Source organism: Mugil cephalus, chromosome 9, assembly GCF_022458985.1.
Source record: "Mugil cephalus isolate CIBA_MC_2020 chromosome 9, CIBA_Mcephalus_1.1, whole genome shotgun sequence".
Taxonomy (NCBI): Eukaryota; Metazoa; Chordata; class Actinopteri; order Mugiliformes; family Mugilidae; genus Mugil; species Mugil cephalus.
Genome location: NC_061778.1, coordinates 25,930,882 through 26,075,060, shown reverse-complemented (window position 1 = coordinate 26,075,060; position 144,179 = coordinate 25,930,882). Strand labels below are relative to the sequence as shown.

The 144,179-nt window shown below is 41.1% G+C and overlaps 6 protein-coding genes and 1 long non-coding RNA gene across 14 annotated transcripts in view; 4 read left to right on the top strand and 3 right to left on the bottom strand.

Annotated features, from left to right (window-relative positions):
* Nucleotides 1-12,696, bottom strand: part of rasa2 (RAS p21 protein activator 2) — a 29,023-nt gene extending 16,327 nt beyond the window's left edge. Inside the window, exons 1-6 of the mRNA XM_047594218.1 lie at nt 12,432-12,696; nt 9,488-9,611; nt 5,161-5,264; nt 4,960-5,054; nt 2,778-2,851; nt 266-349 (exon numbers count right to left, since the gene is read on the bottom strand). Coding sequence (XP_047450174.1) covers nt 266-349; nt 2,778-2,851; nt 4,960-5,054; nt 5,161-5,264; nt 9,488-9,611; nt 12,432-12,489 — 539 coding nt within the window. The 5' untranslated portion in view covers nt 12,490-12,696. The remainder of the gene's footprint in view (nt 1-265; nt 350-2,777; nt 2,852-4,959; nt 5,055-5,160; nt 5,265-9,487; nt 9,612-12,431) is intronic.
* Nucleotides 12,697-15,359: 2,663 nt separating this feature from the next.
* Nucleotides 15,360-25,733, bottom strand: zbtb38 (zinc finger and BTB domain containing 38). Of its 2 annotated transcripts, none has more exons than XM_047595045.1 (2): nt 25,329-25,733; nt 15,360-19,742 (listed from the first exon to the last, which is right to left on the bottom strand). In XM_047595045.1, the coding sequence occupies exon 2, from the start codon at nt 19,740-19,742 to the stop codon at nt 16,068-16,070; it is 3,675 nt and encodes a 1,224-aa protein (XP_047451001.1). In that variant the 5' UTR covers nt 25,329-25,733; the 3' UTR covers nt 15,360-16,067. The 2 variants fall into 2 exon arrangements, with proteins under 2 accessions (XP_047451001.1, XP_047451000.1); XM_047595044.1 differs by lacking the exon at nt 25,329-25,733 and adding an exon at nt 22,231-22,449.
* LOC125014035 lies at nt 19,801-23,749 on the top strand. Its single transcript, XR_007113427.1, has 2 exons — nt 19,801-21,702; nt 22,446-23,749. It is a non-coding gene; the product is annotated as an uncharacterized LOC125014035 (long non-coding RNA).
* A 1,192-nt stretch (nt 25,734-26,925) lies between the features above and the next one.
* Nucleotides 26,926-27,973, bottom strand: fbxo36a (F-box protein 36a). The gene is made up of 4 exons (XM_047593604.1): nt 27,864-27,973; nt 27,535-27,643; nt 27,195-27,367; nt 26,926-27,083 (listed from the first exon to the last, which is right to left on the bottom strand). The coding sequence occupies exons 1-4, from the start codon at nt 27,957-27,959 to the stop codon at nt 26,934-26,936; spliced, it is 528 nt and encodes a 175-aa protein (XP_047449560.1). The 5' UTR covers nt 27,960-27,973; the 3' UTR covers nt 26,926-26,933.
* Nucleotides 27,974-28,327: 354 nt separating this feature from the next.
* On the top strand, nt 28,328-55,609 carry trip12 (thyroid hormone receptor interactor 12). Of its 7 annotated transcripts, none has more exons than XM_047593597.1 (42): nt 28,328-28,464; nt 31,555-31,701; nt 32,133-32,258; nt 32,425-33,212; nt 36,491-36,596; nt 38,065-38,201; nt 38,635-38,718; nt 38,830-38,925; nt 40,740-40,891; nt 41,155-41,190; nt 41,287-41,382; nt 41,864-41,956; nt 42,053-42,214; nt 42,891-42,959; nt 43,096-43,261; nt 43,563-43,680; nt 44,101-44,257; nt 44,523-44,676; nt 44,913-45,141; nt 45,309-45,427; nt 45,950-46,157; nt 46,401-46,501; nt 46,811-46,985; nt 48,642-48,783; nt 49,017-49,208; nt 49,373-49,524; nt 49,617-49,774; nt 49,984-50,057; nt 50,199-50,398; nt 50,789-50,916; nt 51,180-51,331; nt 51,527-51,669; nt 51,835-51,991; nt 52,133-52,231; nt 52,318-52,432; nt 52,690-52,844; nt 53,003-53,167; nt 53,271-53,435; nt 53,520-53,633; nt 53,719-53,813; nt 53,957-54,060; nt 54,154-55,609. In XM_047593597.1, the coding sequence occupies exons 2-42, from the start codon at nt 31,604-31,606 to the stop codon at nt 54,348-54,350; spliced, it is 6,177 nt and encodes a 2,058-aa protein (XP_047449553.1). In that variant the 5' UTR covers nt 28,328-28,464; nt 31,555-31,603; the 3' UTR covers nt 54,351-55,609. The 7 variants fall into 7 exon arrangements, with proteins under 7 accessions (XP_047449553.1, XP_047449557.1, XP_047449556.1 ...); XM_047593601.1 differs by lacking the exon at nt 28,328-28,464 and adding an exon at nt 28,483-28,630 and having other exon boundaries at nt 44,607-44,676; XM_047593600.1 differs by lacking the exon at nt 28,328-28,464 and adding an exon at nt 28,483-28,630 and having other exon boundaries at nt 44,604-44,676.
* Nucleotides 55,610-57,278: 1,669 nt separating this feature from the next.
* Nucleotides 57,279-108,034, top strand: dner (delta/notch-like EGF repeat containing). Its single transcript, XM_047595000.1, has 13 exons — nt 57,279-57,861; nt 84,763-85,107; nt 85,197-85,294; nt 89,015-89,178; nt 91,200-91,348; nt 92,243-92,396; nt 93,012-93,125; nt 100,436-100,669; nt 104,713-104,835; nt 104,930-105,043; nt 105,210-105,341; nt 105,449-105,695; nt 106,662-108,034. Exons 1-13 carry the CDS (start codon nt 57,508-57,510, stop codon nt 106,771-106,773), a joined length of 2,340 nt encoding a protein of 779 aa, XP_047450956.1. The 5' UTR covers nt 57,279-57,507; the 3' UTR covers nt 106,774-108,034.
* A 2,506-nt stretch (nt 108,035-110,540) lies between these two features.
* Nucleotides 110,541-143,959, top strand: pid1 (phosphotyrosine interaction domain containing 1). Its single transcript, XM_047594223.1, has 3 exons — nt 110,541-110,712; nt 123,865-124,011; nt 141,366-143,959. Exons 1-3 carry the CDS (start codon nt 110,683-110,685, stop codon nt 141,864-141,866), a joined length of 678 nt encoding a protein of 225 aa, XP_047450179.1. The 5' UTR covers nt 110,541-110,682; the 3' UTR covers nt 141,867-143,959.
* The last annotated feature ends 220 nt before the right edge of the window (nt 143,960-144,179 follow it).

Below are 144,179 nucleotides of genomic sequence, written 5' to 3'. Positions count from 1 at the left end.
TTATGACTTTGGGTTTGGATCAATTCTTTCACTTTCACACTGTCAGGATGTGACTCAGATAGAACAAAATACTTTTTAAACGACGGTAGTCTCTCTCTTCTTCACTTTAATTCCTACATATATTTCCAACTACAGTACGTTGCGTGTTATGAACATCAAGTAACAAGGGAACAAACAAGACACTGCTATAGTAAAAGAATGCAAAGATAATCCCAATATTGATTGTGCATGTTAAGACAGCATGGCTCTCTTTAGTGTATGTCACCTGGCAGGTCCGATGAGTGACACCGTGGCGTAGGGGTCACAGTTCTGTCCACTGATCAAAGGTAGTTCCTTGCACTCTATTATTCTAAAGGAGTTCACAAAGAAATACATAAGGATATTATTAATAAAATTACTGTGCAGGGTCAACAACATAAACAAGATCTTAATTGTGCTGAAGTATTTTTATTAGTTAAATAACTCATCTAAAACATTTCATTCAACCTTTCTAAATTCTGCTTTGGAGTTCAACATGATTTCTGTAAGAAATGATCCTTTGATGGGCCCAGACCCAGAGATTAACTTTCAACGCTTGAGAGCATAAATTGGTAAATAATTTCTTGTTGGTTGAACGGATGCCTCTGCAGAAATGCTGCTGCTACTATATAAAGACTTTTTTCACACACACAAAAACACCCAGAACCTAATTTGCTGACAGAAATTATTTCCAAACACCGACCTAATAGACATCTATGACTTTCACAGCAGACATATAAGAGCAAACTAAAGTTAATGTGGCGAATGTGGTTATTTGAACTTCAAGGTTAAAAATAATTAAACTAAATCTAACCACAGGGTGTCCTCACAATTATCTTTTCCCCCTTACATATGTGTTGCATGTGACTTATTAGGTCAGATATAAAGATACATACTGTACTGTACTAAATACTTTTTATCCAAATGCAAATCAGATTTAACTCGGGCAAATGATACAAAACAACATCTGAATGGCCACCGATGCTGTACCTTCTCTACGCAGCTAGTATGAAGCTGTTTGGAGGTTCCATGTCATTTCTCATTACTGGGTCCCCTCGTGATAAAGCATTGAGTCCTGTATTATAGCTAATGTGATCACGATGCCTCAAAGCAGCACAGGACACAGACAGCTTACTTGCTGCTTATGTAGTAGATTCAAAGTCAAAAGGATGTTCTTGATTTATCTTGCTTCATTTTCCAAGAGAACCTTTAAAAAATTGCGTCCTGAATTCTCATGTAGGCGCTGAACACCTGTGAAGCACTGGACTGTTACAGACTTTGTTCAGAAGTAGCGCTCTGACCTAGTGTTAGGCTTGTGTCACACAGGGACCACAGATTTTTTCACCGGTGTTGCAGGTGACAACAAACAGACACTGTAGGCACCTTAAACAGGATGTGGCTGCTAAGCAGGAGCCACCAGAGAATGAGAATGAATTCAGCCCATCACTAACTGAGGCCTGAGGGAGAAGTCAAATGCCTGAATGTCAGGATGTTTGTTTAAGTCATCTTCCAGGGTGTCATGGTAATATTCCCTAAAGTCTTCTTTGTATCTGTCTTAACGCAACGTAGCACTGCTACGGCCATCTCTGGTGACTAATCAAACAGGATGACTAGCGGTGTGCAAATGATAAACTCAGTGCCTTTGATTTTAACTTTGCTACCTTGTCTGATCTAGCTGATGAAGAAACAGCATGCGGTGTTTTTCATCTACGCACAGAGAGTTAAGATCCGACAGTGTGCAAGTCAACAGTTTAAGCAAACAATCTGAGTGACACGGTGAATGACAGCAGCAGAAAACCACAGCGGTTGCAGTGTGAGAAGCGCAGGCTTCCTGCTCAGATGCCATCACTTCCTCCTCATGACCCTGCTCTCCAAGTATGAATGAGGGGGGTGCAGAACAACATACGCAAACAGCTACAGGTCTGACATGCATGCACGTATGTAAGTGGCATGTGCAATTTTACAAACTCAACCTCCTCCCTCAATGAGCGGTTTCTTCTGACCGTCCGCCCACGTCACTATCCAGCAAACTGTTTCTGCTTGCGACAATTTTTTTTTTTTTTTTTGAAAGTGAAATGTGCATCTCGGAAGTAAAGGTGAAAGATAAAGTAATATTGTGACACACAAAACCTAAGATTGGCAAATAAGATACTTTTATCATGGATGACTCTCATTTGATTACACATTCCTCTCTGGTTTCTTTCTCATAAACCTGCTTCTGAACTGATAAACATGAGCTTTCAATAGGTCCTTGATATAAATTTGGACATAACGATTCCCTGTAATCACTGATAAAATACACAAGACTGAAAATAATGTGATTGTAGTGAGGTAAAACTGTCATTGTCTGTGAAATAAAAACCCATTAAATATTGTGTATATTGGAGGTAGTGGGGAATAAATCTCTTTTAATCTGTTCAAAACAGTGATGCAGTTTGTTTCCCTATCGAATGTGGCCAAGTCTGAGAAACTTCAGCTTTTTTCAACACTTTGTACCTCCCCTTCTTTTTATTATGATATTTCAGGCTCTAGTTCTCTAGTTAACGGATACACGGTTGAGCCTTTGCTTGCCGTATATGCTTGTGTAAGACGTGTAAAAATGACACTATTGCATAAAGAACTTTGGCACTCTGCTTTCAGGCTTTGAGCTTCAGCTAGTGGAAACATTCAGTTTGCTTAATTCTCAAGTTAATTGTGATTTCAAAACTCTGAAAGTTTAGACCAGGCTTGTCTGGCAACAAGGGAATCTGTGAACTCACCGGACTTGTAATTGTTGACCTGAGTCGTTCTGCGTGATCACTTCATTAAGTCGCATCTCCAGGTGAACCTTACCCTGCAAACCGTGAAGATTGGAGACTGAGTTTTGAGAAGTTACAAATTACTCAAGTCATGAGTGTTCAGTCTTACATCAGGGCAAAAGTCAAAAGTTTCAGGTTAAACCGTGAGTGGACATGCAGGGCTTAAAACTAAATAAACATGTCGGTTGTACAACAACAGATATGTGAAAATACATTCTTCATTCATTTAGAAGTAGCACAGTTTTTCTTAATTTTTCTAAAGTAGTTTCTTTTCATTCTCTTGCATTAAAGACCTCGACGTGTGATCCCGCTCATGTTTTATGTTAATGGAGGTACCATGTGTGACAAGAGCCACAACAGCTGTGAATATTGTCATCACTCAAAAAGATCTTTACGGGTCGGATGTGGTTAAGGCTGCCGGTCTCGGCTTCGGAAGTGTCAGAGAGAGAGAGAGAGAGAGAGAGAGAGGGAGGGAGGGGGGGAGGGAGGGAGGGGGGGAGAGGGAGACGTGCAGAGTGAGAGAGTGAGCAACAGAAAGAGGGAAACAAAACACCCCCACACTTGCACTCCATCTCTGCATTTCAGCAAGTAGTTCTTTCTGATACAAGATAGGCATTTAAGCTGATATAACACTAGATGTGTTAGCAAGGGTTCAAATGAGCCAAGCTATAGCAAATTAACACTTAACACTAATCATAGCCATTAAAGTATTTAATCAATATGCATAAAAGAATCATATTGTTTGCCCCATCATTGTAGTTTCTTCTGTTAATTGAACATGCTGACTAGAATATGAGTTAATTGCTCACAAACAGATGTACAGCTCCTGCTTGGCCGGAAACCAAGCCGGAGGAGCATTGCAATAACACCTCCATCACTCACTGATGTAACTTTGCAGTTGAAAGTGTCTACTTGTGAGTGAATCAGTGTAGCAGCACATGCCCAGAATAGTCTGGCGTGGGCTAATGGCAGCTAGAGTCAACATGTTAGCTACAGCAGCACAAAAGTGGTAGTGTGCTGCAAGTTCATCCAACACCACCAGAAAACAGACCACAAAGAGTATCTGATCAAAAAAATAAATAATGTACAGCTGAAATGAAACAACCCACGTACATGCTCTAAATGTGGAACTGCACCCCTGAAAAAAGGCTCCATAAAATGGTAAATGATACGAACGAGAGAAAACGAAGCGTTTCAACACTTAAAGCAGAGCAAAAACACCTGAATAGCAAGACTATACATGCAGCTGGCAAGCTAAGTACTTTAGCCAGCTGCAGCCTATTCTACAAAAAAGTCATTGTCTCTTTTTAACAGCAAAACAGAAAGCTCTGTGGCATTCGTTGTTAACATTGTGCAGGTTGACATACTGATAAAAACACCTCAATTTAGGCAAATTCTAAGTAACCGTCTGACTGTATATGCAGTCACCTGTTACATTTGCATCATTAAGAAAAAGGCAGGAGTGAATGAGTCGGTAGCAAATGCTTAACAAACTTTATCTAGACTTCTGAAAAACATAAGCTTTACATTCATTGTTTTGGCAACGAAAATGACAAAACTATGCTCAAATATTTTCAGAGGTGCCATTTTTTCCTAAAGCTGTGTGCTCAAAAGCCACAGGCTGTCACGATCACAGTATTTTTGCAATATACACTCAAGTGTTTATGTATAAACTGTTTACTGCAGTCCTTCATGTCATAACATTAAGGTCCAGCTAATAAACTCAGCACAGTGCATTTCATTTTCCTGCTGCCAAAATACGACAGTATGCTGCTGAAAAGAAGTGTCTTATTTCAAACTGTAAAAACGTGACAGCTTGGACAGAGGTCATTAAAACATATTTTGAAGGGGAAGGAAATTATCTTATCTGTATGCAAATTTTAGATGACATGCAATTGGATATCCGGCTTGTTATGATGCAGGTGCTCCAAGGCCTGAGCACAGGTATGTAAATCATACTTAGGCTTCAGGACATGGATTCCCTGAGCACGAGATGAATGGCGCGATCTCATTATCTACAACTTTAGTCACAACTGCCAAGCACCTGGAATTCAAAGTGTCTGGCGAAAGGTTTTAAACCCTAATCAGGATACCACAAATGAAGTGCCAACTTTGAAGTGACATTTTCTTTCCTCAATATTACCTGGACTTCTGAGTTTGGATCTACTGGCTGAAGGCCAAACCAGTGCTCCTTTGAATTGTATGTACGTAGGTCATCCTTGCGAATTGACACTTTGCCTGAAACAACAAATAAACACGTATACACACTGAGCTACAACACATCCATTAAGATGAGGAACTATAGTAAACTTGTGTGCTAAGTGCCTTTCTGAATGTGACTTACCAACAGGTAGGTCCCTTTGGAAAACGCTCTTGGCATAAACATAGAAGGATAAACACTGAAATGGGCGTGGGATCTCAAAATAGAAATCCTCTCCGTAGAAAGGGCTGTAAATAAAGGAAAAGGAGAAAATTAGAAAACAAAGTTGCATCTTTTAGGGGAAAGCAGCATAGGTACTTTCTGGTAAAATAACTGCAGCAAGTATATGATTTTCAACAAACATGGACTTTTCTGAATATGAATCAATATTTCTTCATATTCTTTGCATTTCAGTCTTTTGCATCATGTTTACAGCACATGTTCATATTACAGAGATTAAAATATAATTTAAATGTCAGCAATAGCGGCTAAAGGCCTGTGAATGCTTTCATACAGATAGGTAGAAAAATGTAATATAAATACAAAACCATAAAGCTGAAAAATGCCTCTTATATTGTATTACCGATTCTGAAAAGCTGTTGTTGAGTTGTCAATACATTACAGAGTAAAAATACATTAAAAACAGCACGATCCATTATACAAGTTCATCCACTGTATAATACTGAATGTGTCTCTCTATTACTCTCTTTGTTGTTTCTTTCTCTGCCTGTTTCTTTAATTCTCTCCCTCACACTTTTCTTTCTTCCTTTTTCACTGATCATTTCTTTCAGTCTTCTTTGTCTCCCGTTTTCTCACTTCTTTCTATCTTTAAATGAAATAAACTTAAACTTTCTCTCTTTTCTCTCAGTCTTCCTGTGCATCTTTCTTTCTCTCTGTCCCTCTCTTTTCATTTTTTTTCTCCCTCCCTCTGCTTCTCTTTGTCACTCCCCTCTCTCTTTCTTTCTGTTTTTCTCTGCTTCTTTCTCCCTCTTCCTCTTTACCTTCTCTTTCTTTCTACCCTGCCCCACCCTTTCTTCCCTCTCCCCCTCTGTGACAAAGCCGTAGCTGGTGTGATACATGCTGCTCATCCGTCCTAATTCTATACTTTGAAATCAAGAGATCACTAAATCAAATTCTCCCCGTAATATACTTTTTATAACAATGGGAAGGTTACTGTGATACAGGGCACTGTCTCTAGATTATAAACAAAAAATAATAATTACTGAATAAACACGATGCTATGTTCCAATTTAAATGAAATAATATCACATTACTGTCATAAACAGAGGAATTAGTGGGAAATGAACTATCTGAGCAGAAGGTGGACAACACAGGGTGCCCTATGACTCACCAGAGATGTGAGGGGAACATTCAGAATACGTTGCAGGCTCAGATCTGCCCCTATTGCCATCTATTCTCCTGTTTTTATTATGATATAGTCCAATAGTGTGCAAACCCTGTGACAATTGTTTTTTTTATATTCTATTTCTATATCCTCACTAAATTTTAATGGACAAAAATGAAAAACTGCATCAAACACAAACTTTCAATGCAATGTTTCTGGATGATATGTCAAACAATAATCTCATTTTGCAAGTGACTGTAGAAGGATGGTTTTCAAAGAAATATGTTGCATGACTGATCACATTTGAAAATGAGATTTTAAACGTGAGGATATCGTCCGATATTGTCTTAGTGTAGCATTGAATTAAACATCAATTCACACGTTGCATGTATTTATAAAAATCAGAGAAATACTCGCATTTACTTGGCTCGTTATAAGAGTCCAGCTACACCCTGACAGCTTGCTAATGCACGGATAACACAAAGAAATGTGGGCATATTTTTCTAAACCTGCCTGTTTTAGACTGTAAGAGGAAGCCTGAACACCTGGAAAAAAATTAACCAGCCATAACGGGAACATGCAAACTGAAATCATTAAACAGCATGTGTAACAAATACTGCAGTAGAGTGGTAAGATCTCGTTTGGTCAGCACAGGATTCACAGGAGCTGGCAAGAACGCAGGAGGCTCAAGCAGTGCCACTCAGTCCTGCCAACACACAACTACCTCACGACCAGGACTGTGAGCCAGACAGCTTGATCTGACATAGCCGATTGTAGGTTAAGCACTACCTCGATCTACGTGCTTGTCTGCAGATGCACCACCTGTCCCAAACATACTTAACTGCAGTTAGACAAACTGTTGCGTTCGAATAAAAACTGCAGCCCGTCTTTTAAATGTAGATCTGTTAAGCATACAAAGTTTAGAGGTTGGTTTTCTTCTCTCTCCCTCCCTCTCTGAGAAAAATGTATAAATAAAAACATCACATTAAAGTAACAGATAGCTGGCTTATAAACAAGTAGGTAGATCATATGTGTCATGTATATGTGTGGGCTAGTTCTAAAATAAAACACTCCGCAGTGCTAGACATGTCTGGTGTTTACTGGTCCTGCGGTTTAATGGATTTAAATGATAGAAACATTTCCTCCATTTTGTTAGCAATGTAATCAGGAAACTAGCCTGGTCAACATACATATCTGTCTTCATATCCAGTAGTGGTACAGAGTGAACCTGGACATTGATGCTACCCTCCACAATTTTTGCATCTTGGATGGTGAAATATCTTGCCTGACACTTCCACAATGGGCTTAGCCAACACACTCAGCATACACCCACACATCCTCCTCAGTATTACATGCAACTATGCACTCGTAACCCCCCTCCGTTCTGCACACACTCACACATACACCCACAACAAAACCTTTCCCTCTGTTGTCATCCTGGTTTCCAAATAATGCGAGAATGCTAGGTAGAGCCACTTGACCACAGCTGTTTGAACATGCCTACTTTATCCTGGGGATTAGCTGTAATTAGAGCTTCCATGCATCCTTTAAACAATTAGAGACAGGAGAGCATACATCAGGCATGAGTCAAGCACCATCAAATAAACAGTGGGCCAAATTCGAGTGCTTATTAAGACGTGCTAAACAGCGGCTAAGGAAGTTGAGGGTGACACAGAGAAAAAGACAGGAGAGCGTGGGAGGACACACTTCCTCAGAGACTATAAAATCCTTTTGAACGGTACCGAAATCAGGAGTGTTAAAAAAAAAAAAACAACTGTCGTAAAATACCTAGAGAAGGCAGGCCTGTGTTTATCCTGAGATGTGCAATGATGCAGATGGAAACGCAAAAAGGTTTCCTGATCTCCTACACCATTCTCTGAACTGCTTGTCAACATGTAGCTATTGGCAAAATAGTTGATTTCAGTCAGAATCGCTCAGCGTTTTCCAGCAGAAGGGATACCCCACACACGTTTACGGCTCCAAGCCACGTATCACGTATTCTAAGATGAAATCAAACGGCCGCTCTTCAATTCTTGCACGACAGGCTCACAACAAATACAAACGGTACGGACATTAGCATAACTATTTCCGCATGAGAGATTCTATCAACAGGATATTTCTATTTTTTACCTTTGTCTCAACTTCTATTCTTAAAGCAAACTCAAGATTTGCCTGCAAATGTAATGTTCCAAAACACTCTTGTCCATTGATCTCTACATTTAGTTTGAGTAAGCAGTGTCCTGTGAGGAGAAGAATAGCTCAAATCAAAACTCACTTAATGCTTAATGAATGTACACTCTACGTAAATAGGCTTTCACTAATAATCATTATGAACGGTCTCAATTCCTATTTTCTAACTTAATCAACATTGTTCCTGAAACTTCATTTTGCATATTATTTGTATTTTCATTTCACTAACCCGGTCAGTGACAGGTGATGTTTACAGGAAAAAGTCTGTGTTACTTTCTTATTTTTCTGGCACAAAAACACAAGTTAATATCGCTACATTAATATAATTGGGGTTAGAGATATATGCCACTCAAAAATGCTTATAGTTAAGTGTGTACATATATAAAATGCTATGAGCAAATCCTCCAATTTATAAAGTGCTGTCGATGTACATTTTACACTTTGTTACTACTGGTAATGACACACTAAATACATTTCTACTATTTTAAACTACTGAGATGTTTCCATATTATTTTTACTATTCATTTGTGGCAGAATGAAAAAATATAATTGATAAATGTATTCCTTATTTTAAATGTAAAAAAATTGTATATCTAATCTGAATGCTCAAAATGGTACATGATCAATAAAAACAAAGAAGTCATTTTCTTGAGATTGTCTCTTCAGTAATAATATCTAGACATCAACCTCGTAGAAAAGGGACTCCACATGCCTTAACTAATGTATGGATGTGTAACTAATGTTAAAGAAAGTAATGTGCAATGTTTTAAATATGACAACTTATGTAAAGAAATTCAAAATATTCTTTACTGCACTGGTAAATTATGTCAAGTGCAAGCCTAACCGAGACAACGAGATGATGCGATGTTGCTGTGTGTGGCCGTTATCAACATAAAAAAATGAAATCAAAGCGTGTTAATGAGTTGTCGTGCTTACCTGACGCTTTTATCAAACACCCTGGTGCGGAAAACCTCCTCCTGATCCAGACTTATGGTGCAAAAGGTACAAAGATCCCTTTGTCGATTTGGGCCCGAGACTGGACCCAGGTTCTTAGCTTCACCTGCAGCACCAAAGGGAGAACAGCACCATCATCTTGCTGCCATCAAAATAACTTTTCCATCAGTGAATTCAAAAAACACACTGGCATTTTTTTAATATTCGCAACCTAACCTCAACGTGCCCTACCCTCTAGGTAGACACAATAGACACCTATTCTATATTAAACGACAATAAAAGAGAAGTTAACTAGATTACATTTCAACTGATGTACAGTGTCATTTCAATTGCTTCTGAGAACAAGTCAAAAACTAAAACTAAAACAAATTCATTTGGATAAGTCATCAGTGCCACTGCTATAGACTGACAACTGTGAAAAGCTAAAAGATTTTGTTGAATAAATTCCTGCTTTTATTAAAAAAAATAACTAGTACCTGAATGAGAGTGATGGTTTATTTTAAATAATCTGACTCGGAATAGCCAATTCTTAATTAATAAAAAAGAAACACGTATCACTGCAGTTGTATGCTGTTAAGATGTGCTTTGATGTTTGGCATCCTCGTGTTCATTTGGTGACAAGGGCTCCTGCCAGTTGTCAGGGCCAACTGCAGAGCGGATGTAGCTGAAGTAGACTTGAGGCTCATATGTGGTTAAAAACATGAAACATTGACTTCCTCAGCATAACCAGTGGCGACAGTACAGCGCTGATTCACAAATGACAAACACCTTTGTAGCACACACCACTTCCATTGCTCTGCAGGCGGATTACATGGACTGGGGTTTGGTGCAAAACATATACAAACAAATACACCATCAGTACCAGAGAAGTTAAACCTGAGGATCCAACAGTCACTCAAGAGCAACACTATTAGTAAATTTACCCCATGTGGGATTTAGATTAGTGGATTAGAGGGGCAATGACATGTCTAAATGAGATCTCTAGCTCTGCACTGGTACTCTAAGCCCAGGTAGGGACATAACTAAGAAAAGCCATCAGTAAGAACAGCTTTCTAAATGGCTATAAATAATAGTGAATGGATAATCTTAGGACACGGCAGCTATGACGGACAAGTTGTCACTAAGCTCGGACCGAGTTGACTTGGTGGAAGTGGAGCACAGCAGCATTACAGCGTTTACAACAAACCCTCCTGCTAGGTCTTATTTTCCATAACATTTCCGCTAAAACGGAAGTATGTAGCCCTGTGAAAACCTGGCCCAAAGGTCAGGCAGTAAGCCCAACCAACACCAACCTAGACAGGTTACTGTCATTTAATGAAGTTGCCTTTTGGTGACAAACTAAGCCAACAAAAAAAGCACACAGGTCATCTGCTAACTGCTATAATACGTCTTCACAGAAAGGCATCTCCAGTGATGTAGGCTAAAGGAAAAAGGACAAAGTGTGAACGAGGAAGAATGGAGTTTCGTAAGACTGCTAAGTGAGTTACATGCCATAACAGTTCCTCAATTTTGTTCTGCTTACCATTTTCTCATTAATTCATAGTAGCGAAACTGACATTTGTCCTCCCATTGTGCGCCTATGCATGCGAGTCTTACGTACCAGTGAGCCTATATTCACCTTACAATAAACTCACACAGTTACGCCACAGAGAACAACTCATGGCAACGTCAGCCCCTACTCTGGAAATGTAAAGGACACTCCAAAGCGCATGTTAATGACAATGTCGTCAACACGTTTAAAATAACAACAATGTTATATATTTAGTTTTAAAAAATGTTTTGTCCTTGTTTATTTTAAACTAATTTCTCCGGATTACATTCGCGTTGATCTTTAGCGGAATGAAGCAATGCCACTGGGACAAATTTAATTCAAAGTATTATCAATTACTTCAAAACACAGAGGGGACAGGGCAGCAGTGGGTGAGGGCTAATGGTGTTAAGTCAACACATCGCTATCTACTATGCTGCTGAGAAGTTTTATTTTAAGGCTGATGTTTCACATTTAGACTACAAAGAATGATAACTTTGAAATTTCTGTGTCATTTTTCTTGTACTAATTTGATGCTGCAGGTATAACAGGTAACCCTTTCCCTATATCTTTCTTTCATCATTCACGCAGAGCAGTTGCCTAGATTTTTAATATGTAACAGAAATGCTGCTTGATTCATGCCTCCACATTCAGGTCAGAGAAACAAAAAGCGAGTTTTGTAGAGTGACTTAAACATCAGCCAACATAAGCTACAACATGCAATACTTAGCAATAATAAAGTAATCATAATTAAGTGCTGGGTGGATAAATAACTCCAGTAGCTAACGTTTAAGGCTCGACATTTACATTATATTTCTACTTTTTTTCTCTCGACATTTTGACTTTTTTCTCAAAGTGCATGATGGGAAAAAATTACCTCCTCTCATTATTCTTCTCATGGGTGGCTCTAATACTCTTTTGTAGAAATAAATGTCAATTTATTTGTTAAACAACTTGGCTGTCAGATGCCTGCAGTGAGTAACGTGATAGCTGAATGGGTTGGCTTACAGAAGTGGCTGGTCTTAGCCTAGCCCACTTGGTTACCAACGTCAACTTGAAGAGGAGCTCCACTAAAACCTAACACTTAAATGGCCATAAAAACGTACGGTGTTCTCTGAGAGCTTTATTTGAGGGCGGCGAAGCGCTGCTCGATGAATGAAATCACTCACAACAGACTCGTAGGCTATGCTAGCATGCTAGGCTAACTAAGGCACCAGGCAGCAGTAGATGAACTGCCTCCCTGCCTGCCTCTCTCTCTCTCTCTCTCTGTCGGCTCTTGATAGCACGCCGCGCCCCTCCGGGTTCCCGTCTCGCCGCTCACCCGTTCTACCGACCTCTCTCCCACCCCTCTGTCTCTCGTGAGACATGGGAAAACGTCGGCTTTCCGGTCGAACTTACATATTTTACCCCGCAGGCTCTTTAAAACCCGAATCCTTGCGTCGTCCTCTTCCGCCATGGTAAGGGCTGACTGTCGTCGCGGCTCCGGTGCATTCAGCGCTGGTTTATCATATCCGTTTATGAATGCTGCCGGAGTGGAGAGAGCCAGCCCTCACTACCGCGTCACGTCGGGTCCCGCACACACTTGCGCTGGCTGAAAAAAACGTTGGGAGAAATACCAGCTTCCTCAAATTCGAAGCGCTCGCTTTGACTAGCGCAGCAGTGTGGAGGCGGTAGGAGTTTTAAAGAGGATTTAAGGCAGGGATGTCAACATACGGCCCGCGGGCCACAAACAGCTCGTGAGCGCGTCTTTTCTGGCCCACGGGGTGAATTTGCAATGGTGAAAAATAAAATTAAGCTTAAGAGCAATTTTTCAATAAAATTGGCACCAATTTGAAAATTTTCCACTCGGGGTCGTACCGATCTACTCACAGTCGCAGACAACACTGAGACCTAAATTGCACTTATTTTTCTTAAGAAACTTCAGGTTATTGATGGACGCTAAAAGGACATTAAATTCATTAAATGTAAACATTTACTTTTCACAATGTACTTCTCTGACCTAAAACAAAGCAAACAAACGGTGGTGTTATTATTTATAGTTATTATGCTATGAAGTTACTGGTCTGGCTTGCTTGAGATCAAATTGGGCTGTATGTGGCCTCTGAACTAAAATGAGTTTGACACCCATGATGTAAGGTCTCTGGTGTGCTGTTGTTTATTATGCAACAATAGCACACACTTCTAATATCTTATGGAACTAGCTTAGCCTGCTAACTATGCTTCTTTGAAGCGTGTCACCCAGTGTAAATAACAGTGGTGTCTTTGCAATAGGGATCAGTGAGGCACGGCCCCACCAGAGGGCGCTGCTGTGCAGGGCAGAATTATAAGCCTTTTCTGTATCAAAAATGTTGTTGCACATAAGTTAATATATAATAAATGTTGTCCCAAATGAAAGGTCCACAGTTTTCATTTGATGATCACAATTCCTTTGTAGACACATTTTGTATTGTAGTTGTGTGTGAATAGTTCATTGTGCATGATGCTGTGTCTCTGTTTTGTGTCGGTGGGGCACAGCTGAGATGGCCCTGGCCTGCAGTGTTAAGGACTGGTGAACTGCTGCGTGTGTACAGTGCATACTTCCGTTTGGGCAGCGGGGCCTGAAGTTCAGGGCCTCAGAGAGCTTTGCATTAGCTGACTTGAAGCAAGGTCTTGCTAGCTCAGCTAATGTACGTTTCATTCATTCATTGCATAATGAATCGAGTTCGCTACCTAGCTAGTTTGAGATTCAGGACTTTACCACTCAAGCAGAAGTTGAAGATAAAGGTTTGGGACTACATCGACCAGAGGATTTAATAATTTCTCAAGAGGGAAAAGACAAAACTAGGTCATTCAACCAGCAGTAGTTTAAGGAGAAAACTTGGTTAATGTAGAGCTCTAAAAAGGCACTTGGTGAGTTTTAATTTACTTTTAATCTAAATGCAATTGTTAATGTAGTTTACATATTGTTTGTATTATAATGGAATCTGTGTAATGCGTAACTGGCGACATGTATGGTGGGGACACAACCTGATGGAGCTGTATACCTGTCTGTGGAGCTGAAATGGCTGTTTGACTCTGGTATAATGTGTGTGGTGACTTTGTATGTTGATTGCTGTGTACGTGTGTATGTATGTGTGTGTGTCCTTCACGCCATGAGTTCTGCATTGTATTTTTTTATTGTTGTCACATTAAACTTTCGATCCTGAGTATCTGATATGTTGGTTAGCACCGATGCCTCCCAGCTTGAAGATTTGGGTTTGAGTCTGACTCTGGTCTTTCTGGAGTTTGCGTGTTGCATGGGTTTTCTCCAGCTTCTCTGTTTTTTTTTTTGTCATCAGAGTACTGACTATGGTATTTCTGAATTGCATTATAAGATTTTCCTGCATGGCACCACCAGAATCTTCAAACCAAAATCTCCACTGGTAAAGACGATGATTCCTGACAGCTCTAAAAACGTATACTTCTAGAATATTCACAAAACAATATATTAAACAAACTTTTAATTGAAGTTACATAACAGAAAAAACAATAAGTAGAGAAAGAAATATTTTTATTCAAAACATTTGTGTTTTTATTATTGGCACACATTCATTTAGTATTTGTGCAGGAGTAAGACTTTAATTCAGCAGTCGGCGAACCAGTTTTGTGTGGATTATAAGGAGTGCTTTGGACTCCCGCCAGTAGTTTCATTCTCTTGCTATATGAGGCCAGGAATATGTTTGTGAAAATATGTCGACCTATATACACTCTATATATACGATAATATGAGGATTTGATTTGACGTTCATTGCCATTGCTTTTATTTTTACAGATTGTAAATAAAAATGAAAATGCTTCTGTTTGAGCTCCAACAGCATTATGTGTCTTCTGTCTATCAGTATTTATAGTAGATACTTATTTCTTTCTCAAGTGAAAAATGACCATTTTATAGAAGAAATGTTGCGTCCATGGCATTGTTGGCGAGCTGAGCAGTACCTTTCACCTAAAATGTATGACCCATATGTTACAAATGCTACCGGTCTTAGAAAAAATTTAGAAACATCTGGAGATTGTGTCTTGAGGCCCAACACTAAATACAGATGCAGCTTGTGTGGAAATATGAGTTGATGAAGTTTTCAGATGTACCTGCAGTTCCCTGGAGGACCAGTAGGAGCAGATAGGTGCCATGTGGCTTTCTACTGAGGAAACAGTTTTCTGTGGAGCAGGTTTTGTACCAATGTGACTGGTTAGATCTTTTAAAATATTCTACTTAAAAACATTCTCTACACTCCGACTTGATGTTTCTTTGTCATTGCCTTACAATTAGTATCAGTGTGGCGTGTCAGTGAAATGACAGTCGACCATTTATTGTGTTTCATCATTTTAGAATATCAACAATGTTTATTTAAATAGTTTTACATGTTTTATACATATTAAACACAGAAAAGTTGTACATATAATCTCAATGGTGACGTGTGTTAATCAGAAATAAGAATTATATCAGGGGTGCGTAAAATTGAAATTTAATTATCAAAATATTAAAATAACAAATTAGCATAGTCTATCTATAAAGTGCAACTCAATGTGCCCAGTTAACTGAACAAGATAGTCAAAAATGTGACTGTCATACAATTCATATTGTTTATCTAAAACTGTTTTAAAAAGAAAAGTGAAGTTTAAGGAGCTTTTCAGCTGTCCAGCACACTCCAAATGCTGCTCTGATATTGCACACCTTTTGAAACATTACCAAGAATAATGTCTTTTCTTGAGGTTATGTTCACGTCACCAGGGATGCCGCACATGCATAGACAATGGACAAAGTACAGTCTGTGTCAGGGGGTCCTATAATGTGCAAAAATTATCATCTACAAAGGTGAAAAAAATCGCTGAGTTATTGGTTTTAGGAGGGAAGAAATTACACCTAACACTGTTATTAGATCCCCACATTTAGTGCCATCCTCTCAAAACACTTTATTGCACTTACTTGCAGCTGAAATCTCACAAAGTATATCCTAACCAAAGCAGAAAATTGTATGCAAATGTAATTCACTTTCTGTTTTTCCTGCAGTTGCACTCTTAAAAAAATGGCTCCTCCTTACACACCCATCTCTCTGACTTGTGTAAAGAATTGTGGGTAACTTTAGATTCAGAATCATTTCTTCTAAATAGTTTGCTGGACTTGTCACGATCACTGTGACTGTTTGTTCTTGGTCCCATCAAAATGTCCATGTTACTATCTTCTCGGTCACAGACCTGCTTTTTTGAAATGAGATGCATAGAATGGTGTGCATTGAGTCTTTTCTTTCCTATCTTATGTTTCACCTTTGAAGTTGTCATGGGAAACAGTGGGTCAATTGAGGGCGACAATGGACCTTTAATGCTAGAATATGACAGATCTTGGTATGTAGTCAAAGGCATAAAGTCAGCTGTGTCCTCAGTCTTTGTCTTATCTGTGGAAAAACGTTCTCCTTCCAACCTCTCATGCTTTATGTCAGTGTGCCTTTGATTGCCACTGTCTTCTGTTTTGATAGTGGCCTGTTTATTGTCCTCACCAGGGTGCGTTGAATATTTAGAACATGCTGTGAAGCTGTCAGAATTATATCCGTCCTCATTTGTCTCCCGGTGTTTTTTCTCATGGCTTCTCTTGGTGGCAAGGTAGAGAAAACGCTGGGGACAGAAGGCGCAGCGGTACTTCTTCTCTGGGTTGGGGCTCCGGGGGGTATTATCAAAGCAGGAGCCATTTTCCATACAACTGTTGCAGATGTAATCCCCACCGGCAGGAACCTCACCAGGGGGACCTTGTTTGCCACAAGTCCGGCAGAAACATGGGTGGGAACCAATAACATGAGCTCTCAGTCCTGTCTCTGTGATGAAAGAGCTGTCACAGATGTCACAGTTATAGGTAGCTCTAGGGCTACAGTTCCTGCTAAGGCTATGTTTCACCCCTGTACTACCACTTGAGATACTCTCTTCTGTCAGCCAACTGCTTCTGTCAAGGTGGACTTCACCGGCAGCAGTTCTGTCTAATGACGTTTCAGGAGAATGGTGAAACATAGCTTTTCTTTGCTTGTATCTGAGTTTCTTTCTTTTCTTTTTAGCTTTGTAGGAATAGTAGGGACGCCAAAGTTTATCAGCTGTGTCACCGTCATTGGTATCATCATATGGCTCTGGCTCTGTGGCTACAGCAGCTTCGGCTCTGATGCGGAACCGGGGACTCTCTGCGTTTTCCCTTGTTGGAGGGCACTGACTTGGGCTCTGCTCCTCACTCAGTTCTCTGATTCTCCTTTTCTTTCTGCGAAAGAGTTTAGATCCCTTGATTTGTCGTCGAATGATTGCCTCATTGCCAATTTTCACTGTTATCTGACAGAGTGGCATGGCATCACTATCAACAGATGGACCTGGGCATGCTGGTTTGGCAATATATGTTTCAGTTTTTGCCCCCACTGTGTTGTCACGTGCCAGATTCACTGCAGTTGACTGAAGTATCTCCTTGGTCATGTCCTCAACCCTTTTTGCAGAAGCTGATAGCTCACCTAACTTTTTAACTGTGTTCAGGGAGTTTAAGAATGGCATATTGTGGCTGATGTGCTCTGGGTTAATTTTCTCTGACAAATCATCTTTGTAACCTGCACGAGATTCTGTGCTGGATTGCACAGAGCGGGTACTGTCATGGTCACGAAAGCCTGGACCCATGTGCTCCACATCTTTTCTTGTGCTTCCGTGAATTTCTAATTGGCTACTCACGTTCTGGTCAATGTCTTGGTCACATGGCTTGTCAAAGCAGATGCGAGGCATTACAGGTGAGACCATTTTTGTTGTTGCCATGAATGTCAGCGGTAATGAAGTGGTGTCAAGGTGACTGATCAGACCATTATCATCAAATGGAGGGATAAGAGGGCCGCTGTCAAGTAACAACTGATCACCTCTTTCAACACTCTCGGAATATGTCTGACTGTACGTCTTGTATTGTCTCTTTCTAAACTTCATGGGCAGGAGCCTGTAGAGCTTGATTGGGTAAACGCTGGCTTTTAGCCCACCATTTGCAGATTTTTTCTTAACAGCTACATTTGGATCAATGCCATGAAAAGACTTTTGATGGTTTTTCAAGATATAGTATGTCATGAATGTTTCAAGGCAGAAAATGCACTGATAGCGGCGTTCACCTGTGTGCCAGATTTCATGCTTAGTTCGGTATTCTGCCAGGGCAAACACTTTATTACAATAATGACAGGGATAGGCTCTCTGCCAGGAATGTACATTCTCATGCCGCTTCAAACTAGATAGGGTGACATAGACCCGTCTACACACACTGCAGTTGTATCTCCTCTGACTACCACCCGGCTTCACAGCCTTCTCATCCTGAGGAGGTTCTGACTGGTCCACTTGAAGGGGCTCTGTGTAAAGGCTGGACGGTTCAGCAGAAGGAAGCTGGGCCATGTTGATCTCTGTGTTCATATTGTTGTCTGAGAGGTGGTCCGCCTCTTTGTCTGAGACATCCCTGGTGTCTATTTTAGGTGGGCCTCTCCCAGCCTTAGGACAGACCTGCTCATGGTTGCGGAGTCGTTTGAGGTGTATAAACTTTCTGTGGCAGAACTTGCAAAACAAATGGCTAACAAACCGCTTTTTGTGTACCTCAGAGTGAATGGTGAGAAGAGCTTGATTTGTGAATATCTCTGGACAGTGCTCACAGCTGTAGATTTGAATGCTGTCCTCTGTGTGAGGCGAAAGGGTCGGTGGGCCTAACTCCATCTGAGCATTGTCACTGACCATAGGTAGCCCTTCGTCTACACTTTTGTGTGGTTCTGCCTCGGCAAAAAGTGGAGGTGGTGTCATGACTGCAACAGGTGCTGGAGTAACCCCATCAGTTACCGTGGGGGTTATTGTATTTGGCGTATCATTTTGGGGTTCAGCTGGTGTTGGAAGTATACTTCTACCCAAAATGCCTCTCAGCCTGTGGCGCTTTTTAAGCGGGCCTGCATTTCTATAAATGAGTTGCTTCGGCTGTAATACTGCTGGCTTGCTGACTTTCTTGTTGTCCCACTGACTGCTATCGTTGCCCTCAGTGGATTTGCTTACTGCATATGAGTGTTCTGAGAGGGCATGGGTCGTCTCATTGTTCCCATTAGGGCACGACGTTGTAGGACAGCTGGATGAGATCTGTCCCACGTCTGGCGACTGCCGCTCCACATTTGTTTGAGCTTCAGGAGTGAAAGGATTACTCCCAGGACACACTTCATTGATAGAGAAGGCATTGGTGATGCGTGGTCCTCTGGCACTGTCTGTCTCCTCAAGCCTGGGAGTTTCCTTTTTTGTGTGTTTAGACACTGGCACTGTGCAGCAGTCTGTGGCTTTGACACATTCATCCTGCTTCTCTTGTTCTGCAAGCTTTTCTAAAAAAGGAATTCCTAGTCTTTTTCCAGCTGCTACCAGCCCACCTGTGTCCTCTGCACCAGGTGAAGCCACCTTTGAGCAGTATATAAAGTTGAGGATACTGGCAAACACCTCGGACTTCAGGTCCATCAGCTCCAGCACTTGGCTAGAGCTCCATGTCTCAGAAGTTGTCAGGGCATTCCTGAAGTACCCGCTGCAGGCTGCCAGGATGTTCCTGTGGGCCCGAAACTTTACATCCTCCACCACAATGGTAACATCACAGAAGAGGCCTTGTGAGCGCTGCTCATTGAGCTTGCTAAGCACAGTGTGAGGATGAGCATTATCCATCAGGTTCTGAGTGCATGGAGAAACCACAGTCATCTAAAAAAAGAAGAAACAATTAAAACAAATTACTACAAAACAGAGAACCTGTTTTTTGAAGACACAAATCCACATTTTATGTTGTTTTAGCTATTCATGCGTTCCAACACTAGATGGCAGCAATGACCTGATAGATAGGCATAGTGTCAACAGACACAGTCAACACTTCTGATGCAAGAATCATTGAATAGTTTTCATTTTATTGAATAAAAAGTCCCCTTGTAAACCATAAAGAATGAAGAATGGAATCCCATCTATCCTCATCTGCTGATTTTTTTATTTATTTATTTATTTTTTTTTACTGAACTGACTCTTTATCTTGTTTCGCTTGTATAGAATCATTATTAAATCTCATCTGTGCTACAGTGAGGGTGTATTATTACTGCGAGCAATAGACCTGTGTGTGAGAGATCGGTAAATATGTGGGAAAGTACGTCCAAAGTACTGTCCACATGCTTCCAGCCTGATATTGAACTCCCAAATACTGGTGGCACTGAAAAGTACTCTTTAGCTTCATTGTAAATGTGACTTAATTTAAATTTGATTTGGACAGATTAACTTATATGGTGTTGGTTCTGATAAAATAAAGTTTTGAATATTGTTAACTTCTACCGGATTGACTTTGTTTTTCTTACACGGAAACAGTGGATTACGTATTAATCCCAGAACCGATTAGATAGATTTTTGTTTTTACTATGTCAAATGAAAATTCAATATAGTGGTAATATATCCGGTGTGCTTCCATAGCTGTGCGCTAGGACTGGTTGTCATGACAAGCCTGTTCTTCGCAATACCCAAGTTGTGATGAACATGACATTCAGACAGTTATATGCTGATGAGTCATGTGCTCCTTTCTTCAGTTGGCAGTTGGCAGTTGACAGCATCATTTCACTTGTATCATAGAAAGTTGCTGTTATAAAGATCCACTGATTTAATGTCATATAGCGCATAATCAATGCTATGAAAAGCCAAACAGTCTAATGTCCTCTGTTAACTTCCTAACAATATTGCTATTAATCTCCAATGCATTGGATCGTATTACATTCCTTGCAATGCAGGAGACACGTTCCTAGCACACGTTTTTCGATTTACATGCGTTTTGTATATTGACGAACCCGAATTAGTGGATTAGTTTGATCTGCAATCTTGGGGATAGTTAAAGTTCATACATTTTGACTTTTAAAGAGAATGTCTCACCCAGCATGACGCTCTAACTGTGGCCTACTCATACCAGAATTAGTGTTGTCTGAGTCATTTATCAGGTCTTACGTAGCATGCTCATTGTATTTGCTAAGACACTTGTAAGTGATGAATTGTCAATGTCCAACTCAAATTCAAAAGTAACTGCCTCATTGAATGTACAATTTGTAAGGAGACTATTAATTCTTTCCCTAAGACGTTTTGGCCGACTGTAACTCTATATTGCTGTATTTAGTGTAAAATCAAGAGAAAATTAGAATGAAATGGGAGAAGAGCTTCATTTGCCTTGATACAGGTTTTAATATGAGTTACGTTACATTAACAGGAAGTTGAGTTTCTAATTTTGTTGTATGTTTCAATTTTTTTTTTTTTTTTTGTCTCGCACGACATACAGATGTGTTGTTGTCAATTAATGTACATTTTGTTTACTCCAGGTAGCTTGAGGTAATCTACTACTGATGCCAGTCAATGTTTATTTTTTTCATTTGTTTCCAATTTTGCATTCGTGCAACAAATACAATATGGCCGCCGTTTTTTAAAGCCTCTCAGACTGATGAAAACACAACCACCCTCCTGCCTTCTTTCTCAGACGGGCCTCCGTTGTCATGGCAACATGCTATGGCGCAGCACTTATTGGGATTCAGCTGGATGGCAATTGACTGTATTAGCTGTCCGGGTTTACCGTCCCCTCTCTCTTCCTCGCAAACATCCTGCCTTCTCTGAGAACCTGCAACACGCAGCAATCTGCTCTGCCATTGAGGTTTGCCTTTGCCTCCGCTTTTAATATCCTGGTGTATATATATATTGGACTGTGTGTCTTTGTCTGCAGCACGATATGGACTTTGCCATGCATCACATCACCACAAGTGCAAGTGATGTGCCTCACATTTACAAATGTCACTGTCTGTGCCGTATGTAGAACCATTTCATCCTTTCCTATGTGATGCTATTTTACTTCATCACATTCATTTTTCATAATTTGTACCGTCCGTTGTGGTGTATTGCCACCACACGCTGAGCGGAAATTTAGAATTTGCCATCAATGCTTCTTAATTTGCCACACCCAGCCTAAGTTTACCTTCAAAGACAATATATTTTTTTAATCTTGTTTCTGTAAAGTAAAAATCCCCACATACAAAACCACATAACAAGAAATGACTGCATCAGGAGCAGTATTGTCATACACAGAGCGAAATGTCAAAGCAAAAGCCACTTCACGCACCTCTGCAAACGTACTTCCGCAGTTGAAAGAAAGGTTAGAAATTTAGGGAAACCATGCAAAACATACCTTAGTAAATCAGAGAAAGTGATGCAGGGCGAACAGGAAACAATGTCATGCAGTATTCCTTTTCTACAGCCCTGTATACACCCAACTATACATGAAAAACTGTTTTGCGGGAGCAAGGTGAAAGTAGTTTTTTTTCTGTGATGGTCGCAGTGGTGTTGTCAGAAGCAGAGCTTTTTCTGACGTCTTTCTTCCTCTCCCTCCCTCTCTGTGTGCAGATGACTCCAGCGCCAACGTCCTTCGACTCTATCCATGCAGCCCTGGTCCTGGGCTAGATCTGCCCTGCCCTCATCTGCATGTCCCTCTTCCGTCCTACTACAGCTATAGGAATAACTCAGCCTTTATACAGTATGTGGCTAAATCCGAATATAGGTTTGCCTTTGTGCTAGCTGGGCGGCTGAGGCTTTCGTTCTGGTGCCACCGAGCAGGAAACAGCAACTTTTATTAAGCATGGCAGAGGGCTGTAGGGAGAACGGAGAAATGCAGGGTGCTACATCACACATCAGCTCTGTACTCGCTTCAACAGCCAGATAAAACGCTCAGCTGCATTGCTATAGCAGCATAGAGCGAGGGGCTCTCTGCTGTACAACAAATGCCGTATTAAACCTCTCCGATGCTGCACCAAATACATCCTGATGCAGCTCAATTGTGAGCAAAAAGGAAGATGCCTTTTGCGTGAAAGGAAATTATCTCTAGAAATAACGTGTACCTTGAATGCATAACGCTACACCATCTGTTTGAAGCTGGTGCACGCAGTCCCTGCCTGTGCAGCAGTACATTACAGCAAAGCCCTCGTCCGTGCTTACGCATTCACTGTGGTTAGGTAATGCAGAACGCAAGGGAAGATGGCACTGACTGGTGCGCCGTTGTGCAGCCCAGCACAGATGTTCATCAGTGCTTTTTGTCACAGCTGCAGTGAGCATGCAAACTGAATGCAGGGCTGAGACACAGACACGTCTGCTATTAGCGGGAACTCAGGGTATACCTATATAGAGGCTGCTGATTGATGCAAAAGCAGCAGATGCGTCAGCACTGCAGACGAGGGGGAGGGGAGCAAGCTAAACAACATGACTGAGAGCGTCTCACCAGCCTCTGAGAACGGAAGCCACTGTTTTATTTACACTGAGCGTAGAGTCATATGACCATGAAGATCTTCTCATTCTGACTATGACCTCCGTTTTATTTCTTTGCACGGCTGGCTTCAAAAAATAGCAGGTGCTATATCAGTATGCCTGCTGTTCATTGCACTTAAAGAAGGAAGTGCACTCGTTATGATCTGTTTGTGATCCTTTCTAAAAATATGCACAATGATCACTGTAACCTCCAAAATCTTAGCTGCTGTATTGTCTTGTTTCCATTTCTGCAATCAGCACATGAGATAAAAATATGAGATCAGCATAAAGTAAAGATTTCTGGTCTTGGACAAAGCCTCTGAATTGTATGACATACAGCCACTATGAGATTCTTTTAATAGGACTGTTAATGCCTTAAAATGATTTATTAAATAAACGTGACTGTGTCAGAAAACATTAACCTGGATTTCATTTGTCTTATATTAGTCCCTTTATTAATCAGTCTGAGATTAATATCTGCTTCAAATAATTAGTTTTGACTTTTGGTAGATCTGCCACCATATTGTTTACCTTTGGAGCATGATATGATCCTTTGCGTTTCTATAACGTCACACTAAATGTTTCTGCACGATGCCGTCATGTGTTTACTATTAACTCCACTTCATTCAATACACGTTGAAGGTAAAACATTTATGCATTAAAATAGTGAAAAAAAAATTGTAATATCTGTGTAACCAACCAAAAACTGGAGAAAGACAAGGATGCTCATGGCAAATGTCTTCAATTTGGCTAGCAATGTTATTACACATACTTTTTAAGGAGGATAATAGATTACGAACCCTTTTATTTTATTTGCTTCCTTCAGCTGCGTTGAGCCTTCATGGGGATCCAGGTTTATAACTGTACCTAAGTAATGCATTAAGAAGGAGTAGTAGCATCCACAAGAAGCATTCTATCTGTCTAGCACAATGATTTTAACACAACATTGGCAATATGATAATAGATTATATGAAAGACAAGGTATATATTCTCCATATTGAGAGTGAGAAATACATTCTTTGTAATATTTGTTACAATCTACGTCTGTCCACAGACAGCAAGTATGTAACAATGCTACTTATGGATCTCCATGTCAACATTTCTGTATCTACAGACTGTCAGACCTTTAACATACAAGATATTAACTTTCTTCCTGGTATCACTGGTCTGTCCATTCATAGCAGCCACCTGTTGTTTTAGTGTATTTGTGAGTGAGAGCCCCATGGGGATAATAGAACAAGTTTGTGTGCGTGTTTGGTTCCATGTGGGTGAGTGACTTTTAAGAAGAATTTATCCTTTTTATTTTTTGAGCTGCTTCTAGTTTGGATCTCGTTTCACCCTGGATTTTGATTATGGGCAAACTTCTGCGTGTTTTTCTGATTGAATAATTAGGTAATATAATCAGTAATTTAGATCCAACTTACGAACTGCATATATGATAAATACAGGCAGGCTGTGTTAAGCCAGTAAAATAAATAAAAAGTAAATTTTAACACTTAGCACGCTACTGTACCGTAGTGGAAATTTTATAGCAGCCAAGGCCCTCCCTAATATATTTATAATTCGGCATGCTTGGCTTGTAGTTTTAAAGGTTAGGAATCATTATTTATGTTAGATAAACATGTAAGTAATGTGTTTCTTATCTAAATTCACAGCCGAGCTCAACTGGAAAAGTTGCAGTTGGAAAAAAAAACGCCTTGCCCCTAATTAAAGCGCTTAGCTATTGCTCCGTATTGTGGCTCATATTTTGGAAGTAGCAGCTCTAGAGCAACAGGATAACATACGCAGGCCTCTGTGCCTTTGATGCTCTGCGAGCTCAGCTGCGGCCTGTAGGGACACTCATCAGCAGGGAGGCTGATGACTGCAGTACAAGGCTGAGTAGGCCTCATCCTCATTTTCAAAGCATTCACTCTTAGCATACTAAGACACTCGTCCCTGGAAGCTCTTATGTTTCTTCCATAACAAGCACTCACACTTGGAGTTGCCTACCAAAAAGGTTTCTTTGCAGAAGGTCGTGCCGGCCCAGTCTCTGCCGCTGTGGAAGTTTCTCTGGTGTTTGTTTAGGAGGAGCAAAGGAAAGCGACTACCCGGCTCCCATTCTTCCTTTGGCCTAGATTAGGCCTTTACCATCTTCTCTCGTCACTGCTGTCTGTGGACTACAATTCTGGCAGAGGTTCCCTGTTTCCTGCTGTGTATAGTTGCTTTCTGGAGGCTGTTGCCACTGCTGCGTCACTCCCGCTGCATCACTGACCCACAAAAAAGGAGCTGAGAAGGAGGGGTGGTGTGGTGAATGTGTTGAGCAAAAGGGATAAGCAGAAAACATGTAGCACGGATCCAACAAACAAATGGAAGCTTCCACTCTGCCTCAGTATGAGGCCTTGTTGCTGCTGTGGTATTCAGGAAGTTAGCCTGGGAGACAGATCCTTTATTGTTACGTAATGAATATTTTTCTTCCTAGACCAGACTCAGCTGAGAAGGCGGTATCAGAGGCTAATAATAGGCCGCGGTACCTACCAGTCAGAGCTGTGTGCGGTCATGTCATTCTGACTCCCAGCTATCGTTTATATTCAACAGGGGAGACTAGCTATTTACTAAACTACCTGCATATTAAAATATGCTGTTTTTATTATCACAACATGTTTTTTTTTTCTTATTCATTATTATGAGAATCCAGATAATACTTTGTGAATACGTTTATCACTGCTTTGTTAGCCTTTATTATACCATATGTTGTCACTGATCCACTAAGGCACAGAAAACAGAAAAAGAAAACAATGCATACCGTTGTCTTACAGTACTGTAGCTTGCTTATACAGGTTTCGGGTGAGGTATTAGCAGTGTGACAGATGCCCTTCCCTTCCACACATATGTGTACAAGGTTTCAGTCCAAAATAGGTGTGTTGTAGTCTTTAGGCCTGAATATGGTATCCAGAACTACAGAACTTGTTTTGCACACGTTACCCAAGGGCTTATTTGCCTGATCTCCTCCCATCCTCTGGTTCTAGTTTTCATTGCAGTGTTGCACCCTCTGCTGACTGTTTAACAGAACACAGCACAAACCCATTGGCCACATCAGCTTTAAGCAAAGGTGCTGGGGGCCTTCAGCAGAGGGCGCAACTACAGTTCACAGCAAATGGAAAATGTAAACAGGAAGTATATGTTAAAATTTACCATCGACCTGCTATGATGCCATTACAGCGTTTTTTTGTGTGTGTTTTTTGTTGTTTTTGGTTATACACCATTTTCAATTGTGTTTTACCAGTGTATAATTCAGGAGACATAATCAGGCCTAAATTCCATATTATAAAATACATGCATTATATTTACCTGTAATGTCACACATTGCACACTGTTTCAGACACACCTAACTTGCAAGTGACAGTGGCTCCACTGAATAGCTATAAATCTTCTCATCCAGACTGTGACAACAACATAACAACACATTTTTAAAAATTGGCACAATTTTTTTAGATCAAAAATTCACTCACTAAATCTGGTTGAAAAACACTCCTCAATTTTCACAAAGTGAATATTAGTTGTCATCCACTGTGATGAGCACTTGTATTACAATGGTTTAGAACAATAATTAAACTTTTACTGCTGGTCTTTATTGTTACTCTTGTGGAAGAAGGTGAAAAAGGTCCTCCTCCAACCCATGGCAGTGGCTATGCCCTCCATGTTACTAGTAAACTCAGCACAGCGATTCCTCACAGTTTGCTCCCAAAACTTCTCAGAGTTGCAGAACTGATAGAATCCAAACAGAGCACATGAAAAGAGAACCCAATGCGGATGAGAAAAACTGCATTATGTACAGTAAAATACTGCCGTGAACTTGTCATTTTAGTAGACTCTCACCTTACTAAATCTTTGTGAAACCTGTGCCAGCACTGTGGTGTCTTTCAGCTGTAGATAGGACACGATTCTGAGTAATAAATCATCAGGTAGGCGCTCCAGATAATCAAACCTTCCTTCACAAAGTGATTTTGTGTATTCAAGGATCCTCTGGCCAAAAACAGTGGTCACTTCATCTACAGATGACAAATGCCAAGGCACAGAATAAGACTGACAAAAACTTGCATAAGCATTCTCTGTCAAATCATTTTCATTGAACCAAAAAAGTTCAAAGATGTCTCTGGTGCCACAAGACAAATCTAAGATTTTTTGGGAAGTGATTAATCTGAAGAAGAAACCTTACGTAGTAACATTTTATCATGGAGGAAATTGTGATGAGTTGACTTTAGCTGCCTGGGTGCAATGCCTCTACTTCCAGGTCGCAAAGAAATCTTCCACGATGTCCATATTATCTACAGTTGCAAAAAAAGAATAACATTTTAATGCATTCAGGCTAGAGTAACATATTTCCCTTATTTTAAATGTCCATTCTTTTAACAAATAGGTTATATTGCTGTGTCTTTTTAGAATCAATTCGCTCTATTTCCTCAGCTAACAATGTAAACAGTTTTACAGAACCAGCAACAACTGCATAGAAACAATTCTATATATAAACATATACTAATACTCCACCTCATTTTTGGTAATCACAAGTTGGAAAAAGTCTTTTGAAGGTGGTGGACCCTGACCACTAATTTGAAATAGTTGCTCTCCAAGCAAGGATGCCATTTTGAACGCAGGAATGTAACCATGACAACTGAAAAGCCACTAAAACTGTCTTTACTCAACGGTAGAGGGAACTGTATTGTGGACGGTATGTTGTATTGATAGCACCACTGATAAAAATGTAATTAAGGGCATCAAATTAATTTATATAGACAACCCTTTATCTGTTTGGGGGGGGTCACGACCCAGCGGATTGATACTCATTAGTGACAAGCTAATGTTGCCAAGCTAATGTTGCAGTGATTGCGTCTGCATGCCGCCATAGTTCCGTATGAAAATAGGTCTCTGTATATTCACTACGCAGTACACCCACTGCTCGCGGCAGCTTTGTCGACTTTGAACAAGCAAATTGCGAAAATCAGAAGTAAGTAGTCCCCTAGCGGATGAATCACGCGGATGTATATTGCAGTTGTCGGCCCCCCTCAGCTGATGTGAAACTAGCAGAGGTAGAGAGAGAAAAGAGGAGCTGGTGCACTGTCTGTTACAACTACAACACTGGAACAAATAGGTAACAACATTACACCAAAGGTAGACATTTTCAGTGACATCGCAGCCAACAGCATTTTGGACGTCCGAGGTCATTCAGTATCGAAATACATCGGAGGAATTATGATTCAGTGTTGCGAAAATATCTCGAATCCCGTTCCTGCTTTCCTGTTTTTTTGTGTCTAAAGGTATCAGAGGCCATTTCTTTTCGCTAGCTAGCGTTAACATGCTAGCTGCTAGCTAGTAGACAACTTGTTAATGTTAATCACATTTGACAAAGTTGCACCAAAAACACCGGGGCGTGAGTTGTAGTGAAGCTGCTATTTGTAAAGAAAATCCCATTTCTGTCCAGTCGAGCTGGCACGGAGTTATACAGCCGACAACACACGGCTTGGTCGTATTAATTAGCTTGCATGCCAAGGTTAGCTGAAAATAGCTGTAACGGTTTTGTTTGATTTAACGTCGCTAAACGTCAACTAGGCGACTGTCCACCAGTAAATAATAGGGTATGGATAAGGTCGATGATTTGTCAGTCGGACTACTGCCTTTATAACAACAGTAAGGGCAGCCTGAATAGCTAACGGCCGAGTGTTTATTTTTGCCAGCTTACTGTTTGCGAGCGAACCCTCATTGAAGCATCCGCTGGTTTAGTGAGCTAAGCTAGCACGAGCTTGCTAATAATTACCTCGAAACATTTCATTTTGGCCCATGTAATCAACGTGTACTGGACAAGACGCTTGGCGATATTTGCAAACCCTTAATCCAACTCCAAAGAAGAGTCGCGTGCTTTGTTGACTCGTTGTTTGTTAGTAGTCAACTTCTACCCTGGTTATCATTAGCTACAACGTTAGCTAGCGTTGTACTGAGAGCCAGGCATTGGCCTCAAGTCAGCTTAGAAAACACTGGCGATTACCATAGCTTGCTACGGATAGTTAGCTGTACTTTTGTCCACAACATTTGCGTTGACAGTTGCTATGAGAGTGGGTGAATTTTCTACGTCGTTACCTGTCGACTTGACAGTTGAGTATTCTGGATTTTACCACTACATCACACAACATAGAAGGTGATCAGATTTGCATGCGAAGCATATATATATATATATATATGCGCGTACTTTTTAACATAATCGCGAGCCAGACACATCCAAGTGTGTCATGGCAGTCAAGATACCCAGTTAGCTTACGTTGCTTTACCAGCAGCCTGCTAGCTTTATTTCATTAAACCGCTTTGGAAAGACGGTCTCAGCCGATACTGCCATTTTCGACGTGTACCTTATCTAAAGTGAACGCAATTATTATTTGCCACTAAGCGGGGCGTCTTTGTCGTTTATTGCGAATTTTGTCGCTTCACGTCACGAACTAGATAGCTGTCCGAGTTTGGCCGTTGGTCTAGTCGGGAGCTAGCTACATAGGTTGACACACCGGTACGCCAACTACGCATTTCCATGTAACCAATGCTACGTTAGCCAGCGGAACGGTAATCAGTCTCGATTACTTGCATATTAATGCTTTTCTCAATATAGTGACTTCACGGGTTGAGATATGGTACTTTTTGTATAGATAAAGATGCGACTGAGCTACTGTCAAAATGTATGGGACAGACTATCGATATGAGTGGCTAAACATGCTAACGATAGTCGGTGGTGGAAGACAACTACGTCAGAAATACAGGCCTCTGTAGATCATGGGTATAAAAAATGGTCACTGTCGTTCTTTAGTGGCGTTGTAGAAGAAACTCCGTAGGGCTAGTGTTTCAAGCTGTCGACCATTTAATTTCCTCAACTAATTACATTATCCGCGAGTGTGGTAGACCAGTTGTCAGAATGGACGAATAACAAAGACTAGGATGTACTGTCAGTGCAGGCCTAACGTGGCCCTGTAAGCTTGGCTAGTGTGGCGTATTTTTATGATCATTATCCACGGTATCATGGTTTAAACCAAAGCTTGGTTAACTGATTATGTCCAGTTTGTGGTCAACATGAATACTTAGGTTGGGATTTAGTAGTCTTTGTCTGTCAGATGACAAAAACATCCAACATCAGTTATCCTCAAGGCCTGTCATATACCATTGAATGATAAGCTGGTGCAAGTCACACGTATTAATATGTAAAAATAAAAAATTAACAACTAACTCTACTTTGTCCCTTACAAGCTCCTGGCCAAGTATATATGTATTATGGAATGTTATGGCCATTTTAAAGAATACCAACTTCTGATGATTTTAGTTCAAAACATATTAAAGGATAATTCAGTTTGTTTGACTTAAAGTCTGCTTTATGGTAGGTCTCTTTTGGTTTGGCTATGGCCTTGTTCATTAATACTCAAGGAAATCTTGGGCTGTTTTCTTTTTATCGTAAAGTGATACTCTGCTGATGCGTATTATAACTTGTTATTGTATGCCAGTGGTATTTATTGTCAAGGGGTAAAAAAATGACATGTTACAACAACAACAAAAACGCATTATCATTATTATTAGTTTAATTGGGAATTGTTGTTGTAGCTATGCAGCAAAGGATGATCTGTAGTCAAGGAACAAATTTATTGAACTTACCTATTAAATGATCTCTGGAAGGTATTATGATACTATTGTTATCAAGACAGTAAGACTTCATGTTTAATGGTGATTTTGTAGTTAACTAAGTTGTTAACATAAGTATACCTTCTGTTGTGACTATTATTGGGAGACTGTTTACAGACCAGGCAAGTATGGGGGTGCTGGGAACATAAACCAAGCTTTGACGATCTTTCCATATATCTGTAGAAGATGTTGAGTTGATTTTGTAAACTTGTGATCCGTGGAAGCTAATGTACGTGATGTGTATATATAATTGTTTTTAGTTATAGTTTGAGTTTTAAGGTTATTTACATGTGGTCTTCATGGCACCCAATACACACATTGTTTTGTGAGTGATAGGATTGGTTAATTGTTCTCTCTATCTTTAGGGCCAATCTTAGGAAAATTGATCAAACACTTATGCCCTTGATTATCTCAAATGTGCTTGATGATACTGAATGAGCCCTAACCTACAGCACCACAATCCAGTGGATAGATAGAAGGCTAACCATTGGTTTTGTTCTATATTCATATGTAGTTTCTTTCTCTTTGATTACAGTGAATGGTAGTGTCTAGAAAGGGTATGTCCCTTCAGGAGAGAGGTGCCAATGTCCAACCGGCCTAATTCCAATCCAGGGGGGTCACTGCGCCGTTCACAGAGGAACACTGCTGCGGCCCAGCCACAAGACCATACAGTCACGGGAAGGTGAGTCTACCTCCACATTTACTGTTCAGTTTAAGTTAAAAAAAAAAAAAAAAAAAAAAAAAAACATTTTTATGGGCACCATTGGTTGGGGATTATTTGATTGGAAAAGCGGATGAGTTGTTTAGTAAAACAGAATTTGTATTTGAGTAGTGTTGGTGCAGTTGTATTTAGTTGGTGTGTTACTTTAATGTTAAATGGTTATTTATAGCCTCCATAACTAAAACGGACATAAATCTTGCTTTTTTTCATCATACTCAAAATTTGACCAACTCTGTTGTAGCTACTTTTCATGCTACCTGAGCGGTGTTGATGATCACACGCTATGCAGACCCAGCTAGGCTAAATTATTTGAGGATTGATCAAGTCTCTTTCATGTGGCTTAATTACAGAAACCCACACTGTTCCTTGCTCTTTAATTTCCAACCTTACAGGTTGCAGTCAGAGCAGGTAAAACATAAAGCAAATTCCCCACCTGAAAGTAGAAGACCTAATTCTAAGGCTCCCAAAGCCACAGCCAGCTCAGCCACTGGCCAGTCCAGAGGGCACAGCTCAAGAAGGTACCTCTATTTTCTACTTGGTGCTTAGTATGTGTGTGTATGTACGGTTTTAGCATTTTGTCTACTTTTTGACTCTATTCTACATCTCATAAGTTCAGTGAAAAATGTTTCTTGTTTTCAAAAATTTCTAAGATGGAATTTTGTTGTTCCTTCTGCTCCCTAACAGAAGCGGTCTTACACTGTCCGTGGCTTCATTTGTGTTGCAAGACGAATCAGAGGCTGCAGGAACATCTGAACAAGAGAGATCAGGCCACCAGTCTAAGAGCGAAGGCACCCGAGGCTTGAAGCGAAGTGAAGCTCCTGACCAAATTAGTACCTTTGGACCGACCCCTGCCAAGAAGCCCAAGTCGCTCCCACCACCCAGAGAGAATACCTCAGAGACCAAGAAAAGCCCAGCTAAGTCCAAGAAAAGATCAATTGCTTCAGAACCTTCCGCATCATCAGGTCGAGGTCAAGGCAAGAAGAGTGTGGGCGCTGGGGCCCCACCAATACAGAAACGGAAGAAAGCGGAGAATCTCCCCGGTCTAAGTAGCACCGCTGGGTCCCTCCCTAATCGTACAGAGGGTAGAACTGCAAAACCCTCCAAGCTGGCGTCTAAATCGGCCGCCTCAGCCAAAGCTGGGTGTAGCAACGTGACAGACTCCTCCTCCTCCGCCTCCACTTCTTCCTCTTCCTCCGCCACAGGCACCAACAGCGCCACCACGCAGGGCGCCAGAGTCAAACAGGGAAAAGATCAGACCAAGGCACGCCGCTCTCGCTCCGCATCCAGCCCTTCCCCACGTCGTAGTACACGTGACAAGGAGCAGGCCAAAACTGCCAGCTCTTCAAAATTTGAGTGGGCAGCACGCTTTAACCCCAAAGTCAACCTGCCAAAACCTAAACTGTCCTTGCCCGGATCATCCAAAACTGAGACCTCCAAACCTGGTCCTTCAGGATTACAGGCTAAACTAGCAAGTGAGTGACAGTACCTGTATGGATAATCGTCTTTATGTTATGTACTATTTACTTATTCTTCAGAAATATTTAAGTCCATGTATTACCTTTTGGTGTCAAAACTTAAGTATAATGCATGCAAGTTTAGGGGTGTGTACTTGTAAAATTGTATTGAAAGATAGGGAGGGAGTTTAAACATTGGTTATTGTCTAGTAGTGTGTCATCACATTCTTATGTGCTTAGACAGAGGTTACATATATAGGATTAAATCTTATAGGACCTGTGATCCAAGCAGTGTCACAGCATCTGTTACAAAACCCCAATCTAAACTGATGGGAGCACATGAATGTGGTGGTGTATTTGGTGCTGCTCAACTGGGCAGCAGTTATAGTACATACATGTAAACCATATAGATAAATGCGTAACCTCAGATAAACTCTTAATTGTCTAATTAACATGCAGCGCTAGGATATCTTCATTCAGAGCTTAACCCAGCTTGTAACGTCTAGGTTTAATTTGTAAATACAGTTGGTGAAGCTGTAATGCACTACATAAAACAAAGCATGCATGTCTCTCTGCTACCATATCTATTTCACGTGTGGTGAGTGTGGGCTTCACTGGGCTGCTGAACTGGCTCAGATTTCAGAGTTAAAGGTGGAGTAAGCCATTCCTGAGAAAGACTGTTGATATTTGAACTCACAGCCAAACAAACACCCCTTTTTTAAGAGCTCCTTCAAGAGCTTGGACCCCCAAATTTATGCTAAACAGCTCTTCCGGTAATACAGCTGAGCTAACATCGCAACAATGTCATATCTTCGTTCTTTGATCGTGATGCAAAGGTGGTGTTAACCAATCATTAAGCCAGTACAGTGTATTCTCCACATCAGTATAATGACACACAGAGAAATATGTAAAGTTCATATGGTTTTGGTATATTTAACAGTGAATTGGTTGTTCTTTTAAAATTTTGAAGTGTATCACTATGACACATTTCACAGTCTACAGAGGTATTTTAAGAACTTTGTTGTGGGAAAACTGGAATCAGACATAGAATTCATTCTCACCAAAGTCCCACTGCTGCTCGAGGAGTCACTTGACATTTGGAGAGAGTGTCAAGTGACTTGTCGCTTTTTCACTTTTCCTCATAGTTAAGAAGATGTTTTTATTTTAGACTATGGAAAAAAAATGCTTCCATTCAACCTCTTGTAACCATTGTTGTCTTAATAATTTACACATTATTGTTCTGTGTTAGTTTGACTTTTTTAACTTGTGTCCCACAATTTCAGTGATGTCTTTGTTTCTAAACAAAGCCACATGGGCTCTGAGGCTTTTCAGAGGACTAGGCACAATTTAAAGCATTGCTGTCTCACTAATGTAGTTATATCACCGCTACCTAGATTTGTGAGATCAGAATCTGTACTAGAGGGAAAATTCTTCTGTGTGTACTTTCTATACTGTTTACACGGTCAACTCATATGGATTAGGATGACTTAGTCAGCCTGTCTGAAACTTAACAATTGCTAAATGCAGAAATATAAAAACGTAGATACTGCTGGTCAGTCAGCACCTTGTTGCAAATTTCTGAGGCCTTTTTATAGTTGTATGACTTGATCATTATTCTGTTTTCACAAATACTCTAAATGTACAACTCTTGAGTGACAGTATAATTGTAGTGCAGTTTATTTCTATTGACATTGGCTTGGCATGTTAAGTGGCTTATTGATCACATCAAGATGTGTTCTTGTATTTTGTAAATGAGCAAGTAGCTAGGTTATCAGGTTAGCGTTGCATTTCTCTGTTCTATAGTGGTGGACGAAGCACGTAACAGCCACGGTGTTGCTGAAAGCCAATATATTGGTCATAAGCTGAAACTGGACAGAAATAGTATGAACAGGCTATGGTAACTGACTGTTCATTGGTTGTAACCTGTTGTACCATAGGGTACAAGGGTATATATATATATATATATATATATATATATATATATATATATAAGGGTATATAGGGTATATTACAAGGCTAGTAATATATAGGTCCACTGGTTGTATACCCTGTGTAGCCCAAATTTCGAATGTAATCAAATTTAAAGCAAATACGAATTGTTTACAAAGTACAGCACCCAATCACTTCTACATTAATTTAAATAAGGTAGCATTTGGACAAAGAAAATAACTTTTGCTTCATGATAGTTTACTATTTGCAAAGCTTTAGCCACCATTTTATGAGTCCTTACTAAATAGAGCAACTTGTGTGTGAGGTGAAGTGAGTGTAAGCTACCCAGGTCAGTGTGGGGTCAGGCTGTTCTAGATGAGTGAAAGGATAGTAACCGAAATGGTTTCTGTGCCATGTGTCCTGGCCCAAATGGAGAGACCCCTCCTAAGCTGGCTTTGACGTGTTGGCACATCAGCTGACCAGAGGTACGTTATGTTTGAGGGCAGGGAAGGACTCGTATGCCGAGTCTATATTCATCTGACAGCCTCTACCTTCTAACATGCATAGCTTCTGTTACTTTCAGCTGTAATGGTAAGCATGTACTGTGTTGTTATGTGTGTGCTTCACTAGTTCTGTATGACTTTTCATTGCAAAATGTCATCTTGATCATGTTAAGTTGGTGTTACTTTAGCTTATCCTGTAGGAAACGATTCGTGATTGCGCAGAGTTACTTTTTTATCTTTGGGAAACTTATACTGAAATCTAGTGAAGAATTGCTTTTTGACCAGGTATCATTCAAAAGCAAGTGGGACACAAAAACGGATCAAATGAAATCCAAACTATAGTCAAATCTATTCAATTAATTCGGTCTTAGGCTTTTTATGTTTTATATTTATACTCCTGTATCATGAGTCAGGGATCTAGCATGAAGGTTGTCCTGTCATAGGGCCATGGTTGCGTTACTATTAATAACCATCTGGTTGGTGGTTCAGGTCTATAAACACCACACAGCCTATTACTATATTGAAAAGTTATACTAAGCAATGCTCAGCATCAATTCTTGCTCAAACACATATATTAAGATTTGCAGCTTCAGCTAAAATGTAATATAGAGCAGTGTTTTCTATTGTGCCTCCACAGCCAAAAGCCTTTGTTTAAGTTAATTGTTTAATTTAAATTAATTAGAAATATTCAGCAACTCTTGTTGTGGGCATCTACAATATTTGTCCACCATCCGGACATCGAAAGAGCTACACAAATGTCTTGCTGATTTCTGTTGACATCATGTTGGGGATATTTTCCATTTACAGTTATTTTATACTAGTGTTATCCCATATGTGAAGTTACATGTGACTTTTTCCCTCTAGGTTTGAGAAAATCCACTAAGAAGCGTAGCGAGTCTCCTCCAGCAGAGCTCCCCAGCTTTCGGAGGAGCACACGCCAAAAGACCACGGGCTCCTGTGCCAGCACCAGGTACAAACTATAAACCATTTGTTTACATGCACGCTAATGCTCCAATATTATTCATTATTCCGCATGTGACAGTATTCTGAATTTCATATGGGTCATGTAGACAGTACAGTCTATTTGGATATTCCATATCTGACCTTTATTTTCCAAATGTAACATTCATTTAGACCAGGCAAGTGACTTATATTAGTTGAACTTAAACGGCATTCTTTGAACATTTGTATTTTACAGTCAGTATTTTCTTCCAGTTTTTTGCAGCATGGATGGAATGTTTTTCCATGTATACAGTGATGCCTTGTAGATTATTCATGCCTAAAACTACAAAAAGAAACTACATAGTCACTCTTGTCTTTCCCCACGTATTGGGTCTCTACAGCAAGCAATTGAAACACAACCATCAGATTATAACTGGGTTTCATGGTAATGTGCAATTTATAGCACTGCAACACTTGGACGCTGTAGTTGCTGCGGTGCTCTAGACCTTACGTCGACACTTGACATGCACCTCCTCAGAAATGTGGTGACAAGGGCCACAAAGGCTGTGATTGGTCCAAAATGCATTTACTTGTTCACGTGACTCAGCGGTCTGACAAGCACAGTTCTCCTTTGTCCAGGCTCATACACACCATCTACTCAGACTCAGAGTAACTGGTAGGAAAACTTGGAGCAAATATACCAGTACGTACCAGTATGAAACAAAGGGAATTGGAAATAAGGGCCTCCCTCTAATAAAAGCCTGCCTCCAATAATGGCCGGGTATTCTGAGCGGCTGAGTAAATAAAGGCCCCAGCCACTATTAGAGGAAATACAGTAAATGCTTTAGACAGCATAACATCCCAACGCGCTCAACATGACGTGTTGAACATGACTTTAAATTAAGCTGAAGATGGGATGAAAATGGAGGGACAGTATTGTTTTGGTTAATGAAGGAAAACAACATGGCACAAAACAAAATTACTGCAGTGTGTTTTTTAGACCATCACTCACATTCACTTCCAGTGTCATACCAACCATTAAATATCTTGGGGAAAGACCACGCTAGACTCCCGTGTCGGGATCATTGTCTGTAACCTAGAACATCAGCTGTAGCTTCAGACGCTAGCCTCTACTAAAATATAAGGAAATGCATGACTACAAATTGGCTTTTGTGTGGTATGCATCTGAAAAGGAATAGACTTGGATGTTTTTATTGTTTACTCACCACACCTACTCCTCTAAAACTTACTTACTACTGTCAGAGTTAAACATGTTAAACATTCCTACTATAAGAATGTGTGAAAGTGCGTTAGTCATGATCGTCATGCTTTTATATGACCAGATTTGTAATACCATAATAATTATTCAGCTTGAAAAAATATTCAGGGTAACTACAGCTGTGTATTTATTTTACTTACAGTGATAACGGAATGTGCTGAACTGTGTGGGTATTCTACTGTCGCTTATATTGGTAATCTCTTTCCTCACATCACAGTCGGCGGGGCTCAGGCCTGGGCAAGCGCGGGGCAGCCGACGCTCGCCGCCAGGAGAAAATGGCCGACTCCGACAACAACCAAGATGGGGCCAACTCATCAGCTGCTCGCACTGATGAGGCATCACAAGGAGCTTCAGGTACCTTGAACCCCACCTCTTACTGTCAGATTTCAATTGAAATGTGCTTGGATAAGGAGTGTGAATTCAGGTGGAAGTGGGCATAAAGGCAAAAACTAAAAAGAAACAAAAAGGAGTATCAGTTGTGTAATAGAAATGCAAGAGTTTTCACAACCCCAGTGAACACGAGCCCCAAGTGCTCCGGGTTAAACCAGCCACTGTAGTTTGGCTTATTAGGCATTTTAAAGACGATGTTGGTGAATACGTACCCACGTGTACACATACACGCACAGAGACACAGACGGGCTGGGTTGGGAAGTTGAACGTTTAGATGCAATAAAAGCGCATTTATTTACATTGGAATTTAATGTCTACCTGAGTTTTGTTTCTCGTTTTCTTAGAAGCATCAAAAGGTCTTAAACTTGACAAGCTGTTTTTTTTTTCCTGTATCCAGCTTCAAGCTCAGTTGCTGGAGCAGTTGGCATGACCACCTCCGGAGAGAGTGAGTCTGATGATTCTGAAATGGGAAGGCTTCAAGGTATGTTAAAACCCCCTCTCGGGTTTCCATTTGATCACAATTAAAACTGAGTATTTGAGCCGTTATAAATAGTTGCTCTCTTAACCTTGTTGTATGTGTGTTTTCCTATAGCACTACTGGAGGCCAGAGGTCTCCCCCCACATCTTTTTGGGCCCCTGGGACCTCGTATGTCTCAACTGTTCCACAGGACCATAGGCAGTGGAGCCAGTGAGTACAGTATCACTTACATCAGTGTTCTTCCTGAGAGACATCCATCTTTATATGCACTCTATGTGCCCCGATCAGACAAAGCATTATGACCACTAACAGTTTAAGTGAGTAACACTGATTATCTCTTCATTACAGCACATGTTAGTGGGTGCAATAGAATAAGGAGTAAGTGAACATTTTGTCCTGAGAATGAATGTGTTAGGAGCAGGAACAATAAACTGTGTCAGAGCATCTCAAAAACTGCAGCTCTTGTGGGATGGTCCTGGTGTATATTGGTCAGAGGTCCAAGGAGGGAACAGTGGTGAACCTGGGACGGGGACATGGATGGCCAAGGCTCATTGATGCATGTAGGGAGCGAAGGCTGGCCCCTGTCGTCTGATCCGACAGTACTGTCGGAGTACTGTTCCTCAAATTACTGTAGAAATACTCTACAAGTCCAGTTGCCCTTATTCAACGCCTTTTGGATTACCATGACCTGGATGACTGAGAACTTTCACAGACATACTCAGTAGGTTTACATGCACGTGAAAAAAACGAATTATTGCCTTAATACGACTATACCAGGAGAACTTAATTGCATGTAAACACATTGCTCCGATTAAAATCGGAGTTCTCATTATCCGATTGAGACACCCACATAATGAGATTGGAATCAGAGTTTCCAATCAAATAATGTGTGTGCGCATGTTCCACAACCACTGCACTGGCGTGTGACCCCGGAACAAAAACGTCCAAGAAAGCCGATCGCAGAAGAAGAAGAGAAACAGAGCCACTAGAAGAACCATCTGAGGGATAGCACAGATCTTACCTGCACCAGAAGTAGTGTGAACATTACGTACGAGATTAAAAAATGTAGTATTATCCGTCTGGTTGTTGTTTGAAATGCCGGTCCGCCGCATGAATGACTCTTGTTTATTACATCACGTAATAGGTCAACCGGAAATTGGGCCGTATTAACGTGGTATTATCCCGCTGAAAAGACACGTATCGCCACCTAGTGTGGAGGAGGAGAACAGTTATTTGATTTTCTTGCACTGCATGTAAACTGGGACAAGGACTGTAGTCAGAAAGTCAAATTTTGAGCATAGCACGATTAAGCTCTACATGTAAACACACTGACTGTAGAACTTAATGTTGGTTCTGATAGAAAGGTGTCAAAACATACAATGTATCATAGTTCATTGGGGCTGTATAGCAGCAGACCAGTCAGGGGATGTCAGCTGTATAACAGCTCATCTTTTTGTGACAATTAAGCTATTATGATCAATTCATAATAGCTTATGAATCCATTGTGGATCTTTAAAGTCTGCCTAAGGCCCAATCCCAATTCTCCCCCTTAGCCCTTCCCCTTAATTTTGCGCATTCATGTGAGGGGTAGTGGTGTCGCAACAGCTGGCGGTAGCATCTTGGATGTTTGTTTACAGTTGTCGCCTCCACAAGCAAACAGCAGTGTGTGATGACGTAACGGCAATCGAGTGCCGTCTCATTTCCTAGGGGAATGTTTTCTAACCCTCACCCTCGTCACTGGAAATAGAGGGCTGAGGAGAAGGGGTAGACTAAGGGGAACGGCTAAAGGGTAGGGCTAAGGGGGAGAATTGGGATTGGGCCTTAGTCTATGTGTTGGACAAATAAGTACGATCTGTGGAGGTCCCAGCTCACAACTTACAGGACATCTTTGCGCCAGATAGCACAGCATACCCTCAGGGGTCTAATGGACTCCATGACTCGACAGGCAGCCAACATTAACATATATAACGTTATGCCTCAGCGGTGTAAGCATCTTTTCAATGAAACTCCATCCCTGTTTTCAGGTTCCAAGGCTCAACAGCTACTGCAGGGGCTTCAAGCCACAGGTGACGAGTCTCAACAGCTCCAAGCTGCAATAGAGATGTGCCAGCTGCTGGTGATGGGCAATGAGGAAACACTTGGTGGATTTCCTGTCAAGAGTGTGGTGCCTGCTTTGGTAAGTACTATGCTGGTGTCCGTTTTCGCTCTATGTGTAGGTTCAATGCTGGATGGTTAAAAGCCTGACATGAACCGTAAAGAGAATGACTCAAAGAATTTGTTTTTCCTGTCTTTTCTACGGCCAAAGCTAAGGGACCAACAACGGCACAAAGCCATACATGAGAGTAGTCTGCATTTGCAGTTGTTCCACATATTTTTGTGTGTTATCTACCTTTACCACCATTCTGATTTCATGTTAATATTCTCCACTTTCTTTCCCAGATTACACTGTTACAAATGGAACATAACTTTGATATTGTGAGTATGGCTTTTTTTTTGCTTTTTTTTTTTTTTTTTTTTTAAATTTTTTGTAATGCAACTGTTCTTACGCTTGCCTCTGCTCTATTCACACAGATGAATCATGCCTCACGTGCACTCACTTACATGATGGAGGCACTCCCTCGATCTTCTGCTGTGGTGGTCGATGCTATTCCTGTCTTCCTGGAGAAGGTAAAAATAATGCATTGTAATTCTGTTTTTTTCTTAAGTGTAATACCCTCATCTCAGCTATTTTCACATTGTTGTCATACTAATGCCATTTTTGGTGCAGTACTTCAGAAATCCTCCTTTTGGAATTTATTATTCATCATCATTGTGAATGGCAATATGTATATTCCGCATCCACTGCTTCATCCTTTTATTTAACATGGGTTGTTTTTTCCTCAAACTGTGGTAGTAGTGATAATAGTTGGTTACTTAAAATTATAAATATTTTTGTACCCTTAATAAATTTACCCTTATATAGTTTTTCTCCTCTTAACTTGTTTTATTTGCCATGTTAATTGTATTTTTGCATTGTCTGACCCTGCCTCTATAACTTCTGAATTTTGTCTTATCTTAATATCTTTTCCTGATCACTTATAATGAGCTGTAATTCCCAAAGGCAACCTTTTGATATGCTAATGAGCTTGTTGGTCATTCTTGTCTGCAGCTTCAGGTGATCCAGTTCATTGACGTAGCAGAACAGGCCCTGACTGCCTTGGAGATGTTGTCAAGGCGACACAGCAAAGCCATTTTGCAGGCTGTAGGTGTTGCACTGTGCCTTTTTGTTATACCTTTGAGCTGTCTTCTCTCCACCACGCCAAAATAATGTTAACATATCATCATATCATTCACACAGGGTGGACTTGCTGACTGCCTCCTCTACCTAGAATTCTTTAGCATCAATGCTCAGAGGAATGCCTTGGCCATTGCTGCCAACTGCTGCCAGAGCATAACACCAGATGAGTTTCACTTTGTTGCTGATTCTCTGCCACTGTTGACTCAGAGACTCACACACCAGGTACTTTTTTTTTCTTTGTCACACGATGATAAATTGTTAGATGCACCAACATGATGGCAGGGTTTTGAGTCGACTTTATTTAGAAACATGAAGTATTTAGAAAACATTGAGATAGCTTCACAATTCATAAATACAATTTCTTCTAAATTACATATTCTATTTTAATGAGGAAGACCTAACTGTGAAAAAAGTCATACTATCCTATTTATTTTTTAATTCTGAATGATACATTCCTATTATGTCAATGCTACAGTGAGCCAGTATCTTAAATGCATTTGGGCAAGGTTGGAAAAAAGAACGTGATTGTTGAGAGTACCTTGTTGTTGTTTGCAGTTTAAATCCATATCACTGTAACCATCTATACCTTTTGTTTTTAAGTGTGTTTTGTATAATCAGGCCGTAAAATGTGAGCATATATTATCCTTCTGTATAGATAGAGCAGAGCAGATAATCCCACTTACATTTTCTCATCTTGCTGTCAGAAAGCTTCTTAAACACAAAGTCTTTAGCCTTTGTTATATCATTTTTTGTAACACATTCACTTCAGTATTTCTGTCCTCTTTGTCATATCTCCATTTCATCTGTGCTTAAAATAGTATTTATCTCAGGATTGTGTTTCACTGAAACCTATTGGAATAATTCTCACTTAACTTACGGGGACTGTTGTCTGTCTCAGGATAAGAAGTCCGTCGAAAGCACTTGTCTCTGTTTTGCCAGGCTGGTGGACAACTTTCAACATGAAGAGGTCTGTGCCTTTTTTTTTCATTTTTCAAATGACTTAAAACCATGCTTTCTGTTTCTGCTGTTTGCCATTTCTGTATTATAGCCACCATTTGCCATCCAACTCCCAAATTATTTTACCTCTGTGATTAATTCAACAGAACCTGCTGCAGGAGGTGGCTTCACGGGACCTGTTGACTAACATTCAGCAGCTGCTGGTAGTGACCCCTCCTGTGCTCAGCTCAGGGATGTTCATCATGGTTGTGCGCATGTTTTCGCTCATGTGCTCCAACTGCCCATGCCTGGCAGTCCAGCTTATGAAGCAGAGTGAGTAACCTTTACACACACCCCAACGAGTCACACTGTGACTTGTTACTTACACTTGCAAGTTCCTACAAAAATGGGATAAGTACCACTGGATGCAACCCATAATTTTGATCCATCAAAATGTTGTATATGCAGTAGCAAAGGAATTATGTGTCAGGACAAAATGTCCTGGGTCCACTTATTAGAAATGATCATGTTTTCACTTTAGAGAAATTCATATTTTAGTTTTAAAACAATACAATTGCTAAACCGTGGCATTCTGTTTAAATGTGTTTTTTTACTTTTTGTGTTTTTTAAACAGACATAGCAGAAACTCTGCGTTTCCTCTTGTGTGGGGCATCCAATGGCAGCTGCCAAGAGCAGATTGAACTGGTGCCCCGGAGCCCCCAGGAGCTTTATGAACTGACCTCCCTCATATGGTAACATCTGTTTGCTAAGGTCACACTAGACATATGGCAAAAATGTCATTTTTGAGAGGTGGTGTGGATAACCCTGTAAATTATGCAGCATGAAAGAAAAAATGTGTGAATTAAGAAGATGCTAATAAGTGATTTGTAAAAACCACGTACATTGCCTTATTTATTGACTCCGTTTACCATGTCGGAAAGATCTACAGCTGTTCCTCAAATATTATTGCTTCTTGCTTCCAACCTTGAACCAAAGACACATTCATTCTGCCAGTTTTCAGTTAACAGTGATCTGTATGCAGCACAGTCTTGTAATAAAATGACTTGTCTGAGGGAAGTTGTTAAAAGAGAAATCAGTCCCGTTTTAATTTTAGTTGAAACTACATTAAAACTGAATTTTGTAGCTTTCTGAAACCATTTTTTTCCTTACAGTGAGCTGATGCCCTGCTTACCCAGAGAGGGCATTTTTGCCGTGGATGTCATGCTGAAGAAGGGCAGTGCCCAGACAACCGAGGGAGCGATCTGGCAGTGGAGGGATGATCGCGGATTGTGGCATCCTTACAATCGCATCGACAGCCGCATTATTGAGGTAGAAATTACTGTCACTAGTGTATTGTCTGTTTGAATCTCCGATATTTGCAGGAGATAGATTGCAATGTGTTGTGTTGCACTGTTTGCTTCAGACAGTGTTCAAATATTCAAGTATTTAATTTTGCCAGACATTCTGGACGTATTTGAAGAATGAATAATGGATTGATGCTTTTAAAGTCATTTGATGACATTAAAGCAAACTACAGTGTGTCAGCATCACCTGTATGTGATTGGGTGTATTGGGTGATAATCTTACCCTGCAGACGGCCCATCAGAATGGAGAAGATGAGATCAGCTTGTCAACCCTGGGTCGTGTGTACACAATTGACTTCAACTCTATGCAGCAGATCAATGAAGACACAGGAACAGCACGCGGTATCCAGAGGAAGCCCAATCCTCTTGCCAACCCCAATACAGGTAATTTTCCCCAACAACATGACCAAACAGTCAATATTTCCTTGCTACCTCGCCCATTTCTCACACTGGGTTAAGTTTTGGTTTATTACTTTACAGACTATAGCTCACTTTCAGTGTCTGTTGTAGTGTCTATGCCCATGGCATACATGTGTAAACCCCTTCTCTATTAAGTGTTAGCTGAACTGCACCAGTGTGTTTGACGCAATAAACCTGACCTGTTTATTGTCCATCTCCAGGGAGTCACCAAGAGGTTCGTCGAGAAGATGCACGAGCCCAGTTGATGAGGGAGGACCCTGAGCTGGCAAAGTGCTTTATCAAAACACTGTTTGGGGTCTTGTATGAGGTGTACAGCTCATCGGCCGGCCCTGCTGTCAGACACAAGTGCCTTAGAGCCATCCTCAGGATCATCTACTTTGCTGATGCAGAACTGCTGAAGGATGTGCTGAGGAACCATGCTGTGTCCAGGTAACAGTCCCTTGGCAGTATTTTCCTTTTAACATAGACATGCAGAATGGGGAAAATTGTCTCTTCAGATTTGATTAAGATTTCTTTGTTAAAAAAAAAAGTTAAAAAAATTTTTTAAAATTACTTTTCAGTAAATTTGATCTGTTTTTGATTGTTTATCTCCACAGTCACATAGCCTCCATGCTGTCCAGCCAGGACCTGAAGATTGTAGTGGGCTCTCTGCAGATGGCTGAGATCCTAATGCAGAAGCTTCCCGATGTCTTCAGCGTTTATTTCAGAAGAGAAGGTAGTGTATGATCCCGTGGAGAACTCATGCATGTCCTTATCTGCTCAACAGTGCACATGACCTACATTGACAGAAAGAAGTGAAAAGGTTGACAGTAACATTTTCTAAAATTATTCAGATACTCACTGGAGGAAGGAAATTATTGTTCAACCTTGCCACTTTTTGGTATTTATTTTGGAAAATTCATAGCTAAAAGCTGCATCTTTTCACATGTAAACTGAAACTGCTTTAGCTGAGATTCAAGATGTTGTTTGACAACTTTTACAGTGGACAAGACCTAAGTGTCCTACTCCTGACTGAAGCTAAGCATAATCCACATGACAAGTAGTTACTAGTAATTTGAAATCAATTTAATTTGCCAGTAGTGCTGCTTGTGTTAACTCGTGCTTTTGATTTCCCAGTACATGTTAGTTGAGCCACAGTCCTCAGAGACATAAGTAATGCTTGCCTAACTGGCATGTTGTACATTGTGCTAGTTTTAAGGTGTTCCTGTAATACCTGTCTTTCTTGCTTCTCTTCCAGGTGTAATGCATCAGGTGAAGAACCTTGCAGAGTCTGAGAGCTTTCTAGTCACGAGTCCCCCAAAGGCGTGTCCTAGTGGCACAGCCAGTCTCTGCACTACCACCATTAGCACTGCGTCCACCACTTCTGCTAATAATGCAACTCCTGACCTGGGCTCGCCCAGCTTCCAGCACAGCATGGACGACTCACTGGACCTCAGCCCACAGGGGTGAGTCTGAGGCTAAATGTGGCTTTGGGCTGGCTGTTTGCAGAAGTGTCTTAAAAAAATATGTTTGTAGCACAGGGCCATATTCACTTTCACTCCAGAAACTTTATTCAAAAATATAAGTATGTTAGTGTGTGCATTTTGATGTATGTTTGTCATACTGACATATAGTATGTTTGTATGACAGTCCCATTGTAATGAATTGGCCCAAAAAGTTATATAAAAGTAATTTTCTTTTCCTGGCAGGCGGTTAAGTGATGTCCTAAAGAGGAAACGACTACCTAAAAGAGGGCCGAGGAGGCCCAAATACTCTCCCCCAAGGGATGATGATAAAGTAGACAATCAGGGTAAGTGTTGCTGTGCTGTTATGTGCAATGATTAAACATGCCCACTAGATGCATTTGGAGACTTTAAAGCATGTTAGGTGATATTTTGTTCAAAAGGCTTCCCACCAGAAGTACATATACTTCTTTCTTTTAACACAATGTTACCATATTTGAATCTAGGTTCATACTTTCTCCAAACAAATTTCAAAGAAGTACTTTTTTAATTTCTTTTGTTTCAAGTATTTTATATTCCTGCATAGATGCGTGACTCCCAGCTTTACTACACAGCTAATACCTCCATAACTGATGGATTTACTGTCTCTGTTGCAGCTAAAAGCCCTACCAGTACTCAGTCGCCCAAATCATCCTTCTTGGCCAGTCTCAATCCCAAGACCTGGGGGAAGCTGGGTGCACAAACCAACAATGCCAACTCAGAGCCCTCACGTACAGCAGGGGTGAGTGGCCTGGCAAGAGCACCTCCGAAGGACTCGATTTCAAACAACAGGTACGACACTTTTACTCACTCTTCTATCAGCCTCTGACAAATGATTTTGGGTCATTAGCGTCATTTTGATGGGTAAGCAACAGGGTGAAGTGGGTGGTGAAAGGAAGCAATAGTAATTCAAACATTAGAAAAATTTGATCTTGATGTTAACTAGCTGCTAGAGATGTGTAGGAAACTAGAAAAATAGTTCATAAACCAGTGTCCAGTGATAGTTTAAAGATATGACAGCTGCATCAAGTCACAAACTTTATTCCTCACACATTCTTCACATAGGGGGAAAAAAACAAACATGCAGAATAGTAAATTAACATGTTAAGTGAGTTTTTGTAATCTATGTCATGGTATTTTTCAAAATTCTGACGGTATCATTGTATTTTTTATTTTTTATTTTCATGAATAATTACAAGTTCACAACATGTTCTAAGATGAAATTCAGGGACATTTACAGCTGGGAGGTAAAAAAAAAAAAAAAAATCAATCTTATCAAGATGAACAGAAGAAACAGGCACTATTATGTTTTCATTTATTTTGACGTATTTATTCATATTTAAACCAGGTGAGATTTTTTTACTGGGGGTGGGAGGGGGCTGTTTAAAGATCACCAACCATAATAATATTAATAAATTAAGTGATGTCGTGATTACCAGATTCTTCTTCAACGAGTGCACACTTTCACACATTTTTAGAAGGCGTAGTTAGGGCGCTTCTATTTCACCTGGCAATGACAAATAGGGCTACTATTTTCTGATTGGCTGATTGTCTCGTCTTCGTCCGCTTATCCGGGTCCGGGTCGCAGGGGCAGCAGATTGACTGATTGGTCAAGGATATTTTCTGATTGGCTGATTGGTCGAGGATATTTTCTGATTGGCTGATTGGTCGATGGTGAGCAGAGAAGCCTGCCCTCACCTCATCTATTCATAGGTTACTATTGTCTTTTGAAGTCTGTTTGCGGCAGGTTTCATCATTCTTTGGCATGAGAAATGTTTTGTGTGGCGTGCGAGCAGGTGAACTTATTGAAATGCGCATGTCTCAAACTCTGCTGAAACACATGTAAACTGCTACGTCTGTAATGTCAATAGTAGCGTGATCAGCTACCGTAGTAACTCGCTGTACTCTTTGTGCAGCATTTTTTTCTCATTCATAACACACTAAAATCGGAGACAGCTTTAGAGGGGGGGACAAATAGGGACTTTTTGTCATCCTAAAAAACCCACAGAACTAGCAGGGCACCTCTTTTGGAACTAGTTCTTCTTGTTCTGCTGCAAAATTAACATCTTCACCAAGCCTCACAGTGACGCGTGTTTAGAATCGTTACTCTGAGAATGTTGCGATCAGAAACAGTGTCTCATGGTGCAGTTCCAAACGCTGTATAATCAAATATGCAAATATGCCGGTATATTAAAAATTCATGACCAAAAATAATACCGGTATTCAGTATGAACCGGTATACCACCCAGCCCTAGTTCAACCTCAATGACTTTTTGAATGCATTTAAATCTGCTTTAACCATAATGTGCTTATCTGATATTTTACATAACTCTGGTGTTATTAACTACAGTGGGTATAAATTAAATGAAAGTAAGATAAACTATGTATGACAGTATGACTGTGTCACTGGTTGCTAACCACTGTTTTTCCCCTTCTCTGATCATGCAGAGACAAAATAAAGGCGTGGATCAAAGAACAGGCGAGCAAGTTTGTGGAGCGCTACTTCAATTCTGAGAATGTGGATGGCAGCAACCCTGCACTGAATGTACTCCAGAGACTTTGCACAGCCACTGAGCAGCTCAACCTGCAGGTAAAACATACACTGTGACAACCTGTTTATCATTAAGCATTTAAGAACTTGAATAGCTATTTTAGAACGGTCATAAAAGTTGCAGTTTCTGTAGTAAAAAGTAACTGGATACCTCCGGACCTGACAATCAAGACAGAGTAATCAGTTTACTGACTGACTGGATTTGACATCGCAAAGTGATTGTGTTAATTAGTATAGAACTAAAACTATATTCATCATGGTGTGTTTCCCAGGTGGATGGTGGAATGGAGTGTTTAGTGGAGATTTCCACTATTGTATCCGAATCCGATGTGTCGTCTTTTGAGATCCAGCACAGTGGGCTGGTGAAGCAGCTCCTGGTCTACCTGACCACCAGCACAGACAGGGAATTACTGAGTCGTGACGTGCGGCTTAAGAGGTTCCTTCATGTGTTTTGTGGTTGTCCGGTGAGAGAATAAAATATTTTGCATTATATGAAAATATCTCTTGTATGCTAAGACAGTGGAAGCTGTAAACACACATCAGAGGGTTGGTGACCAACTCTGCTTGTGATCTCTTGTTGGCCTTCTTAATTTCTCTTCTCCTTTATCCTCTGCTATTCGCTCTGCAGATTCCAGGCATGGAGCCTGTAGGTCGTCTGGAACCAACAGAGAACGCTCCTTACCTGGCGCTGGTGCACAAAATGAACAGCTGTCTAAGCCAAATGGAGCAGTTCCCTGTCAAGGTGCACGACTTCCCCAGCGGCAACGGCAATGGCAGCAGGTCTGTGTTTTCGCATACATTTTATATTAAACTTTTTAGTGACATTGTTGGGTGGACTTATTTTTATTTTAATTGTGATTTTCTCTCTCCAGGGGATCTCAGGCACTGAAGTTCTTTAACACGCATCAGCTCAAGTGTCAGCTGCAGAGACACCCAGACTGCACTAATGTCAAACAGTGGAAAGGCGGCCCTGTGAAAATTGACCCCCTGGCCCTTGTGCAGGCTATTGAGAGATACCTTGTTGTCAGAGGTAAGGGACTGCAGGGCTTTGAAGATGTTGAATGTTTACAGGAGACGCCAGTGGCCCCTTCAGACAGACAGCACTATAGCATAAATATGTAACTTGGTTGAATCCCTACAAGCCAAATCTGATTGTTTGTTGACAAAAGTAGTTCTTTTAGCTATTTCTATACCTTGCTGCTCTGTTGGAATCAACAGAATTTAAATCTTGTCTCCCAGGATATGGTCGCATCAGGGAAGAAGATGAAGACAGTGACGATGACGGTTCAGATGATGAAATAGATGAGTCGTTGGTATGTGATTCCCTTCATGTCAAATGAGGCTTATCATTGTTTTGGTATGCCGACAATCCTCTAAATTTGCATTTCACCTGAATCTAACTTTAACTTTATTATTATTTATACATAATGTGTATTTTTTCTTTGGTTATTCAGGCAGCACAGTTCCTGAATTCTGGCAGTGTGCGCCACAGACTACAGTTTTACATTGGTGACCACCTGCTACCATACAACATGACAGTCTACCAGGCTGTACGGCAGTACAGTCTTCAGGCAGAGGAAGAAAGGGAGTCAACGGACGATGAGGCAAACCCACTTGGGCGCGCTGGCATCTGGACAAAAACACACACAATATGGTGAAATGTCACATTCTTAAAAATAGGACTACTGCCGCTTAAACTTGCTGTTGTTGATCACTCTAAAGTTTTCTTGTGAATTTGGGACAAAAGAGCAGCCTTTTGTAGGATTTGGCTGGCATTTAGCCTGACCTTGAATGGCCACTTAGTTGAGATATTGTTAGTGATGTCTAGCAAAGCAAATGACACATGTTCAAATGTCCAATTCTGAAACCAAAAGTGTTGTAACTAGTTTTATTGTAGAATGCTTTCTTTTGAAAATCTTTCCTTAAATTTACATTACATGTAAATGTAATAATAGATTTTCATTTACTTTACATTTATTACTTTGACTTACAGTGTTGATCTTGAAACGTGAAACTCAAAATGTTCTGTCATGTCTCTTGACAGGTATAAGCCTGTGAGAGAGGACGAGGATGGTAGCAAAGATGCTGTGGGTGGAAAGAGAGGCCGAGCCCAGACTGCTCCTACCAAAACCTCACCTCGCAACGCCAAGAAGCAGGATGAGCTGTGGCATGGTGACAGCCTTAAATATCTAACATAGGAATGATGCTTTGGTCAAACTAGGTTTAATAGTGCCAACACACTCTGAAGTCGTCATGATTTTCATGTAAACAGTTATCCTTTCCTAGTTAGTAGTATCCTAGTTAAGATGTTTAGAGATCAAAAAACTAATTGTTTGACCAGATAAAGATCAGACCACTTCTCCTTAATCTGTTTCTCACAAGTCTGAGTTTATGAAAGTGATGAAATTAATGCCGCTGTTTGCCATGTCCTCCAGATGGTGTATGTCCCAGCGTCCTCAATCCCTTAGAGACATACCTCACTTCGGAGCCACCAGAGACCATAACCTTTGATGACCCTTCTTTAGAGGTCAACCTGCTGCTGAGGGTCCTGCACTCCATCAGTAGATACTGGTTCTACTTGTATGATGTGAGTCTCCTTCCCACTCAATTGGTTTGTTTCAAGTTGCCTTGAATTCAAGAGCCAAACAGTTTGAGCCTATAAATAATTATGAGAATTTAAACTGATAAACCACTAAACATTGATCACTTAATGAATAATCTCCCAATTCATGCAAGTGGCCATTTGTGAGATGTAATGTGAATGTTTTTGGTTGTTTTGCAGAATGCTGCATGTAAGGAAATTATCCCTACCAGTGAGTTCATTAACAGTAAGCTGACAGCCAAAGCTAACCGTCAGCTGCAAGACCCTCTGGTCATCATGACAGGAAACATCCCCACTTGGCTCATTGAGCTTGGAAAGACGTGGTAAGTGTTTGATCCTGATGAATGACAGAAGGAACTAGAAGACTATCATTCACTGGCATTGCAAAGCTGCAATGCCAGATAAATATTAATGAGCAAGGATATGTTGAGGTAATTCTAACTGGTGCTTTCAACCCATTTTTTTTCTTTTTCGCTCCATCTCTACAGCCCCTTCTTCTTCCCCTTTGACACCCGGCAGATGTTGTTCTATGTTACTGCCTTTGACCGCGACAGAGCCATGCAACGGCTGCTGGACACAAACCCTGAGATCAACCAGTCAGATTCTCAGGACAGCAGAGTTGCACCACGTCTTGACAGGAAAAAGGTGCTGTGTGTTTAAGGAAGCATTGCGCTTATGTTGTTAGAGCCTAGTACTCCACAACCCTTGTGGCCTGCAACCTGCTGAAAGTGTACCACTGTAGTTGTCATCAGTCATGTCATGCCCTCCTTTGTCTTGTGCTTTCAGAGGACGATAAACCGTGATGAGCTCTTAAAACAGGCCGAGTCTGTCATGCAGGACCTTGGCAGCTCGAGGGCCATGCTGGAGATTCAGTATGAGAACGAGGTACCTTTGAGTTGCAGTTATCTGAAAATTCAAATGTTTACTGTATATTTCTATGCAGAAAAGTCTTCATTTTTATTTTCTTCCAGGTTGGCACAGGTTTAGGTCCCACTCTGGAGTTCTACGCTCTGGTGTCTCAGGAGCTTCAGCGAGCTGATCTTGGCCTTTGGAGAGGCGAAGAGGTTACTCTGGCTAATCCTAAGGGTACCAATCTCTATTTGCTAATTAGAAAAAATATAGGGTATCCAGTGTTTCCCATACGTTTTGATCAGATTGATAAAACAGTTGGACCTTCACATGTGCATTTTAAAGATGCTGTGTTTGCTGGGAACATGACTCAGTTGTTTTGGGGGTTTATCTAAGTATAATTTCACCGTATGGGGAAAAAACAGAAACGGTTTTGTATATTTATTATTTTTTTCTTGGCATAATATTAATCACACTTTTTTCTCACTCGATAGGAAACCAAGAGGGAACTAAGTACATGTTCAGCTCCAGAGGACTGTTTGCTGTTCCCTTTGGCAGGACAACCAAACCAGCACACATAGCCAAAATCAAAATGAAGTTCCGTTTCTTAGGGAAACTAATGGCCAAAGCCATTATGGACTTCAGACTGGTAATGACTCTTTTATTTGTTTATAGATCATTAAGAATTTAGACTTGTTTCGACCCCCTGAAGCCATTTTATACATATTTTTTCATTTATTGTATTTGTGCTTAAGAGTGTATTTTAATGGACTTCTTGAACCCGTTTCCTCCCGTCCGTCTTTCCAGCTGGATCTGCCTTTGGGGCTGCCGTTTTATAAGTGGATGCTGCGGCACGAGATGTCTATAAGCTCCCATGACCTGGTAAACATTGATCCTAGTGTGGCCAAGTCCATCCAGCACCTGGAGGATATCATCCGCCAGAAGAAGAGGCTGGAGCAGGACAGATCTCAGGTGAAGCACAGATTCAGAGAAATCTGATTAATGCATTGTTCCTCAAACATTTAAAATTGCTCTTTTTCCATTTGTTAACATCAAGTATGTTTGTGTCTGTCAGACAAGGGAGACCCTACAGCAGGCTCTAGAGAGCTTGAACATGAACGGCTGCTCAGTGGAGGACCTGGGTTTGGACTTCACCCTTCCAGGGTTCCCAAACATTGAGCTGAAGAAAGGTGGCAAAGACGTCCCAGTCACAATCTACAACCTGGAGGAGTATCTCAGGGTATACAATACTCTCACTTTCATCCTTTTCTCTTTTTAGTGTTCTTCATAATGCTAACCTTTTTTGTTCTTTCTCCTTCTGTAGTTGGTGGTGTACTGGACTCTAAATGAAGGAGTATCCAGACAATTTGAGTCATTTAGGGAAGGGTTTGAGTCAGTCTTCCCGTTGCATCACCTGCAGTATTTCTACCCAGAGGAGGTAAGAGACATTCTGTTGTTTTAAAATGAAAACTAGTCATGGCTTTTGTTCACTGACTCTCTTTTCTGTTCTTTAATTGCTGTAGCTTGACCAGTTGCTGTGCGGCAGTAAATCAGAGACGTGGGATGTGAAGACGCTGATGGAGTGCTGTCGACCGGACCACGGATACACACATGACAGGTGAGACCCGACTGTGACAGAAACAGGAAGTGTTGCATCAAAATAGCTGTTGGTCATAAAAGCTCCAGCCATCATTTTAAAAAGGGTTCCATGAAATATAAGTTAAGCCTCAAGTTTGATTTTATTTCCTTGTGTTTCTGCAGCCGTGCAGTTCGGTTCCTGTTTGAGGTGCTGAGCAGCTTCGACGCAGAGCAGCAGAGACTCTTTCTGCAGTTTGTCACAGGAAGCCCGAGACTGCCAGTTGGAGGTGAGCCTCATTATTTAACCTTAAGGAGGCTTCAGACTTGACTGTATTGTGAGTTTGATTCACACTCACTAATGCACTGACCTTGTCTGTCAGGTTTCCGGAGCTTAAATCCCCCTCTGACGATTGTGAGGAAGACGTTTGAGTCGACGGAGAACCCTGACGACTTCCTGCCATCAGTCATGACCTGTGTCAACTACCTGAAGCTGCCTGACTACTCCAGCATAGAGATCATGCGAGAGAAACTGTTGATCGCTGCCCGTGAGGGCCAGCAGTCTTTCCACCTTTCCTGATCTCGCCACATCTCACGTTCAAATGCCTTCTACAGCGACTGATTAAATCATGACTTCCTTCTTAGTTTTTTTGTAATCACATACATTAAGGCTCTGTGTACAGCCTTCTTGTTAGAGAAAGCAGCTTGCAGAAAAATTAAGACTTTAAATATATATTTGCTGCCCCTGTCTCTCAAAAAAAATATAAAAAAAATAAAAAAATGGAAAGGTGTTCCATGACTCAGAACTTAAAATATTAAAAAAAAAGAGAGAGTAAAAACTTATATCAGTAGTTGAGTAATGTTAAAAGATGAAAACATCTGGGTGACATTTTAAATTGCATTGCTATGTGATATTTAAAAAAAGAAAAGGGATGTCTCCTCTTCAGAGTGGTGGACAGCGTCACTGGGTGTCGGGGTGGATGGGGAGGGGGGGTTCATTGAGCAAGCTAGGTTTACTTTAGCTCCAAAGATCATTTGTACAGACAAATTTGCAGACTTTGCTCATTCTACACATTTGATAGAATAGCTCTTTGTTTTCATGTCTCCCCTCGGTTTGTCTGTTCGCATTACGTTCTGTATTATATTGGCCCCGGTTTGTGTGTTGCATTTTTGGTTTGCCCCCCTCGTGTGTCTTCGCTTCCAGTTGTGGAAAACGAGAGTTGGAGTTGGTTGAATGCGGGTTGTGATGAACTCATATTATCTTTTTCTCCCCTCTACCCGAGTTGAGATTGTGTTCTGGCCTCCTTATTATAGAGAGTTGTAACCAATGTGTTGATCAGGTAAATTTGTTTTGCTCTTATTTTGATAGAGTTAGTGTCTTTCTGTTGGGCCCTACTGTAATGTGTAGGGTTATCTTGGTAGACCAAGCTCTGAGCAACCCTCAACACATAATGTAGCTGGGCACAAAATTTGGCTGGTCTTATTTTATCGTTTCATGGCCAGATAGCATTTCAAGTTCATTTATGGAATAAAGTATATATGCAGTTTCACACCCTGTTTGAGGTGGGAATGTCTGCTTTACCCTTTTTTTTTTTTTTTTTTTTTAATTTTCTATATTGTCTTTATTTCTTGCTGTAGTTGATTATTATTATTTTTTTCTTTGCACTGCTGGCTTGGAACAAACCGTGGTGTGCACCTGCAGTCTGTGGCCAGGGGAGGGCGCCACCGTATGCTCTCCTGGCCCAATCGTTCATGTGCTGGTTTCTAAGATCTGCAATAATTTACTGCATCAGGTTCATGTTTTTACCTGAACATAAATAAAGTTAACTGTTTGACTCATATGTGTTCATTGTGGTGGCTTGGGTGGGTTGTCTTAAAGCTGACATGTTTTCTGTGATAATAGTGTAATAGGTTTGTCACACTATTTTTTTTCACCCAACATGTTGCCCTGCAGGCCTCAGCAGGGCTCAGTAATTTTATTGGCTCTTAACGCTGGATCTTTACCCTCCACAGTGCCCCCAGACACACAAACCAGAAAGCTTACCCTTGGATTTAACATTACATAAGACGTGTGTCGGAGGATTAAAGAATTACAAAACAATAAACCCATTTATACTTACTAACTGAACCCAAATGGGTTTTCTCTCCGAGACAGGTGGATTGCTATTTATTATAAACGAGTGAGAAGGTTTTCAGCCTCCTCTGAGGAGAGTCTCGATGGGACTGTGAGCTGTGGGTTTAGACCTCCACCAGCAACAGGCTCCTCTAGTTTGCCATCTGAGTGCTGGTGACAAGTTTAGTGCACCGTGTGAAGATTCATTGCGAAAGTGGCCGAGTGTAAGGCCAGCATCTCGTAAACAACCACAGGCTCTTGCATTGACCTCAGCGTCTATGCTGCGGCCTATTTTAAGCATGTGGCTATAGTTCAGAGGCTGATCATCAGAAAAGTTGACGAGCTCTTTCTCCATTACAGTTGCAATTGTATTAACTTCCGTCCTAAGCATAGAGGACGGCTAAACATTGAAAATGGTGTTTTCCAAGTGAACTACTGCACCTGTGTTTGTCTCTGTTTATTAGCCTAAAAAATAGAATATATAATGTGATATGAGGATACATATCCTTATATCACATTATATATTCATACACATAAAAAAATGTTTTGTATTGCAGCTCGAGAGCTCCAACTTGATAAATTAATTTTATATTATGAATTATTTATATTTATATTTTACTTTGTTAGCATCGGACTTGATATTACAATACAGCTGTGTCGCACCGCGTAGACAGTATTTGACATATATATTTTGTGGACTATCACTTCAATGTTCTTCATTCTTGACAAACAGCTGATCTGGAACTAAACTAGACTTTTACAAATTAAAAGACTGACCTCTACAGTACAAAGTAAACTGACTTAAAGTAGGTCTGCAGAAAAATCTGTCTCAGCTGACTTGGTAGACTCCAGGGTAAAAAGCCTATGCAGATAGCTGCCTGTAGGATCTTGGAAAAACTTTTTTTTTTCTTTTTAAACCAACATACCTGTTCTTTAGAGTTTTAAATAATCTGACTGCTCATAAAAATAGGACGACGTGGTTCACGCTGCACATTATTTTCTCTGATCGCCCACAGTTGTGATTTGATGGGGAGGATTTTTGCTGTTTTACGTCTGGGACTCCATCCTCACCCGTCTGTTATCACTCTAAAGCAGCTGATCTAATGGCAAAGCTCCCCCAGCACCACCGTCCCTCCTTCCCTCACTCTCTCCCTCCTCTTAGGCCCAGCTCCAAGGTTCCCAGAGGTTATGGGTGATGAGACTCCAAATGAGGACGGTGCAGCAGATCTCCTCTCCTTACTCTGCACGGTGGGCATGTGAGAGGAACCAGGAGAGGGAGGGGGAGTGTGGGTGAAGGTGGGGAGGGGGCAGAGTGTGTGAGTGTCGTCACCGCCATCGTCACAGTGACTCGGAGACAGAGAAGAGCCCAGAGCCCTCCCCTTCTCCTGCGTCCGTACCTTCTCTTCCTCCTCCACTCCATCAGCCAGTCTGCTCTCAGTCACAGCTGAGGCTCAGCATCCTAACAGCCTGCCTCCTTCTCCGCCTCCTCCTCTTTACTCTCTCTCTCTCACACACACACAGTTGCTCACACACCTCTCTCAGTTGCCACCGAGCCCATCCAGTGCAAACAGTAGCTCTGAACAAAGAGGAGGAAGAACAACCCCAACAGAAAAAGAGGACAGTGATGAGGATGAGCGTGTGCAGTGTGCCGGTGGTTCCCTGCCGCCGTCCCACGCAGACTACACGGAGCTTCACGCCCCCCCTGCGTCTCCTCCTCCTCCTCCTGCTCCTGCTCCTGACCGGCAGCGGCAGCAGCAGCAGCATCGGGGCCGTCCCCTCCGCCTTCCAGCTGGCCCCTGACACCCCGGCCCCGGCCGAGCCCACCCCAACCCAGGCCACACCTCGGCCAGACCCCTGCGAGGGCCGACCCTGCCTCAACGGTGGGCTCTGCCTGGTCCTCCCCTCTGCTGGCAGGCCAGAGGACACCTGGGAGTACATGTGCACATGCAGCCAGGGATTCACTGGACGCAACTGTGAGGTATGGACCCATTTTAGTTTTGAACTTCATCTATCTGCATGACACAGGCTCCATACCGACCAGTCTCTATATTACACGCGTGAACTTGTTGCTTAGCCTAATGTATTACTTTTCTAATTCATTTTTTGATTTGTTTTCTGTCAAACATGGGGATCTGCTATTATTCCACCGCTGCATTAATACCATATGATTCTCATTCTCATTGGTAGATTACTTTACAATATATGTTCTTGAATACGGTGTTCACAGATTTTTTTTTTTTAACGGGAGCATGTGCTATCACTGAGAAACGGAGACAAGTGCTGCGTTGCTGTGGCAACAGGAAGGAAGAGGGGCAGCAGAGAGATGCGAGTGAAAACTGTAAATGTGTGTGTGCACGTTTAAAAGCTTGTATTTGTGTGCGTGTGTGGATAAAGTAAGTTATGAATTGTGCTTCACTCTAATGTATGTCTTTACACATCAGTCTTTACTTCTCACCTCGGAGGCAGATGATTTGGCTGCCGTGTCTCATTTCCACACTGCATTCATTAACCGCATCTGGGCATATAAACAGTCACGAATAAGATAAGTGCTCTTCTCTCTCAGGTGCCACAACATGTCTCATTCCTAAAGCCGCTCATGACTGTCAGCGATGCTACCTGTCCCTTTGAAAACCAGTTCACATGATGACGTTACTTTGCTTAATGCATCCAGCTAATAGAAGAGAACTGCATTGACACGGCTCATATTAAAACCACTTACTGGTACCAGCTTAAACTGGAATTGTGAAATGTGTGTATTTTCTTTTTCCTAGTGTCACTCTCCACTTCAGCTCTCACTTCTTTACTCTAATGTATCACCTTATTGATCTTCACATTAACAAGCTCTTCTGCTGGATTGCTCAAGCTCCATTTGAAGCTTATGCTAAATGGGCTGTGCGACATTAGGTTCAAATAAGCGGCCAGGCCTCTGAGTCATGCTGGGGTGAAAGAGAGCATCTGCCGGCAGTGGAGAGGACAAATGAGTCTGCTGCAGCATCACCACAGAGGGAGACAGCAAGGTGACTGTGTGAATTTTAGCAGAGTCACCAACAGGTGGCAGACACATACCCCCCTTGCATTTACACAAGTGTATGCATACATGACGTTTCCTCAGCCTGAGCAACATGACAATGGAAGGTGCGGACAGGTGAGCCTGCTGGTAGTGTGAAATCATTTGGCGAAGCATTTAGCCGGAGAGCTGATCACTGTCTCCTCGACTGTCCTGGTTTCCTCTCTCGGAACAGAAAGCAGGCTGCAGTCGGTTATCTGCAGTCTGCTTTGCTGCTGCCCTGCTCAAGCTGCACAAACCACAGAAGACAGGGTTGTAAAACGGCCCGTACTGAGGCTGGACATCACATTCAAAAATATATTTTTTTTAAAAAAAATCCATGCCTTCACTGCATGAGCACTATTTTCTTTTGCAGTAAAATATTGAGACCGCAACTCAAGCTTAGTGCCGCTTATGCGCTAAAGCTCACGTCTGACACAAACCCCGAGCTGGGCCCAAGGGGAATTATTGATTTTTGCCTTGCTCCCCTCTTTCTGGTTGTTTCTTCTCCATGGAAACCGGAGCAGCAGTCAATTGTGATTTGGTGAATGACCTGACTGGCTGAGCATGGAGCTGGTTTGCCTCTACTGTCCTCTGCCTGTGTCACAACACAGATGGTCCAGTGAGAGAGAAGGAAGGGAGACCGAAGGATAGGACACACGGAAGCTAGAGGAGAGAAGAACTGAGTAAAAGGAAAAAGAAAAAAGAGGACAGGTATTGGACAGGGGAACAAGAGGCAGAAAGCTCAGGTCTCTTTTTTGTGGAGAGCGTGGTCATGCGCTCACCCTCGTTGCTGTCACCTGGAACTTGAATAGTGGGTTTACTAAATTCCAGATATCTTGCAACATTTCTTAAATTCTCTGGCAAAGCTACTAATCCTGCTCTGTGACTTATCGCCCTGGTATCACAGAGGCCTAATGCAAACCGTGGCAGGGGTAAACTCACTGGGTTTTAATATCTCCCCACAGTTTTCCTGGATGCTGCCCTCTAATCTGTCCAGTTGAAATCCACTGGAACTGGCCTGTCTGTGAGTTATTAGCTTCTCGGCCCCTTGCTTATTCATTATTGAAGGGCCTGCTGTGCACCCTGATGGATTTGGTAGCTTGCTTAACAACACAGCAGGGCTGTGGCAGCACAAAACAGCCATCCGTCACGAAACAAGTTCAGACAGCTATTCCCAGGTATGGTCATATTAAAGCAGTGAACCATTTACCGACTGAACTTAAGTTTACAACTCTGGCATTATGAAGATAGACACATGAACTGTTTTTGCAGCAGGCATGTCTGCTTCAACTTCATAAGCCAGCAGCATATGAGCACGCTGGAGCTGTGAGGCCCTTTGATGCTTGTGGTCCATTTTTAGATCTGAGATAAGAGATTCACTAATCACCATTCCCTCAATCTCACCACATTGCGGTGCATTCTCACTCTCGGGTTCCTCAGTTTTACTCTTGCATAAGCATCATCTTCAGCCTTTTTGCTGTGATTTTTGCTTCCTCCGTTTTACCTGCCATAGTCCTGTGTAAGAACAGATTTTAGGAACAGTGTGAACAGTGCTCACAATCCTATGTAATTCTATGTAATGCTTCCTTGTGACGCCAAGAGGAGGTGAATTCATAGAACCGTGGTTACATTCATAACCCTTGTTTCTTCACTGCACTGCTTGTTTTTGGCTGATCTGTCTCGCATTGCCGTGTTGCCACAACAACAGACAACAGATGTAAAACTGTAGTTTACACCTGGAGATGATTAGCTTATCCAGCTTTCTTTTATAAGAAAATATTCTGTAAAATAGCTTTAAACCTGTCAATGAATGATATAATGTACTTGTTATTTCTATAAATGTAGTACCTGACAACATGTACTTTCCACTCCAGCATCAAGGAGCTAAACTTTATTCAGAGAGATTCTCAAAATGATTTAATTTGCTTTGGAATCAAGCTTATTTGCCTTACACTTGGGAAACGGGAGTTCACCCGAGATTTCTTTTGTTACAACCCAATGAGTTTCAGAAAGTGCCAAGCAGAAAGCTACATTCATTTGTTACTGACAGAAAGTATATTTTTCATTCCAGTTAGGCACGATGCAACAGCCCACCAATGCACAAATTGTTGCATTAACAAGAAAACCTCTCTTGACAGGACTCAGTGAAAGTAAACAAAGCCAAGTCCTGAAGCTTGTCATAATTACAAAACAGAAAAGTGTGGTTGTGTGGTTGTGCAGTGGTCAGCTCTTGTCTCCCAGGGCCATCCACTAATGCTGCTACACATAGTGCCTGAGCTACATCCAATTAAGCAGGGCTCAGAGCTCATCACCAGCCTTTGGTCTCTTTGATATCCCTGGCTTGTTAGAGTGAAGATAGAAGCCACAAGGAAAATAGTAATATTTAAATAAATATATGCATGCTTCAATAGACTTGCTCATCCTCTTGCAACAGGGGGACTTGCTTTTACTGCTCTAACTAATGCGTTACTTCTGCTGAATGGCCAGTGGACTGTGTGTACAGCAAAGTTCTTCAAATTTTTTAATGAAATCAATCAAGCCTGCAAAACAACAAAAACACTCTTGTGCAGCACATGATAGTTTGAAAGATGTATTGTAGAATCACTTCTGCTTGAGCGTTAGCCGACTCTAAACTCTAGATCACCAGTTTTGGAAGAAATCAGAATGACTTTAAGCTTTGATAACTGACCAAATTTAGAGGTGCTGTACAGTCCAAAATGGGAGCAGGAATAAGAAAATAGTCAAGATATCACAGAACATCCTCTAAAAATATAACATCTCACTAAGTTTATTATTTTTCAATCTTCATTGCCTGATTGCCTTATTGCACTGAATATAAAGGCACGTTTGGGATAACCGTTCTTTCCAGTTCTGCTCTTTAAATGTCTCACCACTGATACTAGTCACTAATAGTGATATTTAAACCTGGAAACCCCTTAGAAGCTTCGGTATTCTTTCCATCTCAATATATAAATGATGATTCACCTTTATTAGAACTAATCCTGCAATTTTTTGGGGGGGGGGGGTGAGTAAAAAAAACTCAACTACTCTCTAGTGTGATGAAAATGTGTCATTTATAAAATGTCCATTTTAAAGTTGAAATTTTGTTCTGTGAGTTGAAGAATTTTAGTAAGTGTGTAAAATATTGTAAATACATGGTAGACATCAGGACACTGTCGCGCTGGTCACCCTTGTGTAATTAGAGTCATAAGGTTTGATGGATTCAGCGATAACCCTGCCCATAGCTTTGATATTTGATATAGCAGCTACCCATTGGCAAAATGAGACTTCTTTGAGCTATTATCACTGAGCTATCACTGCCATTCATGTTGATGTCTGTAGATGTTACAAGGCGGACTGTGCTCCCTTTGAACAGGAGGGCTTGTGGCCAACACTTTGGTGTTCATTTCCATATCACACATCACCTGGTCTTTTGATCCTTGGAAAGTGCATGAGGAGGTGCTGGTGTGATGGGTCAGTGAGGCCTGATACATATGGATGACAGGGGAGTTAGTCTGCAGTGGATACAAGCAGCTCAAAACCGCTCAAAGTGCAGATCTTGTACTGATTGGTACCAAGTTGGTTGTTCCCTAGCAATGTTTAAGTTGACTCCCTCACCCACCTATCCCTAAACCATAGCATACGAAAATATAGCCTACACTTCACGAACAGCAGTATTGGAAGTGATCGTAAAGAAAGTATGCCATTATAACAAACAAAAAAACTGCAACTGCAGTTTTTTATTTTCCTGTTTTCTACCTAATTTTAACTATTTCAATTGTTTCTGCAATCTTCGTCCACAAGTTCTTTGTCATCTGGTAATCCCTGCGCTCTCTAATCGATATACAGTCACTGTACTTTGTTCACTGTACCTTGTTGCCAGGTTTCAAATATTGGGAGATACGTGACCAGTTAGAATGATGCCAAAACTTACTGTATTGACATCACCTTTGGTGGCCACCTCTTTGCATAAGGATGGCAATGGCAAGCATCACCTCACTTAAGCTGCTGTTATGCTCGAAGGACTGGTCTATGTATGCACAAATTTGGAAGTCATAACAGTGCTTGAAGTGTTTCTGCTTACCCCTGACTCATGCCAGTCTTCTTCTAAATGACAGGTGCTGTTACTGAAAAAACTCAATCTACACCTGTGATTAGGCACATGATGTACGTCATTCAGATACAATGGGGGGGCGTCCCACCACTCAATCCATCACTTTACTCTAGACTTAAATATTATTGGATGCCGCTGAAATCCATCCACAGTGCCCAGAGGGTGGATCTTACAGATGTTTGGCTGCCTGCTGACTTTTGCGCCACCATGAGGTATGGATGAAAGAACTCTGCTGTTGGATGGATTACCACCAGATTTGATTAAGACTTTTACGATCTCATCAGGGACAAGTAACTTTGTGGGACCTTTCATGTTTTATCTGGCTCATCTTCAGCTCAAAGTTTTTGTTTACACAGATTTACTTTGTGACTAAATACCTGAAAGACTAATGAGACTCCCAGTAACTTTACTTGCGCTTGGTATGTACAATTTAGCAAAGCATAGCACACTAAGACAGTGAAGGTGGCAAATGTTACACCTGATGTGTTTAACTCAAATGAATGCACAGCTGAGCTGTAGCATATCCTCACAGGCCTTGAACCTCAACATCCAACTTTACAACCACCTAAATCCCTAAATATCTTGTGTGCATTACTGAAGTACATGAATCAGCTCACATTATGAGTAAATACATATTGGCAAATAACATTGACCATCTTGTGACAATATAATGTTCTGCTGGGAAACTTTTGGACCTGGTATTCATTCATGTGGATGTCACTAGATCCTAAACTGATCAAGTATTTGTGGGATGATCCATTGTCTGATGAGTCACGACTGTTTTGGAGACATAAGGGAGACCTACACAGTATTGGTATGGTAATGTATAATAATGTTATGCCTGATCGGTGTGAATGTGGCTTTAAAAAACGATTATCAACAAAACAGATGGTTAAAGAACAGCTCAAAATTCATTAGTAATGAGACAGGCACACACCACTCTGCGAGAAACAAATAAAAAGATAATAAAATCTGTCCATCAACTTCTTTGATGGTTCACATCTGCCGTCCTATTTTTTTATTGCTTCCACCCATCATGAACAGAGATTTTATCTCTGTGTCATTGGCTCTTTAATTTTCCTTGAGTCTGGTAATCATACCATTTCCCCCTCTGTCCTGGATAGAAGAAGAAGTCATTTCTCTCCGTTGTTTAGTTTAGGCGATTTTTTATTTATTTTTTATTTTTTTATTGTCTGCCCTGGTTTCTATTTTTAACTTTAATGGAGCGGCAAGTTGTGTCACCACTGTATGGTGTGAAAAAAGGGCAGAGCAGCACTTAGTCAGCACTAATTCTCCCCGATAATAACCCACAGCAAACTCTGACACCATCATTGTACTGTCGCGTCTAATGATTAGTCTCGTTGTTGTTGCTGCTGCTGTCAACGTAATGAGAGTGCGAGGGCACGAGGGAGGTGTGTGTTTGCGAAAGTGTGACACGTGTGTTTGTTTTTGTGTGGATTCTCCAACCTTCCCTTGTGTGTATGAACGGCTTATTCTATCATTGTGTTTGAGTTACTGTACGTACCAGCCAGTAACAAAAATGGAGACATAAGATCAGCGTAGTTGTCTAATTAAGGCACAGGCTGAATTTATTTGTCTTGAAAAACATTGAGTTAACCGCTGCTGGCAACTGTCAACTGAGTATGATGGATATGTCACTCAGTACTGAGTAGATTAGATCAAAGAAGAATGGTAGCATTTCCCAACAGACTGCGACTACCATGAACACAGTGGCAGGGGGAGCGAACTAAGCAACGCAACAGCGGAGGAACATTAGGCTACTCCACTCTTATCTGAACCTCTTCTCATCAACAAACACACTAAGTACACACTTCATGTAGAGAAAATGTAAATTATATTATAAATATATTTGAAATCCACCATAATGAGGATTGTAAGAGTTATGTGGAATGAACACACTCAAATGGGACCATTTTAATTGTTTATTTAGATGAAACAAAAACTATGTTCACGCTCCTTTATGCCTCAGCCTCCAAGAGCCTCCTTTAGTCATACAGTATTTTTTAGACATTAAACTCCACATGAACAAGAATGGCAAGTATTTAGTTGATGGATGCCATTCAACATGGACAGAGTTGTTACGATGTGGTGTGTCCTCCAACACAGTTAACATTTTCAGGCATCAAATTTTCAGCTTTAAGGGTGGGACCAGATAAGCGTGTTGCTTCCCCCCACTCCTTTTCAAACATCTAATCTCATCTTCTACTACCACTTATCCTCACTAGGGTGGTGGGGGTTGCTGGAGACTATCCCAGCTGTCATTGAGCGAGAGGCGGCATACACCATAGACAGATCACCAGCCTATCGCAGGGCTAACACAGAGATAAACAAACATTTACACTCACACCGAGGGTCAATTTAGAGTCACCAATCAGCCTAATGAGCATGTCTCTGGAGGTGGGAGGAAGCCGGAGTACCCGGAGAAAACCCAGACACAGGGAGAACATGCAAACTTTTTTTTCAATTGTATATGCATTTAATGCATCTTTTTTTTTTTTTTTTTTTTTTTTTTTAATGTTTGAAATAAATAAGTAAAACTAAAACTAATTATGAAGCCATTTACTAAATTCATATCTTCTGATCAATGCTGATTTCCGAATTAAGTATATTGCCTCATAGGAGTAGCTTAGTGTCACATCGTCCTCCAGCTCTACGGTGTTTATTATTATTCTTGTATGTACTTGTGTTTTTTTGGACCTGATAAATGTCATCACTCGCTGCCCTGTTTCTGTTTTCTGTTTTTTATTATTATTTTTTTTTTCATATGTTTATTCAGTCTCCATTGGAGGTAGCTTGTGAGGGTTTGGAGCATCATCACCTAGTGATGTTCGATACCAGTGATTTCCATTCCGATCCAATACTGACTAAATTCAGGCTGTTATTGGCAATATATGTGTAAATACACAACCTAAAAAAGTAGTGTATATCAAATCATAGCTTCATAAAGAATACAAGACATCAGAGTAATTTATTTATTTAGTTAAACTCAGAAGCATGTTGAGGTAGTGGTCTCATTACATAGACAAGCTAATACAACAACAGAAAAACCAAACAGAGGACACAATCATACAGACTGTGTGAAAAGTAAGTAAGTAAGTAAATAAGTAAAATAATAAGACCATTAAAATAAATTATTATTTAACTATTAAGAACTAAAAAAAAAAGAAAACTGAATGAATGATAACTTGCATCTTAATTTTGACACTGTGATCTCCTCTTCTGTCCTCCTCACCATAAATGCTGCAAATATTCTGTGTTGTGGTTTCACTTGAGGTGTTTTACAATGCTTGTTGTGTTGCCACATTTCAATACTATAGTTAGTTTCCACTGTGTTCCTACATTACCTCGAATGACTGAAGTATGGAAGGTGTCAATATTTTGATTTGAGAATCCATTTTAGAGCATAAAGAGCTGGTATTGGAAGTATGGATATTTCAGTATCAATCAGCACATCACTATCAGTTACACTGATGAACCAGTTACACAATGATCATACCCTTTCCACATGTCTCCAGTCTGTACTTCACAGGCCAACTTGTCACGTCCAACCTATGAACAACACAAGTCCAAAGTTCATGCACATTTTATTGATAATTGCCAGGCGATAAGTGATAAACAAATATCAAACTGGAGACTTTAAGTCAGTGCAGAATCACTGGATGACATAACTGTGGCTACATCATTCTTTATGTACCGTCTTTGTTTGGTGCATTGGTACAGCTTTGCAGAGATAACTGGTTTAGGAAGCTAAACCTCAGCATGACACAGGATCTGAACCATACAACTGTGTTGGGAAGAGGGACTGGCAGCAGAGCTAGTCCACGTGTCATCCTCTGCTCCGTTGCCGTCTTTCCTCCGAAACACGGTGACTCAGAAACAGATGCAGAACTGTCTCCTGCTTGCCTCCTCGCACATAAAATGTCAGTTGAGTTTAAATGACAATATGTTGTTTAATGAGGCCAACTGGGAGACCAGCCAGCCAGCACGCCGTAGCGTACGTGTGTGCGCGTGCACCGGTGCGTGTCATGAACAACTTCTTGCAGCTGCAGAACAATAAATGCCAGCTTAATCTGAACAAAAAAATAAATAAATAAAAAAAATCCCTTCAGGCTGGTAGAACACCTCCGACAGCGAGAGGAACGAGGCACAGTCACCAGCCTCAGGCGTTAGACACAGAGATTAGCTTGTATTAACAGCTGGGCCTGTCTTCCAGTTGATAGGAGAGACGGCTGTGGAAACGCTGGCTGTTTGTCAAGAGACTGTGGTAGGAATTTATTCATCAAAAAGTACACAGAGTAATAATGAATATGTTCCCCTAAAATGAGATCCGACTTGAACACAGCAAGCTATTCAAGTAAAACAGTTGTATGTTGATTAATTGCAAGGAATGCACCTAAACTCTCCTTACACGCATTAAAACATGATGTTCCTGGGATCTTGTTTAACTTTTTCTGCATTCCTTTTTAGTTTGGTTCAATTGTGACTTTGTTCGGTGTTCCAGATCAGTACATTTCTTTTACAGTTTTGTCTTTCAAACTGACTACTTCCCATTTGTTTCCATGTACCTGTTTAGATCCATGATTTAGTTTCTGTATGAATGGGCTTCATAAAAGCGTGGAGTGTATGTTTTAAACCTTGTGTTCAGTGCTGGGTAACCAGTGAGCACCGGTGTGTTCAGCTTGAGTTTGATCCGTCTGCCAGGAGGAATCGATCCTGTCTGGAGCTTCGCCTCCTGCTGATTCATCCACCTCCAGCAGCTCCGCTCTGATCACATCAAACCCTATCGATCGGCAGTCAGTCGCTGTTTATCAGCGCTGTGCTTCTGTCTCAAAGTGGTTAGGATTTTCAGCAGCAAATGTTGTCTTTTATTTTTTTTGCATTGTCTAAATGCAGCTATTACAGAGTTTCATGGGATCTCTTTATTTGTAAGGTGCAGATTAGATTTCATTAGGTATCTACATCACTTCCTGTGAGGTCACATCCTGTTAAGTGGATGGATGAAACTGACTGAGATACTGAGACTACTGTGGTTTAATCTGACTGAGTCCCACAGAAACTGTTCTGCAGCAGAGTATTCATCTCCTCATGTAATATTTACTAAAATATATAGTGCAAACACATATTTTGGCAAACACATATTTTGGAATTTCTTTTCATTTCTATACACTAAACTGACATCAAAGAACCAGCAGCAATGGAGGCTGACTGCATTTGTCCATTAAGACTAGAGCCATGTTGTCCAACTGGTCCGTACCATAGACTGTATATCACAGGTGTCAAACATACGGCGCATGTCTAATCTGGCCCATGGCAGGATGAATTTGCAAAGGGCAAAAATTACATTGAAGACATTAACTGCAATTTTTCCACTAACAGTCACATAGTTTTAGTAAGAATTGTGGATATAACACAACACTGAGACCTAGAACTATACAGAAATTGCACTTCTTTTTCTAAAGAAATCCTCGGTTGTTCATTACATTTTTGTAAAGGTGCAGTTCATTAAATGTGAGCATCTTCATAATGTATTCCTCTGCACTAAAACAAAGGGCGACTTTTGGCCTGGCTGTTATTTATACGTTAATATACTGTTATGTTAGTGGTCTGGCCCCCTTCAGGTCAAATTTGGCTATACGTGGACCCTGAGCTAAAATGACGGGATTGCTTTATGGAGTGGTTGGCATGGCAACTGGTAGTCATCATGATGTCGCATCCTGGTTCCATAGCATCAAATAACTAACTAAAATGAGGAGCTGTTCCATGTCCATCTTTATACAGTCTATAGTACCTTGATAGGAAATAACTCCCTATACCAACAGGGGCAGTAGTGTGTTTAACATTCACGTGGAAACCAGAAAGCTAGTACTGGCCATGAAGTTAGCCTCTCCACAGTCCTGCTGGTCAAATGGTTTCCTCCTTACAGATGATCACATCATGAAAATATTTGTGTATTGAGATGTGCGGAGCAGACAAAGATGAAAAATAATGGGCATCACCTAGTCAACATGCTGAACTGCCACGTTCTGACTAGTGTAACAGAGACTCACAGTTGTCAAACAGCCATCCTACGGCTTGATCTGTCACCCAACTTTTACTTTGTGTTTCTTTTCCATCAGTGAATTTGCAACCCCTCGGATTTATCTGCTGTCCCTGATTACAAAAAATGTTTTCCTCTGGCACAAGCTGATTATCTTGTTGATAGCAGCCACGCTTGGCACAGCTCTTGACACAGTCGCCCCTCTGCAAAAGAAGGTCATAAATCAGGGGAGGCATAATTTGCAACTGTGCATGAAAGCTGGAGAGAGAGCTGACCTCTGGTTTGATGTGTTACTGCCTTTACTTTGACCTTTGAGAGCAACAGCTAAAGAAAGTAAGAATATGTTGAACCAGAGTTCAGTGCTGTTGGAGATATGTCTTTCTACAAGTAAGGACATACTGAATGAACATTGTTAGTTAGGTAATCCTTTGACAGGTTAGCTAAAGTACAAAAAACACAAAACTGGTTCTTTTACATCAGTGATATGTATTGCTATTTTTATTTTGACAAACTGAACACATCAGTTTACCTCAGTTCCTTTTTCACGTTAACCATGTACATTCCTGTTATCTGCTCTCTCCTACAGCCATCATTCAAACATGTTCTGTAGGCGTGCTTTGCAAATCCCTGTCAGATGGTCTGGAGCTGTTCGAACAGAATGAAAGGCTGCGTCTTCACTGTTATGCCTTCTAAAACATTTTCTTCCTCTTCGGGGACAAAGCCAGTGGGAGGAGAGCGATGATACATGTCCAGTGTCGCCTCCTACTAGGAGGCCCAGTTTTCATTGCTATGGCCCCGTTCCTCTACTCCAGTTTCTATGGCAACAGTGCAATGACGAGGAGAGCCAAAAGATCAACAGGTGGAGAGCACGTAACACCAAGCACAAAATTCAGAAATGGAACATAACAAATGATCTGGCCCACATGAAGCAAGCATCATAACCTGTGGATGGCGTGATAGGTTCCTATTTTGTCTGGTCCAGTTTCTTACAGATTGATCCATGTGTGCGGTACACTTCCTCGGACACAGGTAAAGCAAGTGGTGATCATTTCAATCTTGATTTTTCATGGCAATGGGAACAGGATGTTCCACTTCCAGCAATTCAGTGACTAATTCCCTGTGGCAGCAGGACCAGCTCCAGACCCATTTTTAGCCTGACATTAAGCAAAGGCAGTCTGCGGCTATTTCCACTTCTGCCTATTTAAAACAATAAGACGTGACTTGAAAAATACTTTGCTCACTGTTGAAAATGACAAAAGCCTCAAGAAATCTCGCGTCTTTGATTCGGCAGCAGAAACTGTTTTGCTTTCATGCCAGCAGCCACTTAATCATGTCAGCGGTAGGTGTCACCTTTTTTCATAGAGTGAACATCTTGTTTTGCATGGAACCTTGTGTGTATGTAGGTCAGAGGGAGCAGCGAGCATGTAAATCACTGCACAGAATGACATCCATCTCCAACACGTGTGGCCTGAGACACAGTTATCGTGTATTATAGTGTTTCTCCTGCTGAAAGACATTACAAACTACTAGTGACGGAAAGTACATTCACTCAAGTACTGTAAATAAATAGAATTAAATATATATATATAATTAAATATAATTTTAAGCAGCCTCCCCTGAATATTTCCACTTTATGCTCGTATATTTGTTGAATGTTAAACTTCAATAAATGATTCAGTTCGTGAATATAAAGTCATCATTAATCGTATATTCTAATATACAATGATGCTTCACTAATACTAATCTAATGATGATAACTTTTTTGATGCCAGAGTCCATGGATGTATTGGGAAGTAAGGGGTCTGAATACAGCTCCCACGACCACACTCTACAGTATATCAAAACCTGTTGGACTAATTTCCTATAATGTGCATTAACTACTACGTCTGCTCGTCAGTAAGCCAGTTCTCAGCGGGAAGTAACTTTTTATGCTGAAGGTAATGATGAAACAGCGTGTCACACAGAGAGACAGCTTAAAAGCCAGGAGGAGGGCTTCTATCTGAATCCAGAGGCCTTTTGTGCTGCACAGCAGAGTCTGCATCTGATTTAATGCTTCAAAGGAGGTAAAAGGGAGAGAGAATATAGAAGAAAAAAAAACAGCTGCTGATCCAGTGGTGTTATTTCTATAACGTCCTTGTAATGTACTGGATGGATAGAGTCGCATACAGTACATCCACTGTCAAATGGAAACAGCCTGAGAGATGAATCCTCTTCCTTAAACTGAGTCATCACTGTGGTCGCAGACCTGTTGTCTAAGCAATCACACACTCTGTGAGTGGATGATGATCAGTGTTGGGAATGATAATTTATTATTATATTTTAATACATTCCCTAAAATGTCATTTGAAACGTATTTCGTCCCATTATCCCATTGGATAATTTCCACATTGAACTGCATTTCATAAATATATGAATGCAGTCTATAAACCCACATGAGCTAATTTCAGCTAATCTTTACTAGCATGTCATATTGCCATAGGAAATCAACACATATGAGGCTGGTACGTCTACATGCTTAGTGGTACACCAACTAAGTATGTAGCTATGTAGACCTATTTTAAAAAGTTAGGATGGCAAGGTAATCAGGGAAACTGCAGATGATTACTCCTGACTAATAAAAAAAAACGACTTTAAATGCCTTTTCAGGTTGGAGGTAGACTCTTTGAATGTTGTGTTGGTTACTGGCAAGCAGAGATTGCACTGCGCAGTAATGTTAATTTCCCCTCCTCTTTCGTTACTGTGAAGTGCAGACTCTGCCAGGCTCCAACTCCTGCTCCGACTCCATTATGTTGCTAATCACGCAAATGGCTCAGCTGTTTAATGTTGTAGAGTCTTTGGTTGCATGTTCTACATTAGGGCTTCTGGGAAATGCTCTGAGCTGCCTTCATTTATTAAGAGAGTGAATATAAGGAGCACCATGTAATCCACTGACTCCAACAATGCAACTGTATTCTGATCATCATCTATTTAATTTGTAGCTCTAACTCTTATTCATCATTTGTGTTCTAAATACGCCGGTACAACTCTGATGATAATTTATGACAACCAGTTGTATTCCCTGAGCGCGTTTAACCATTCCTTGTGATGTATATCATTCAGAGGCACACACAAGTTACAAATTACAGGACATGTTTGGCTTGGAGTGGCAGTGTAGCTGAGTAAGATGTCAGGGCTGTGGAGACGCTGTCAAACTAATGTCAGAATTCAACTGGTGGTGTGTTTGTGGAGTAGGCTCAGGGAGGGAAGGGAGCGTGGTGGGAATACCAATGCCATCTCCTGCTGTGTGTTGTCTAAGTATAATGAACTGGGTGACATGTCAGTGCTACATTATGCGTGTCACTGTGTTCAGTCAAGGAGCCTAGCATGAAAAACAAGGAAGATATGATGCAATATGTGAAATCCCACTGTGACCATTAAACTATACAAAGAATGGGTTTCTCTGACAAAATGCATTCTTTTCTTGTTTCCCGTCTTGCACTCATCTTAAAAAACATATTCAGCTATGAGCAACTCTTTGGTTATTACTGCATTGTATCGTGGAACAATAGACGATTGCAACAGCACACTCAAATTATGCACTCCTTGTACGCAGAGAACCATTTTACTGATTGCCTATCAGAGTTGGAGAGTTGCTCGCACAATGGGTCTCTTTTTTGGGCGGCACAGTGGCTCGGTGGTTAGTGCTGATGCCTGCCAGCGAGAAGGTCCAGGTTTGAGTCCAGCTCAGGCCTCTCTAGGTGGAGTCTGCATGTTCTCTCCATGTCTGTGTGGGTTTTCTCTACTCTGGTTTTATCTCTAAATTGACCTTAGGTGTGAGTGTGAATGGTTGTTTGTCTCTGTGTTCTATCTGTGGTAATACTAGTGGTAGTAGAAGAGATTAGACTGATATTTTATTTAACGTCTGTGCTACCCCCCAAAACAGACCTGACCTATCGAGTCCTGGACTCCACTAGACCTTTGAAGGTGTCCAGTAGTATCTGGCACCAAGATGTCAGCAGCACATCCTTTAAGTCCTGGAAGTTGCGAGGTGGGACCTCCACAGATCAGACTTGTTTGACCAGCACATCCCGCAAATGCTCTAACTTTTCTCCAGCTTTCTGAGACAGAAAGACAGACAATTCAATATTCAGGCTTTCATGCAGTGATGAGAGAGAAGTGAGCGAGCAACTGAACTTCTCTCCATGTGTCTCCTTTTTCATATCATTTCTCGTGTAAACAAACAAGTTCATGACGATGGAGTGGATGGACTGCAGTGTGCACTGTTATCATAAAATGTTTCCTCCACTGACAATGACTGCTGACATCTCTGTCTGCTGACGTCCTGCTCTGTGTTGAAGCAGATGGGTCCCTCCATATGAGCTGTTAAAGGGGAGTTTGCCACCATGCTTGACGCTATATAAATAAAATTTATTTGAATTGTCTGATCTGGATTTCTTTGATGATCCTTTCACCCTGTGTTTTCTTTGAGAGATTTGTATTAACACAACACTGTGTACTTTTCTGAATGCCTAGAATTGACTGGAAGCTTTCAAATCACAAATGCACAAAAGCATATTTTTATGATCTGGTTATTTTAGTCATGTTTTGATTTAAATGAACATCTAAAAAGGGGACACCTATCAAATGCAGCTGTTTAGTCCTGATTGAGTTAAGTGTTCTGCCATTACAACATGGAGGATTTTTTGCGTGCAGAAATACTAAAAGTCAGTGAACCATTACTCTGAACACAGAAGAAAGATTGGACAGAGCCTTCCTTCAAGTGTTATTGTCTGTTCTTGTTGCAACAGCTATAAATACTGTATAGTCTCAACACTGCCACAGAGCCGATATTGAAGTCACAGCTAATCAGAATGACTGCAGAGTTGTGAAGTGGCCTCGCTAGAGAACCTATCCGTCAAGCCGATATGCTGTCAACGTAATGTGAAAAAGATGCATATTGGAGATGTACTATCGCACCAAAAAGAAAGAAAATAACAAAAATCCTCAATCTGTCAGTGCGTCTGCCGCAACATCAGCTTTGGATAATTTCACAAAGAGTCAGAAAGCTCCGGATCCATTTTAGTCCCCTGTCTGGTAGAATAAGGAATGAGACATCTGTGTCCCGGTCCTCAAGAAGAGACGCCTGAGTCCCCTGCAGCCTCGATTCTACTTGGATAGGTATAAATAGAGCCGTGCAGCACCTCCTCTCTTAAATCATTCTCATCTCACTTAGTATTCTCCTTACTCCTCTCCTCCTCCCACTCTTCTTGGTCTCATTTTCTTGCATCAATCCCCTTCTATCGCTCCGTCTGGTTTGGCATTTGGCGAAGTTGAGCAGTAATTGTCTTTTGAGGGATGATGTCAGGCAGTTGTGGCAGGATTATTTAATGTCATTTGCTTAGGGAGCAAGAGTTCTCCTGCTGTGGCTTGTCTTTTGAGCGAAAGGCATGAAGAAATGGAAGAGTCACAGACAAACTGTGATGAAATAAAGATAAATGCTGATGTAAAACCTATGCTTTGGATAGAAATTTACCAGTGTGAGCGGTGGTTTTGCCTTATTACCATGAACCCCTCCCTTCTTTCCCCAGCTCCTGCATTTACATCTAGTTATGCATCAAGCGTAGGGAGTTTGAAATTTATCAAGGTGCTGGGCTGTGTTTGCGTAGGCCTTGTGTAGCCACAAGAAGAGTCTTTGAAGCTGCGGGGACAGGAAGTGATGGGAAGTTTGAGAGAAAAGAGAGAGAGTGAGGAAGGATGGATGGGATACGCTTTGATGTGCAGAAATAGATAACATTAAAGCCTGCTGACAAAAACACACTTTCTGGCCACAGCAAAAGCATCACCCTGTGCTACCGCAACAACTTGTGAATATGAAGTGAGATGCTTGCAGAATAATGTGGGATTTTAGGAAATATGGGCCTATGGTGAACAATCAAATCCTGGGAACAAATTTGATTCTTTTTAGGAGTCGGGAACATGTTTGTGTCCTCACAGTTAGAGATGACACCACATCAATAAGTGTGCCCATTAAGATGCGTCACACAGCTCTGCCTGATTCAGACAGCTGGAATATTTAAAGAAATCTGTTTCAGGGGCTTAATCCTTCCCCTACACGCACTAATGTGGAGCACAAGACGTTTAGTTGTTTCATCAGAGAGCTCTCAAGAGAGAATGAAGGAACGCAATCTGTCTTTCTTATCCTATGCTCCTGAAGTCAGAAAAATGTATTGTGCTGGTTCAATGGTGTTCTTAAAACAATGTGCGAGGAGACCATTCTACTCTTGTCACGTGACTTGTCAGCAACAGTGATCAATGTTGGTAGTGGTGTTGTTGGCGTCTGCCAAATCTCTGAGGGAGGCTAATTGCTCCAATCAGTGTTGTTGTACAGCAACTTCCCACTGTCAGTGCCTGTAATGTGTAATGTGTTGTTGAATAGATGTTCTACAGTGATCATGAACAGATGGGTAGCCATTTACACAACTACTCTAGTATTAATAAAAATAAACTGACATGAATTGACAGTATATTTTAGGAACAGTAACTGCAGAAACAAGAGTAGTGGCTCTCGATATTGATATTGTGCAATGCAACATTTACAACTCAAACACTGTACCACTGAACCATTTATTTCTCTCTTCCAAAGCATTAGTGCAAACACACGCAGAACCCATTCAGATTTCCATGAAACACAGCTTTACAGAGACTGGACTTTATTCAAAAGCACGCAGATCATCAAAAACGCCAACAGTCACTGACATCTAGCCAAGCACTGGGTTGAATGTGTAAAGAAGGCACTGTGCAGTCTGATGTTTGTTGTGACTAACCAAAGGTGGTAAACCCCCAGGAAATTCTCACCTTCAATTTCCATCATCTTTTACAACAGTTTAGGTTTCCTCTCACTGTTGTCATCTATTTTCTGTAAGGCTCTGAAATGTATGCTACGTGCCCAGCACCAGATGGCTGACAGACAAAGTTAGATTTTATCGTCTTTGAAGTCAGATGTTTCCCCGAGGAGCAGGTGGAGTCAACAGTGTAGCTCCATCTGCATGAATACAGGTTTAAAGCTGTTCATTGATCTTTTTGAACCACCAGGGGGCAGTGTGAATGTTCCTCTGGGAAACATGACTATTCATGTATTCATGTGGATGTTACCTAAGGCGGATTTCCATATATGGCCTACCTCCACACCGCCCCGCACCGCCCACTTTAAATCGCTATTTCCATTGTTAGAAGGTGAGCGGGACGAGGCCAAAGAGAAACTTTTCTGGGTACTTTTTACTGGGTACCTCCTCTGTGGTCGGTCCGAAGTCGGTGAATTGGGTCCGAAAATGTGACGTAGAACGCTGCTTACTACTGATTGGTCAGAAAAAAAAGCTGTTGGCTGAGATGGACCAACTTGACTTTATTAGGACGGTAAAACAAATGAAAGAGAAACTTTAAAAGAATAAAGGCCGATTATCGGGCCGCCAAGGTGCACAACAATACGAGTGGTGCTGACCGAAGGGTCCCGAAATGGTATGAGGAGATGGACGCGATCTACGGCCACAGACCAGAGAGCGCCGGTAGGGAAGCTTACCTTGCATCCATTACACCATTGGCGCAGTCCTCCGCTAAAGTTTTATCTTTTATTATGTCCATTGTGTTCTGCTTGAAAGCTCATAACTGCACAATGGTTGTTTTCTTTCTTTCACTGGTTGTTGGAACACAACTTTACTGTGTAACCCGCTGTTGCTAGTAGCAACAAGCATGGGTGTGGCTAAAGCCCGCAAAAGCAATGGAAAAGGTAGTTAAAAAAAACTGGTGAGGTGTGGGGCGGTGTGGAGGTAGGGCGCGTATGGAAACCAGATGGAAACCTGGCTTTAGACATGTAGCACTCACTTAGACCAGACCAGACACCCCCACCCCATGGCAATGACACTCCTTGATGGCAGCAACCATCCCCAGCAGGATGCAGCCTGATACAGACACACACACAAAAACACTTTGCAAAATGCAAAAAACATGAAGAACGGTACAAGGTGTTGACCTGACCTCCAAATTCAGTAGATCCCAAACTCATCCAGTGTCTGTGGGATGATCCACAGGCCCCTCCCCTCAACCAATAGGAACCAAAGACCCCTCGAGCGACACACTGTTACTAGACACCACAGGACACCCTGAGGAGACCCATGTCCATTCTCGGATGAGTCACAACTGATATGGAGGCAACAAGCGAGACACAATATTAGGAAGGAAGTCATATTGTTATACCAATGTAATACCAATGTGTTATCGTCTTGTCATGTTGGTGCAATAGCTACCTTGTTTACTCATCCGACAGATGAAGCAGCGTTACTAATCACACGGTGATGAAGAAAGTAATGAACTAAGAGTTCTTTAAGTCCTTTAACATCATTGTTCAGTGCCAGTGAGATCTCCACCACCTCCCGCTTTAGCACTTATCAATCATGCCACAGATATCAACGCTGACAGCTGACACTCTTCATTTCAATTTTGCTTCGTACCCAAAATTGTCTCACAAAACAAAGCGTGGCTGTGTTGAAACAAAGGAGACACATACAAATGAAAGTATACATAATACATCTTTTCCTGCTAAGGAGAGGCAATGGTAAAGCATTTATAGCAATCAATGTAGTTGTGTAGCTGTACTGACAGCTCATGGTGTTAAAGCTGAAGAGTTGGATCTTAGCAGGAGCTACTGCTGCTGCCGGGCAAACACCGGCAGTGGCTGAATTGTGTAAAAAGTACCTCATTTATGACCATCGTACCTTTTTATTTATTTTTTTAAATGTTATTATAATGCAAATTATACTGACAAAAAGAAACCTAAATTAAGATTAGATTAATATTAAGTAAAATCAGTTTTGTGTTTAAATGTGTGTGCTTTTGTTGTGTCTTGAAGTCGCTGTAACCCTTTTTATCTGAACAGCCTTGTTTGCCGCTTGTGACAGCTGTCACTCTCTCCTCAGATGGTGATTTGATTCATAGCGGTGCCTAAGGCTTGATTTATTTTACACACTTTTGTTTTGGAAACCAACCCTGAATCATATAAAATGGGTCACTCATCTGTTTTAGTGGATCTCTAGAAGACAGAAGCATTAATTTATTTTAATGAGCTGTAATCCCTAGACAGCAACTTAATTATTTAGTTTCACTCGCAGGCTTAAACAATTTCGCTGTTGTTTTGTTTTTAGATAAGCTTGTTGGTTCAGTGACTGTGGTAGAAGAAATAAAGAAATGTGCTTTTAGCAATTACCTGTAAGCATTGATAATTTTTTCCCGAAGCGATCAGTCACCTCCTCCTCTGTTCATGACTTTGATAGAAATGAGGGGGAAAAAAGTCTCCAGATGGGAAGAGTCTTTATGCTGTGTTTGTGCTGACAGCAGAAGTGATGAGGCTGGGTCATGAAGGGGTTTCACGCTGGGTGGCTTTCTGACTGATGGGTGTAATAAATCATGACGACAATAATGTCTGCGTGGAATACAGACAGGATGTCACTGAAACGCTAAAGCAGAAGTTCAAAACACTGCAATACCTCGGCTTTAGATATATGTCAGCTGATATTATTGAGGGGACCTGGCAGAGGTTGGGCAGTGGGCAGCTTTTTCATTGGGAAATGCTCTAAATCAGTCTGACAGTTATTCAGAAAAGTACTCTCACCTGTCCGCTCACTGGATCCATGTTGTCCGCCCGGGCAGATGGAGCAGCCAGTAAAAGTGTGAGGCGGATATACAGTAGAGTGATTTATTTATTTAACACTAACAGCTGACACTGGAAAGTTTTATCCAATTCACTTGACCTGCAGCCTTTGAACTGTGTGGAGAATTTGGGCTTTTTGGCGGAAAACTAAATACGTCATGTTCTTTCTGTGAGGTGAATGATGGTGACCCCACCAAACACAAACAGGCTAATCCCACAAGAAACCATATCTTCTCATATTTTATTTATGAGGAAAAAAACACACAAATGAAATGAAGAATAAATGTAGAATGCCTGTTTTAAATGTAGCCGGTGGTATGCTTATTGCGCTGCCATGTGCTGCTACTGGATGGAAATGGTAGATTGCAAAGTCATTATAAGCACCTCTACCAAATAATAAATTATGGATTGTAAATTATGGTGTCTGGTTGAGTTCTACCTGATCGAATTTATTTTAGATTTAATTAATTTAAATAATACATTTGCATCTATTTAATCAGATGGTCAACATGGCTACCTTGAATATAAGCATGTGCTGCATTCTTGACGATACAGTGCATCAAGTCCCTTTGTACAAAGTAAGAAGAAGTTCAAAAATATGCATCCAACAAGAGTTGCCATGTTTCTGTATATATGACGTCAAGAACTTGGCAAACATTTTCACAGACTCTCGTACTATTAGTAGCAATGCTATTTTTTTTCTACCATTACCATTGTGTAAAGAGGCACTAGGCTATAACCAGACTCTATAACAGCTATAGTGGCATAATCAATGCATCTGTTCCCATTGTTCATTTAGGTTATAGGTTACAGATGTAAGCAAATGTGTTATTCACAGTGTTTGAAATCAACACCAGCCCAGTCTTAAAATATTCACAGCAGCGGTGACTCATGCGTCTTTTCAGTTTCATTCACAGGAGCTACTCAGCTGGTTTTCTGGTTTATTGTATTATGAGAAAGAGCAGAGGTTGGCCTCGTTTGCAGAAATGTTGATCTTCTTCTTGCTACCACCACCAGTGAACAAAAAACGCTGCTTTTCGACTAAGGATAGAAATGTTTGGCACAGTCGTGTATCCGTCATAGTAATTGCAGTTTCTTCCTCTTATGTACATATTTGGAAGTGTTCCTTGGTTGTAATTTTCACACGGCTTGGGTTTAGGTAGAAGAAAACAAAACGTCTTGGTTGCAGAATATTTGCTTGTGAATTCACTCTGGGTTTCTGTCTGAAAAGCTGTGGCGTCCTCATCGCCTACTCTCTGAACCACTCTTTCGCTTTGATGGCTCCTTACACTTCAGTTTATTTGTTCTGTTATGCCTCATTTGGTCCATCTCTTTTTCTCAGCTCTATTCCCTTAGTCACTCTGCTAATAAACTAGGTGTGCAATATTTTCCTAAGACAAGGTACAAACTTAAAATTGCTGTGCACAGTGCATTTCTACACTAGAACACTTGATTATGCACCACCAGCAACTCTGGTGGTTTTCTGAGTCCATTTACTTCATTCCTAGTTTTTTGTTTTTTTTGTTTGTTTGTTTTGTATTACATATACACTATGTATAATCAGATCACATCCCAGGCTCAAACCTCATGAGAAGACACAGGGGAGAATACTTCAGAGGACAGTTAGTCTATTGAGGGATGATTTCCAAGCATTATGTTGTCACTACCATGAATTAAATATTTAGCTTTAGCTGAATTGTGGTTTCTCATTATGCACTACACTTTTGAGATCAAAATTACTGCTGGCTATATGAAAGTTTAATTTGGTTCATCTAGCTAATTGCAGTGTGATTGATTATATAATTACAGAGTATTTGTTCCCTGGATGTTGCAGTCATATTGTTCTGGGTATAATTTCCAAACTGTGTTGACACAGGGTGTTTCTCACCTGTCGTTCTGTGGGGAACAGTGAGTGTACCTGTAGGTCTCAGGGTTATTGTCTTTTCATATTTCCAGATATTTGTTCCACCACTCTGAGACTTACACAAAGCAGAGAGATGCTCCAGTTTCTCTCTGCAGCCATTAATTCTGCAGCATACACCACGAAGATGGATCTAGATCAGACGCATCAATTTTTAACCACATCTCTCATTAGTAAAACATGAAATATAAGACTTGCGTCGACGCGTCACATCAGTATCACATGCTGAAATTCCTTCAGGTTAGACTGCAGTGAGAACAGATGTATCCACGAAGTACTGATCCTGTTATTTGTGAGCAAGTGTTTTCATGAGAGAGTGATTAAGAAAATGCTTTCTGTAGCTGTTCTCCATCCACAGTGGGGTTTTGCTGTCATTCCCACTGAGAGAAGTGAAATAGTGATAAGCAGCTGAGTTTAGGAAGTGAGTGGATTATGAGACGGATTGCCTTTCTGCAATGTGGTGGAACTTTACTGAGCCTGCACAGGGAACAGGTGGGGTGGGGGTGTGAAAACACACTTACAGAGCATTGTATGGTGTATGCTAATTGATCTCACGCTACCTAGCTACCGTAGCCATGGCAACACATCTTGATTGTTTTAATGACCAATGTAGTGTCACATACACTTTTTCCTTAGATTATGTTTCTGAGCTAATGCACCTTTTTATGCTACATAATTCAAAGACTACACAATAGATATAGACGACACTATGTCCACTGAGCAGCCTCATAACTCCAGCTGTTAATTGTTCTCTTGCTTTATATGAGGGATTACATATTGTTTTTTTTTTTTAGCTGGTATCCATGCTGAATCTCAGATAAGTCTTTATACTGCAGTTTTTCTTCCCTAACTATATACATTTTTTACATGAAGCCCACTGCCCCCCACTTACTTTTTAATGTCAGCAAGCTAAAACGCAACTCAGCAGCCCCTGCATACAGTGATATAACAAATCTAGTTGGCAAGCTTCTGACATTTATTAATATGTGCGGAGAAATACTCTGTTTACTGCTTATGAACACTTCTTTCTGTCTGACTTTCTATCTGAGCTAATGGGCTCGTCTTTAATGCAGCCACTTAAACTCAATATGTAAATATTTTCATATGATATGCTGTGCACTATGATGGTACCTATGTACCAACATCTAATTGCATTTAATGGCATTTCTTGGCATTTTAGAGGTCATTTCCTGGAAAAACTATTCAAAAATCTAGATGACTCATCCTGCACTTTGGGGCGTTCACAAATTTTACATCCAATGTAACACTTCATGAATTTAAGGCCAGTTTTTAAGCCCTGGTTGAAACCTGATTTACCTCAAACATGCATTTTTCAGTTTCCTCCTTGCTGCAGCTACACCTTGTCAACTTGTCAACACGGTAAATTAAGCCTGTCAGCTGCATCACCACAGCCTAAACAATGTCTTTCATGTCTTGAGCATCCTTGATATTTAGGACACTCTATGACCTTTACACCTTTGTTAATTACCAGAGGATGTCAGGTTGACTTGAGGTCAGACAAACAGCCTCCTGAAACTGCATTGTTCAGTTTCTTTGCAATTAGTTAGCCATTTGTGTTGATCTAATGTCATTAGGCAGCACACACAGCTAAATGAAATCATCAGTCATATAAACATTATGATATCGAAATTGATTATAGTTTTATGTTCTTTACATCAATTAAAGCACGATGTGCAGAAATGCAGAAATGTGTAAATGTGTATCGCCACACCATGGTTTGGAGAATACACGTGTCTCCATGTTTGCATCTTTGTGTGTGGTACGTCGAGAAACTGATTCACCCAACCCCTCCACCAGGTTAAATTCATGACACCAGTGCTTAAGTAGCGTCGCTGCTTCCCTCCTTCCAGCTATATTGATCCTTCCTCCTCAGGGCGGCCATCGCAAATTAGCAAATAGATCACAGCACCTTGCGAAGCAATTAATTTAGCCTCGGAGAATCTTTGTTCTGTCTGTCGGTGCATGTGGGAATATAGATAAAGGGGCTAATGTGGGTTATTATCAGCTGCTTAGAAGAAATTGATTCACATGGTTTGCCAGAGCCCGAGGCATATGAGCCGTTTGGTGCGGGAGAACAACACGCAGAGTAATGAAGATAGGCTTCAATACATGAGCACTGATACAAATGATATAATAGCAAGTGCCAAGTGAATTGTGTAGTAATGTAGTTAGAACACAGGTTTATACAAACATGCAGTGTCCTAAAAAAAGAGGATTAATCAGGCGAGTAACTGAGAAAATGTGTATGGCTAGGCATTGTGAACCTTCAGACCTAAACTGCAGTTTAATAATAAAAAAAAAAAAACACCTAAATAAGAAATACTTGGATTGATTTTGCTTGATATAAGACTAATTAAAAATGGTCAGTGATGCAAAATCTTACTGTTATCAAAGTAAGCATAAAGGAAGTAGTAGTAGAGGTATGTTCTGGGTGGCCACTCAGGTAAATCTGATGCGATATGAAATTCACTAACAGAGGCCACACCTTAATAGCTGCAAACAAGTTTACTGGTAGACAGGTTGTGAGACAAATAGATTTAGGGATGGGAAGGGTTGAAGGGGATGGGATGAGAAGGGGCGAATGGGGTGAATGGGATGGGATAGAAAGGGGTTGAGGAGATGGGATGAAAAAGGAGAGGAACGTGTAGACTGATGATGGAAGAGGAATCCAGGGAGTGAGACTCAGGGTGGGGGCACATCTCAGGAAGCTTCGGATACTTGTCCCCTGGTTCAGGTAATGAAAAAAAGAAAAGAACCCTTTCTTTTCTTTTGGGGGTGTTAGTATAGGGATAACCTGCTGGGTGTAGCCAGGTAGCAGAGAGGGTGGTGTTTGGAGGCTGGCCTAACAGTCCTCCTTGAGTTGGACACAGATGCCTCCTATATCCTAGACCAGCCAGTGCTGTTGTCCCCTAAAGGTCGATAAACTCTGACGCTGTTTGGGTGGAGATAAGAGCAGTGGACTGTGTAAGGACCTCTGGGACTGTTGGGGCGGCTGAACTTCAGAGCAGTGAAAGTTTGAAAGAGGCATCATGAGTAAAAACCTGAAAGAGATTAGCTCTAATGAGCTGTGACTTAGTCATGGAGAGAGCGGACTGTTAACAACGCTTTGTTGTTGTGCTCCTCACTGTTTCTCCCTCATGCTATACGTATGTTTGCATGTCTCCATCTGTATGCACAGGGTGATGTGGTGTGTGCATCATTACCATGTCTCTGTTCATCGTCTCGACAGCTTTTTGTTTTTCTCTTTATTAAAACCGAATCTGAAAATATTTCAATAAGACAGCTGGAGCTGCAGATACCCGAGGTTATTTCTGTGAATGTGTTCCCCAAAAAATAAAAAAATAAATAAGATGCAGAAGGATTATAGACGTTCTTAAGCCTAAGAGGGCTCTGAAAGCCAAGCAAAAGGCAACACTGTGTCAGGCGGCATAATTTTCCCAAGCTTGGCTTTGTCCTCTTTCACCTTCAGCATCCATACCACAATGTGTTCTCCAAATATGATCAATTATTGATGGGGGAAACCAGCATGAAGGAGGCTGTCAGGGTGCATTTTTCTCGCTGGTGCACGTTGCAGGGAAACGTTATTGTGGACAAAATAAAGGAATGTACGCATTCATACCGCGAGAGAGAAAATGGAACGAGACGTGAATAAATGCAGTGCCTCCACAATTTATCGGGAACACAAAGTCAAAATGCAATAAAAAGAAAAGAGCGGGGCCGGGGTTGTAAACGATGAAGCTGAGTCAGACAGCAATAAAAGAAGTAGCTGAGTAGCAAGAGAGAGGGGAATGATCACTGCCAGTGTACTTCTTCTTGTTCTTCAGTGTTTTAAGCACTGACTTCATGATCCCATCTAAACCAAAGCCGACTCCTCCACTGCCATTTTAGGCTTTCACTGCAAAAAAGTGAGAAAAGAGTTGGTGCTGTGTCCGTGAAGAGGGCATCAGTGTAGGCGGCAAGACAGTTAGGTAATGATGTTTTTGTTCTGTTTCTTCCTCCGTTGTTTATTTTCCTTTTTCTTTTCTCCATTATCTCAGTTTTTCACAGACCCGTGTGCCAGCAGCCCTTGTCTCCATGGAAACTGCAGCCGCAACGACGGAGGGGAGGAGGGGGAGCCGGCCTACACCTGTGAGTGCACTGAAGGCTACGAAGGGGAGAGGTGCGATCAGATCCTGTTGGAGCTGCCCGCTGCAGACTGGGACCCCGCCACCCCCTCTGCCCCTGAACTGGCCACCCCCGTCGCGTCCACGACCACCGCCGCCACTCAGCCGCCAGAGCCAACCACCGTCTCCTCCACCACAACGCCGGCACCTCCCACCCTGCCGCCATGGCAACCAAAACCTGGGCAGAGGATGCTGGTAGTGCAGTGGGAGGCAGACAGAGTGAGATAACTTTGAGGCTAAATTTATGCTCCTGTAGATTTATCTTGAAGATGCATCGATATCATGCTGTGTGTTGACGTGTGTTCCAGGTGACTGAGGGTCTGCACTGTGTGAGTCCTGAGCTTTGTGAGCTGACATCAGGAACTCTGACTCTGTCGCTGGAGGTGCCCGAAGAGACGGCTGTAAAGTAAGAGACCATCTATTAAACGCTGTCCCCTTAAAGCGCTGCCACATAAACTGTCAAGACGGCCTCGGGATAAAACACAGCCCTGGGCCCCTTTTTGTGGCTGGTTTTATCTCACTCTGTTTGCAGTTTACCCAGCAGATTGCAGATGACAGGTTCATTGGATTTTGCTCAGGGATTTAGAAACTAAACAAATATGCAGTAATGATCCTGCAACACAGAATAGGATAGAGGTAGCGTTTCAGTAAGTTTGTGGTAATTGATTACTTTGGTGAGGATTACTCTCTATGTACGGACTTTAAAAAGAGCCTTTATTTATATTGTGTTTTAGGGGCTAATTACTGCATACAGTTTACACACAGTGAATGTCAATCAGAGGCTCGGGGCAGCTTCCTACTTTGCTGGGTTGAGAAACCATATTTGGTAAATCCAAAACATGTTTAAGAAAGGTACCTGGACTTGGAGAGTTTTTTTTTTTTTTTTGGATATACCATGACCTAGATGACCGAGAGCCTTCACAGATATATTTAGTAACTTCAGCACAAATGATCAAGGAAGCATTCTCAAATCAAATCATTTTCAAGTCAAATGTGAGGTCCACCTCTGCATGAACGTTGAGCATAACTGATTTATTAGGTATCATGAAGAAATGTCCTAATGTGAATAGAATCAGCTCTTATGTTCTAATGCTCTACATACATGTCTATATTTGTTTAAGGGCGAGGAACCATATATGGTAAATTCATTCACCTTGATACTTTACAGGAATATTAAAAATTTTGAAAATTTTCACAAAAGTAAAAGAAGTCTTCTTATGCCCCACAATAACAACAATGGTTGTCATTTAGAATTTACAAGTATTCCAATGAGTGCCCTTTGAAAGGGAAAAGAAAATATAATATACAATAGATTAGTCTGGAGACTTGACCGGTGGCTCAGTGAAGTCATTTCAAGCTGACAGACAGACAGACAGATATCTAGCAGTCAAAGCCAACAGCTGTTTTCTGCCCATCTGGACCATGTGCAGGTGTAAATACAGTCAGTAGTAAAATCTCATCCAGAAGGTAAGAGACCAACGATCCAAGCTGTAATATGTGAAACTGTGAAACTATATCATGAGCAAAAACTACTCACACAAAAGTTGTGTAAGTGATGTAATCACTAATTTATATCTGCAGTGAGCTGCTGAAGATCAAGATAGATACTTACATGAATAGACAGAAGATAGACACATGTGGGTTTCTAAAATCACAGTGTGATTGGTGTTAAGTTAGGACTCCAACCCCCAGCACTGAACCTAAAGCCTAGCTCAGTTTAATTCCAGCATTAAACCATGCTCTACAGTGTGTGTGTGTGTGTGTCCGTGTCTACAGCTCATGATTATGACATAGAAAGCATTTACAAAAAAAATGTTGTTACATAGGCCGTAAGAGCGCCAGTGCTAATAACAACTTGCTGAGTTAATGTAGGAAATAAAGTAAAACAAAAATTTAAAAAATAAAATGAAGAAAAACTCTAAATACTTAACATCAAGAAAATGGTTATATTCAAGGTCCTGAACAATGCAACAAGGGCCATTCATATGTACTCACTATCCTGTTTAATCCATAAGCACCCACAGTGCACAGCACACATCTTTTCAGCAAATAACCTTCCATTTGCCTCACCTATGCCACTTAAGGCGCCTTATTACACAACTGCTGTTGTAATCCATCTTCTTGGACCTTGTTTGCTCACAAACGGCATCAGAATGGCTCAGTAATTAGGGTCATTGAATTATGCAGAAGAAACGGTCAAGGTGAATAGTGGACGTCCTTGATGCCTCTCCTCATTAAAGTTGGTAGGACCCTGATCACGATCGCAGACTGGGATACCACGAGCTGTGAGTTAATCAACTGCTGCTGCTTTGTTTTCATACTTTATAATTACACACAACACCTGAACGTGCTCCCAGGCACTGGCAGTGAAGGACACTCAGAGGAACTCCACATGGAAATGAAGCAGTGATCCAAAAGTGACATCGATTTAGAGGTGCTGTAAAATAATAAAGCTTTGTATTCCACAGAGACAAGAGAGTGTTTTAGAGAGGCAGAGAGAGGTTTTCATGTCTCTAAAGATGGTGTCCGTGTGTACTCTGATGCTGCTGAGTATCATCTGTGAGACTATCAGCTCATTTAAAGTAATTGCTTTTAAATAATAATGAATCCAGCCCCTAATAGCTGAAATCAACCCAAATAGAGATAAAAAATGAGATGAATTCCGACAAAATGAAACTAAGCCGTCCACTTTTCTAGCATGTTATCATGGACCATTTACAGAAGTGCCCCTCAAGTATCACATGAATCATTTTAACTTGAAGAAGCAGTAGTTCCCCAGATGTCTGAGCTCCTCATGTTTTCCCTCCCAGCAAAGGAAAAGTAATTTCAGCTGCAGTTAGACAGTCCATCTTTTTATTTTGGTAATCGCTTGCAGCTTCACCTTCAGGTTCTGCTCCTTATTTTTTTATCACAGTGCTTTGGGATAGACCCCATGTTGATCCACCAGTGACGCTACAACAGACCCTCTCCATGACCTCATCTGTGCTTAGCAGACGCAGTTTGGCTCACATATCTTAAAGGATGGCTTTCAATTAAAAGCCATTGATTACGACTTTTTCCTTTTTATTCAAGCAAATATTCCTTCACCTAGTTACAAATCAAGCCCTTCTCTGCTACTTGTCTGATACTAGCAGTGTGTGATTCCTTCCTCAGCTGCGTCGCTTTGTGTGAAAAGTACTGCAGAGGTAATAATAATAATTACTGCTCTTGTAAGTCGCAAGCATTCATTAAATTGTATGCACAGCGGCAAGAGCTGAGAGGATGATCACAGATGGTTTTGTTTGTGTTTGGTTAATACGTGAATGATTAATTCAGGTGTGGGAGTGAGGTTCGAGGAGAGCTCAGGAGCATTTAACCATGAGAAGCCCCATTGAAACTCTTGAGCTTCCCTCCTCCAACTCTTGACATATAACTCTGCCTCTCATTTGGTAGTCTTTCACAAGGACTTGCAGCAGCTCTTTCTAATGGTAGTGTATGGATGATATCGTCTCCAGACGACTTGGTGTCCCCGGGGTCGGTTTGGTGGCTCAATTAGTATGAATGATGGACCCCAACCACACTGCCTTTATTTACACAGCCAGACCTGACCATGACGTCAGGTTAGAGTAACAAACAGGAAGGTTGTCCAGGAACATCATTAGTCCTGGGTGGAAGAACAAGTGTCCTGCAGTACAAACCTGACAGTCACCTTCATAGCTGCTGAGCTGCTGCTGACATCCATGTGTGTAGAAAGGAGGATGAAGTTTTGTTTAGTCGGGGCTGGAACAAGGATTAGGACGGAAAAAGGACAGCATTTCACACAAAGGATTATTTCATTTATCTGATCTCTCAAGCTGATTTTCTCTTTTTAAAAGCAGTTTTATGTTTGGACAATTAAGTAAGTCTTGACTGGGCAAAAAAATAAAAAGAGGCTTCTAACATTTTGTGCATTCAGTATATTTCCTCAAGTACAGGAGCAATAACACTGCAGAGATGCGTAAACAATTCAAATTGGATCTTGGCAACAGGTATAAACTTGTGTTTTGAGCAAAAGTACAGACGACAAAAAATTCTCTTTCTAGTTCTCCTTTTAATTCCCTTTCCTTTCTTGACCCTCTTCTTTACTGTGTATCTCCCCTCTTTCCAGGGTAGTGGTGAATGCAAGTGGAGCTCCTGTGCTGTGGCGTGTGAGTGAAGAAGGTTTCCTCCGGTCGTCCATTTTGAATGGCACAACCATGTGGTTTCTGCAGGCCCCCGATGGACTGGTGGTGCCAGACCACTTCCTGCCCCTGGGACAGAACTACTTCCTAAGTAAGTCTCCCGTCTCCTGAACTAATAAAGCATCTACCTGCCAGTACGCAAGTTAAAAGGCTAACAAACTAAGCTAAGATGGTACACATAACAATGTGCTGACATTGTCAAGGAGAGCTGCCACTACTGTAGATGTACCAAGTACCCATCTTGTATTTTGAGATTGGAATAGAACGTTCCATTGCAACTGCAAAGTTCGAAATTCCCCAACTTGGATTTCTGAAGTGGTCAGGAAGGAGAACCTCATTAACCCCTGCCTCAAAGTCCAGGATGGTTGCTCTGTGTTAAAAATGGTAAATCTCTAAGTGGCCAGACTTAAGCAGATGGATCACTGTATTAGCTTGTTACTGCTCAAGGCTTCTTCCCATTGAAAGGGCATTTTTAGCATCTTGGTTTTCCAACTTGAATTCTGCTGTATTGCTGTTGGCTCAAATGTGATGTCATTCCCAGCTCTGACATAAACATCCTGACTTGGAGTTTAGTCTTGATCCGTCTGTATTTAGAGGGATCATGGGGCAGTTGAAATGAAACCAACCAAATGACAACTGTGTTGCTCATGAAAAATTATCTCTACTGAGATTTCATCTAACAACTATAGAGGGACTGAACTGGAAGCATTCTGAAACTCCTTCATTTTGCTCATTTACAGCTCAGCCAAAATAAACACTGGAGGATTTTTGAATTTAAATAAACTGTAATTACAGAATTTATTCTTTATGTGTAACTGGGGAAAAGACCACTCCATTTGCATATGAGTCGGAACATCATATCTGCATATTGAAAAGATGTTTGTGCTCATATTACAACTGTGTTTTAGTTTGGACCAAAAACTATGATGAGTTGTAAGTTGCAGAGGCCGCTGGATAGGGCTAATTGGAGTGCCACTGGTGGACTGAAGGGCTATGTGTGTGCTCTACATACCTGATGCTATATCGCTACACTTCCTGTCTGCTGACCTTGACATGTCTGCTAACTCTGTGGCAGCCACAGAGAGAGAGAGAAAGAGACAGAGAGAGCGAGAGAGAGAGGGGCGATGACACGGGGGAGTTAAATCAGAGGAGATAGAGAGAGGATAATGGAGGGGGGAAAGAAGAAGAGTCAGATAAGGAGGGAGAAAGATGGGAAAGGAGAGGTGGTAAGACAGAAAGGGATTAGAGAAAAAGACACAGAAGAAAGACAAGGATGAAGGTTAAGGGTGACAGAAGGCTGAAGACACAAGTGGCTGTTTTTTATTGGCACAAATCAGTCACGATCACAAATTAGAGCAGATTTACAACTGTTTTTTAGTGAGTCTCACGTAGGCCTGAAGACGTGTGACCTTGCATGTACGTGCTGGGAAGGGAGGAGGACGAGTGACGAGGTTTTGGCTGGGTGCTTTCGCAGTTTGAAAGAGAAATGACTGTGCAGGTCCCACATTCGATGTCATTGGGCTGATGATCATTTGGTCAGGGGTGACAGAAGAACATGCGCAGCGTTAGCAGCGCCCTGATTGGCCGAGGGGCAACATCATCACTGCCTCGTCATCGGTCGACTCGCAGCTGGTTGGCTCGAATCACTATGTAGTGCCGGTGTAGCTGTCAGCTTTGATTGAACGTATAATAAGAGATGTTCTGAGCTCCAGAGAGGGAGACATTCTATTTTGGTCACTGTCTGCATCAATTCCTTTATTATTTTGGCAGCAATATGTACTTTTTAAAAGCACTGTTAACAAGAGTGTACAGGCAGGCTAGAAAACCAGTGTGGCTGCATCTGATTTTCTCACTGCAGAAATAATGTCTATCACTTTCACAATGTTCCTGTAGTTTAGCTTTTTAGCATGCTAACCGTGCAGCTCATAAGAACATCACAGGTTTGCAAACACTTGTGTCAGATGGTGGCGTTAGAGGAAGTGGGAGTCATCCTTTGTCTTTTCAAACGTTCTCATCTACCACATACGTATTATTGTGCATCACATTAAAAGTACCCTTCTGTTGCATTTACTAACTGAACTGTCTCTAAAACCCTCCACTCTCCTGTGCTAGGTGTGCTGCGTGTGGGTTCTCCCACAGCCCCAGAGGTCACCCTGCGTCTCAACCTGACGGTGAAGGCCAGCAGCTGTGTGGAGCCCGGCAGCAGCTTCAGTGACCCTCAGTGCTCGGGGAAAGGCAAATGTATCACACAGCCGTCTGAGGTGAGACTACAGGGAAATGAAATCCACAAAACATAGGAGGTCTCTTTTCTTTCACCGCTTAAAACGATAAAGGCAACAGTTCACAGGAGAAACTACCTACAGCATTTCTCAGCTTAATGAGGAAATGCTTTCAAAGTTCAAGTAGTTAAATAATAACTGGTGAGCTGGTACATCTGAATGGAAATCAATATTTTATGAAGCATAGTTTCAGCAGTCGTTCACTCTACGCCTCATTAACATATCGACAGTTCAACTGCAAAAGAAGAGAAAGCTAATTTTCCTTAGTGCTAAATTATCACAGCTACATTATTGTGCTCGGTGCTTCTGATCATTAATCACAATTGCATTGCAGAGAAAATCTCCCTGGATTTCAGTTAATAGCACAGACCATTTTGGAGTGCTGCAACATTATGACAGCGATTATAAAAACTTTTAATCATTGTCAGCTGATAAAGCTTGGAGGTTTGTTTGAAAAATGCTGATGATATTATAACAGCCCCTTTGAAGACAGAAAGGGGGAAAGGCTGCAGTGGATGAAGAAAGAAACACCCGAGTTTGGCCCGTGCCCCTGCATCCAATCACTGAACACAGAGATGAAGCATTAGTGACTCTGGCTGAGCGTGACAAAGAGTAGAGGCCGAGGTGTCCCAGAGGCCTTTCATTGTGTCTGCTGTTATGCTCAGTCTCTCATTATCGTTCTGCTCGCTAGTTGAGAAAGTCAAAATGTGCTCGCTGCTCGTAATGGCATCATTGCGTAATATACTGAATTATATTACAATCTGCAGTTACGTCATTTCTTCTTTACAATTTTCACTTTCTTTCATTTCTTTCTCTCATCACTTCATCTTTGAGCCTCATTGATTTGTAGACTTTGTGCGTGGCTGTTTTCTGCAGAGCACCTTCTTCTGCGAGTGTGAGGACAGCTACACCGGGATCTTTTGCGAGGAATTTGATGCCTGCCACCACAGACCCTGCCGCAATAACGGCACCTGCACTGATGTCAGACAGGGGAGTGAAGGACGCAACTTCACATGCACCTGCCAACCAGGTGTGTGCATGTCTGTGTGTACCTCTTCATGTGACAGCAGATGCTTTTATTTCAGGGCTGTTTTTAATATACTGCTTCACTTGGAGGACCCACAGGAGACTGACAGTGTGGTGTCTTTGATTGGAGCTGAAGACTGACAGCCTCTTTCAGATTGTTTTAGAAAATGCCTGAATGAGACATAAGAACAGGGGCAGTACTGAACTTTTGATCTTGTCAGATGTATTTTGGTACAACTTGAAACAAGGACCTCTGGTAAGGAAAGCAAATGTCGGAGGTGATTGCTGATTGCCAGTCACTTCCCATTAGAGAGCAGCGCTAACAAGCTGGGTGTGAGTGGCTAATGAGAAAAAAACAAGAAGGTGGAAACAGGCAGGGCTGTCAGCTGTACAAATGGCTGTATTTTATTGAGACCGGATGACTCATCTATATATATCTTTCTTAAGATTATTATTAGTTATCTTTGACAAATTAAATATAAGAAGCAACATTTAAACTTCATAATGTTATGGACTACTGATATTGCACAACACCGTATTTTATACCTGAGGCAAGACAAGCTCTAAAAAACACAAATTCCAGATACAGCAGTCTGATCATAAGTTGTGTGTTTGTCAGGTTATGAAGGGGAGCGCTGCCAGTTGCTGGTTGACCACTGCCTTTCTCAGCCTTGCAAGAACGGAGCCAGTTGTTTCAGCAGCCTGGCCGGGCCCAGGTGCTACTGTCCTGAAGGTAGAAACATTATTACATGCTGTAACTAATGGTGTGCTTTCTAGTATACGTATGCTGTAAATAAATCGGAAGAAATGAGTGAATCTGCATGATCTTTGCCGTGACGTGACAACTCAGAACTCCTCAACACCTCCTGATGTTTCACAGTCTGAAATAGAAACAAAGAAGAACATAAGTTGTTGTATGTTCTCAGCTGTCTGATCCCAATTTTTATAGACGCTGTGTGTCTGCAGCGTGTTTCACAGTATCTGTGCCACTGCTTAATTTAAACCATCCTAATTAGTCTTCATAGCCTCAGCGACCTGCATCAGACCCTCCGGGGAAATGTGTGACCGCAAAACTGCTGCAGAAACATAATTCCTCAGCAAGAGCACACTGGTTCTGGAGTTTACCACACCATGCATACAGCAGTGTATTCACATCTTAAATTACAGGGGGGAAAATAAATCACAGTGGACATCAGCACATAAATAAATGAAAAGAAACACACACCATTTGGATGGAAAACTGGCGGTAAACTAGTTTTGATATTCAGGTTAACACCCAAAAGCTCTCGAACTGGACGAGGCTGCACTGACACGGCAACACCTAATTGTATTATTAATTACACCTGCCAAAAGAACAAAGCAGTAATCCACCACTTGTGTATTTATTCTCATAAAATGAAAGAATTGCTGGTGAACTCTGCCAGCACAGACTCTGCAAGGAGATTTGCCAAGATTTGCCAGGATTATTTATTATTCCATGTCTGAGGGAGCTTGAATTAATGGACAAATGATCCATGTATGAATTTAAAGGTACAGTAATAGTTAATATAAAACAGTGAATTATAGACCATCCAACACTCTTAAGTATCATTATCATTTTTTTACCTTAACTGGGTTGTGGAGACAGCATATAACTTTTGGGAAGCAGAGTTTGACTGGGAGATTATTCTGTTATATTACATTAGTATTGAGACGCCTGCAATCTGGTTCTCTCATGTTAGCATTCGTCTGTTAGCTGGGTAATTCAGACTAGTGTCTATTGGTATTAGTAAATGGTCTTGCTTTTATATAGTTCTTTTCTACCTGTTGGTACTCAAAGTGCTTTACAGTCACATACACATCTACCCATTCGATCACACAAGCACACACACATTCACACAACAGTGCCACTGGGAGTCACTGGAGATTCAGTGTTTTGCTCAAGGACACTTTGGCGTGTGGCACATGCCAGCAAGTGGTACAAAAAATGGATTTTTACACCTATTTTGCTCCTTTGCCCCTATCATCTCCAAAAGTAAGAGCCCAACTCATCAACAATCCTCCCATTTTACCATTTCATATGTACCGGAGTTTTTCCATGTGGATGACCGAAGCCATGCTGGTCGGCAATTTCTGAAAGGAGGGGGGAGAGCTGGACTTCTAGTCCATCAGGATGAGTCTTTTAGCAACAGTCATTCCCAGAATAAGAGGCTATCACACCGTTGAAGGCACGCCAGCCGTGGCCTGTGAGCAGCCAAAGATGGCGAATTCGACTTCTGGCTGAAAAGTTCTAGAGTAGGCCTTGGAGAACCAGTCGCATATTTTGCCCCAGAACTCAGTCAACAAAGGACAAAACCAGAATGCATGGGACAATGTGTCTCTGACACCTGACACCTGTCACAAAGTGGTGAGATAGGGAACAAATTTATGCAGCCTGAGTTCAGAGTAGTGAAGGCGAGGAATAACCTTAACCTGAATCAGCTGCTGTTGACTGAGCATAAGTCGGTGGTGGCTGGACATCTGTTCCAGGCAGCATCAGATAGTTTAATGCCCAACTCCCTTACTCAAGCATCCCTTATTTCATCTGTAAAAGTCACACAACAGCCATCAAACAGATGCACAAAAGTGAAGATGAGATTTCTGGAACTGGGGGGTTTCTGCAGAGCATCAAAGAACACCTTCGAGAGAGTTTTGAAAGAGGGAAGTTTAGAGCAAACATAGTCCCAAATTTGCAGGTAGCGGAAATGGTGTAAGTGGTGCAACCCAAATTTCATTTGCATTGAAGGATGTGAAATCCTCATCAATATAAAGATGCTCAACAGAAATGAGACCCTTTCTCTCTCCATCTCTCCATAAGGTCATGAAAGACCTTAGCTGATTTTGGGGGAACAAAGGAGTGGTTGAAACAAATACGTACGAGTATTTGGGCTTCTGTACGAGTTTGTACAAAGGTTGCTGGCAGGTTCAAAGTGTGTGTGTGTGTGTGTGTGTGTGTGTGTGTGTGTGTGTGTGTGTGTGTGTGTGTGGTGTGTGTGTGTGTGTGTATACTACTTATCCTATAATGACGCTGGTGCAGAGATGGTGAGGCTGTTTGTTTTGGACTAATACAGAAGGCAGTGATTCTCATTGATTTCGTTATTTATAGAAATGCAAAATGGCAAATCAATACAAAATGGATTTTTTTCATTATAGGAGAAGCTGTTAAACAAGCAGTTAATCACTGTCTCAGTAATCAATCAGAATGCTTAACAACAGTCTGACAATACATGTGCAAACACACATTACCACAAACTAATATTTTCTTTTTCTAAGGTTCAAGTAGTGTTCGCAAGATTGTGTTTTCTTGCCGATCCACGATAAATGTCTGAAATAAAGCCCACTATTTGTTGTGAATGTTCTGAATTAGTGAGAAAAGAAACAGGAATCAGTGGCAGGCCGTGCATTTTCCACCTAGGCCTCCAGTGCCCTCCAAACTTATTAAAACACCTTTCACTACATGAGTTGTATCTCTTTGAGTACACAGCCACTGGACAAATGATCTAAACTAGGAGGGATTATGTTCTTGACAGGGAGGCCGTTGAGCAGATCCTTTATAATAATAAGGTAATCCTAAATCAAAAGGGCTGCGTTCATTAACACACTTTGCACATCTTAGTGTGAAACCTCACCATACTGTCCGCAGAACAGAGACACAGAACAAGAGTAGAGGAAAGACCAAAGTTAATATGAAGTTTGTAAAATTAGATCTGCTGTTCTCTGTTGTTCCTCCTGCATTAATTTCCCCTCAAGGCAAAATCTGAATGTTTGGAACACAAGTCACATTCTATTCAGTATTTTTCCTTTGCGTCTTCCATTGGTAAAGGCTCAAATGGCTAGATGACAGACACACATACAAAAAGGACAATTTCTTTTTCCTCCTGCTGCTTAGCACTAAGCCAGGATCCACTCTCCCATCCCCATAAATCACCTACCAAGTTTTCTTTCAGTGTTTCTGCACAGACACAAGCGATAAATAAAGTGGTGGGTAGTATGACAGCTCTAGTATCTGTCATCTGAGATGCATCAGCATTGTGATCACAAGACCAACCATGACAGCATGAGCTGCATTTTTATTTGCTAGATGCACCCTGCAGGGATTGAGATATTTTCATTTCCGTTTGTTTTTCTGACAGCAGCATTCCTCAGAAAAAAACAAAAAACAAAAACAAAACAAAACAACCAACTTCCACAGTTAACTTGAGCCAACTAACAAATAAATGGACTAATGTGGTGCTTGGGAAATCAATACACATGTTGTTAATGGTTTTAACACATAGTCGTGAAGGTAACCAAGACAGAGGCTTCAGTTTAAGTTTCTACAATGTTGAGGGAGATGATGTCTCGGGGCGAGATTATGGTTTGGTGTCAAACCTCATGTTTCATGCTTATTAAAGCAAGCCCATTGAAATGCTTCCGTTCAAGCCATACATGTAGCTGCAGCAGACAGACTGCATGGTAGCTACAGTATCTACAGTGGCATTATTGGGCAGCTTGCTTTTCTTCACCTTAGCTAGCCTCTAGCTAGTACAAATGAAATGTCAAACAGCATGTAGGTGAACGAGGCGGAAAAAAAATGTTAGCACGACACACGCCTTGTGTTTTCTTTCTGAAAGCCGCACCTGAGGGCGTGAACTGCCTTTTCATGATGACAATATCAATATGACATATATGACTTGTGGTTGACGTCTGTCAATAGAAACCACTGCCTGAAGTGCCCACCGTTAACTCTTCCAGGTTCAAGGTCAGGTCAGTCAGAAACATTGGGCCGGTGGTGTCCTGGCAGCCTTTAAGGTCTATGCCAAGAGCTGGCTCTGGTGCTTTGTTCACTCTACAAGTGACAAAGTGAAAAAATGGCCTGCTACATTGTCAGCAAGTTGAATCCCTCCTTGACGTCGATGAAATGTGGTGAAACAAACACAGGAGTGGCTGATGCTTCACTGAATTTGTCTCTTTGCATCACCAGCTGCTGTTGAAATTCTTTGTTATTATAGTGTTACTGTAAGGTGCATATTAGCAGTGATACCTTACTGCTACATCTCCATGTAGCATCAGTCATTTATCAGCTTGACTGATAAATACAAGCACTTAGTTTCTATTCATTTGAGTTTTTTTCTCACAGCTGCTATTGAAATTGTCCAGATAAAAGTGAATCTCTCAGCTTTGCAAATGGCCTGTTTATGTCCATTCTGACCACAATTATCCTTAACCTCCAGGATCTCCCAGGAGGTAATCTATTTGACGCTCTTGTCCACATCGCCTGTTTCTTTCAGAACACCCTGGACAGATCAAGGGTGTCTAGAGGACAAGAAGACAAAAGGCTGAATAGGGGTTTTACCTAATTCTTTGTGCCTCAAAATCTCCAAATGTAATGCAAACATACTACCAACACCGACTACTAGAAAGTGTCCTGCTGCTGAAACAACACTGCAAAAAAATAATCAAGTAAATAAAATATCTACTGCATCTGTTATGGTGTAATGGTTAGCACTCTGAACTCTGAATCCAGTGATCTGACTTCAAATCTCAGTGGAACCTGACTTTTTCAGCTTCACTTCACAGATTATTTTGCCTGATAGATCCATGGTTGGTGTCTTCTGAAATGTGACAGCCTATTAGTTAAATTCAGAGATTAAACATTAAAGGTATTTGAGAAATGTCTTTTCATCTATTTCCAAATGGATCAAGTTCAGAGTGGAGAGCAGGAATGAAAGTAGCCAAGATGCTTTTATTCTCACTTATAGACATAACTGCTTTTTGAAATGACTTTAAAAATCCCAGGAGCCATCCTTAAATCAGAACATGTTTCTGCCCATGCCCATTCTGTTAGGTAGAAGATAACTAACAGGAATGTCACTGCAAATTGTACAATCTATGTCTGTGCTCTGTGACTGTCTTTTAATGAGTCTCAGATCCAGGTGAAGGGCTGAAGAAGTCATGAATATTAATGATATGAATTTCATGGATGTGTGCAAGTACATTGTGTCCTTTTGACTTCTCACCAGAGGCGCTCATAACTTCTTTTCACTTACGCTCACCGACAGAAGAGTGTGAGGTGTCAGTGTTGGTGCTGACGGTGCCTCCAGTCAGAAGTAGAAGGGTGGAGGAGTGAGCAGGCTGGCTAAATTTAAATTGTTAACTCCTTGGAAGGTTTGACTGCTAGCGGCAGGAATGAACAGACAGCGCTCATGTCACAGTGTGTCTGTGCCTGTTTAGATGGTATAGACAAATAAGCTGTAAATAGAGGAAAGACATAGTCAAAAAAATGAGCTTGAGTTCCTAGACAGGAAGTCACGGGATTAAACTATGAACAAATACAAATCATGAAAGATGTGTGCGTGTTTGACATGCGTTTTCAAGCTTATAGAGACGGGCAAATGGAGAAGACATTAGAAGGAGATAGAGGAGGGAGAATCTAGGAGGAAGAACTGATGCGGTGGGATTTTTTCTCTGACTGCTGCAGATTAGTCTCGTCTCTCTGCAGATGATGAATGCTCCTCCTCACACAGCGTAGTAAAGTCTTGCAGATCAATGGATGCCTGAAAGAGATCTCTTCATTAGTTCAATGGAGTGTGCACTCTGGTGTAGTCAGCGCGGGGATTTACTACGGCGTTACTGTAAATCAGAGGACCCGCACATAATCTATCACTGCAAAGGTGCGCACATGTACACAGCAGAGCCTCTCTCCTCTCTGCAGTACAACGGGCTGCTCTCATGGGAGGAGGAACAGAGGAGGAGATGGGGTGAAGAAAAGAGGCTATTTTTAGAAGTGGTGGATGGCTGAGAGAGGCAGAGGCTCACAAACTAATGAGGGAAGGTGAAGAAGAAGAAACCAGTGGCACAGACACAGAGACCACAAAAGGGAATGAAAGCACAGAACCCCGGAGTCTCCAGCATGACGGAAACACAACAACCTCCCTCCACCTGCGTTAGCACACCTAGAATCAATCTCTCTTTAACTGAGGTCACTCAAAAGCAGTGAAGAGTAAAACTAGAAAGCTAGGCAGTCCTTTCATAAAGTAGAATTAGATTTTTGTTCAACACAGCTCCCTTTTCTGTGTGCTAAATATGAAGACCATTAGCCTGTTAGCGCCACCAAAATAACAGAAAAACACAGGTATGGCACACATTAAGTTTGCCTGTCTTGTTTGTGTAAAAACACGTGGTTTGTAGTTTGCCAGATACCTAACTATTTTCTGGCAGTGATGACAGACATACTAAAAATATTGTGTGACTCCTACACTAAATGATCATTTTTACAAGTATGCACATGCATTAAACTTGTGTTAATCTTGTATTTGATGTTAGTTTCTAACCAATTTAGAATGGTTTGGAGGAACTCACAGATGTATTTCAGTTTTTTTTGAGGGAGCTAGTTGTTATACAATGTTGTCTGACTTTAATCTAATCTTCTCCTGGCTCTCATCGAATACGTAACACCCACACAGAGAGCAGTATCAATCTTCTCACTGAAAGCCAGGAAAGAAAGCTATTACATGTACTTCTTAAAATTTGAAATCACTGCTAAGAAATGAAAATGTGTAATCCTTAACTATTTGCGAGCTCTGAAATTATAGCTTGTGTTTAATTTATTATTTTTTTTTTTTTTGCTCCAAGAAAAGCAGGTTCACAGGTTAAGTCCTGGGTGCTGATGCAGACATGGTTGTGCAGTAATTCAGATTTACTCTTTAAGTTCCAAAGTGCAAATGGAACTTTTATCACAGTAAACAACAAACAAATCTGAACGCATACTTAAATGTCTAGAGGTCTATGTGCCCTCCTGACAATTTACGACTTGCAGTATCATTTTTTTACGAGTATATTTGCATTAAGAAGTGCTTATTCCAAAATGGATGTCACATATCGCATTGCACCAGCTGATTTGCATAAACATAACCCCTGCTGCAGGGGTGAATCCTCAGAACGACCAAAGAGTGTCACCTGACTGAGGACATTCTCAGGTTTCCTTCTGTGTTTCTTGTGTTTCTTCTGTTAATCCTCGTTCTCTCTGTGTCCTGCTTCTCACAGGTTACCAGGGCGCAACGTGTGAGCAGAAGGTGGACCCGTGCGCCTCCAGCCCCTGTCACAACAACGGGACGTGCTACGCTCAGGGCCCCGGCCCCCTGGGCTTCGGCTGCAGCTGCACAGCGGGCTTCACAGGCCCCACATGCGCCCAGCTGGTGGACTTCTGTGCCCTGAACCCCTGCGCCCACGGCGTCTGCCGCAGTGTGGGCAACAGCTACAGGTGTCTGTGCGTCCCAGGTGAGCTTTGGTGCCTGACGTCTCAGCGACTGATGCTTTCAGTGGAACCTCAGGGGGCTGCTGTTTACTGCTGTCATGTGGCTGCGAGCAAGAGATATATTTAGACAAAATCAGCTGGAGGTGGCTTAGATCATCTTGTCGCTGTAAATCTGAGATAAATTTGAATAAATGCATGAATCTTCCGACCTCCTCTTTTTTTTCCCCCTAAACTTTTTTTGGTAGCTGAACTTATTTCTGCGCCTTTGTACCACAGTTATATGTCTTTGTCAGTCTCACTTCCAGAAGTGCGTCTGTCAGAGTGGATGGGTGACAATGAGCACAAGCATATAAATGATGAATCCCATCTCCCATCCATCAGAGCAGTTTCTGCCAACTCCTTCTGTGTTACTTGGAATTGTTTTTTCTAATTCATCTCAACTCTTCTCCAGTCAAAGATACCTCTCTTTTTCTTACCTCTCTTGAGCGCTTCCACTAAACACCAACAAGGCTGGGCTTGCACTGATCTGTAGAGCTTTTCCTGTGATCATCATAAATTTGAAAGAACTGCGTGTACCAGCACAGTTTGGTAACGCTACAGTTTGTTTGGAGGCCTGCAGTGGTTCAGCATTCAGCTTAATCACTCATGGAATGTGTGGAAACTTGAGACCTATAGAGAGCACAGCGAGCCAGGAGTCAGTGTTTACACATTAGATACATCATACATTTTTTGTGATGAAGGAGAAGTAGTTGATGCCATTTAAACATTCTTAATGCCATAGTTAAAAAACAAAAAAGAAGAAGATATTTTTAACAGCGAATCTAATTCTAAAAACTGAACTTAAGTGTATGGTTCATGTAGGATATGAAACTTGTGGAGGAGGTGATTATTTCTTTTCATTAATTTCACCAGGAATATAATAACATAAATATTAATTCAGGTAGGAGATTTAGGAAATTTGTTATGTCTTTATGAGTTACGTATTTTTACTGCGTTTTACTATTACTATCACTATTTTTACTATTTTAATTTTTTTAATGTTGAACACTTAATTTTTCTATTCAAAATATCAATAACAGTCACAGTCAATTAAGACAAAGGGGCTTGTGCTTGGTCTTGTCCTTCAGAACTCCCCATATGTTACCCTTTGGATCTTTTATTACTACGCTACGTCTGTCTTTACCACCAGCATATAAAGCTCAATGATATGTAGAATGACGATGACTCGTGGCTGTAGATATCAATCTGGCTGAGTGACGAGTTATTTTTAGACAGTGCTGCTGGTGCTGATGGGTCCGTGATCAAATCAATTCCAATTCCAATTGAGTGGAATGATGACTGATCATTACCCATTGTCTTGCAATTACCTTTGCTGGGGTAGTGAGATTAATGACTTTCCCGTTGGGCCATAAACATAATTTGACACCCCTGCTGCTGTCTGCTTATCCCAGCTGTCAGTCGAATGTATGAGCCACTCATTAGGTCTCAGATGTGATGCTCCGGTTCTCTCCTCCCTCATCTCAGTGCATTATAACCTCTCATTTTCTTGTCTCTCTTTTACAATATGCCTGAAAATATTGAGAAGCTCAGTTTATAATCAACTGGTTGTCTTAATGCTACGTCTTTTGCAGTCGATTCATTCATTATGCAAAGTCTCTGCAGGATAGATGTATCGCTGTGCATATATTTCACTTAGTGATTTGGCAAATTCTTCAAAAAATGTTCTCACCTGGGGAAGCATTTGAATTGTGAAACTTATTCAGTTGATAATCTCTCCTTATTCCTTCCTCCTCCTGCTGTGTCCTGGTGCAGAGTGAGCGCCCACTGATTTCCATTTATTCAGATATCTTACTCTGTCTTCATCACAGTATGTATCTTAATTCTTTTCTGTTTTTCATTTCTTTTCTTTTGCTTGACCTTTTTTCCTTCCTTATCTTCTTCCTGGCGAAGCAGTGGACTTAAAAGATTGCGTGTTTCCCAGTCCAGCGTCAACGTTTGTGACTATGCTGGTAGAGCAGATGCCACCATCCATTCAAATGACTCTGCTCAGACGGCCTTGTCTAATGGGACTGATGAAATTGGTGATTTGTCTTTAGCGTGACAGAGATCACAAGGAACACATGCACACACACAAACGCAATGTCTTGACCAGCATTGCCTTTTCCTCCACCTCATCAGAACGTATGGATGCCTTCATTCCAGTGTGGGTGTGAGAGAACATGAATACACTGGTGTTTGTGTGACCGTCTCCCTTGTGTAAATGTGTCGGGTTGTGTAAATGCCTCCTGGCTTTTCAGAAGAAAGCTGCTGGGGAGCTGATATGTAGAAGGATCCATCATCCAGTTGCCTGTAATCCAGCTCACATGAGAAGCTGCCAGCCTCACAGACAGCAGACAGAGTCTTGGACAGCCACTTGACATTTCGCTGGCATTTCACAGAGAGAGGACCCTAGAGGTCCTTGCTGGGCTCCTCATTCATTCCCATTCTCTCCTCCTCCAAACACACGTTAGCTACAACCCAGGGAGGGCTGGTTGAACCTTTAGTCAGCACTGGGACCCCAAAGAGAAATTCAGTCATAGCTGGAGTGGAGAAAATGAAAACAAATTGCTAAACTCTGGTGTAAGAACTCAAGAGATATTTTGTCTCCTCTGGAGGTTTTGGTTCTCAGCTGTAGATGGCACACTTCAGTGTAATGTAGTGTATCAGCTGGGACTGTGCGGTTATGTAAAGGCACACCAGGAGGCAGAATAATACAAACACTGTCACTAGTTTAATTATTGAATTATTCCTTAAATGAAGGTGGCAAATTTTCTGAAATTTAAAAGGAAACATCCACTGACTTGCAAAGCATATGCTTGCACTTCTTCACTCTATGTAGCACACACAGTGAACGTTAACGTGGCGCATTGTCTTTTATGTGCTGCTGCCCATTCCATGCTTTCCTTAGCTTGCAGATATTACTGAATAGAAAAAAGTGTGCATTGATTGTGCGGCATTCACACTCACCATGTTAATAGCTGTTTGAGTCTCGTTCTGCCTCAGTACACAGCTGCCATCCTATGGAAAACACAGTGCATTGCATGTCATTTGACCTTGAGTCCAATCCCACTGAAACTCAGCAGCAAAATACTGGCTGTGCAACATACTGGACAACTAAGAAGAGGATGTACATTGAAAATGATTAATATAATGATAAATATTAACCTTTATATCATGTATTTGTACACCACAGTTATAAAAAAAGAGGTCAAAGTGTACAGGTTGATGTATTGTACCAGCTAAATACCTTGTTGGATTCAGACACTCTCCAGGAGGATCCCAGTGTCAAAGGCACAGTTTTTCTGGTTACAATCTGAGCAGCAACAATAAAGGAGGAATGCACTACTTTAACACCTTCTCTTTTCCTTTCAGCTGTTCTTTTCAAGGGCCACCACAGCGAATCATCTGCTTACATCTCGTCCTGTCCTCTGTCGCATCTCACATTATCTGTCCCTCAACGTACTCACTTCTGACCTTATCTATCCTGATCACACGCAGAGAAAACTTCAACATCTTCAGCTCTGTTACCTCTATTCACGTCTTTTTCAACCCTCTGCACCTTCTGTACCTCTGCTCCCTGTAACTTTACCGTTCCACTCAGGTCCGTCTTGCTCTCACACATGTATTCAGTCCACACAGCTTTAACACCTAGGACCTGTTCATTTATAACCTCCTTCACCAATGCTGTGCTACATCCACAAGCAAATACAAGGTTATACAAGTCACTTCTTCTTTCCCTTGTATTTGTTTGTCCCACTAGAATCATTTGTGTGTGTGTATTTATTGCTAAATCCATATTTAGTTCCTCCCAAGGTATTTTCTACATTTTCTTCTATCTATTATTATTATTATTATTATTTTATGAACAACCTACTTTAGGGACTACAGATGGAAATTAGCCTCAGCTACAATCTGGCATATTTACATGATTTATGATGTTCATTAATATGCCCTCTCCCCAGTTTAAGATAAATAAATAAATAAATAAAAATTAAATAACGTGTGCATATCTTTGTGCCCCATTAAGGCTACCATGGCTTGTACTGTGAGGAGGAGTACAACGAGTGTCTGTCTGCCCCCTGCCAGAACTATGCCACCTGTAGGGATCTCATTAATGCCTACGAGTGTGTCTGCACTCCACAGTTTGATGGTATGTAAAAGTGGATGTGAGGGTTATAGCCTTGCATTATTAAACCTGCAGCCTGATGGATTATGTTATTCCCTCTGTGTGTGTGTCTGTGCAGGGAGACACTGTGAAATCTACAAGGATCCATGCCTGAAGATGCGCTGCCAGAATGGAGGCCGCTGTGAGAGCGCAGGACTCAACGCTTCCTGTGCATGTCCACCTGGATACCTGGGTGAGCACTAATTCTGCCTGACAACCGGAGCGACAAATGGATATATGGAAAATGATGCATTTAGTAAATTAACCAAAAGTGTAACTGGCTTTGAGAAAAGCTACATTAGGGTTTTAGCTCCATTTTCTGTAGCTTTCATAGAATTCAACCTTACATGTGTTCTCAGGGGACAAGTGTGAGGTCAACATCAATGAGTGTGAGAGCAACCCTTGCCACCATGGAGGCACCTGCATCGACCAATCAAATGGTTTCACCTGTCACTGTCCACCTGGGTGGGTGGGGCCCAGCTGTGAGATTCGTAAGTCAGTCACAAAACATCTCCTCAGTTATTAATCTGAAACGCCACATGCGGAAAGTTGTAAGCCTGTGTGTGTGTGTGTGTGTGTGTGTGTGTGTGTGTGTCAGACCTCCAGTGGAAGCCAGCACACACTGAGGACACCCTGACCAACATGCCTCGCCACTCCCTCTACATCATCATCGGAGCGTTGTGCGTGGCCTTCGTCCTTATGCTCATCATCCTCATCGTGGGCATCTGCCGCATCAGTCGCATTGAGTACCAGGGCTCGTCACGCCACGCTTACCAGGAGTTCTACAACTGCCGCAGCATTGACAGCGAGTTCAGCAATGCCATAGCCTCCATCCGCCATGCCAGGTCAGTGGCAGGATTTACACATACCTACTGATTAACTTCCAAGTCAATCACAGTTTTGCATATGGCTCGGGAATATGCCTGTATTTTTCAGTTTCATTTAGTTAAGCATGATTAATTGTTATTTTAAACTCTTCTCATTCCTGTGGATCATGTGATATCTTCAATGGGGAACGACCCTTCAGAGAGAACCTTAGAGAGTGTTTCTATGGTTTCCAAGGTCAACTCAAATTGCTAGCTTTTATTCCAGGAAACTAGGTTTCATCCATTTGCACCATCTTCACACTTTGGTGCACAACAGTTCAGATGTTAACATGTTGAACTACAAGCTTTTAGGATTATTTACGAAAGGCAAATGTACAATAGTCCCTGTAAAACCTAGTCGGGTTAGAACCACATGTCAGTACGTAGTCAAGAGACAACATCTCTGAACACCTGTGACCAGAGAACCCTATTTAAGTTTGTCCTGTTAAAGGTTACAGTGACGGTTGTGTGCATGATAAAGTAAAGACTTTGCTGTAGGTAGAGGCACTCTTGGTAATATCTTAGTAATGGATTACTTCTCTTTCTGGATAATGTGCTGCTTGTTTTGGAGATTTTGCAACAATGGAATACATTGTGACATTTTAATCGTGTAGTTTTAATTAATGATCTAACCTCCAAAAAGAACCATTATAGCTTGGTCTTCACTGGGTTTTATGGGCCATGTCATATCACAAAAGAGTGACTAAGGAAACCTTGAGTTTAGAGATTGTTTCAAGGGTCAGGAGTAAACTGCCACAGTCAGTTTACACGCATATTGTGATTAAAGATCACATTAAGACTGTTTCAAGCAAAGTCTCCTTGTGACCTGCTCTCAGCTCATTATATGAAAGGCTCATTACCCCTTGTATACGCTTGGTGTTTCACATCTACTTTAGGATTTGGATTTGCAATTTTGATAAACATTTTTTCACGCTTTTTTATTAGATTTGGGAAGAAGTCCAGGCCCGCCATGTATGATGCCACTCCCATCGCCTACGAGGACTACAGCCCTGATGACAAACCTTTGGTCACCCTCATCAAGACAAAGGATTTGTAAAACGCAACCATCTCAAACCCAAAGTCGTACATGTGTGCATATACACACACACGCACACACACACACACACACACACATACGTAAAGTCAAATATGAACGCATTTCCTATGAAAAGAAAAACATGATAGCAAACAAAACTGAATGTAAAATGGAGAAAAAAAAATCTAAAACATATTCTGTAGTTTAAAAATCTGGAATTTGATACATCTATTTTCCTGTCAAAGTCCACTATAAGGCTTTATTGTAGCATAAGAGCATACTTTGCATTATTTAAGTTATTGACGATGGGCAACACTACCAGCAACCTCTGCTGTACAATAGAGTGATACTTTAGTCTGCACCAGACTGTCTGTCTGTAGGTGGAGCCAGCGACCCAGAAGCCCACATTTCTTAGTGCAAACTCAGCAGACAGTGCTGACAACAGTCCTTACAGGTGTTGTAGAAATAGGTGCACTTCTCGTGGTGCATACACTGTATCTTTTTCTATATTCAAAAAAAAAAAAGAAAGAAATTCTGCGGTAGGTTGCCTTACTTCGTGCATGGTTAGATTTGATGTTCCCTCTGCAATATTTTAACACCCTCTGTTTGTTGGTTGTTATTTTCTCATTGCAGTTATACTTCTCTCTGTAAAGATTGTGCCAAATATTTTCTTTGGGTATTTTGTGGTTAGTAGATAAAATGCATACGTGTATGATACGCTAGTCACAGAATGTTTTCTTTTTAAACATGCATATTGTCCTGTTCTTTACGAGTTTCTCAGTGATGTATGAATAGTAAAGAGAGTGGGTTTGCTGGAGTACTGTGACCCGACCGTACATATTCAAGTAATATTTAGGATAATAGGTAGGTATATTTCTCACTGCACAGACATATAGTTGGTTTTACTGAATGTTCCTGTTTATCCTAGTGTACAAATTCACCTCTCGTGTTGACAACGTTGAATAGTTTCTGGATGTGAGTGACTTAAGATGGAGAAGCAAGGGGGAGGGGGAGGGGGAGGAGGAGGAGGAGATAGAGACGGACGGGCTTGATATCAACTCCAGAATATGTATGTATGTGCTTCTGTGTTCTGCCAATGGAAAACTGTCCGTCGGTGCAGCTGTGTTGTTCCTCTCAAGGTCAAGCAGTGTTTTACCAATAGGCTCAGCTAATCCTACCCTTATTTTTCTCTCATTTTAAACACAGCAACAACATCATGATTACCTATTATCTATGTTCAATTATGTAAACAATAAAGATTCGAGTGAACATAATCTACTCACATGGTGTCTCGTGTGAATTCTGGCTACACCTTGCTCCCTCATTTTCTGTAATGAGTCTATATATAATATATACTACATTTTATAACCTAGGTGTAAACAGGCATCAATAAATGATTTGTTGCACATGTGGGACACCATATCAAAGTGTCTGAGGCTTACTAGTTATGAAAGAAATTACAAAATCTAGCAATAGCTGAATGTTAGATAAATGTCTCTCAAGTCCGTTTCTCTATTACAGCATAATGGTGAGCAATTTACTCAGGTACTGTACAAACTTACAGTGCAAACTTTAGGCACTTTACTTGAGTTTCCTACTTTACTACGTACATTTTAGAGAGTCTGTAATATATTTTACTACATCACATTCATCTGACGGCTTAACTACTTTATAAGTCAAGCTTTGTGCACATAAAATGCATGGAAAACGAAAGCAAATACAGTGTTTTATTATAAATCAGACTGATGCATCAGTTGACACAAGTAACGCTGAAAGGTTTAGCAGATTAATCTCAAAATAGTTAAGAGCACTTGTGAAGGCATTTCTCACAGTTTTGCATTTTTTTAAAAAATATATAAGTTGATTAATGGAGAAAATAATCAGCAGGTTAAGAATGAACAATATAATATAGCGAACAAATTAACAACTACAGTACATGTTTGCATTGGTTACGTATTTTAGATACATATTCTTGATCATACTTCCATTCTTCTTCAGGACTTGTTGCTCATGTCAGTTTACTCCTACAGAGTGGTATTTCTATTTTATCTTAAGCAGAGAATGTGAACATGTCCTCCATGGATCCTGATTATTTACAGCAACTGCTTTTCAAGGTCATGCCCACCAGTCTGAACCGTCAGTCGTGGGAAAGGCCTTTTATGGAGTGTTGGTAACGTGAACACCCTCAATGACCTCAGGCTTTATCCAGATGTTCCCCCATGTAAACATCTCTAAATGCAGGCTGTGACTGTGAAGTCATGTCGCTCAACACACCTTCACATATTATGTGTGTACGCATACACACACAGTGCAGGAGCAGCAGATGTTGTTGCTGGCTTTCACCTTAGCTCGTGGTCTGTTTTGGAGCCCTTGTGCTTGACTTTTGCCCTCTGAACGCTCTCGTGGGTCAGGCTATTTGACTTCACAAAAGTCCCACAAGACTTTATCTGTGAGAGATCCCGATGCATAGAGAGGCTAGGTTGACATGCTATGGGGGTTCATTACAAAGTTAAGAAACAAAACAACAAAATAAAATCTTACTTTTAAAACAAGTTAATTCCAAGCTAAACTAAACAAAAATAATCAGGCGGATTGAGTGTCTTTGGTAGGGCTTGTTTTGTTGAAGCAAATCGAAATGTGTGGGCATGACATTCTTTGTCCTTAGATGCCTTTGGGAAACTTGGGAATTATGAGAATGTAAGTTTTACACTAACCGCACTTTAATTGCCACAAGCCACTGAAAAAAATACCATGCCGTTTGTGTTAGAGTTTTATATGATCATTTCCATTTCTCTGATTCCTTCAGTGGCCGGCCACTCTGGTCTGAAGCCTTGAAGTCGTCTTTTTAATGATGAATACAATTATATATTCCTTTTGGTGTTCAGCTCAACCCATGCAAGGAATTCATACTAGTGCTGCAAATGCATTTTAGAAAATGTATTCCATTTTATGAGTGCACTTTTATGTTTATATTTACGATTATCTTCCTCTTATTTCTGAAAATGAGAAAATGAGATGACCTAATTTCACAGAAGTAGAGTATCAGAACAACCTTCCCACCAAGCACCTTGATGTTGACGAGTGAATGAAAGACAGACAAAATGCATGCCACTAAACCAAAACAATTAGCTTAAAGGGGCTTAATTGTTTCACACTAAAGGGAGAAGAAGCTAGGTGATAACACTTGTGTTTACATGCACATGAATAATCCACTAATAAGAGAAATAGGCCATTCAGAATAAGAATGCTTAATGACGCTACCTCAGTAGAATATTGGATTGAGAGCACACCACTTCAGATTTGCACGTGTCAGAAAAAATAAAATAAAATATAATAATAATAATAATAATAATAATAATAATATATATATATATATATATATATTATATATATATATATATTCTTATTTGTTTTTGGGCTAAACTAAAAATACTTTTATGTCTTTTTATTTAGAGAGATATTGTCATAAAACGTTCACGTAAAACGGTTCATGAATGTATCTTTCATATCATATACAATGGTGCAATTAGTGCATCTAGTCAGTTCATTAGTTCACCTCTACGTCAAACTACCTAAATGTAATATCTGGATGTTGCTTTTTGTATATCCACTGTACGCGTAATAAAGCGAGAAACAAACAAACAAAAACGATTGATTTCCATAAAATAGCCAAGCGTCACTCGATTTTCCTACAGTACATAGACGCACCACCAGTCCTTCCACCCACATTCAGGGAGCGCAGACACTGCCACCTGGTGGCGAGTGTGAAAACTACAGCCAGGCGGAGCGAAGCTCACACAGCCTTCATCCCCTGAGCAGTCTGGGCTGGAGGAGGACACACAGGCAAGCTGTGAAAGCGAACAGATGTGAACCGGACTACGGAAAGAGAACCAGCTGTTGTAAAGACGGAGAACCCCCGATTCTGCTAATATGTGGCAACCTGCGTCCGAGCGACTGCAGGTAGGTGTGTGCGCGCGTGTGAGACGTTCATAGTTGACAGGGCGGCAATAAATAAAGCGTTCAGCCGCGTAGAAAGCTGCTGAAACCCGCCGTGCTTCATGGCTCCACCGTAGGGAGACTATTCTGTTTCCGAGCAGGTACATATGCTTCGTGTACGACTTAAAAATGAGAGAAATTAAGGTTTAAGTAAGATTTCCTGCCCCGTCTCTGTGTGATTTATTCTCGATGCTACATTTAAACGCACCTATTGACGTTACGCAAACCGGCGGCACCGTGCAACAATCAGTGCATTCCTGTGTAAATCCGCCGCGAGTTTTTTCTTTCATAATCAGAAACGCACACATTCCAGATGCGTTTAAAATGTTTGGTGCACAGGCCTGTCTCATCCAGCTCACACTAACCCACTGAGCCCAGGCCTTCTCCTCCTGTTGTCACTCTGCTTTCCCTTTCCCTGTCGCCACATCAGGATGCTTAACCCCTCTTTTTCCTCTGGGTTTATGAGCCACATCTCTGAAAAGTGCCTTGTGACCTGGTGCAAAATAAATAAATAAATAAATAATTAAATGACAAATGAAAAACAAAAATAAGACTGGGGGAGACGCCGTATATGACACGTAGTTTGATATCCAGGGGTAAACCGTGCACCGACCCTGGCTTCACGTCTCCTGCAGACGTAATGCTCTCCAGATGTCGGCCTGCGGAGTGCCTGCCAAGTGAACTTGCACAATCCCCGCCACCCCCTTCCTTTTTTTTCTTCCCAGGCGTCAAAAAGATGGAATCGCGAATTATTATAATAATTATTATTTATGTTTAAAGAGTTCCGGTGTTTGTGTGATGTGGAGAACTGGTGGCGACTGCACGTGTCGCCTAGCAACCCTGTTTTCAGAAACGGTAGAATTGTCGTTTACTGAACTGTTACTGATTCATGTTTATTGAACACTGACCTCTGTCTTCTCTTGGGATAAACTCACGTCGTACTATTCAACAAGTGTCACCCTCACATTTTCCGAGGCTGGTTTCTGTTGTAAATTTTTAGTCGTGTGCAAGTGAATCATTCAACTCTTGACCATTCTTCGACTCTTCAGTAAAATGAAGAAAACAGCTTCGTGATGCAGTTTAAACCCAGCTGACTGAAATAATCTTAGGTCGATATTCTGCTTGTTTATTTCTTATATGGCATTCTGCGTCTAAATTGTGTGTCCAAATATGATAAACTCACAGCTGTTAAAATTCTTAATTTTAGCTATGACTTCTAGCCACTTCTTCCAAACTTGTCCAAAGAAAATAACCACATCAGTTGGTGAATTCCTTTTGATTACATGGTCTCCAGTATTCCACTAATAATCTGAATAATAGCCTGATGTAACCATAAAACCATAAAAATGCCTCATGCAAACACCCCAGTCAGTACAGGCTGATCCAATGGGAAGGAATGTTAAATCAGGTTGAGAGGGATGGCGTAAAACCTTTGGTAATCATGCAGCGTAATAAGCATGTGAGCCCTTCATCCGATTGTGGTTGGAATAAATAGTCTTTTTGTGCATTTTTGTCGGATAATATAGGATAGCGAAACGACAAATTTTTCAAACATGTGTTTTGAACCAGGTGAATGAAGCTGGGATCAATGTGGCGAGCACCATTAGAAATGTGGGTCCATCTCAATCTACCATAGTCCTCTTAAGAGTTTTCAGTAAAGTTTGGGGCGAGAAAAATCTTCTGTTATCTGCTGGAAGCCGATTAGACACTCCACAGTAGACAGAACTACATTGCACATGGCAAAAATGTTGTATCCTAATTGATGTTTTGGGTGCATGTAAACAGGTACCATATACCCAACAGATGATTTTATTTAGTGCCTGTGGAAACAGGTCTATTGTTCTATAAAAACAATCTATTTGGGGGCTTTCACAATGGGGAAACTTTTTTTTTTTTTTACGTTGGAGCCTCTGCACATCTAAAAAGAATAGTTGAGGTGTCGCTGAAGGGAGGTTTTTGAAATCTGAAAAATGTGGCTTTCTGAAAGCCTGCTCACATGGGAGTCATTTTGTGATTCTGATTTGCAAATTTGCATCAACGTCGCAGGTGTAATCACGACTGAAACCAGAGCACCCTAAAATGACCGTGCCTGGAGGACTAGTGAACATGCATCATGTCAGCCATGTGACAGATGCTGTTGATTTGCATTGTGGGTAGTGTAGGATCCATCTTGGGGAGCAGTGCTGACTGGCTGGAGAGATCAGGTTGCTCAGGTTGTTCTATTCTTGGACTAAACAACAGAAACATGTCCAGATTATTTTGGATCAACCAAAGTAAAATCTCCAATTTAAAACTAACATTATGAATAAGAATTAAGGCCCTTTCTCCAATGTAATGTGGCGATACCTGGCCATTGGTCGCTTGGTAACCATAGCAACCCCATGCTTTAGAATGGTATCCTCCACCTCTTTCGTGTGGGGAACAGTGGGGTTTATAGAACTGAAGCCCTCAGTTGTGTAGAATTTACCATTCTTGTGTCTCATGTTTTGTTGCTGTTATTCACCGTGGCATCCATCCATATTATTCTCTCTGGTGCCGCCTTCTGTTGCCATAGCAACACCTGATGTCTTGCTGCATTTTTGTCTCACGCTCAGTCGGAAAAAAGGGGAGGGGTGGGCAGAGGTACAAGTTGCAGGTATGGGGGGTATGGGGAGAGGAGATACAGGTTGTGGCGAGAGTTTTGCAGGCTGCTGTGTTTTGGAATTGTAGACATCTTGTCTTTTTGTTCTTCCTCTCAGTCTGTCCCTCCTCTGTGTCCATTTCCCCACCCCTCCGTCCTCTCACTGACCACACTGTGGTTCAGCCAGTTTCGGGGGCCCTTCACTCCCCAGTCAGAGATTAGTTCCCCGACAGATTGCGCAACATACACGGGTCTGGGAACAACTGCACTTATGCATTTGTAAGCACATTGCCAGGCAGGTTCAGCATGCACACACACAACACCATGATTCCCTTTTGAGTATTCCTAGAGCTGCCAGACATGTTCCTTTTTTTGGTCAGCAGTTCTTTCTTTAGCCATGGTTTTACTTTTGACACGTTAATGTGTGCAACTCTGACAAGCCGATGAGAAGACGCAAATCTGACAGTTCAGAAATAGCTGAGTGAGGTCAAACACGGTCAGAGCCCGCCTCTGCCTGTGTGTCTTGTCACTGTGGCCATCTCTGCCTGCCTGGATTTGTTTTGTCTGTCTGTCTCTTTGTCTGTCTGAGGTTGCTTTGTGGCCACCGCTATGTAGATGAAAGTGGGTTCTTGGTGGCAAGAGGAATTCACAAGCAGACTGGCACAAAATTCCCATGGTTCCCTCAACTACTTTCTTTTTCAACTAACGTAAGTTTCCTTCCTTGTGAACAAACTGCTTTTGGCTCTTTCGGTTCCTTGACTTATAGGCGTAATAATTGGTTTTCAACGAACAGCACCAGAATGAAATTACTGCAAGAACAGCAGCCAAAAAATTCTTTGGTGACACAAAGTGTGCTGGTAAACTACTCTCAAATTTGAGGTGGTGACCAATGGCAGCAACTTAAGCCCCAACCACATAGAAAGCATTTTGCTCATTTGCTAATGGATTTTCCATGCTCTGGTTGTCTAGGTGACCTTTTTGTATATTTCCCATGCCAAATGTTTCAAAGTGAAACAAGCAGAACTAAGAAAATAGTGTCAACCGGTCTATCTGGGTTCACCTGGCACTCCAAGTTCAAAATCAATTAATTTTTCTCTTAGGAACAAAAGGCCAAAGTTTCCTTGTGGTAAACAAGAATGTGTGCGATATATTGACATATATTCACACAATGTATTCGTCAATTGTATCGGTCTCATTGGTCATTACCTCTTCATCACCTCAAAGTTGAAGTGAGTACAAGTTGGTATCCCCCCATTTCACGTCGCCAAAGGTTTTTTAAGCTGTCATCACTGCAGCTTGTTAAGTTTCATTAAAATCCTATGGTCTCTCACTGCCACGTCGTGGCTAATCACTTCCTGTTTATATAACATACAGCTGACTGACTGAAGCATGAAGTTCCTCAGATGTTACCGACAAGGAAACCCCAAATTCACAATGCTGATAGCAGCCCAAGTAGCAAGCAAATCCTTTTATGTGGGAATGTGGCTTCATTCACATCTCCATTTAGGTCTTTAGGGTTGAGTTCAAATTTACATTAGAGGCCACCTTGAGATTCTATTAAACACAAATTCTGCACACATATAAAAAATGGTAAGTTCTCACCTTGGAAAGGCACAACAACCTGGAATAAATTGCCCAATATTCACCATTAAACTAGTCCAGGGAAGTCAAATAAAACAAATTGGCAGCTACTTTGATAATTGATTACTAGTTTGAATTAGTTTTAACGTTAAAGTGTAAAACATTATGAGATTTGTTGGTCAGATAAAAGAATAATTGTATTTGTACAATGTTACCTTAAAACTGGAGAATAATTATATAGAATGAATAGGATAATAACAATTTTTACTTTACTATCTAAAATGTAGAAAGCCAGTAGATTCAGGGTAGGGTTCAAAGTAGGCAGTTTAAGAAACTGTGGTGGGTTCATTGTTTACGTCAAAGAGTTGTTGATGTTTTTACTGCCAGCCAGAGATTGCCACCCCCGGACTCTGAGGTTAGCGCTCGCTTTAATACCCACTTCCTCCTACAGAAGGAACGCACCAATCACAACATCCAATAACTGACCTTCTCCCTCCTACAAGACTTGGCTCTCCAATCACAATTGACAAAAACAGGTTTGTTTTCTGTGTAGTGGGTTGAGCTTATTCAGACACATTTCCTCTCGTAAACTGTTCCAGGATCAGAGGGGGAGGTTGTAAACACGAGGAGAGATGGCTTAGAAAGTTACACCGCCCGGTCTTTACCATGCAGGGCGCTGGAGGGGGGCATCCGACTTTGGGATTTAAGAAGGTACTGTCGCCACATGCCTTCTCCAGCTGTACCTGTGAACCACAGCTTATTCCTTTAATATGTGAGGAGGGAGGATGTGTTTGTGTGTATAAAGGGTGGCTACGGAACAAACAAGGGCACAATGTCTAAAGAGACAGTTCAATCCAAAATCAAATATGCACTGTTTATGTCTGGCCTACAAGTGCTCGTTATCTATCTTGATTGTTGTGGTGTAAGATGCTAAGTTTTGTAGATATCATTTTCCTTCTTTCTTTCAAATACACTGGAACTAGACCAGGGGTTGGCAACCTTCAACACTCAAAGAGCCATTTGGACCCGTTTCCTACAGAGAAGAAAACACTGGGAGCCACAAAACTCCTTAATGAAGATAACACTGCGTCATTTTTACCTCTATGCTAGGCCTATGTATAAAAAACTATAGTGTGTTGCATTTGTGAAATGAAAGAACTGCTACAGAGAAAACTAAATTGTATTTATCCATACATAACAGGGATTTATTCATGGTTGGCTGCGGCCAAAAAGTTCAATAAATAGCGGGCTGGATCTGCTGGCGGGTGTCGCACATAGGCAGCTGTGACGTATTTTGAGCAACATAAAATTAAACACATGTTATTTTACTGTTACAAGATCACCATAAATTCAAATTTAGGATTATATTTAAATAACTAACAAGCTAAAATAAAATACATTTGAAACTCGATAGCAAGGCGTATGTGTGCTGCAATGCACTGTGGGAGATCGGTGTTTTTGGTTGATGTTACAACCGTGAGTGTGAGTGGTGTGGCATTCAATGTCATTCAGTTGTTTGCGTAGCTCTCACTTGTTCACTATTAAGTGAATAGTTGCCTCTATTCTGAGGCAGTAATTGTGAAAAAGTGAATATCTTTGTATAGCGTCCTTGTGCCGCACTGCTTGCAGAGGTATGAGAGAGCAGTATGCAGCTCCACAGCTGTGGGTTGCTGACCCCTGAACTAGATGGTGTGACTCAAAACAATACATTTGAATGCGTGCCAATCAAAACACAAAGAGGTGTGCGTGTGCATCTACCCACAACAAGGTAGTTGTGGGCAACAGTCCATAACTAGCAGTACCACCCAACAGCTAGACTTCCTTCCTTCCTTCCATTCAACTTCCTTGTAGTCCAACATTGCTTATGCGTGTGACTTTATACCTAACTAGTACCGATGGCTGACCTAGCCTCACTGGGCTAGCCCTTGCTGAGGAGGACATTGCTTCCATCCAATCACAAGCGGAATTGTAGATGCACACTTCTTTCTGTACAATGTTAAGGCCTGTTACATACTCCAAGACAACCACAAAATTTGTCCTAATTTGTCCTGCAGGAACAAGATGACATTATTTCTCGCTTAAGATCTCGCAGCCCTTGTTTGGAGTTCACTCAGCTTGACCTCGACATATGAGTTGAGCAGAACTTTTTTTCTCCTGCAGTGTCTGAAAGCTATTCTGTCATGGTCAGAAATTGGATGTAGGTGTGGTTAATCCGGAAAGCGGAAATGCTAACACCCATTCTGTGAGCTCCCAGTTGCTAATATTGGCAATGTGATGGCTAATCTCTCCTGGGTAGAGACTGGAGTTCTGTGTGTCAGTGCATGCTGAATGAACGACGTGATCAATGTTAAAACGACTGGCCGACATCCACCTAAATAAGAAAATTGCCTCTTGTCGTCCATCTTCCGCATCTTCCACAATGATTAGTACATGTGAGGTATGTTGCAGTGAGAGGGCCTTGTGAGGACTTCCCCAGAGTTTGCCACAGTTTCTCATGAAGTATAAATGACCTGACCAGAACTAAGTTTGTTCTTGTATTTGCTCCCTTAAAGAACAAAAACACATTTCTCGCTTCTTGTAGATTATGTTTAAGGTCGACATCTGTGGCTATGGTCAGCAAACTGCTGATGAGGCCCGTGGGATGATCTTGGGTAGTCATGTCATGATTTCTGGATGTAGACATTATGGCTGAGTTTTTCTTTTTTCTTTTTTTTTTTTTTGATATTCGGTTGCGTGCAACTCACACCAAAATCAAATCTAGATGAATAAATAGTCCTACAATCCTGAGCAAAAGCATGCATAGTATATTTAATTTTTAGGTAAACTGTCCCTTTAAGTCTCAAGCGTAAAGACGTGGTTTGGAGGTTTCAGACTGACCTTGTTTGAGACATTTGATGTGTAACTTAAGCTCATGTCCTGTTTATACTCCCACAGGAGTCAAAACAAAGAAAAAATATCTTACCCTCACTAATTGAGAAAACATTTCTTTATCGGATGTGGTGATGTTGGTTTGATGTCTGTTATTGCATAAAGAATATATTTTTGCCCTGCTATGAAAAAAAAAAAAAAAATTGGAATTTTTGTTTTGTTGCAGCACAACTAACCAATATTTTTAAGTGTGTGCGTGTCCTCAGTTGTTGTCTTCAGAACACTTCCATTAACACATAAGTACATAGATGACAGGATGCACATTGTGCTAGAGGGGTTTTCTATTAATCCACAGGTGGTGGTAACATGACAAAAACACAGCAATAGCTATAATCATGGGTGTAAACACTGGTCCTAAAATAGACCAAAAATGATCTTTGCAGATGTTTTTTTGAGGAAATTCATTCAGCATGTTTCCAGCAGTCCTTTTATGCATAAAACTAAATAAACAAAACTTTGTGCACGTCATATTTTGTCCCCATGATGTTTGTTCATGGTTTGAGGCTTGATGACAAAGATCTTCCTTCTAAAGTGCACTGGCCATTGTTTATTTTTTGCTAGCAGGTTGGTGGCACTTTTCTATTCTTAGTCTTAATTTATTCCGATCCAGGTCCAGGTGGTTTTGAATTTTGTACTGAGTTGCAGAGTAAATGATCCAATAGCAAACTGTGTTGTCCTTCCGTCTTGTCCTTTGCTGACATCCCACAAACATTTGACAATGCCACTCTCTGCACATGCTTCCCTCTTCAGGCTCTCTGCATGTGAGTTGGTGTATGCAGATACTTCTGACACAGACTAATGTTGTTGACCGTTCTACTCTTGAGGTTTGGTTGAAGGCCCCAACCATTCTCAAATTGACTCTTCAAGTATTTGGGATGATCCAGTAGCCATTTGTGTATCTTGGGGGTTTATTTTTTTCCAATTATCATGCTTTTGGACACCGACATCTTTCTGCTTGGCTCCTTAACATTATTTCCAGCTGTTCTCTAAACTTTTGTGCAAAACTTTTTTGTCTGTGTGTTTCTGTGGGTGTGGCCTAGCGCCTGTTTTTTAACCCTGTTTTGCAGTGTCTTACCATGATATTGACCCAAGAACCTCTTTCCTGTAAGAATGCTCCCTCAGGGGGCCGAGAGTTTAACTTACCATCTGTGACCTGTTAAGCTCATCACTGCAGGAGGGGAGCTGCACAAGAAGCCCTCCGAATCCTGTCTGAAGCCTTGATTTCTCATGGATGTGAATATTCAAGGACTGAATTTGCATATTTAAGGGAATTCACTGTTATTTGATAGTGAGAGATATTTAGAAAAAAAATAGCATGGGCACTTGAGATTTTGAGCAGTAATTAGAGACACACTTAGAGAGCAGTCGTTCAGAATGAGCTGGCAGCACTGGGTCTGTTTGTCAGATCCCTATCTGACCTTAGTAGTAAGGCCTTGTCTGAAAAACAACAGAAAACAGATCCCTGCGTCCAATTCAGTGGGATGACTGATAATCGATTGATAACACTCATTTTTGGTAAAAATGCATTATGTGGGCCCCCAAATGCAAATAACTGAATTGTTTTGAAGTCACAATGTAGGTGGTCTGGCAGCATTAGCCCATGTTTCTTTTTATTTGATCATCTTTGCGGCAATGAGTCAGTGTTGATGCTTTTAATGTTCCAGCCATAGAGCTAAATATGCAGAACTATGGTGTTTTGACGGTAAATGTCATGACTGGCTGACATAAAAAGAAATGGTTTGATATGACTAACAACAAGTCTAAGTATATAAAATCACGTGCCCTAAAAACAAATTTCACATTTATGTCACTGTGGCATATTTGTTCAAATGGACAAGTATTAAAGTGGTGCTATGTGACGAAGTCCCATGGTCATAGAATGCATTTTTTGTAGATTATTCATCGATAGGATTTACATGCACTTTATGGAGTAAGTACTATAAATGTTTATTCTTCTTGCTGGGAAAGCTAATAGGTTTGTATAGTGTTTTGTTTTTCGTTTTCTGTGATATATATTTTGACACAGTAATGTAAATGATGAACACACAGCCAGAGACAGAGTGTCTCTCTCCAAAATTTCAAAATGTAAGTTGGAAATTTTGGATGCTTAGAGTCACCCAGATTACAAATATTTGGATTAAAACAGTTGCTCTAAATGTAAAGTAATTATCAGAAACACGGCAAAATTGAAAGGACCCAACAACCACATGGCATGAGTCATCCGTTATTATAAAACCCCAGTAGTACCGTTAAATTTTCAAATATTACTGTTAATATTTGTGGTATGTGTTCAGTTTACTGGCCCCTCAAGGCCCTCAGTGACTAGTGTTAGTTGCTGATAAAAAGAACCTACCTACACACCAAGTGACTGACCTACCTCCCTACCTCTCTACCTACACTGGATGGTGGATACAGAAAACTTGTCTAACAAACTTGTCTCCAAGGTAAAGTTAGAAATAGAACCAATAACAGCAGTGACTTCATGAGGAGACTATTGGGACTTGGGAGAAATGAAATGCAGTGAAAATATTGTGAATAGAATTCCAGGGTTACTCCACAAGCAGCCCTCCTCTCAGGCCTTATGCTCCTGGTGGGGGGTGAAGGAGTCTGGGAGCCCCCCCTTGCTCCGTACCGGGGCCAACCACAAGAATGTGAGCCGCTGTCAGGAAGCTGTAAAGTGCTGACGCGGAGGTCAGCGAGCGTTTACACACATGTGGCTTTACTTTTACAACTCCGTCTACTTTTTCTCCTTTTCTCCTTCATCTGGACCTTGTGATTTTTTTCTTGCTTTATCTTCCTCCTGATGGGACCACCCCCTCCCTTTCTCTTTATTGTTCTTTTCACAGTTGAAGGTCCAGCACAGTGAGTGTGCCGGCTGCGTGTTACTGTATGGCGTTGTCAGGGCCCTAGAGCATTAATATTCCCCTTAAGTATGTATCAGCTTTAAGTCCAATTAACACAACACTGCAACTGTTTGAGCGAATGGTAGCACCAGTACAAATTATGACAATACAGGAGAAACTCTTATGTTTTTAATATTGCCAATGTAATATATAACACATAAATGTTATGATTTATTATTACAGAACTGTGGCTTCGGTCAATTTAGAAACTGGACACCAAGCTTGTTTCTTAAAGTTGACTGAGGATGTTCCACTTGGCTTCAATGAAGCAACAGCGAAGATTGATGATAGCAGGATAGTGGGATATTGGCAGGAAAGGCTGTTTTCATCGCCTCAAAATGTTGACCATCTGTTGCATAAAAAATAGCTTTTGTGGAGTCCAACGTGGAAAACAGCTTTCAAGTTCCACAGAGGAAAAAAGTGAGTGAGAGCATTTGTAAATGGGAACTGTACTTAATGAGAAACTCCACAAGATATGTATGCTATACATATAATACACATACACATAATACCTTGTCAGCATATTATATTAAAGGACCAATGTGGATGATTTAGCGCTATCTAGTGGTGAGGTTACAGATTAGAACCAGCTGAATTTGAGTAGGCTATGCGATCATGCGGTCAGAAACATGGTGTTCATAAGGTTTGCGTATTAGACATGTGTTTCCAAAAATAAGGCTAAAACAAAACTTAGATTTGTTGAGTTTTCCTGAAGAAGTCTGCCACTCATTTAAGTAGCTTTCTCAATTCCATATCTTCATGTTGATGTATACAAGCATCAACAACAACAAGTGTTCAAGTTATAATCAGGGGCATAGACAAATACAGAAGTGGGCTTCCACCGAGCAAGAGAGACAAATGTGCTTGTTACGTCATTATTCCTTCAGCCCCCTTTTTGTATCATGGCACCATGTAGTGGACAACATACCCACAGCAAATGGAGCTGCTCAAAGCTGTGAAATTAGAGGGGAGATAGCTGGTTGCATAATATCTACTGCTCCCCAAATAAGGCATAGGCTCATTGGCATATAGGCAGTGGACTTGAGTGGTCACACAAGGTGCATTCTATTAAGAGCTGTCCACTTGTAGTTAGGGGTAGGCGATATTGCAAAGATATCATATCACGATTTTTTAAAAATAAAATCACGATTTCGATTTTATCACGATCTTAAATTGAAAAATGAAAAACAGACAATTTAGTCCAAAGAACCTTTCTTAATAGATTTTATTTTAAGTAGTCGCAGTTTTGCCTGCATATGCAAACAATCAAGTTTAAGGTAAACAACAACAACATTCTAAAAAAGTGCACTCTTGCAAAAGTAGTAACAGAAAATTTTTCTACCGTCTTGAACCGTACCATATCTTTTGCAAGATAAAAGGTAACTGCTTCTATTACCTCTTTCCATCGCTTGCTTGACTTGTAATACAGGGTGCCTTTATTAAACACCTGTGTTCATGTTGACTGTTTTGGTTTTATGCAAGCTGCTGCCTCCGCCTGCGGTACCGGTGCTGCCGGGCCCCTCACTGTTTGGCAAAACACCTCGAACCTGTTCTGCTCTGTTTTGTGCACAGAACATTTGCCTGCGCTTCAGCAGTTAAGGAAAATCCAAACCAATTCCATATAATGGAAGTGGAATTTTTTTTAGTGACCAACTCTGTTTGGCTTCCAGCCATGACTCTCCATGTGGCTACCGCTACACACATAAACTAGGAGGCAGGTAAGAAAGCGCATCATTGCCGTAATTCGCTATGATGTATCAGTCAGGTTGACGACGTGATACGTCTGGTGCGTCGGTGCATCAACATAGAACTGCAATTTATAGAGTGTGCCCTAGACGATCCCACGATCTCTACAGTTTGACAGATCGTCTTCACATTGTAATCATTCACGATTTATTATCATCATATCGCCCACCCCTATTTGTAGTGGTGTCACACAAGGGCCAGTGACCTAAAGTTTCTTTTCAAGTTGTTGGATGGTTCTGCTACTCCCCCTGAAGCCCCCAGCAGGATTAATCGCTTTGGTCTTCTCCTTCTGCCACTTTGTTTTTCGGACCTTTCCATCTTCACCATGCCTCGCAGCGACACAGTCACACCATGAGTGTTTAGAAGCGCTACATTGAGGGTCCGGTCTGAAACAGTGTCTCACAATGCAGCGGTCCAAACACTGTGTAATCAAATACACCGGTATGCCGGTATATTAAGAATTCGTATTATAAGGAAAAAAAATACCAGTATTCGGAACCAGTATACCGCCCAGCCCTACTGACTGATAATATAAAACCTGTTGAAAAATTGGAAATTTCACCCAGAGAAGCTGCAAAGTTATACCAGTAGAAAATTGCCATTAAAATGCTAGATACAATTCCCAGAGTACCTCTCTAATGTGTTTGACTGATTCCTCAAACTAGATTTTCTTAAAAAACCAAGCCAAGCAGATATGAAATGGGTTTTGAGCTGTCTTTTCTGCCTTAGTTATGAAAGTCAGGACTTCATTAGCTGCTCAGTTTCATCTTGACTGCTTTGAGGAAGCCCAGAAATTCCACAGGGTACACAACACAAGTCCAGATAGACCATGTGGTTCTGCTCGGCTTCAGGAAACACTGGCCGTGGTCTGTAGTATTTGAGAGCAGACGGCCTCTCTTGTTTTGATGGAGACAGGGAGGGCAGAGCTCCCTTCATCTGCTCCTTACATTCCACTTGGTGCAGAATAAAGCTCTCACACATCTTACTTCCAGCCTCTGGCTCCAGCTTTCCACACTGATGTGTTTTAATATCACTGTGTTTCTGGGTATATTTCAATGGCATGGGCAGTTCTGGTGTCTTTTTAGCACTTTTTCTAGTTTTTATGATGCACCAAGTAGCATTTCTCCTACATTTACCTTTTATACAGCTTGTATTTCTGGATTTGAAGCTGATGACAGATCTTGTTCGGTATTACACACTTTAAGATGGCAAAAATGCTGATGTTAAGGAGGTTGCAACCAAGTTATTAGCATCTAGCCAAGCCATCTAGGAAAGTCTGATAGGTCCTATTATAAGTTTGCCTAAATCACTGCATGTATGTCTTTTTTTCTCCATCAGCACTTTCAGACCATGCTGAAGACCAAGCTAAATGTGCTGACACTGAGGAAGGAGCCGTTGCCCACGGTGATCTTTCACGAGCCCGAGGCCATCGAGCTCTGCTCTACCACTCCGCTCGCAAAGAGCCGGACCCATGCTGGATACAAGGTAGGATCACATGAGCCTGATAATCCTCAAATCCAGCACTGTTCCTGAACACTAAATCTATAATAGCATTAAACAGAACCATAATCCGTACAGACTTTTTGGTCACACAAGTTTAATTAATTTCCCAACACGCAAATGTTTGCCTCTCAAGTCACGCACTTGAATGATTACATGAACTGTCTGTGTGGGCACATGTGCACATGTGTTCTAGCACGGGGGTGTTTGTTTTTCTCGTCTTCCTGGCACTGCTAGGTATCAACTGTGGAGTTTGGGCCAATGAGCTGGCCGAGCAACCTATTCTCTTTTCTCTGTCTGAAAACAGAAAGCAAACAGGGCCATAGATTAAAATAGCAGCCATGCTCTGTTATTACACATTATACTTCCAGCCGAGTAACTGAGCGTGTCTGTGTCTATTTGTCTGCCTTGTGCCACAGCATTGTGAGCATAACAAATAAACTGAGAGGACTGTGGGCATTTGTACATCGACTTCAAATGTCTGTGTGGGTGTGAAGACTTTGTTTTGCATGTTAAATGTTGTTTTTGCTCAGTTCTAATCTGTCATTAACAGCCAAAGGAGGAATTTCCAACTTTGCCAAACTCCCTTAAAAGGACGAAGAGTTCCCTCTTGCAATTACTGCCAGGAAATACACACGAGGAACATGAACACAGCAGTCACACATGAAACTACATTTTGAAAAAATGTAGTCCCAAGGTAGATAAGAGGCCCAAAGTGCTGAGCTGTCTTTGACATTTAACATGAAGTGAAAATCACAATAAGAAGGCCTTTACTGCCAGAGCAGAGAAGTTTGGTCTGGACGGAAGAGACGTAAGAGACAAACAAACCAAACAGCGGGGTTTCTACTGGACTTTAGAATCAAGTGCAGGTGACAAGAGGTGGGCTGCTTTGTCTCACACTAAGCTCTGTCTGAAGTATTTACAGCTTAAAATAAAAATATGATTTATAAAAAATAAAAAAAACTACTAATAACTGCAGAATTTTAAAAAAGCTTCTTTTATCCAAGGATTTCAGATAAAAAAATAAATAAAAAATTTCATGCAAACTTAAATACTGTTGGCTGTGACTGCTGGGATTTTGTTTTATTTCTATGATGTTTTATTATGGACATTGTCTGTGAAGGTTCTCAGTCATCCAGGTCATGGTAATTCAAAAGGCGTTGGGTAAAGAAATTCCGAGAAATTCTACAAGTCCAGTTGACCTTATTCAACGTCTTTTGGATTATTATGGACATTATGTGTACTCTCCATCATGTGGCCTAGAGGGTTGTGTAAGATTTAATTTATTTACTATTTATTACTTTATTATAACCTTTATTTAACCAGATAAAAAACCAATTGACATTAACAACTCTTTCACAAGGGTGACCTGGCTAAGAAAGGCAGCAGCACATGTCATAACAATCAAGACAGATGAAAAAAAAAGCTGCAAAAAATCCAACACAAAATCAATAAAATATAAAAATACTAAAGTGCGAGTAAATAGACAGTATAAATAGACAGTATAAATAGGCAGTATAAAGTGCAGCACATATAGATACAGTAACAAATTAAGAACATAGGCACTGTTCAAAAGATTTACCTTGTTTGTTAAAGTAGAGCGGAATGCTTCCAATAAAACAAGTTCTGATTGCCTTTTTACCCGTTTCACTCCGATTTTGTTCCGATAATTGTAACTGCCATGTATGTGAACAACACTAGAGTCCATGAAAAATGTCCCCACAAAAACTTGAGTGAAGCTGGTTGAAATGACGACCTCCTACTACAACCTCGTACACAACCAAATTGCATAATTTCCAAATTTCTGTCTGACTCCATATCTGAGAGTGAAGAACCTCCACACAGCGTGAGAAGTAATGTCTTTTTGTTTCTGCTTCTTCTTAGGTTTTTGGCAGCTTTACAGTAGTCAACTGCCACTAAAGCAGAACAAGAAGAAGTCGTATTTTTCCTTTTTTTTTTTTTTTTAGCATTGACACTAGCCAACAAATAGGCCGATAATACGACAGTAATATGCTACAGGAACGTGGTTTTTGTTTCTTGCAGACCTAAAATAAATAACTACAAAAGATTAACTTGGTTGAAGACGATCTGATCCGATCATGCCGATCTCCTGATACCAATCAGGAGACTCCTAGTCAACACTGTGCTCAGAGCTTCTTGGTTACGGCTATGGTCTTCCTCCGTACAACAATATGGCTCTTTGTTTGTGTCAAAGAGCAGTTAAAACTAACGTATTGTTCACAAATATGACATTGCTAGTAGCTCGGTAGGTAGTGTGGTTTTGTGTAAGACCCCAAATTACACAATTAATGTATGCATATTAGCCTAAATATCTGTTGAGTTACCAAACATTTTATTTTTTTGACAACATTAACGATAAATTTACACAATGCTGGGTTTCTTTTTCCGGATCTTACAGTTACAGGTTACCGACTCATGTGCACCCTGTTGTTAAGTGCGTCATATTTAATTTCTTGAATCACTCATTATTTTTAATTACCAGTCATGCACTGGTTATGTTTTGTGTGGCAAGTCACCCAGGAACTTTAAGATTTTCTGGTTCTCATCTAAATGTAGCTGACGCTGCCCTGTGAGAATTAATCTCCTGTAGCAGCGACACACCATCCTCTTCTTTCATCGTACTTGCAAGCACTGCCACGATAGAAGATAAATATTGATTCATCACCTAGGTGAACGCTGCGCCCAGCTGAACTTGGTATCCCTCTCCGTCTAGTGTGAATCTCAGCATCCACTTGCTGCCCGCTCCTCTTCTGTACTCGCCTCCCTTTGTGGCGTTGCTGAGCATGCCAGAGCCGTGTTGCCATGGATACCACTACATCTTTTCAGCCAAAGACCAGCCACAACCACGAAAAAAAGAAAAATAAATAATTTCTCTCATCTGTCTGCGACCTCCTTGCATGCAAGCCTGTCTGCCTCGCCGCCTGCATCTGTTGGCTTGTGTAACTTCCTGTCTGAGTCACTACCTGCCTGTCTGCATATCTGTCTGCCCTACTGCTACAGCTTCCACTGTTACACTTCAAAGACATCTTAAGGCAAAAACTGTGGAAACATTAGTCTTTTTGGATTCCATCATACCTACTTGGCTTGCACATGCTACAGTACAATATGATAGCATTTATTATCCTCATGCCGTGTTTTATATTCCCTCTCCTTCTTGCCATTATCTGGCAGCCTCCAGTGTGCACCCAGTTTACAGACAGACAGGAAGGCTGGCGGAGGGACAGTGTCCCTCAGCCAAAGCTAACAGCTAGCGAGGATGAAAGGCCTCCTCTCATTGCGCTGCTTTCCCTGCTGTTGTCAGAGGAGTCCACTTCACATCCATTGAGAAAAATGTGTGATGAATTCACTTCACTGCCACGTCACACCTTATGAAAATAGTGGAATGACTCCGGAGTGTGCACAACGACAACTCAGCTCCTTCCATGGGATTTAGTTGTATTTAAATTGAATTTGTTGCCCAAAACTTGCCCTATTTGCACCGTGCCTGGAGATACACAGTTCATTTGTAGCTGGCATACATGTTTAACTTAAACATGAGTCAGCAACTTCTTCAGTCTCCTTCAGTCTCCAGGGCTGGGGCCCTGACAAGTCAGATTAGTTTTTATAAAGGTGCGCTTTTTTGCATGTGGCCCCTTAGGAATGTATGCATACCATACATGAGCATACAAGTGTTGGATTCAGGTCCACCACATATTTTAACATTGCAGCGGTGAGACAGTCTGTAGTCTGTGGAAGTGTTACCATGAATGTCGAGTGAAACGTATCCGTTATTCACAACATGCTCCGTTTGCTTGAATTCTGTTAGAAATGATATTTGTGTTGAAATTGATTAGAGTGGAGCTGAGACCATGAATCAGTGAACTGATCAACAACAAATATTGTGGTTATTAAGGAATTAATTAACCAAGATCCATTAAACTTAACACAAAGACTGAAAACTGCTAGTCTGACTGTCTTATCTCAACAGCATTTCTAAATCTCACTTATTAATACATTACATTTCATTCTCTCTGTACTTCAGACTACTTCTACTACTGCTAAGGAGCTTTTTTGTGCTAAGCTGATCTAATCAGCTGCTGTCTTTAGCTTCATATTTAGCACATAGATATGGGTGTGGCATCAGTCTTATCTAACACTTAGAAAGGAATAAAACTAAATTGCAGAGTGCTATAACACGGTTCTTGGTGCCATTTTGTGTCATTCTGCCAGCCAGTCTCTTCCACTCTCTGTACCTTAATACAGCTGAATTTCCTATGAAGGTGAATAAAGATGACTGGTTTCTTTTTATCCATAGAATTATGCCATAATTGTCATCGTAGTCAATAGCCTGTTAGCCAACTTGTTTTACTCTTTGTAAACAAAAACATTTAAAATGTTAAACTTTCTTGAAGCAAATTCTGGTCTGGAAACGAATGCAAATGCATCAGAGATCTTGGAGGCTCACAGAGGAATGAGAGTTGACTTTTGGTTAACTTGCAAACGTTCTCTGAGCTATTTTAAAACAAGGTATGAATGAAAGAGGAGGGATGCAATATAGACATGGTTTTCAGAAGAAATGGGTTGTGGAGCTCAAACTGTCTCATATAATTTCTCTATTGAAAATATATTGGTAAACATACAATATCCTGTGTAGCTGAGGCTGGACCTCATTGAGATGCTGCTACTCTCGGGTTCTGGTATTGTATTGTGCATGCTTAAGTACAACAGAGCCATCGTTACTGAATTACATTGTTGTATTACTATATTATCAGTAGCACCTGTCCTTTTCCTTATAGTATATGTCAGGTAGTATCCCTGGTTCTGCTACTTCCACTGGTCATATACATTTCACTCCTGTACAGTGAGACCAAAGCAGTGATTTGGCATGAGATTTGTCCCTCGCTGACGTCAGTCACACTAGCAGCCCGTGCAGGGCCAACTGATCCCACGATGCCTTTATCTAATCTGTCAAGCAGAGAGGCCTTTTGTCTCCCTGTACTTGATATTCTGATGTCAGTCAGAGTGCTGGACATAGCGTCAACAGAGAACAGTACACTCAGTGATGACATTTAGATGACTAGCAACCTCCGGTTTGAGATGAATTCCCTGTGAATGTGTGTGTATGCATGCATTTATGTGTAAGCGAGCCTTTGTATCATTGTGAAGTTGTGTGTTTACAGATTAAGACAGGATAGAATTGTTTTGACCTACTTTGGCATCTGCAAAAATGTACAAACATTCATGGATTGTGTCTTCCAGCCTTAAGAAGTCAGACTGCAACTGTTTTATTTTCAGACAATGAGAGCAGCAGGCCTGTTTCTGTTTAAAAATGGGCCACAGATATGAGATAGTGGAAATGCTCTGCTCAAAGTTTACAAAGTATGTTTTCAGTTCAGTGTTAATATATTAACAGATGTGCAGATTGGTTTGCTAGGATATTAGATATGTAGTTCAGAGCTTCCATCAGATACTCTGACTGTCTGCGTTCTTGATATTCATATAATAGCTATCAAAATACTGCTTGTATTCTATATCAGTGCTGGCTAGGAATTTAACCTGGCACCAAGCAAATCAATCTGAGTTTTAACATTTAACATTTAACATTTTAACATTTAGCATCAAAATAATAATAATAATAAAAGAATTTGATGAGTTCTTTATCTTGCTTTTTCATTCAATGTAAAGTTCACATTGAATGCAATCCAGTGGGAAATCCTCCTTTAACATCGTTGTAATGCTGGGTAGAATTTGCAAAAATCTGAACAGCGGGGTTACCTTTTACGTTTGCACTGCAAACGGTGAGACCATATTTTGTGGCCAGGATTTGGCGTCAAAGAGTTAGTTATTTTTTATTTCCATCTTTGAACATGGAGAATCTTAGTCTACTGTCTCTGTGGAAGGACACGAGTATGTGAAAGCTCCTTTCATATGCACTGAGGTGCTCCTGTCTGACACTGAAACACTCAGGCTCTGTGTTGCACTCAAACACACAGCACCTTTGCCTACAGCGCAAACAAGCAAATGCACACAGCTCTCTTAAAAATACCATCATCCATCTTTGCATGCCATGACAAGCATAGCCAGCTGTACTGTGCTGATTCAATAAGTTTAGAGGAATGTTAACAACCTCCTCAGGAATGCTGCATTCCCAAGCAGTGGATTCCCAGTCATGTTGGGGGATCCAGACACAGGGGCCTACTGAGGGAGAATACTGGGATAACCTCCACCTCCGACAGTGTGACGCTTGTGTTTTATCTTTAGAACATGCAGTACTGGGATGTTGGCTTATAGCTCAGTCTAATGTCTTTATCTCAATGACATGTTACTGATTCCAGCTATCTGTGGCTGTTTGGGGGCCAATGAATTAAAGATATTTATATTCAGCAAGTCTTCAAAGCTGATTACAATACCTGAACATAAACATACCCCAAATATATGACCCACATATGAGTGGAACGTTACAGAATGAAAGTTGGTGAAATACAACCTTTCTTGTTTTTAAGATTATACATTAAAATTAAATGTCCATAGTTGCTCAGCCTTTGAACAACTACTTTAGTATTTAGAGAGATCTACCTAAAATATTGTGAGGCTATAGCTAGGACATGGTTAGCTTAGCTTAGGTTAGCTCCGGAAGTCTTTGCTGGTTACCTGGCAACTGATAAAATAATAGCATATACTTTTTGTACAGGTTTAAGCATGGATTGATTTATGAGTGAGCTAAAGGTTTTGATAGATGGGTTATGCTAAGGTATTAATAGAGCAGGACTAATCTACTCCTTGCTTTTATGCTAAGCTATCATAGTTTATTGTTTAGTGTATTATACTTATTGTACAGACATAATGGTATTCTTTATATCATTGAACTCAGCATGGAAAGTAGTTTAACATATTCTCCTCCGTGTTTAGTTTTTTTCTTAAAATAGGATTGTATTGGCAGCTATATTAATAAATGATATTAATACATAACAGGAGCTCTCATTAACATAGTGCAAACCTTATCCCATTGATACTAACTTCTTCATAATTTATCTTATTTTGAATTACCTGAAAGGCTCATCTTTTAGAAACTCTCCATTCTCCAGCTGATACTATCTGGTGTTTTCCTTACAGTTGGCAGCCAATATGAAATCATCACTGCCAGATACAAATCTGAAATGTTTCCAGATAGTTAACTTTAGGTATGAACATAAATAGTCACAATTTCTCTACTTTGACGTGTTATGTCTTGTTGTTTGGAGGAGGATGTAAACTGGGATGGAACAAAATGTGACCTGAGGGTGTGTGTTTTGTCTGCACCACCTGTTTGCCCTTGGAAAAGTTTCTGGGAAAGTGCCCAATGTTGAAACTACACGTTCCAGAAGTGCTGCTGACTGTTTGTACCTTCATATCACGGTCTGTTCTCAGACCTGATCTAACAGGACCAAACTGCTGTCTTCAACAACTGGCTCCTTGTTCTGGTCTCAGCCCTCTTCTGTCTTTGTGTTCCCAAAGCCCCTCCGTAGGGACAGGTACCTCCTCATTGATTCTTCTAAGTCCTTCTTCTTCCTCCTCCTCCTTTTCCCATACATCCTCTTCTTTGCCTCTCATCCCTTCAGTTCCTGTTTCCGCTGATAGCTGAAACAGCTGTGCCTTCAGAAGCAGCAGCTGCCCTAGCTCTACACCTCTCACACACACACAGACGTGCCTATGTGGTTGCGCACACAGGCACAGTGACATAGACACAGAGTGTGTGTCTACCAGGATGTTCCTGTCTCTTCCCACCGGCTCACTAGCTGGACTGCAGATGTTTTTTCAGTCTCCCTCTGTGTCTCCCTCACGTTCCTCTGTCCTCCTTCTCTGCATTCACTTACTTTGTATTAGCTTTTCTTCCAAACTGTTATAAGTGTCCCTCTGTGTCTGTTTTCTGCTTCTGTATAATTGTGGTTTTTCAGGTATTGTTGTGTTTGTCAGTGATTCATCTAAAAATGTTCAGTGTTAAAGCTTTGTTACTGGCCTGCACAGTTGTGGATGATCGAATTTGTTGGCATGCATGCACTTCAGTGTGCTGTAGGTTTTTAATGAATAATACATGCAAAGTGTTTTGCAGCATTGTAAATGTGCAATAAGGAATTCATTAAGCCATAATTTACACTTAACATTTATCCTTATGATTATGTATGGATCACATGATAATGTTTTGCACACACTTTGAACACACTTTACTAGTTTGCTCCTACATATGTTTTCAGGGACAGTGGTTTGTGGTTTCTTGTAGATTAAAGGAACAGTCGCCATTTTGTAATCTATCCTTGCTCACTTTCCAAATCAGAGTTAAATGAGTCGATGAGCATTAATCCTGCTCGCATGTCTGAAGCTGGCAAATCTAGCTTAGCAAACAGTGGGAGAAATAAAGGGAAACCACTGGGTTGTTATATCCAACCTTGGTGTGTTTGCCCAGATAACTTTGTTTCCAAGCAAACTCTGTTGTGGTTTGTTTGTTGTGTGAAAGCAAATGTGATTTTAGCATGAGATAAAAAGCAAAACCACTAATACGTCCATCTTCGTATTTTCAACTCACCATGTGATGTTCTTACAACCGATTTGTGTATACATTGTATATGCTAATAATTGTGTAACCATGGTAAGATTTTTTCTTGGGAAATCCGACAGTCAAAAGGAGTCAAACTGTGTGTTGTTCTTGTATCATATTTTGTGTATTTTGGTAGTACATTTACTCCACCAAGCGTAAGCTGTGACTCAGCAAAGCCCAATATTAATGATACAATTTCAAATGTAGCTGAATTTTCTTGGTAGTCAAAGATGAGATTGACCATGTGTTCCTTCAGTAAGAAAAACCAAATGAACACAGTGTGCTTGCTTTGTATTTCTTTGCATATATTAAAGTTCAACCTGTTCAGATTCATTCGAGACTGTCTGTGTTTGGCACATTCTCTCTGCTAGAAGTACTGGTACATTTGGTTCAAGTGATGGGTGTCGTGTGGGAAGAGCGTGCAACAAGCAGGACATGATGCGCATCAGCATGCACTCACGCTCAATGGGAATTCTCTGGACAATTACTTGCTATACCCACACATGGCCCCAATTGGACATTACAAAGTCTTTGTAGTAGGGAGCTAGAAAGGTAAAGTCTCTTTAATGTTCGGTCCAACTGATCAGGACACTTGTGTTCTTATATTGTTCCTCCTCAAAACTTCAGAGGTGCAGTGTTAAAACTACTATAGATAAACTGTCAAAAAACTTCAAACAATGAACACATTGCCAGTGTGTAATTTTTGTCCTCTACTGAGGAGGCTGAACCTCTACTGAGGTTCACCAAAAAATATTCTGTATCTTTTGATTGTTTAATCTCTGCAGTTAATACATGACCAGTATATGACCTTGTCCACATGTAATGTGATTGGTTAGTAGCCCATTGCTCTGTGGCTGGCAGTTGATTGTTAGTGGATGTTCCAGGCTCTGGTTGCCTAGGTAACCCAGAGCAAAACAAGCACAAAATCTAAATTTTACTTGTGCATAGGATTGCTCTTCTTGCCAGCATCCCCTACCACCAAGGACAATTTGATGGGAGCAACTATGTCATGGATTGAGCTTCCCTGCAGTAAAACTTTGGGAGGCTCTTTGCTCATTCTTGTGTTTAAATCAGATATCATATGTCAACTATATCAGATGCTCTATTGGCTTGCTGTCAAAGTTCAGATTAGCTGCCACTCATGTCACTTCGCCCAAGGTTCTTTTGACTATTATCAACTTGCTGAATTTCATTCCATGGTCTTTTTTTGCCATGTCCTTGCTAGTCTCTAATGTACAGCCCTTAACTTCCTAAACTCCCAGTTGCCTGGCAACTGTTCCTACCTTCCTAAACCTATCATAACATTACATTTGTGTTTTTACACTTTTTCTACAGATTAAGTTCTTTTTTGTTGTTGTTTTCAGATAATCTATGTTAGCCACATGATGGCAGTAGCTTTGTGCTTCTAAACATCTGACTGGCCCTCTAGATTTGGGAATCTTCTCTTAATATTTTAAAGAACAGGTAGACAAATTATCATGGCAACCAAAAGCTAATCTACTGAACAGCCTTCTCATTACCACTGTTTCCTTGCAGGTGGGAACAGGCCAGTGATAACCTCACAATGTGGGAGAGATAGAGAGTGAGAGAGTAGAAAAGGATAATTCCTTCCATAAAACAGGACCCAGTAATAGTGGCCACATGTTTTACCACACATGCAAATATTTAACCATGCTCCTCCCCTCTCTTTGTCACACACACACAAACATTCTTACTGCCTTTCTTTGTTTTAGTGTCTGATCTACAAAGCAGGTACACATACACATTTTGTCATGTCTACGCCAGCATTCAAGTGGATAGTTTACTGTTCACTTCGCGCTTGATTCCAAAAACCTTGTTTTTTCCTCATCCTGTCTGGTTTTTCTATCCTGCACTGGAGCCCCAAAGGGGCTCAGTCTGATGGTATGGAAATGTTAAGACAAGTGTCAGTCACAGAGGAGTAGAGGACAGTACAGGTGATGTCAGGGTAGAGAGGAGGTGATTGGGGCTGGGGAGAAACAGATGATGGGAGTTCAAGGTAGAAATGGGTGAAATAGGAGGGAGAAAAGAGGAGAAACTGAGTGAGGGAGTAGAGGAGAAACACATGGAAAGTTGAAAGGGGAGGGGGGTGACTCTGCAGATCTCTGGAATGATTTAAGCTGCCTGTCTGCCTTGTCTGCACTGAGCCAGATGCCAGAGCAGAGGACAGCAGATGTGTTCTGGTCCGAGATCGATGGATTGATGTATCAATTTTTGTCCAGAGCCTGATGTGTACAGCGCTGGGGTGGTTTCACTTCATGCCCGGTACAAAAACACTGACTGAGCCTTCAGGCAGGCGTCTGTACTTTGGCTCAGAGATCCTGAAGGCATTTCTGCTCTATCCAACCCAAAACATGTCTCTTTTTCGTCTGCGGAATTTACGATCATTTGAGTCAGTGTGTCTCTTTATTGTTCCAACCATGATTTGTACCTTTGGAAACTATCTTCATGCACTCTGTCACACACACACACACACACACACACACACACACACACACACACACACACACACACACACACACACACACACACACACAGATTGTAACCGTTGAAAGTCACCCACTAACTTGTCTTCAGTTTGCTTCCAGGCACACAGATTGTGCACAGGACCACTCATGCTTCTAGGCCTAGTATTTAAGTCACGTCTTACACTGGTGTCAGATGTTTGCTTTCAATTTTAATATGATCATCTCTCTCTCTCTGCCTTCTTCCCCCCTTAATCTTATCATTTTCCATTATGTTTGCTGATGAACCAAAACAAGTGGTGTTTTTTCTCAGAATTCTACCAGACAGAAGGAGGTGTCAAAGAAACTTCTCCATTTTAACATAGATTTCATGTCTTATGATTCATGCTGTTGTTTGACAGATCATCTCGCTCTGCACCATTTCTCAAATAAATTCACCTCACCCAGTCTACAAAACTAGAAACTATTTAAACTAACTAAATTAATTAACCGATTTAGTTTAAAAGAAGACCTAATTTGTGTTTTCGGCATCTCAGCCAGTATTGTTTCCTGTAAATTATTTAGGGCAAGCAAATATACAGGAGCATCCACTAAATCACAGTCACACGGTGAGTTCAGTTTGATTGCATTAGGAGGCAGCTGGCTTTGAGCTGTGTGTTCGTGGCTGAATTACAGTGGTTGGGAGCACGCTTTAACTACTAACAGTAATGGGCCTGTTTCAGATGTGACAACCGTGCATTCAGAAGCAACAGGATGGTCTTTATTCCTTATTCCCTGGCTCCTTTGTGTACATTTTATCCTTAATATTACACTACTTTTTCTTTGTGTGTGTGTGTGTGGTATTTGTTTAATTATTTTTTATTTCCCTCATCTCTCTTTTCCAGATTCACCAGTTTCACTGTGCATCCACTCAACACAGCACACCCTTACACACATAGCCTCCCATGTTCCATAGATATCATGTCCTGTAAATGTTTCTGTTGTTTGTGTTAAATAAATAATAATTCATTCATTCATTAATTATTTTTGTTTTTATAATAAAAAAATTACAACGGGAGGCAGTGCAGTGGGTCTGTGGTTATCACTGATGCCTTCCAGGGAGGAGGTCCAGGTTTGAGTCTGATTCAGGCCTTTCTGGTTTGCATGTTGCATGTGGTGTGTGTAGGTGTGTGTGTGCATGTGTTTGTGTATAAAAGGGGGGAAAGAGAAAGAGAGAAAATGCCGTGAAGGAGTGATGTGACCAAGATGGCGACGGAGTCACGTGTCCAAAATGGACACTGCGCCACTCCTTAGCTTAGAAGAGCTAAGTTTGAGAAGTGCGTGTGGAGGATGCATGTGTGTGAGAGAGAGAAAAGGTGGAAGGGGAGAGAGAGTAAGAGGGAGACCACAAAAGGGTCATGACTACAGCTGATAATTACAATATTACTACAAAATAGCCAAGCCAGCAAACCGGAGTCTGCCTGATCAGGTATTGGTCTTTGAACCATTGAGATTGGCTAAACAGCTGATCACAGTCGAGGGCCTACAACAAAATATGCAGCAGTTACACGTTTCACAAATGCAAATAAAAACTACATGGTATACTAATTGTCTCTGCTCAGACACCAAGCCTTATACTTGGTACACTTTGTTAACAATCTGCCGTTTCCTCGTCATTCTGGGGTTCAGCAGGGCTCCTTGTGGCTCAAACAATGACGGGTCCATACCAGTTGGTGTACGTGGCTGATCCTTAGCGGGGATGCGAGGGAATGCAGCTAGTCAACAGGTTGAAGGCAATTCTGGTCCTTGGCTTCTGCTGGCAGATGAGGGCTGGCTATGCGGCATCCTCAACATGGAACCAAAACGTTCGGTTGTACAAAAGAAAAAGAAAGGAAAGGTCTCTGAGCTCATCCAGCGAGATAGAGGACATGTGGCCTTGGTAAGAAAAAGAAAAGTAATGTTGCATGGTGTACCTACGATGAGTTACATCTGGAAGCTGTGAGGGTGCAGGTGTCTCCGGTAGTTATAGTCAGTGACATCAGGGCTGACAGATGAGACATCCAATGGGAGCCAAGGATTTGTATCCACCGGATTTCACACCTAGGTGTGAAATTTTCCATGAATGATGGGAAAGGGAGTCATTTTAGGACTCCCTTTGTCCGAATTTTCTGGTGCTTTCCTGTGGTCAGGTTGTAGTGGAACCATACAGGCCCCACTCAGGCTTGTAGGCCCAACAGTAAAGAATGTCACTGAAAGATTTGCCCAATGGAAAAGACACAGTATTTCTGCTGTAGTTTTCCTCTTACCCACTATTACTACTACAGTGTAATAGTGGGTAAGACATCTAAATAAAATCTCTCCACAAAGGCAACTTACCAGGTTTTAAGCTTTGTCTAGTGATCCATGAGTTGGAGGGAATAAACTTCAATATTTCAATGGCACCTGTCTAATTTTGCCAATGCTGCAACTCTACGTTACTCTGTCTCATATTGAGGGTTTCTGGGGCTCCACGATTTTCTAGTTAATGTCCATAAGTCTAGTGTGTGTACTTCTGCCTGGGGCGATGATATTTCTGCCTTACGGCCAAATAGTTTCTTGCTCTCCAAAGTTTTACTGCTACAGACTTTTTTTTTGCAAAGCCCAGCATTAATGATAGAATTTTAAATGTAGACAGATTTTCCTGGTTGTTAAAGATGAATTTAATTATGTATTCCTTGAATGAATAAAAAAGAATGAAGAATGTATGAGAAAGAATGAAGCATTTGCATTGCATTGCAGACCTATTCAGATGTATTAAACCTGATAAACATCACATTCAGTTTCACATTTAGCGTGTGTTCAACACAATTTCCATGTACAGATGCTACATTCACCTACAGACCACATTTTAATACCAGGTGTAAATGGGTTCACTGTTGTCTGGATGAAAAATGCTGGTACAGTTGAAATGGGTGATTCATGCACTGCAAACCAGAAAATCACATGCATCCAGAGTTCTACGGCTGTATTTGTGTTTTCTTTTGAACGCTGCAATACTGAGAAGTATTTTTTTCTATTTATATCTGTCCCTCATCTTTCTGCCCAAGCCATGCAACAATTTCCTCTTTAGCTGCATGTTTGGTTTGGACTTTAAAGAAACAAACTTTCATGTTTGCTCAGTCTGGTGACCTCCTCACCTCACACACTTCTGACTTATCTCCACACGCACACACACACACACACACACCAACTTGCCTTGTGCTGGTTTATCTCATCTGTAATAATCTCTGCTTGCCTTGAAATATGATATTCAGCCTACTCAGCCTAACCTAGATAAAGAAGTTGCGGCTGTGTTTTTTTTCTTAATCTACCTATTTATTTATTTATTTTTCCTGTTTCTTGACGTATCTACTGCGCCATCAGTCTCCCTGTGAATATTGTTACGTTTAAAACCATCAAATGAAAGCACATGACATGTGTAGATTGAGAGAAAACATTAATAGTCTTTTTGTGTGGAGTGTGCGGGAGTCGTCATTTTACTAGGAAGCAGGCAATCAGGAAAACAATTGCAGTAACTCAATATCAGAATAGGAGGCAGAGAGAAAAAAGAAGCCCATAATGACTCTGTATTGCTGTTTGACATACAAGCAGTGCACTGTGAATGCTTGATGTATCTTGGCGCAGCCTTTGGATTTGTTGGCGGGATGAGTGACTGACTGCCTTTTGGCTCCTAGAGGGTGTTGGTGTGGTTGGCTATCAAAAGTGGTAAGCCTTCAGCCTGCTCCTGGAGACCTGTGGCTCTCAGCTGAATGATGGATCCGGTGTGAAGGCTGTATGTCCCACCCCACGCTCACCACTAATGAAAACCAGGCATGAGGATGCAGCTGATTTTGCTACATGGATCTGACTGTTGCCTGGATCTGAATATATGCTGTGTCGTCCTCCAGTCAGCGTATTTTAGAGAGCAATCTACCATATTGGAAGGAGGCTCGTCTTTGTTTACATATGGAACAGATACAGATGGTACTTTGTTGACATAATTAGGCAGAATTATACCGTCATGTCAAGTATTTCAGTCACAGTTGGTCTAGTTTACAACACTTCAAGGAATGTTCCTCCCACTAAATTGTCTGTTAGAAAATGTTAGTTTTTCTTCTCACAGTTGGAACACGCACACATTTTATGTCTTTACTTTCATAAATGCACCATCTTTCTAAAGTGTATGTAAGTATTTGAAATGTTTAACGCACACTCACTAGACAAAACATTTTTAAAATGTCCTGTTTATCTCGAAACAGAGTTAGAAAGACGGTGATTCAACGATGTGGAGGATGTACTGTGTGGTGCTGTTGAACTGGATTGAAATTCCACACAAAAGTGCTCTATTATTTAGCCAAGTCCACTGACAAAAATGGGGTTGTCAGACTAATAGCAACACAGCCTCCTAAATGAAAAGTTGAATCAACAGCTGTCTCACTTATTTTAACCTAAAGCTGAATCCATAACCTTTATGAAGCTAAGCCCTGCTTTAGTGCATTACTGTTGTGTTAGACTGCATTTGTTTTCACTGTTATCTAGTGAACTGTCTGGCAAGTGTGTAATATATTGTACTATTTCGGAAATTTTGGGCAGGGGATTTATTAGTTAAAGAATAAGACTAGAAGACTGACACCACCAGCCCTCATGTTTGTGTGTTAAGTGTGAGAAGAGCATGTGAAGTGGTTAGCATGTATTGTATACTTAATACACAGACATGACTTTGTGGTTTTGGAAAGACAAAGAATTATCAGTAGATTTCCAAGACTGTTTGAATTGTTTACTTAAAACGAGGGATGAAAACACATATCAGAACTGTTGTTGGCTTCATAGACTTGGTAATACAAATGGTTCCCTATTCTTTTAAAGGTATTTCATTTTGTTCAACTTCAGTGCATCCCTACCAAAGACATTTGTGTCTACTTCAGTTCTGGTAGTAAATGCTACATCTGCCCTGTCTTACATGGAAGCCGAGTGGCTGACTTTTTGTTCTTAATGCTTATACTTAAAGGTCTCCTTCAGTCAAAATCGAAGCAGAGAATGGAGGCAATCTTTATTGTTACAGACTAAACAAAACTCTGAAAGAAGGGTGGCAATTTTAGTTATGAATAAAATGTGATGCTGCCCTCTGCTTTGTATAATTTTCTGTAGCTCTGTAGCCATCTGGCACTGGTATCTGTCATCGGAATAATAAAATGTAAGCACCGAAAAGAGTTACAGATAATAATTCACTTACATTTTTTGAGAGATAAGTGTTGTCAAGATCTAGCAGTATATTGAGAACGCTGGCCACATGTTCTACAAACGTTGATAAAAATGATACATATCTGCTCTTTAGAATTCACATTTGTTATTGCACATGTGTTATCTGCAGCCAGCTGTGATGAACTCTTAAGAGTTCACAGTATTCCCTTGCCTCTGAATAAACATTGACGGGAGAAAAAACTCTATGAATGTTTCACTCGTAGCAGGCTCCTCCTCTGTGTATTTTTATAAAACCATAAAGAACAGCGTGTAGAGAAGTGCACAAGTCAGCCATTATTTCTGGGCCGCTTTCAATTTGGCCACACTCCCAAAGAAAACTCCAGCCTTCTACACCTCTTAACTCTCTCTCCCCTTATCCTTCTCTTTACTCTATTGCTCTTCTGGTATGCAGTGTCATTACTATGGTATTCTATGGTCCTTGTTGCCGCCACAGCTCAATTTAGTGATTTTTTTCACACAGCGTGCACCATGTCAGCACAGTTACCACAGAATAGTAAAAAAAATCTCTCATCACCAATCTTGGCTCTTAAAACCTGTCCTTCCCTACACAGAGAGAGAGTTACAGCACCACAGTTTTGTGGGTAATTGACTAGTTGTAAGCTCAATGTGGAATTAATTAGTTCACTCTCAGTATTTTTTGAAATTTGCTCCCCATCCACCTGAGGTTAATCACAGGCATGTGACCAACCTTAACCCTGATTATAGCTTCTGCAAATCATGGTAGTGACTCACTATCTACACATTACTTCCAGGACTGTTCAAGGTTCTACAGTACAGTACAGTGGGTTCTAAAAATAAGTTTTAGCTTATACCTCTGTGGTTTCTGTGTCTTTATATTTGTGGTGCTCCTCAAGTGATTGTTCTTGGTCCTCTATTGTTTTCAGTTCATATGCTTTCACAGTGATTGCCATGTAACAGCATGTGTGACACGAATGTGTAGTGTTGTGGATTTACATTTGTTATACTGTATGTTTCATTGTGTAAAACTAGTCTAATTGTATCTATGTGTGTCTCATTTGTTGTAGGTGACCTACTTGGGCAAGGTGACAATCTCTGGAACCCAGTTCCTGTCTGGCTGCACAGAGTCAGCAGTAGTGGGTCTGGTGGAGCGCCGTGCCCTGGGACAGCAGCAGGGCTCCTTCCCAGCTGGGAGTTCTCTGCTGGAGATCCGGCCATTCCAGGTGCGTCTTCACCATCTGGATGAGCACGGTGAGGCCTCAATAACCATGGACACCTACCAGGTGGCGCGCATCGCCTACTGCACAGCCGACCACAGCGTCAGACCCAACGTATTTGCCTGGATCTACCGGGAAATCAATGACGACCTGTCCTTCCAGATGGACTGCCACGCTGTGGAGTGCGAGAGCAAGTTGGAGGCCAAGAAGCTGGCACATTCAATGATGGAGGCTTTCCGCAAGACTTTCCACAGCATGCGTAGCGATGGCCGCATCCACAAGAGTGGATCAACGGATGATTTTGCTGAGGACTCATCCACCCCCGAAGACTTGACCCCAGATGACGGTTGAACTGAAACTCACTTAAACTCCTGATCCCCATCCTAACAAAGTGAGGGGTGACTGGAAGGATGGACAGATTACCTGTTCTCTCTCATTCTGACCCACTATCGCTTTCTGTCATCAATTTGGAACAAAATTAACTGACCCTGTGATCCAACACACCCAGGATAATGAAGTAGCCTTTAATTACTATAAAGGGAAGGTAGATGAAATGGAGTTACACAAGACCGACCTTTACATACAGGGATAGCAAAGTGCTGCCACTTTGAGTAAATGGCCCTCAAAGACTCATTGGGGGGCTTTCAAGCAACTCTGTAATTGCCCTCATGAGATCCACCATTTCCATTTTCAAACACTGTCACTCCTGCACCAGAGACACTTTTTGTGGTTCCAAAGCTTTTTCATCAAGGAAACCAACAAAACACAATCCACTCCCCATTCTTTTAACCCCAGCTATAATAACCTAATGCTATTCTTGCCATGTAGGTACCCAGCAGAAATATGCTTAGACCTGTTTCTGGTCTCAACTGGGTTTATGAGACTGTTGGAGCACATACATTTTTTAAATGTTTAATTATCTGGATCTCTGTTAAAATGCCTTTGCCCATGGTAATAGTATTCAAGGGTGTGAACGTAAAGCCTTTAAGCACTACTCATATCTTCACTATGATACCTTAGTCCGGCCCCAAAACTTATACACAGAGCACGGCTGTTACTCATTTGGATGTCAGGGCTACAACCTCTGTCTCTATTTAAACTCACTACTCAGAGATTCAAAATATGTGCAAGGCATCTGTGAGAATATAGGTGCTAAATACATTTTAGTTCTCACTGGACTTAAAGCCTGGGCCTATCTGAGACACCTTAATCATCCTCATCTGACTTCTGTTTTGAATATACCAAAATTCAGGCTGTCTTTTGCCTGTCAGATTATGTGCCTCACTTTCCTCTCACAGTTGTTTGGTCTCTTACCCAGGTCCAAGCGTGTATGTGTAGCCATGTGTATTTGCTGACCTTTTACGTTTTTTCTGTGTGTTGGTGTGACTGCCACTTCTTTGTGTGTGTGGATGCACATGTGAGTGTTTGCATCTGTGAGTGAAAGAGAAAAGATATGAGTGGAGGAAGGTTAGGGATGATATTGTGACGTCTCATTGCCCTGGAAGCATCCATTTTTGATGCTTATGGAGGTATTTTAAAAGCAGACATCGTACTGTGACCATTTGCCACGTTTCCTTACTTTTATCCTGGATGAAATCAAAACACGAGTATGAGTGTGCAAGTCACTGACGTTGTATAGGACCTTAAATCACAGCCATCCAAGATAACAACTCATGACTGCTGTCCTCTGCTGAATGTATGAGTCCGACGTACTGTGAGCCCCTTCACAGCATTGCCCATCGCCCATTATCTCATCATGCTATCACAGACAGCTCTAAGGGAGGCAGTGAGCCAGTGATCAGTTTGCTCTGCTGCCCTGTATTGCACCCCTCTGAAGGACTGAGGCACCGTTATGGGAACAAAACTCTTTCTTCTTTCTTTTCTAACTGGACTGTACTGAACAGACTGGAACCATTGGCGGAAATGGTCTTCAGTCAGTGACTCTAACAGAATGATCATAAGGCTCTGATCAGCACACACACACACACACCTGGTGTGTCAGATACACGAACCTACATACATATGTACACACATTGTATTTGAAACTCTCAATAAGCTTATGTAAATACAAATGTATCACTTTCCAAATATTACAGCATAAATGTTGATAGCTATTTTAAATAATAAAAAAAAGAGTTGAGAACCATCATGATACAGAAACAGTGTTATAAAGCCTACTGTGAATAATAAGTGGAGAGCCTGATAGCGGTGGCTGTATATGTATGTGTGTGTGTGTTTGGACAAGATTGTATGTGGTGGGGAGTGGTGTGTATGGAAAGGCTAGAGAGAGGAGAATGTTTATAAAGCTGTAGATTACTGTGCCATGTCTGTCTGAAAGCTCAGACGCGCTTTAAATGTTCCGAAAATGTTACCGTAAGTGTTTTCTATACAGTGTTTGCAAAGATCAAAAAAACAATTGCATATAAAGTATTTACCAAGACCAAGTGTTTTGACAGTGTGGTCTGTTTTGTTTCAAATCCACATCACAATTCTCCTCATTCACATATTCGCCGCAGTGACCAGATTGTGGCTAAAAGAAGCTTTTATTCTTGAAACTCTGCTGGATTTAAACCTAATGGATTCCCTGCTGCGGCTGCGTGTGGGAGGATAAATACAATGCATGTTCAGTTTCAGAACAAACAGAATGGGTAACCAGATGATGTC

Excerpts from the sequence above, each read along its gene's own strand:
- zbtb38 (XM_047595045.1), bottom strand. The coding sequence starts at position 19,742 with ATGACTGTGGTTTCTCCATGCACTCAGAACCTGATGGATAATGCTCAT.
- fbxo36a (XM_047593604.1), bottom strand. The coding sequence starts at position 27,959 with ATGGCATCCTTGCTTGGAGAGCAACTATTTCAAATTAGTGGTCAGGGT. Across the intron at positions 27,644-27,863 it reads TTGTGATTACCAAAAATGAG|ATAATATGGACATCGTGGAA; the intron begins GTGGAGTATTAG and ends TTGCAACTGTAG. Across the intron at positions 27,368-27,534 it reads CCATGATAAAATGTTACTAC|ATGAAGTGACCACTGTTTTT; the intron begins GTAAGGTTTCTT and ends TGTCATCTGTAG.
- trip12 (XM_047593597.1), top strand. The coding sequence starts at position 31,604 with ATGTCCAACCGGCCTAATTCCAATCCAGGGGGGTCACTGCGCCGTTCA. Across the intron at positions 43,681-44,100 it reads GAACTGACCTCCCTCATATG|TGAGCTGATGCCCTGCTTAC; the intron begins GTAACATCTGTT and ends TTTTCCTTACAG. Across the intron at positions 49,209-49,372 it reads ATGTGTTTTGTGGTTGTCCG|ATTCCAGGCATGGAGCCTGT; the intron begins GTGAGAGAATAA and ends TTCGCTCTGCAG.
- dner (XM_047595000.1), top strand. The coding sequence starts at position 57,508 with ATGAGGATGAGCGTGTGCAGTGTGCCGGTGGTTCCCTGCCGCCGTCCC. Across the intron at positions 85,295-89,014 it reads CCCGAAGAGACGGCTGTAAA|GGTAGTGGTGAATGCAAGTG; the intron begins GTAAGAGACCAT and ends CCCTCTTTCCAG. Across the intron at positions 91,349-92,242 it reads GTATCACACAGCCGTCTGAG|AGCACCTTCTTCTGCGAGTG; the intron begins GTGAGACTACAG and ends TGTTTTCTGCAG.
- pid1 (XM_047594223.1), top strand. The coding sequence starts at position 110,683 with ATGTGGCAACCTGCGTCCGAGCGACTGCAG. Across the intron at positions 110,713-123,864 it reads CTGCGTCCGAGCGACTGCAG|CACTTTCAGACCATGCTGAA; the intron begins GTAGGTGTGTGC and ends TTTCTCCATCAG. Across the intron at positions 124,012-141,365 it reads GGACCCATGCTGGATACAAG|GTGACCTACTTGGGCAAGGT; the intron begins GTAGGATCACAT and ends CATTTGTTGTAG.